This window comes from Sciurus vulgaris, assembly GCF_902686455.1.
Source record: "Sciurus vulgaris genome assembly, chromosome: 10".
Classification (NCBI taxonomy): domain Eukaryota; kingdom Metazoa; phylum Chordata; class Mammalia; order Rodentia; family Sciuridae; genus Sciurus; species Sciurus vulgaris.
Window position 1 is genome coordinate 10,346,533 of NC_136470.1, and position 144,179 is coordinate 10,490,711.

Genomic DNA, 144,179 nt, shown 5'->3' on the forward strand with positions numbered 1-144,179 from the left:
CACGAGGTCTTTCCCAACTGGGAGAGGGTTTGAGTCTGGGTGTGTGTCCATCCACCGGCCAGGAGGGCTTACCCTGTGCAATACGTGTCCTTAACAACAGAGACAACATGAAGCCCCCTCCCAGGGTCATGATCCCTGGGCTGTGGCCCTTCACTTACGTAAAGTGAAGGACCTACAATGTCACAGAACCAGCTATGATCAGCAGGAGACAGAGACCCAGAAATCCCCGCAAACAGAGTCACCAATTTTCTAGTTCCTTTCCCTAGTTCAGTACTCTTCAACCCTGGCTGCACGTTAGAAGCTACCTGGAAAGTTTTTTAGAATGCCAACATCCAAGCCCTCTCATCCCAAGTGACTCTTATTTCATTGATCTGAGGGTAGAATTAGGGATCTGTAATTTTTAAGGTGATTTCAATTTGAATCAATGTTTTTAAAGACTGCTTCAGTACCTCAATCAGACCTCTTTGCAGGCTGGAGAAATCCCAGAGGGGAACCCTGTAGAAAGATATCGGTGTTGTTCAGTCCCATGACCAATGACACCGGGGCTGGCTGGCTGCTAGGGACGATTCTGAGGGGATGGAATGTGAGCAGGTGATGTCAAGGTCCATCAAAGGCACCCGGCCGCTTGGGACTGGCATCTGAGATTGCTGATCCTGAGCTTTGGGAGGGAGAGAATGGAGGTTATGAGGCACAGAACACGAGCCCCGTTTGCCCCTCTGCGAGTAATTAGGCCTGAACGGCCACATTACTTGATATCTACCTCTGAGGTCAGTGGAAATGAAAAGAGCGCTTGGCTTGATTTCTTCCCCCAAGCAAATGTTTCACTAATCTCCATTTTCCTCCTCCACTCAGAGTCCGTGGTCTGGTGTGTTTGAACCACTTTATGAAATCAAGCCCCTACGTGGGTATAATGGAATAAAGCCATTTCCATGAGAAACGGCAGCTCGTGTCCAACCCTGGCGGCAAAGCTTACTCGACTGGCAAAGACAAAACGCAGTGCTTTTCAAAGTACAGAAAACTACCCATTATCCATTAGAGAGGTGCCGGTGGAGGTCACAGCTTCAGCCTTCAGGCAGAGCGAGTGCGTGGGAGGCTCACTTTCTAAATGGAAAATGCTCTTTTCTTTGCAGCTCGCCGCAACTAGTTTGTGGTCTGATGCCACAGAACTAGACCTTTGGAAATGATACTGTCCTAGGACTCGGAGATAGGGAAAGACACATGATCCCATTCCAAGGACGAGGAACCTATTAAACGCCTTGGTTTGATCGTTACACAGCATGCACATGTATGGAAACTTCACACTGTACCAATATGTATGATTAATATGTGTCAATTAAAAACAAACTTTTTGAGAAGGATGGGAAGGTCTCATTCCCCTTGGCCTAACTGAATCTCATCCACTTGCCTAATCCCACAATTCTCTTCCGGAATTCGCTCTCCAGAGGAGGACTTGCTGAATTTTATTCATTAAGAGCAGGGATCTCTGCTCATAAGCTTCAGTCCCACTTGCTCCAGCGTCTCTGAAGTCTGTTCCAGCCCTTGCTCTTCTGCTGCCAGCTCACTGACTCCTGCAGAACCAGATGCAGGCATGTGAGAGGGGTTTTGGGCTCAACAAGAAACACTGACCCAAAGACAAATGCACCATTCATTCCTGCACCCGTTTTCTGCAGACATCTCAGCATAAAACATGCTCGGGGTGGGTTGAATGCGGTGACTCACATCTGTAATCCCAGCAATTCAGGAGGCTGAGACTAGATCTCAAGTCCAAAGCCAGCCTGGGCAACGTAGTGAGACCCTGTCTCAAAATAAAGAGTTGGGGAAGTGGCTCAGTGGTATAGTGCTTGCCTCGCATGGGTTCAAGTCCCATTTCTGGGGGAATATGCTTGGGGTGGATGGGAGGTTGGAGAATGGGGGAGGATGAGTGGATTATTCAGAAATTTTGTGTCGCTGCTTATAACAGCACAGTAGGCCACAGCTGTCTCCTTCTGAACTTTCAACTACTTGATAAGAGCAGTTGAAGACATGTCAACATTGCTTCACTGATCTTCCATTTGCTTTTAATGAACAAAACTATTGAAACATTCAGAACATGCCTTCAATGTTTAACAGGTCGATTATAATCCCAGCTCACCAGAATGGACACTGGGAAGAGAAGAAGGGGTTGGGGAGAACAGGGTACCTCTTCTGAACCTTAAGGTGGTGCTGGCTTTGCAAAGCGAACCTGGAAGTAAATGGACTAAGTACTCACATAGGATAAGTGACAACTATCTTGCACACTGTATGGTCTTGGATTTTACATCATCCAATAAGGATAATGAGATTTTATATATATATATAAATATAAAATATATATAAATATAAATATATATAAAATATATATAAATATAAATATATATATAAAATCTCATTATCTATGTAAAATCTCATTTTATATATATATATATATATATATATATATATATATACACACACACACACACACATTAACAGATGTATTATAAGGAATTGGCTTGTGCAATGGAGGCTGACAAGTCTCAAGATCGGCAGGGTGAACTGACCAGTCGGAGACCCAGGAGAGCCAAAGGTGCAGTTTTAGTGAGTCTGTACACCTGGGAACTAGGACAGCAGATGCTATAAGTTCTAGTCTGGAGGATGGTGGGCTTGGGATGTCCAAGGTGCTGATGTTTCACATTAAGTCTAAAGGCAGGAAAAGAATTCATGTCCCTATTTCAATTAGTCAAGCAAGAGAATTCCCTCTTACTGGGGGGAAGTTGAACCTTTTGTTCTAACTCAGACCTTCAACAAACTGAATGAGACCCACTGACATTATGGAGGGTAATCTGCTGTAATCTGTACTCATTCTACCAATTTAAATGTTAATATTTTTAAAATCACCTTCATAGTAACATTGAGAATAATGTTTGACCAAACACCTGGGCACCCCAAGGCCCAGTCAAGTTGACACATAAAATTAACCTCACAAAAGAGATAAGAGGCACTGCTACTGGAAAAAACATACCATTTCTGGAGCCTGACAGTCCAAGGTCAAGTTCCAGTTCTTTCACTTACTCATTGTGTGACCTGTAGGCTACACAGTCTCCTTGAGGTTGCCTCAATGGCCTCTTCAGTAAAATGAAGACAGCAAAAGACTTAGCATATGACACATAGCAGGCACCAAAGTATTAGTTGTTTTAGGTGCAAAAAGTGCTTTTTTAAGGAATCAAACTTTTTTTTTTTTTTTTTTTTTTTTGAGGAGGGTGGTGGTGGTACTAGAAATTGAACCCAGGGCATTCGCCTCTGAGCTACATTCCCAGCCTTTTAAAAATTTTTTCTTTTCTTTTTTTGGTACTGGGGATTGAACTCAGGGACACTAGGCCACTGAGCCACATCCCCAGCCCTATTTTGTATTTGTATTTAGAGACAGGGTCTCACTGAGGTCTCACTGAGTTGCTTAGCACTTCGCTCTTGCTGAGGCTGGCTTTAAACTTGCAATTCTCCTGTCTCAGCCTCTAGAGCAGCTGCGATTATGGGCGTGAGCCACTGCAGCCAGCCAGAGAGGGTACCACTAAGTTTCCCAGGCTGAACTTGTGATCCTCCTGCCTTAGCCTCCCGAGTAGCTGGGATTACAGGTGTGCACCACCACAACTGGCTATCCTTTACTTTTAATGTACTGCATGATTTTAGACAGAAAGGGATGGTTGAAAACATAGGAAAAAAAGGGAGGCATTCATCTCAAAAAAAGAAAAATAATGGTCCAGAGAGTGATATAGCTCATTAATATATCACATATAGTGATATAGCTCACAATCTTACTCTCCAGTCAGGGTCTGTGGGTCCTGGCGAGGTCTCAGAACCGCCACACTGTGTGGGTCGGCTCCTCTAACTGAAACTCCTCCTTCATTTCCAGAAGACTGTGGACCCACATTTACCCTGGAGCTTAATGGTGGGATGGGCTGTGCTTTTCCTAGAATATGGGCATGTTTCACATTGTGTGCGTGAATGTTGGATGGTAGGTAGTGAAATATTTGGGACCTGACTCCATCATCCAGCAAAAAAGCTAAATATTTCCCATCTAGAAGTCAAATTGGAAAACCTCTCCCACAGTTGGTTTGGGTTTTCAAGGCACAGTAATAGCTAAAGAGATGGTCTGTTGATCTAGATAAGATTGGAGCAACCTGACGCCTTGTTCAGGATGGGTCCCTCTTCCAAAGTCCTGTTAGAGCATATGGGTGGTGTTAACAGTATCCTTCTGGCAACCAAAATGGACCCAAATAACAACATAATGGTTAGAGAAAGCCTAGATGGTACGATAAGCAATGCAGTGGCTGATCTGGCCAGAGGACACCGCTGGAGGGCCAGCATAATGGCTCTCACAGAGTGCGAGATATTTGGGGTTTGGCAAACCCTAAGCAGCTGGCTGCCAAGTCCTGCTGCCCCTTCTCCCCCTGGTGTATTTCAAAGGAAATTAAATCCACATGTTTCTGATTTGCTGACACTTAAAGCTCATCCAAAGGTGGTTTTGCAAGACTGGTTTGGACACAAGGAGCCTAGAGAAACTTTAATTATTATTGTTGTTTCATTTTGAAACACAGACCTGTAGGCTTACATAAGACAGGCCATGCCTACACAATCAGAGCCCAGTTTCGCCTTACCAAGATTCTTTGTCTTGGGCGCATCAGAGACAGATGTTGAAGTTAAACAGAGAAGAGAAACCAACTTTAACAACCAACCTAGAAATCCATCTTGAAAAGCTCACCATTCGTTGCCCGTTTTTGGTGGAGCTGCACCTAAGGAATGCCAAAGTTAGGATTCAAAAACAGGCCCTGCACAGATTGGACTTATAGGTGTCATTATTTCCCCTGACTCTGGACAAAAGGGTGAATGCCAAAATTCAAGATGGTATCCCAGTAGGTTCTGGATGTAGAGTCCAAAGCCCAAGAATGTGAACCCAGTTTCAACAAAGTGTGCCCTGGATCCTCAAAGGCAAGAGGCCACCACAAAAAGTGGTCCACAGAATGTTCTGGAGTGTCTACCATGTCTGAAGGAAACTGAGACAAGTGGCAACCCAAATTCTGCTTCAGGGAAATAGGAATCACATTACACACTTGGATATAATCAGCATTTTTGGACATGACTTGTGATCTCTTCAAGCCCAGTCACATAAAAATTACTGTCCAGAAAGGTCAGGGATCAAAGAGCCCCTCTCTTTTGAACGAAGATTAACATTTTTTAAAATTTCTCCCATCCCTCTCCCCTGCCCAGGGCACTGCCAAGGTGCTGTCCTCCCCTGCTCTGAGCTCTCCCCACAGAAGCGGTGGCTTGGTCCTGGGAGGCTGCTGCACCCGCCTACCCAGCTCTGGGCCATCAGGTCTTACCTGAAAGCTCACCTTCGCCTGGGGTCTGCCTCGTGGTAGGATGCTCTAGACTTCTGGTGACTGAGACCATGAAGCCTGAGAAGAACAAGAGCACTGTGGCCGGGGTGGCTCTCTCTGGGGGATCTGTCTGCTTGGTGTGTGCTCAGGCTCCCTGCCCACTTGACCTTGAGACCTCCTACTTGTTTCCCTCTGCCTTTTTATTTTTTGCAGTAGTGGGGATGGAAGCCAGGGACTCATGCACGCTACGCAAGTGCTCTGCCACTGAGCTGCACCCAGCCCTCCTGCTGCCTCTTAAAATCTCGGTCGCCCTTCCCTGGTTCATCAGGTCTCAGGTAAGGTGTTCCTTCTGGGGAGGCTGCTTCTTCTCAGCCCAGCTTGGAATGGTGAGCTTCCCTCCCTCCTGGACACATGCAGACAAGTTCACGCTTACCTAATTGAACAAAAGGTCACCTGCACAGCCTATCTTCCCACCAGACTGCCAATTCCTTAGAGCCAAGTGCCAGGGCTGTCTCTATCACCCTCTTCTCCCAGAACAGGGAAGAAGAAAAATCAGTATGCACTGATTGGTCAGCTTCTCACCCTAGCCCTGAAGCCAGCCTTTGCCACCAAGATGGTCCAGTTCTGTCAACTGCACAAATCAATACCAACTAGAGTATTGATCAGACACTCTGAAGCCAGGACTCACGTGGATAAGTCAGCTAGAGCTGCTGTAACAAAGGACCCCTTAGGCAACACACGTTTGTTTGTCCCACAGTTGTGGAGGTCAGAAGTCTGACCAAGTCTGGATCAGAAGTTGCATCCTCCTGAGGCTGTGAGGGGGAATTTCTGACCCTCGTCTGCCCCCGGCTGCTGGTGATCTCAGTGTCCCCCATCTCTGCCTTCACATATTCTTCCTGTGACCCTCTGTATCCAAAATTCCCCTTTTCATAAAGACACTGGTCAAATTGGATTTGGGCTTACCCTAATGACCTCCTCTCAACTGAATCATCTGCAAAGACCCTATTTCCAGTTAAGGTCACATTCACAGGTACGGGGGTTTAGGACTCCAGCATCTTTTGTGGGGGAGACAAATCAACATATACATCAGTCTTCTGGTAAAGAAAAAGAAAAGAAAAAAAAAAAAAAAAAAAAGACCAGCCTAAAATTGACATGAAGCTGGGTACAGTGACACACCTATAAATCCAGTGACTCAGGAGGCTGAGGCAGGAGGATCGTGAGTTCAAGGCCAGTCTCAGTAACTTAGTGAGGCTCTAAGCAATTCAGCAAGACCCTGTCTTTAAATACAGTACAAAAAAGTGCTGGGGATGTGGCTCAGTGGTTAAGTGCCCCTAGGTTCAATCCCTGGTACCAAAAAAAAAAAAAAGAAAGAAAGAAAGAAAGAAATGGCATGAAATTCAGGCGTGACATGCACCTATAATCCCAGCAATTTGGGAGACTGAGGCAGGAAGATGGAGCGTTCAAGGCCAGACTGAGACCCTGTCTCAAAAAACAGAAAGGGCTGGGGCTATAGCTCAGTGGGAAAGCGCCCCTGGGTTCAATTCTTAGTACTGCAAAAGAAAAAAAAAAAAAAAATGACATGAAATGCAATAACCATTCACTGTACTGTCCAAACTGGAACATTTAAAAATGTTTGCAGTGCCCACAGGCATAAGTCAGGGCTGTCCCAGCAAGCAATGAGGACATATAGCCACCCTCTCTCTATAACTGCATCCGTCCTCAGCCCTTCCCATGCAAAGATGAAGTTTTATCTTTGCTGCAAATCCTTCTTTGTTTGTTTCTCCCGCGAGCCCAGTCTGTTTTATACACATTCGCAGCGAGACTGAGGGATTAGCTGTATTCCGGCTGTAGTTAATTCACTGTTTCCAGTTACCAAACACAAGTCCAATCTTAGCAATTAAATTGGCCAGATCAAATCAGGTCCTCTTTACACCTGTTCCTCTGCTTAATTAGGTTCTGATCTCCTGGGGATAGTTGGAGGCTCGGAGGACCATGACCTAAGACTTGGATTAGGAGAGCTGCATCAGACACCCAGCCGCGGCCATGGCACACAGGTGACATGCCTGAAACAGCCCCAGCTCTTCAGTCTAGAAATTTGTCTTGACAACCTGGCTGGGATAAGGGTCCCCTTTTCTGTTACAGACTTCCTTTCATCTCCTCCCCAGGGTAGGAAATGTTCTCAGCGGGGGTTCTTTCTGAGGTAATTGTTGGGCAGGAGTCAGTGGTTAATCCTGCCCATCTAATTAGCAGTCTGTTATGATTTATCAGGATAATGAGGCGGGGAACAAAGACTTTGCTTCCCCCACCCCCTTTCCAGCTACATTGGCTTCTTTTCTTCCTTTTGGAAGATGACCCAACGTTAATGAGAAAGAGTCGCTTATTGTTGGGGTGCAAATAGAGAGATAAATGACATCAGTAATTAAGTCACAGGCCCTCTTGGGTATAATGAAGCCATTTGTCAGGCAATATTATTCAATTAATTAATTCCATTAGGGCTACCACACTCCTCCAAATCCAGCCATTCCGCTGGCAGCTCCAATAATTTGTATGATATAAAAATAGAACGGTGCATCGAGGCATCATGAAACCAGAAAGCAAGCGTCTCACCACCCAGGAGCCTAACTAGAAGTCTGATTTGTGAATGTGGGAAGGCTCGGGGTGGCCACAGACCTATCACGGCGTGAACACGTGTCCTGTGTGTACCTGAGTTCAAATCTCTAGGGAGAAAAAGGGGGTCGGTCCAGTCCATCTTGCCACACCATCTTAGGGGCCGCTGGCAAGGCCTGTCAGCTGCCTTTCTGGGATCAAGGAGAGGTCAAGGACTCCGGTGACTGGGAGTGGAACTGAGGGGTATAGTGAGCAGGAATGGCAGCTGCCCACCACATGGTCAGTGGCCAGTGCTCCTCTGCTTTCTTTTCTCTCTGTGGACAATGTTCGAGGAGAAGCCTGTGGCTGTCCCTGCCTGGCTACCTCTCCCTGCTCGAGTTCCTTCGGTCTCCCCGGGAGCTGATGTGAATAGATGCACCCACATTCTCTTTAGTTCTTTCTCCGTCCTGCTCCTGACTTGTCTTAGAATTCTTTACCTCCCATCCCCGGTAGGAAATGTGCCTGCCGAGAAAAAGGAAAAGAGCCCAGGACCCCACTTAAGAAAAGTCCGCCTGAAAGAACCAGAATCATGACATTCTGGGAACGAAAGGCCAGGAACTCCTTCAGAGCCTCACCAGCCCCCACAGCCTCCTTCGCTCACCCCATCCACCTCGGCTTTGACCACCACCATTAGCAAATACTGTCTCTGCGCTGCGTTGATTTTGTCCTGCGTTGATGAGTCGCTAATACTCGAGGAGCATTGTGATCTGCTTTATTCACTGTGACACAGCAGTAGTTCAGCTAAATTCAGCATTCAATATACCCCTACGCTCGTTCCTCGGAAAACAACTCACCTCCCCGACAGCCGACTTCCAGAGTCCAGAACATGCTCTGTTTGTAAGCCGGGTAGCTGCCTGCCCCTTTTTTCTCACCTGCCAGCTAATCAAGTCAGCTCTTGTTTCCTGAGCCCATTCTGTGGAAGAGAATATGAATCAACAGTGATGGTTCCAAAGCCTGCAGGCCCAGGTGAGAGGGAAGGGGCCAGCTTCAGAATGGCCTGGATCTGTCAAAACAGACTGATGAATCTGAGATGGGCCCCCCAAGTTGGCATTTCTACCCTCCCTCCTAGTCGAAGTGTCTTTAGAAAAAGATGGACTTACCCAGGTGAGAACCACTGGCCTAGATCACAGAATACAAAGAAATTCTAGAGGTAACTAGCTATTCAGAATCCTGGGCATCCAGCCACATCCCTGGCTGATGCAAAGCCCACCCTCCGTGGAATGGATCATGCAGAACCAGAACAGCTCTCCCTGGCTCTCCTCTACATTTCCCTGCAGCCCTAGGGTGGGATTCACAATCTCTCACCCATACCTCACTTCGGCTCATAATTAGACCTAGAAATAGTGCAGGTAATTTACGAGATTTGAGTATTTCTGAATGAATTGTGAAAATGTTTGTTTGGTTTTGTTTTCTGGGTTTTGCTGATGTTTCACACATCCAAAGGAACTCCTCATGCTTGACAAGGTTTGGGGATCTCTTACTATTTTGGTGGGAGCTTCAGATACTCATAAACCTGGATCCAAACTGGGTAAGAACCTGGCAATTCTAATTCTAAATGCTATGATTCCTATGGCCATCTGGTCCAAAGCTTTCCAAACTTCTCTTTGCATCCCACTCACAGAAAATACAATCCAAATTCAAATTCGCATCTTGATTCTAGCATCCCATGCTCATGTTATAGTGCATTCCCCTCAGAAGGCAGCAACCAGCTTTTGTAAGGGAAGGTGATTTTGGAGAGTGATCCCAGCAGACAGGCATCAGGGACTGGAGGGACTATGGCCAGGAAGAGAGAAGAGAAGGTGGTGAAGGGCTCCATGACTTCTGCGGCCTTCTAAGAAGTCGTGAGGAACATGCCTCAGGAGTCGCAGCCTGAGGAAAAGAAAAGGGAAGCATTTACCCTACCCTCTCACTTCCTGATCCAGGGTTGCTTCCCAGGTATTTGACTCACACGCTCTAATGCTAGAAAACCATCTCAGAGAAGCCCAGAGGAGAACGGGAAACACACAGAGCAGCCAAGACAAGACACCATCCAGGGACACCTGCAGGAAGTTAGCTGCCCCAGCAATGGCTGATGTGGACGGAGGCCAGAGGTGAGTGATATACACAGAAGAAACTGGGAGCAAATAACATTTTTTATTTATAGGTGTAATTATCAAATTTCCTGTTAACTATAATCTTTGAGTCAACATATTTTAGCCTACTGTAAGCATTAGCATCAAGTTTCAGGAGTGTGTCTAAAATCATAAACCTATCACGTGCCTAGGTGCCCCATTTCTAGAAACCTCGACCTTTTCCTACAAGATCTAGGAAACAGTGACTAAACAATGAGTTTCATGACAACCATTTCAAAGTCATCAGATACTGGGAGGAACTCGATAAAAGTTATTTTAGCCATGCATGGTGGTGTGTGGTTGTGATCACAGAGACTGGGGAGGCTGAGGCAGGAGGATCCCAAGTTTCAGGCCAGACTCAGCAACTTGGTGAGACCCTGTCAGAAGAAGAAGAAAGAAGAAAGAAGGAGGAGGAGGAGGAGGAGGAGGAGGAGGAGATGTTGCTCAGTGGTAAAATGTCCCTGGATTTAATCCTCAGTAACAACAACAACAACCAAAAAGTTATTTTGTCAGTTGTTCAGGGTCAAGATTAAAATATAGATTGAAATTTCTGGTACATACCTGTAACTTCAGCTATTTGGGAAGCCGAGGCAGAAGGATCCAAGTTTGAGGACAGCCTACACAATTTAGTGAGACCCTGTCTCAAAATTAAAAAATCAGAAGGGCTGGGGATGTAAAATGAAAAATTGCTTTCATTATCTTATGTCTGAAATTCTTACCTTGTGTGTTTAAAATACCAACTAGCTGCTATTTGTATTGTTCTGTATGACCATTTGTTCTCTATAAATGAAAATCAAAATCAAGCATAATAGTCACTGTCTTTTCCTTCTCTGGGTTCCTGATGTCCAGAGGTATCATCCCAGGGACAGACTGCCATGAGAGAAAAGGCCCTCTTCAGACAAAGTGAAGATCATCATGAAGCCATGTACTGTTATTAACGTGAATTCCAACATCTGTGTTGCTTGTGTGCCTATCTTTAATAAATGCTCCAGTTAGGACATGGACCAAAGAACCGACGGCTAAGAATAAAGGCCACGTGAAAAACTGCAAGCATCCTGGCTAGCACCTCTGGGGCTCTGCTCGCAGATAAATTGACCAAGGCCAAAGCTGAGCATGCTCCCTTGAGCAGCCCTCCTGTCACGCATGCGCATGTGGTATCTGCTCAGAGGCTCCGGAAACGTTGAGACAAAAGAAAAGGTACTCGAATACCTTCTAAAAAGGTATCGCTGAAATTTTTTAAAAATATGTGAACGTGCAGAAACTAGTAGAATGAGCCGTAGAATACATCACCCAGCTGAAACCACCATGACCAACCCTAAATACTTAAAATATTTTTTTTTTTTTTCAAATTTAAACAGGAATCATTTTTGCTCCCAAAGACAGGAAACCGGGGAAGATTTTCATGACCCCCTGAGGGTTTGTGACCTGCTGGCTCTTTGGTTCACTGACCTTGTTCAATCCTTTCTTTATATGAGGGAATGCTATCTTCTCGCATTCTCTGGCTGTTGCTCATGCTTGCAGCAAATTAAGTGGACTCTGTCTATGATTTCAGCAACGGTGACATATAATCCCAGTGTTAAAGGATGGAATTTTCCAATGCAAGAAGCAGCAGAAGGCACAGAGGAAACGTTGCCACGAGAGCAAAGCCTTCCCAACACAGTACCTCCGACTGTGCTACAGAGCAACCCCGCGCTTGCATGAAAAGTGAAAAAGGAGTCTGACAATGGAGTGATTGTTCTCTCTCTACAAGCAATTCTTCTATTTCTAACCCTCGGGGGCTGTGCTGGCAACAAGCAGACGTCTCCCCTAGGTCTTCCTATAGCAGCCGGCAAGCCAAGAGGAAAAGGCAGAAGCGCTGGTCATTTTGTAGGAGACCAGGATGGGGACACCCCACCACCGCAGCCACCAGCGCTGTTATCTCACAAAACAAAGAGAGAGGTGAGCAGGCCAGCTGCTCAATTTGTCCCATTTGTTCATAAAGAACCCAAAGCTAGCGACGTGGATCAGCTTCTTGCCTTTTGTCCAACAACTTGCCTACTACTCTAGAAAAACAAGGGAGCCCTGCCAAGAATCTGCAGTCCCCTAAATCTCAAAATAATGACTAGCCTATTCTGTGCTCCCATCCAAGGAATTGTTGGTTCCTACACAAGAAAACCCTTAGGGGTGAAAAGTAGGGAGTCCAAGAAAGGCATGTGATTATTTTTGCCACTTACTGGCCCTTGTCCACACTTTGGAAAGAAAGGCAAATCTATTTTTGACATCAGCTATTCAGCTTGCAAATAAAATCAGCCTGTACAGCATATCTAATTGAAATGTTGATTCCAAATTCTACATAACTTTTCTACAGCTCCAAGCACACACACACACAGCCTCACACTGGATGTTCCATTTATTTGACATCTATGAGCTAGGAATAGGTGGAGGAAGTAATGCCCTCCCCGATTTCTAGTCGACAACTTCCATCTTTTTTGAAAAAATGATCCACAGGAGTGATCACGTGGCAAGTTGAACTGCTTGATTCAAATAACAATGCTTCTAACACTGGCTGTGACATTCAACAGAATGGGTCCTTAAAGAGAAAATGGTGTGCTCAAGAGATATGAGAGAAAATAAAATGTGAAGTGTTTAAGGAGAAAGAAGCAGAGTCACGTAGTAGCCTTCAAATATTAGCGTAGGCATTTGAGTTGTTCGTGTCCATCCTGGGACTGAACAGCAGAGATCAAGCAGGAAGTCCACGTGGCCTTGTGAAAACTAACACAAGTATAGGTACCCCTGGACTCGTGATGAGGTTACATCCTCTTCATGAAAATATCAGGAGCAGCAAATGCATTTAATACACCTAACCTACCTCCAAGGCCAGTCTACCTGAATTTTGTGCCAACAGTGGGGCAAAACCATGTGACACAAAGTCCGTTAAACTGGTCTTGCATATCTTGCATAGTTTATTTACCACTGTACTGAATGTGAAAACCAGAATGCTGGGTGGGTTCACCATCGATGCGCACAGTGGAAAGCACACTTGGGGCCAAGAATGTTTGAAGCATTTTACGGAAAGTAATTGCGGGATGAAGAGGATTCTGTGGTGGCAGGGTCACCAGTTTGGCTGGGAGCCGTGGGCATGCTGCACTGCCCAGGGTTGTGAGAGTATCCAGTGTGCATCATTAGCCTGGGAAAAAGATCACAATTCAAAACTTGAAGCATGATTCATACCGAATGTGCATCGCTTTTATGCCATCGTGAAGTCAAACAGTCCTCAGGCCAGCGGAGGAAGCAGAGGACCTCTGCCTTGTATTGTCACTGGCAACCTGATCACCACATTTGCACACAGACTAGAAAATAACTTCTCATGGTGGCTCCTTGCTTGAAGGAAAGCCAAGGATACACAGATCATTGTTTCAAAGAGAAAAGTAGATGTTTCTAATAGCCACAGAAACAGATATAATCCAGACTTCGGCTTGTCTTTTAGTTAAAAACCAGAAAGGTACAGTTTTACAAAAATAAGTCCTAACATGAAAGGATGGAGTTGGTTTTGCCTTTAATTCATTTCAAAGGCAAAGAAAATTACCCTTCTGCAGAGCCTCTGATTGATATTGTCCATCCAAAGTAAAGTAAAATTACAAAAGAAAGAAGCTTTCCCTGCCCTTCTGAGCCTGCTTCATCAACCACCCACCTTGTCCGGGTCAGAGGTTTTGATGGACGTCCTTTATGCCACAACCTTAATACACCTAACTATCTGCCTATGTCTATGTCTATATCCTCTATATTTATATCTATGTCTATATCTATATCTGAACTGAGGATTGAACCCAGGGGCATTCTGTCACTGAGCTACAGCTCCATCCCTTTTTAATTTTTATTTTGAGACAGTGCCTCCTGAAGTTGCTCAGGCTGACCTTGAACTCAAAATCCTCCTGCCTCCATTTCTTGAGCAACTAGAATTACAGGTATGTGCTGTCCTCTTTTCTGCCTGTTGTAGACAGGATTTCTCAGCCCTTGGAGCTACCTTGTCCTATCATCTTAGCCCACAAAGGACTTTAAGTAGGAGTTTAATCAGTGTTGTTGGGTGACTGAATACCTTAAGGGTTCCTTATAAGATTTTGGTCGTATCTATTACTTCTATTGATGAAAATAGGAGAGATGAAAGTGAAAGATAATAAAAGTCACAGTTGTAGTTTCTTAGTATCAAATTTCATCAGACCCTGGAAATGGTCATAAAATATTAATTTTTATTTGGTTTTTTAAAAAATTCTTATTCTGTTCGTCATAAAATATTAAACTAAAAAGAAACCAAGCTAGGACTCCCACATAGTGGTCTTCAGTGCCAGGAAGCCTGGGACTGCCTGTTTGGAGACTGAAACCTTGGGACAGTTGATCCCTCCTCAAGCTCTCAATGACTCTGACACCAGAGTCTAAATGTTGACTTAGTTGGAAATCAGCAAGATTTGAGAAGGCTTATCACAGACGTGTATATACACCCTGTACCTGCCCCACCACGAGGCTCCGCCTCAGCTTCCTGTTTATTTCCTTCGTTGTACTTAGAATAGCATGATCATTTTTCTGGTTATTCATTTACTATCTCTCCTCCCTTCTGTGTGAGCACTATGTGGGCAGGAGAGTCATCCAGCGTGTTCACCACAGCCTTAGAACATTCCCCAGCAAGCAGGAAGCTCAAGAAGCACGTGCTAAGTGCAAAACTCTCTCCCTCATTACAGAAGCCAACAGAACCACTGCATTTCCACTGATTCTAAGATGCATGGATTTTCCCGACTTAACATCCCTGAAGTTGGGATGCATCTTAATCAATGGTGCCCTTCAAAAGCCATCAGCCGCCAGGCATGGCTGCACAAGCTTGTGATCCCAGCTACGTGGGAGTCTGAGGCAGGAGGATGGCAAGTTCAAGACCTGCCTTGGCAACTGAGTGAGACCCTGTCTCAGAATTTAAAAAGTATGAAAGGGTTGGGGATAGTCTCCGTGGTAGAGCAACCCTGGATTAAATCCCCAGTAGAGAAAAAATTTAAAAATCCATCACCAACTGGCAGTCATGACATTATTGCCCTGATACTCCTAAGTAAAGCCCTTGGGTTAGAGCAATTTACATCATTATTGCTTCAGTTGAGATATACACATTGTAAGTTTAATGTGAGCATTGAACTGCTATTTAGAAATGTCCTCCAAAAGAGTTTCCTATGATTCAGCATTGAAATGACAAGCTATTTTGTACTTGGGCACAGAAGCCAAGTAGCAGGATGTAAATGTGATATTAATGAAGAATGTTGTCACAGAAGGAATGGTCATGAGTCCACATTTTCTTGCAAAGAACAACCCAGTGCTTTAGAAACCTGGAAAAGAAAGGTACCCATGAGCTGAGCAAGCTGTGTTGCTTTCTGTTATTGAGACATCTGTTGTATTGCCAAACCCCTCAGAAGAGAGAAAGATTAATTTAAAAGGAATCTGATGTGATTGATTCAGATGCCATTCAAGATTGTCATTAAAGTCATCCATTGGAGTCTGTTGGCAGGGTTTCTTTCTTTCTTATCCATGTATAAAATAATGGTTGTTCTTACCATCAAGGACATCTTAGATTGGACTTGACCTAAGGCATTAGCCTCTCCCAACCTTTTATTTAGGTCTATGAAACAGCCCTCCCAGAGACCATCAAAAAAGATAGCTGGTACATGGCAGGGTCAAGAAAGTGTAGCAACTTCTTCAGTCTGTACTTTTCCAGAACCTCTTGATGATTAAGTTCTACGGGGCCTATTTGAGGGAATCTTGTTATTATCTCAGCCCTGCCCCAACTGACTCCTGTTGTGCAGAGCCTGCTAAATCTCAAAGTCCAAACATTGACAGTTATCTACCACCTTCAGTGACCATAGGCATGTCATTGTGGACTTGTGTATTTCATTGTATTTCCTACACAGGACAGAAACTGGAGAAATGCTCAGAAATAGTGCAGGTACAGCCACACAAGACAAAACTTGGTCAGTGCCCTAAGCGGAGAAGTAAAGAGAGCCATTAGAGGGAGTCCAGCTAATAATTACCAACAGTGACTGCATGTTAAACAAATGCACCGATCTTTCTTTGACTCTCCCAAGGCACTGTTAAATGCTTAAATCATTTGCTAGTTTGTTCGTTCACCAAATAATTGAGCATGTACTATGTGCCAGGCCATCCTACTAGAAGTGGGGCATAGAAGAATGAACAAAATGGACACATTTTCTACACAGGGTACACAGGGCTACAGCAGGGTTTTTAATTCAGGATTCATAGATTCTCCCCCCAAGTTGTTAATAATTAGAATTTGAATGGGGGAAAAATTAGAGCACTTAAGAGGTACTAGTCTTTGCTAGCCTCTCACTCTTGGAAATAATTGATTTGTTCTGTCATGAGTTTTATCTTCTCAAGAATTTCACATAAATTGAATCATATGGTCCTGCAGAACTTTCGAGATTGGCTTCTTTCCCTCCACCTATGCTTAAGATTTATTCACGTGGCATGTGTCAATAGCTCAGTCCTGTTCATCGCTGAAGGTGTGGTATTCCATTGTAGGAATGTGCCACAGCCTGTTTACCCACTGAAGGACATTTGGATTGTTTTCTGTTACTGGGGATCACGAGCAGAGCTGCTGTAAACACTCATGCAGACTTCTGTGGCCATCAGTTGTCCATTCACTTGGGATTGCTGGGTCATATGTTAAGTGTATGCTTAGTTTTATAAGAAACTGCCAAGTGGTTTTCAGAGTGGCTGTGCACTTTTGCATTCCTGACGGTGATGTATCAGAGTTCTGATTGCTTTGCATTATTGTGAGTTCTCAGTATTGTCAGCACTTTTTATTTTCACCATTCAACTATGCGTGTGGTTATATTTCATCAGGATTTTAATTTGCATTTCCCCAATGGTCAATTATGTTAAATGTCTTTTTGTATGCTTCTGTATGGCTGGGTATTTGCTAATATTTTGCTAATGTTTTTGCAATGTGTTCATGAGAGATCATTCAGTACTTTTATTGCACCATCTTTGGCTCTGGTAATAGGGTAATGCTGACCATGTAAAGTAATTTGGGAAGTGTTCTGTCCTCTTCCGTTTTCTGGAAGAAAATACAATGAATGACATAGAACTCATTGTATTTCTTTTTAAAATATTTGGTAGTGTATGCTCATATGCTAGAATCTGTGTCTGGAAGTTGCTTTTATAGAGGATTTAAACTACAAATTCAACTTTAAAATAGTGATAGTTATCCACATGCTTCTTGGGTGACTTTTGTTAACTTGTTGCAGAATTTTTTTCCCCCATTTTATCTAAATTGTCAAATTAATAAGCAGAGTCTGCAGTAATGGCCTCTTTTCCTTTCCCCATATTGGTAATTTGTGTTCTTTCTTCCTCTCTGCCAGTGGTGTTACAAATTGATCAATTTTACAAAACTCATTGATTTGCACTATTGTTTTTGAAATTGTTTTCAATTTCATTGATTTCTGCTCTTATTATTCCCTTTCCTTACTTGCTTCAGTTTTATTTTGCTCTTCTTTTTCTAATTTCTTAAGGCAGCAGCTTAGATTGTGAGGTTGTTATTTTTCTCTTTTCCAATATGAGTGTTTTAATGGTATAAATTTTCCTGTAAGCACTGCTTTGGCTGCATCTCACAAATTTTGATTTATTGTGTTTCATATTCATTCAGTTCAAAATGCTGTCTCCCTCTTTGACCTGTGAAGTATTTACAAGTTCCATTGTGCTGATTAATTTCCAAAAGTATGGAAATTCTCTCATTCTGTATTGATTTATCGTGTAATTGCATTATGATCAGAGAAGATACTTTGTATGATTTTCAGTTTTTAAATTTGTTAAAATTTGTTTTATGACCTAGGATATGGTCTATCTAGGTGAAAACTGCATGTGAAGTTAAGAAGGAAGTGTATTCTGTTGTTGTTCAGAAGCTCGTTCTAGGGGATGATCCAGGATGGCGGACTAGAGGGTGACCGCATCTCCAGTCACTCCAGAACCCAGGTTCAAGAAGGGGAGGCATTGAGAGACTCGGACTAAAATAGAGCCACGGGGTGAGTCTCCCCCACCTGGTGAAGCTCTGCCCAGGCGGCAGGCCCGGATTCGGGCAGCTTATTAGAGTAGGGCAGGGCAGCTAGAGTCTTCCCCAGGCAGCCCTGTGCACTCCGGCGGTGGGCTCCTCCCACAGGGCCAGATTCTCCAGCATCTCAGAGCAGGCCCACCAGTGAGAGCCTTTCTGCACAGAACCAAGCTTCGAGTCCCTGAACCAGCACGGCGAGTTCCTGCCCTCAGGTTGCTTCAGGGAACAGGACAGGGCAGCCAGGGACTTACCCAAGCAGCCTGGCCCCCTCTGGCGGGAAGCGCCTTTCCAGGCTAGCTTCTCAGAGCAGACCACCCAGTGAGAGCCTTTCTACACAGAGCCAGCCACAAGTCCCCAAGCCAGCAGAGACCTCCAACCCGCAAGCAGCTTCTGGGACCAGGGCAGGGCAGCCAGAGACCTCTCCAGATCTCTCTCTCTCCCTGGAACCAGTAGCGGGTTAGGGGCAGCTTTCTTCGGAAGCACTTCATTATCAAGTTACTCCAAGACTTCAGGCTACTGAAGGCAGGAAGGTGATACACTGGAAATCTACAGGGACACTATAAGCCAATAGAAGAATTCTGCAATATCACAGAGTCCCACTGACATCTGACCAATATGAGAAAACAAGGGAAGAAAATGTCCCAAAAAAACCTAGATACTATATCAATAAAACCCAATGACAGCACAGCAGAAGAAATGTCAGAAAGGAAGTTCAGAATGTACATAATTAAAACAATCAGGGAAGCAAACGAGGAGATGAAAGAGCAAATGCAGGCATTGAAGGAGGAGATGAAAGAGCAAATGCAGGCATTAAATGATCGCACCAATCAACAGTTAAAGGAGCAAATACGGGAAGCAAGAGATCATTTCAATAAAGAGTTAGAGATATTGAAAAAAAACCAAACAGAAATCCTTGAAATGAAGGAAACAATAAACCAAGTTAAAAACTCCATAGAAAGCATAACCAATAGGATAGAACACCTGGAAGACAGAACCTCAGATATCGAAGACAAAATATTTAATCTTGAAAACAAAGTTGACCAAACAGAAAAGATGGTAAGAAATCATGAACAGAATCTACAAGAATTATGGGATATCATGAAAAGGCCAAATTTAAGAATTATTGGGATTGAGGAAGGCTTAGAGAAACAAACCAAAGGAATGAACAATCTATTCAATGAAATAATATCAGAAAATTTCCCAAATCTGAAGAATGAAATGGAAAACCAAGTACAAGAGGCTTAGAGGACTCCAAATATATCAAATTACAACAGACCCACATCAAGGCACATTATTATGAAAATACCTAACATACAAAATAAAGACAGAATTTTAAAGGCCGCGAGAGAAAAGAATCAAATTACATTCAGGGGGAAACCAATAAGAATATCAGCAGATTTTTCAATCCAGACCCTAAAAGCTAGAAGGGCCTGGAACAACTTTTACCAAGCCCTGAAAGAAAACGGATGCCAACCAAGAATCTTATACCCAGCAAAACTTACTTTCAGATTTGACGATGAAATAAGATCCTTCCATGATAAACAAAAGCTACAGGAATTTACAAAAAGAAAGCCGGCATTACAGAACATTCTCAGAAGCTCGTTCTATAAATGTCAATCAGGACCTCTTGTCTATAGTGTTGCTTGGTTCTCTGCTGATTGTCTACTGAATTCTGTCCATCACTGAGAGCAATGCTGACACCTCCAACTATGAGTGTGGATTTGCCTATTAATAGACACGGAGAATAAGAAATTCCCAAAATAATGAGACCTGAGAAAAAGAAAAGGAAGTAAAAATGAAGGCCGTGCATTGACAGCTGTCATCTCCCAAGACCAATGTTTCCAAGACGCTGGCTGCAGGCAGAGAGGACGTTTTACCATCCTCAAATGAAACAGTCTCTAGGAGGCGCATCTCCTCCAAAGCAAGATCTTTTTTAGGCACTGTCCACAGACCTTGACGGAAAGGGCTCACACTCCTGACTGTCCAAGCACACTGACAAAATAACCCATGTGAACCCAGTCCCTTTCTTTGTTCAGTGGCTCATTTTTCACCAGGAAGGTGGGTCCACAGGCTCCATTCATCCCCCTGAATAAAGAGCTGAGAGTAGGCATTAGGTTTGCATCCTACCCGGTCTTTTTGTGCTGACATCTATTTCTTATTTCAGTTCTGTTAGTTTCTGTGCCATGTATTTTCCAGCTCTCTTGTTTGGTTGGTACATCCACATTTAGGATTGTTTTGTCTTCTTAATGAAAAGCATTATATATTACATCTTTCTATCCCTGGTAATTTTCTTGACTCTGGCTATCTATCTATCTACCTATCTATCTATCTATCTATCTATCATCTATCTATTATCTATCTGTTTCTTGTAGACACCATATAATTGAGTCATCTTAAAATTCTGTCATAGCAATCTGTTTTAATTAGTCCATTTACATTTAACATAATCGTTTTTAATTTACATGTAATGTTTTATCACTTGTGTGTTTGTCTATCTTTAGTTTCTGTGTTTTTTATTTTCTTGACTTCTTTTAGGTTATTTTGAACATTTTCTATTTTATCTCTTTCACCATTTTTTCCCCCTGTACTAGGAATTAAACCCACGGGCACTCTACCACTGAATTACACTTCCAACCTTTTTTATTTATTTATTTATTTTGAGATTGGGTCTCGCTAGCTGAGGCTGGCAGTGGACGTGAAATCCCCCTGCCTCAGCCCCCCAGTTACCTGGGATTACAGGAGTGCACCACCAAGCCCAGTTATCGCATTTTTGCTAAATATCTCATATGTAATTTTAAAGTGCTTATTGTAGGTGTTAAATTATACATACTCAATTTTTCACAGTCTGTATGGAATTAATATTTTACCACTTCAAGTGGAATGTTATCAACCTGTAGTTTCCCATTTATCCTCCCTCCTGTTGCGGTTGTCTCATTCATTACACCAAGATATACCAAGAACCCCTCTAAACAACGTTGTGATTTCTGTTTTCAGGCATCGAACATATTTAAAGAACTCAGGAGAAGAAGAGTCTATTATATTTACCCAGGTACTTGCCATTTCTGTTACTCTCTTCATATCTCCTTGGAATTCCCACTTTCCTTCTGGTGTCATTTCCCATCCGTCTGAAGAACTTCTGTATCAACAGGGCTAACGACCATGAACCCTCTTAGTATTCCTTCACTCAAGAAAGCCTTCATTTGTCTGTATTCCTGGAGGACACTTTTACTGGAAATAGAATTGGAAGTTGACAGCTCTTTTCTTTCAGCACTTGAAAAATGTTCCATTTCCTTCTGGAGAAATCTGTAGCAATTTGAACCATATTCCCCCTTAAGTAATGTATTGTTTTTCTCTGGCTACTACAGATAATATTTTTCTTTAGTTTTCAGCAGTTTGATAATGACGTATCTGGGCATGGATTTTATTTTTGGGCATGGATTTATTTTTCCTAGATTTCTTTTTTTTTTTTTTTTGGTATTAGGGATTTAACCCAGGGGTGCTTTACCACCACTGAACCATATCCCCAGCCCTTTCTATGTTTTATTTTGAGACAGGGTCTTGCTAAGTTGGATAGTGCTTTACTACATTACTGAGGCTGGCTTTGAACTTGTGATCCTCTAACCTCAGCCTCCCAGGTTGCTGGGATTACAGGTGTGAGCCACTGTACCTGATTTTTCCTAGACTTCTTGAAATCTGGAGGTTTATATTTTCCCCGAAATCTAGGAAACTTTCAGCCATTGTTTTTTCAAATTTTCATATGCACCTCATTCTTTCTTCTTTCTTTCCAAGAATCTGAAGACAAGATTGTTGGCCTTTTTGTAATTCCTCACAGGTTCATGAAGCTCTGTTCTTTCTCAATCCTTTTTCCCTGAATTATTAAGAGTTCATAATGTCTATTGATCTACATTGAAGTTCACAGACTCTTTCCTTCGTCACCTCCATCCTTCTATTGAGTCCATCCAGTGAGATTTTTGTTTCAGTTATATGAGTTTTCAATTCTACAATGTCTTTCTGGGTCTTCTTTATAGCTTCAGTTTCTTTCTAATATTTTTAATCCTTTCATTTATTTTAAGAATGTCAGCTGGATGTAGTGGTGCACATCTGCAATCCCAGAGACTTGGAAGGCTGAAGCAGTTCAAGGTCAATCTTGACAACCGGAGAGACCTGTCACACACACACAAAAAAAACTAAAAAACATTGGGACTATGGCTTAGCGGTAGAGTGCCTCTGGGTTCAATCCCCAGTACTAAAACACATACATGGTAGCATTTTCGTAACCACTGCTTTAAATTCTGTGTCATCAACATTGGCATCTGTTGATTTTCTTTTCATATACATGTTGAGAGCTTCCAAATTCTTCATATGTATGAGCAGTTTTTTATTATCTCCTGGACATTTTGATGATCATGTGAGAAGACTGGATTTCATTAAGTTCTATAAGAAATGTCTTGTTACCTGGTTGAACGTGGGTCACAAGTTCCAGTCTTCCATGGGTTGTGGTTCCAATATCAGTTCTGTTTTCCAGGATTTCAGATCTGTCCCAACGTACTGCAGAGCGGCCAGTGGCCAGCCTGGGATCTGGGTGATGTTTTGTTTTGTAATTCAGTTCTCAAAGTGGATGGTATGTTATTTATGGTCAGGTCTATTTTTGTACATCTCAGCAGGGAGCCAGAATTCATAAACAACGTCACAATGCTCCTCTTCCCGCTCTCTGGTACTTTCTAGTTCCCAGGAGCCTATTCTACTATGTACCTCCCACAATCCTATCTGTGTTCTGGGACAAGTTGTAAGAGGACAGAGAGGGGGAAAAATAGTATTAGGGGGTTTTCCCACCCTCTGGGGACTGCAGCTTCTCTAATAATAGGGAAGAGTCCCCTTCCTGAGAGGGTTAGACTTCTGCAAGGTCTTCTGCCCCGGCCTTCACAGGATTGCTTGGGAGCTGGGACACAAGAGAAGGGAGCAAATAAAAAACAGAACGGGATTTCTCCCTCCTAAGTATTAGGAGACCTCCTTCGGGGTTTCCCCAGGGTCTTTCTCTCTCTCCCTCTGTGACAGTGTCCATTTCTGGGTCCCAGGCTGTGCTGAATCAAGGGCAGGTGATTCTGGAAAAGAGGAAATGATAACTCATCACCAGATCAGCAGGACCTGGGATTCTGTCTTCCTGGCCAGTCAGCTAACATTTGTTTTTTGGAGTCTTTGAGTAGCTATTCCATACACCACGTGGGATTCACGGCAGCATTCACTGGGAAACAGGGTGGAATGTGCTTTCTCCACCTTGCCCAGAACCAGAACCCAAGGTGTTCTACACATTCAAAAACATGATTCTGACATAAGATCCACAGGCCTCATCAACGGCCAAAGAGGTTCGTGGCACAGAAAGGACCCTTAGCCAGGAAGGAGGGACAGACATATTGAACCAGCTGAGAAGTCACAGCAAGGCTCTTCGGAAACCCATGGAGAGCACCCAGGGTGGTTTGGGTTCAGGAAAGGTCCCAGTGAACAGGGGAGGAAGAGTGTAACTGGCAGATGGAAAGGAGTGCTCATGAGCCAGAAAAGAACCACACCATGGAAAGTGTGGGTCACAGCAAGTGCTTCAGAGCAGCCAGGATGTGAACTTCAGTGGGCACCTGAGACCATGCAGAAAAAAGAATCACATTGTTTTGCTAGATAGCATTAGGGAACTACTAAGTTCAGTGAAACTCTCAAGCCACTGGACACTGTCGTCCTGATGATGTTCATCATGGAACCCCATTCCAGAGCTCAGTCACAGTTCTACATATGGACTCTGCTACGCAGGCGTTCGACATTTCAATAAGAAGTCCATTCATTTTGTGTGCTTGGCAACACTCTCTGTTGTGGATACATATGCCATTGGATAGCTATTTAAAATTGCTACTTCAGAGATCAAAAATTCAATGAGGCGACTGAAAGCAAAATACGGAAATGCACAATGCAAAAGAATAAAATAGCCAAAGGAAAAAATATTGAATCCCATCTTTTCATTATTTCATTAACTAAAAGCACAACTACAAATAACCATCATAATTGGAATAATGCATTTCTCGGTGCTTTTGGAAAAATTCAAATTTGTCAGAGCTTGAGGCAGAGCACAGAAATAAATATGATGAAATTAAAAAATGTGTTTAAAAAAAAGGAACTAAATTCTCAAGGAAGGTAAATCCACATGCAATATTATGACTTGAGTCTCCACAGATGAACACAGATAGGCCGGCTGTGACAAGTCCATGGCTTTGCCTTGGAGGCTGTGGGCCCAATCTGACCTCAGGCGTAGAACTCCCCTCCATGCAACAGAAGAATTGGGGTGAGGGGAGATCTTTTATTCACACTACTATTGAGTTGTTTCCAAAAAGATAGGACTGGATAAGGAACAAAACAGATAACAGAGAGAGAGAGAGTTCATTGATCTTAAGGAAAAAATTATGAACAATGCTGACATGAACATTTGTATACAAGTTTTTGCACATACATGCAGTGTTCAATTCTCCTGGGTATACATACCTAGGCATGGAATTACTGGATCATATACTAACTTTATGTTTAATGTTTTTTAGGAACGGCCAGACTGTTTTCCAAAGTAACTGTATCATTTTGCATTTGCATCCATGGTGGATGAGGGTTCTGATCTCTCCATATTGGTAGGATGCTTTTTAAAGCAGCTAAAGAACCTGCAACTACAGAAAAATGGGATCCTAAGCACCCGCCCCTCCTGGACAGCATACAAATTGGCAAAGATCTGCTTCCCTTTTATCTGTACAAATTGAAGCAGAAGCAATAAGGTTCAATGAACGCTCTTCCCCTACATTTGGGGATTTCAAGCAAGGCTGAGCTCTCGCCTGTGATTCCATTTTCTCTCCTAGAAATGAAGGAAGATGCATAAGCCTCTTTCTTGTTTAGAGAGTTATGCATGACAACATTTTGGCGAGTGACGAACCACACACATGGTGGTGGTCCCATAATATTAGGTCACCTAGTCATATTGTAGCCATCTCAGTTTGTGTATGTACACTCACATGATGTGTTTGCATGATGTCAAACACACCTAATGATTCATTTCACAGAAGACACCCCTGCCATTCAACAATGCATGACTGAACCTACTTAGGCCAATGCTATAAAAACAGTGAGAAACATGGATTCGAACCAAAGACTTTAGAACATGTAACCAGCATCTATATGAAATACAACCAAATCTTATAAAAGCCAGCTTGAGCAATCAAAGCTCCTGGGTTCTAAGGGGAGAAGTTTTCCTTGTTCTCTTTCCAGACCTAAGAGAGCAAAGATCAGGGTTATAGAGAAGTAACCTGGGTAGCCATGTTGTGGTGACCAAAGTTTCTACCAAGAGTCCTGGAGCAAAAGGAACAACTTCTTTGCAGAAGTGTAAGGATTGTGCTCTGCAGTGTCATAGTGCAGGCTTGGAGAGACTCATCAGAGATGGAAGAAATGGACTTAGGGTGTGATTCTGGCCTTGATTATATTTTGAATCTTCCTCCTTCTCCTGAGACAGGGTCTCACTATGTTGCCCAAGCTGGCCTTGACCTGCTGAGTTCAAGGATCCTCCTGCCTCAGGCTACTTTGAACCTCACATCCACTTCCACTGACTCGACAGGGTTCACACAGAAGTGTAATTCATTCTGCTAGTCAAGGGCAAAACATTATGGTACCGAGTGACTCCTGGAATGTTTTGTCTTCTTTTTTCTTCAGTCAGCTCCAGGCAGGTGGGCCGGATGGAATATTCCTTTATGTGTTCCTTCCCCTATGCAATTCAAAATGCAAGGTGATAGAATAATAAAACCAAACATGCCATAATGGAAAAAAATAATTCCACTATAAATAAGCTTTGTTACTCCATCTGAGAAAGAAAAAAGGGAGCTGGATTGTGTAGGCCTCTTCCCTCTCAAAACTAAACCATAATCAAAGGCAAACAAGTGAAAAACACAACTGAGATAAAACTGGAATTCGTAGCTGCAGCTGAGAGGCACATGGGGGGAAGCGGCGCCCACACAAGAGAGTACGGGGTAGCCTAGTGGGTGCCTCCGGAGAAGCTCGCGCCCCTGGGTGGAGGCGCTAAACTCTCCGCTGTGGGGAGCAGCAATCAGGGTGCAGCGCAGCGGTGAGCTCGGACAGGGGCCAGGTTGGCAGCCCCAGGATGGCAGGTGGGGTGGGGTTCAGCCATCTCCAGGTGGCCATCCCAGACTAAAACGCGGCCCTGCAGGTCCAAAGGTTTCCAGGGCTGTGTGGTGCTTTGTATGGCTTGAGAGAAGGTGGGTCTGCTCCTCTAGAACCTTCCCCATCTGCAGGTGCCTGGGAGACAGAGGCGCCTGTTTCCTGACCAGGTACTAGAATGAGATGTCCACCCCAGACAAGTCAGAGTCTGAGGATAACCTGTACCTCAGTGCCTGGGGCAGGATGGGCCACAACCTCACTCCGACCCTCTGCTGTGTCACCCAGACTATGGCTGTGGTGGTCGGGCCTCTCAAGGCCAGCTTCTTCCATTTGTGTCTGTCATCTTGAAAAATCCTTGAGTGAGGTCCAAAACGTCAGCCCCTCTGGCCACCCGTGCTTTTGGGCCTGTCCCCCGCAGCTCTGTGGCACTCCCTGCCCTCTCCTTTGCTCTGCATACCTCATTGACCTTCCGACCGTGCCTGGGCCTGGCTCTCCTCCAGCCGCCCAGGGCAGGCACTCCTGTCGCCACCACCAGGGAGCACAGGGGGTTTCTGGCTCCCGCCACCTGCTGCCTCACCGCCTCTGTTCCAGGGGCTCCAGGCCCACTTCAACCAGCTCCTCCCACAGTCACACCCAGGCCTTGTCTTCCCGGATTCCTCCGCCTCTGAAATCTCCTTCTCCAGTTTGACACTTGCACCTGCCAGGGGCCTTGGTTCTGAATCTAATCCTAACAGCCTTCAGAAATCCCCTCCTTCCCTTCTGGTGGCCCTGGCTCCACCCACATCCTCTCCTTGGGACCTTGCTCTCGGCTGGCTCTTAAGGTTGGAAAACAATCCAGTGACCACTTGCTCACCAAGGGGCTCCCTACCCATAAGACCTGATCCATCCTGCTGCTCCACGGAATGACCGTAGACCAAGCTCGTCACATCTAAATGAGATCCTTTAACGCCACGGCCCTAGCGTCTCCTCGCCTTCCTGTCATAGCATTAAGTTTACAAAGTTAAACACACGACTCTTACACAAATATAAAATCAATATTCAACTCATTAAGCCAGTTGGATAGTAAAGAAGCGCAAAGAACATCTGTGGAATTTTACCAGCATTTAAGAACAAAATAAAATGTTGGAATGACTGTCAGATTAGCTGGGAAGCGGGTGAATGCTCCTCTGTGGGAATAAGTCTATGACCCTTGTGGACAGAAATTGACAAGTTAATGTGTACATTTACTATGCCCAGTCTTATCAACAAGTAAATAGTAAAGTCACACACAGGTATATTCTCCTCAAGAATGAAACTACCGGTGGGTGAGCCTGTCAAACAATGCTCCCCATATGATCTTGAGCGGACATGTCCCTTTGCCTTACGTCTAAGTTTCAGATAAGTTTTTTTAACGACCTCTCCAGAGAGAAAATTCTAAGCTAGTTACCTCAAAGTCTCCAACCTTATTCCTTCTGAACTTAGGGGAAAAAAAACAAAAAACAAAAAAAGAACTACAAGTGCATTGCTCACACCCCACTGGGCTCTTGATGACCGAAAAATGATTGTCACCTGGCAGGAATTCACACAGCAGGACCCGGCAGTAGGAGTGGTATCCTGGCCGCACTCCAATCACACAGATGGCCACCAACTCTCTGGAGGCTAGTCCCAGCCAAGAATACAGACACTTTGAGTTCCAGGACATGTAGTTCAGGAACGGGCAAGGTGGATTTATACCTTCATCAAGACATCAAAGAATCAGAACTTCAAGGAGCCTCCTAGCCAGCCAGCTCAGATCTCCCTGAGTCTCCTGTGACAGATGCTGACTCCTTTATCTCGGTCTCCTAGGGCTGAGAGAGCGCGCTGTCCGCTCATGCCAGGCAGGCTCTCGCCAGCCTCCCTGGCAAGGATCTCTTCTTTGAGCTGTCGATCCACTGAGGGACACTTCTTCTTGCTCTGTCCTCTGTGAAAAAGATTGAAGTCTTCGTTTAAAACTCTTTACTTCAAGTTAATTTTTAAGCTGCAATTTCTGTTAGGCTAAATAATCCAACTGTTATCATCTCAATTTTATGAGTAGTTGTTCTGTGCTGGGAACCTCTTGGGTCTCTCCTATGACCAGAAAGAGCATAATAAGGCCCCAGGGACAATGACCTCACAAACCAGGCGTGCTATCTTCCAAATCACATTAGCTTTCTCTAAATAAAAGCCTGGCCATGCTCACGTGTTTGCAGTGCAGGAAGGTTTGCTGTGATAACCCCTTAGATGGTTTCTCGGAGTATTTTTCTTGCTCAGTCTTTCTTCATTGTTATTGTTATTTTTTTTTCCAATGTGTTTCCAGCACATGGTCACTGTCTTTAAAAATTAGAAATTGTACTTCATGAAAGAAAACAAAAAGTACCCAGCATCACACTCCTCAGAGATAAACACCACTCATAAGTTGGTATGCAGCATTTTGGTCTTTGCTCCTGAATTTTTATAAAGAAATGAGACTGTGTTGTCATGTCCCGAAAGCTCCTTTTTCCACAAAACAACATGAGACACGCATGGACACCCAGATCCTACATACTCCCCTTGTCCAGATCAGTCTCACTCTTTACAGCCTTTGCTGGTGCACACGTCGCTAAAACCCAGTTCAACACAAAAGCAGTCCTGTCTCAGACCCAGTCTTTGCAGTAGTTCAAATAAATTTGTGAGGCAAAATAGAAGGGAATCTACCAACCGTGATTTATTTATTCAGAAGAGACACTGGCTCAGTCAGTGAGAGAACAACACAACTACCAGCCTCCAATGGGGACTTTGTCATGGCGACACCAGACACTGAAACAAGAGGCTCTTGTGGTCTAAGAGAGACTCTGGTGGTGGCAGGGGAGGTGACGGGAAGTGGTCAGGTTCTGGGTGTGTTCTGCAGGTGAGGCGGCAGGATTTGCCCGGAGCACCCGCTGGTAGATGTGAAGGAGAGCAAGGAGTCCAGAGGATTCCAAGACTGGCTTGAGCTGCTGGAAGAGCGGGCCTGGGAAGGAGGCAGGAGCTCAAGCTGTGGAGAATGAAGTCGAGGTGCCAGGTGAGGCTTTTAAAAGAAGATGCGTGAGAGATATTGTGGGGACCCCAGAGAGAAATCCAGGCTGAAGACAGAAAGTATGACATCTCAGGACATGCGTAAATGGTAATTAGAACCCAAGTCTGGGTGGAATCACCAGGGAGCTAAGAGTAGAGAGGCTGAGGCTGGAACACTCCAACACCAGAAGGACGATGAGGAGGGACCAGCAAAGAAGCCCAGAGTCAGAGCAAGCAGGGCCTGGGTGCCCTAGACACCAAGCGACGGAGGCACTGCTAGGAGGACACCAGCCGCTGCATTCAGTGCTGCTGATGGGGAGCGAAGGAGGCCCGGGAGGGGCCCTGGGTTTAAGAGACCTGGGCCCCAGCAAGCATGGTGGGGGCAGAGGCCTGATGGGGGGTCCCCGGGGACTGGGTGCTCTGTAGTGTTGGGGTTCTTTCCTTCAGAGGCTATTTTCATTAGAGACTGAAAAGAGAGACAACGAAAGGAACATAGATAAGTCTTCCAAGGTGTCCCCCTGCCACCGCACACACTCCAGGAAGAACCAACAGCATGTTGTTCTGATGGCAATGACCAGAAGACGGGGCGTTTGATGCTGCAGGACTGGAGCAATGTCCACGGCAGGACAAGGGGCACCGAGGAGATGTGAGCCCTCTGGAGCATCGTGTGCTCACCAGGAAGTGGAGGTGCAGTGACAGATGGCAGGACAGGAGCTGCACTCTGAGCATCTGTGGAACTTTCCTTTTGATTGTGTTCATTCTTTCTTTTCTTTTCTTTTTTTTTTTTTTTTTCCAGTAAAATAAAAGTAAGGTGAAATGATGGTAAAACAGAAGCAAGGTAAAAATTCTGTCTTCCATCAAATAGAAGCCGTGGGTGAAGCGGACCAGAAGTACTGGAAGACCAAGGAGAGGGGAAAGCAGACGTTCACCTGAAAAGGTGGAGAACCAGTGGACCAGGGAAGCATGCCGTGCGGGGAGCACGAATGGCCGACCGGACAGAGGTGTGCTTCTCTCCAGCCACGGTCCCCTGCTGTAGTGTGGCAGGGAGAGTGACGGTAGCCAACAGGAGAGGCTCAAGGGGGCTGATCGTGGCCACTGACTTGGAACCTAAGCTGGGAAGGGAGGGAAGTGACGGCATGAGGAGAGAGATAAGGAAAGGGTGTAGGAGTGGGAGGTCTCAGTGGGCTTGGGGGCTGGGTTGTTGGTGCCAAGGGACAAAAGTGAGCAGACCAGAGAGACAAGAGGCAGTGCCTGAAACAGATTTTGGCTCGTGCATCTACTGGTATAAGCAGGGAGCAGACATCTGAGTAGGATGGATGGCAAGATGGAGGAGGGACACCAGGTAGCTAAGAGGCCAGGGCCCTGGAAGGATCCCTAAGTAGATGACTGACATCACCCAGAGTCTCAAGCCTGAATTAGAAAGAGGAATGGTGGACCAGGAGCTGAACTCTCCAAGGTATGAGAGAATGTGGCCTGGGGTCCTGAGATGACCAGTCGCACCCGGTGGGTTAGCCTGCTGGCATGAGGTACCAGCCTATTGTTAGAATGGGAGAGGGTTTATGGTCTGCATGGGGCATAGGATCAAGGAGGACACCTGCCCTACCTCCAGGCCCAGTAGGGAGAGAGCACTACAGGGAAAGTAAGGACTTTGAGATCCCAGCTTCAGTTGGAACAACCAAAGGAAGGGCATTTTTTATGAGTTTGAGGAGATCAGAAATTTGGATGATGACTTAAATTCTGGGGACACACAGGTTTCAGCGTGGGAGAGGGAGGGTGTCAAGGATGGAACATACTGAACTGAGTAGGAACTGGGCTGCCGAGGGCAAGGGATAATCTCTAACGCCTGGGATTCTCTTGATGACCCCCATCAATAAGGACAGAAGGCAAGCCAGGCGCCATGGCACATGCTACAGCTGCTCTGGAGGCTGAGGCAGGAGCATCCATCACGAGTTCAAGGCCAGCTTGGGTAACTTAGCAAGATCCTGTCTCAATAAGAAATGGGGTAGGGTGTGACAGTGATAGAGTGTGCCCCTGGGTTCAATCCCCAGACACACACACACACACACAGAATGAAGGACTCTGGACACTGTTAGTTACTCCCCAAGTCCTCAAGGCAAATAGTACAGTCAGGCTGCATGTGGGGGTGGGCAGGCAGGTGACATGTCACGGTGTCCAAGAATGAACGGGGTGTTTCCAGAACCGTGTGGAATTCAGGGCCCTCTTCACTCGGGCGAGGCAGGGTGGTGGTCGTAAACGCTCTTCTGAACAGCACCCATACAGCCAGCACTGCCTTTCTGTTATCCTAGGTTAGAAAAACGACAGACAATCCAGGAAAGAAATCAGCCAAGTATATAAACAAGCAATTAACAGGGGGAAAAACCCAGAAGGACTGTTACCATGAAAGTAAGTTCATATTTAATAACAGAGAAAACATAAGTTTGAAAAAGAGATGCTTCTTGGAACACATTATCCTGGCAAAGTTTTTAAAAACATAATACCATGAACTGGGAGAGGGGTTGAAAAACAGGAACTCTCCAATGTTGCCAATGGGTGTGTAAATCAATACAATGACGTTCGAAACGATCGAAGAGGAAAATACCCCATGGGGCGCGGTAGGGAGCCTGTAATCCCAGCTACTCCAGAAGCAGGAGGATGGCAAGTTCCAGGCCACCCTGGGCAGCTTAGAGAGACCCTGTCTCAAAACAAAAAATAAAAAGGGGTGAGGACAGAGCTTACTGACAGAGCGTTCCTGGATTCAATCCCCATTCTGCAAAAAAACAAGTAAACAAGCAAGAAACACAAAGATGAAATTACTCAATGGGTCAGCAATTCAGCTTCTGCTGGGATCTTGCACACAGGTCCCAGGAGACACCCTGGTAATCAGCACTGCCCTGGACAGTGCCACACTGGACATGCCCATGAACAGACAGGGGAGGGACTGGGATGTAGAATCAGCCACCTAGGCCTGCAAGTATCTACGTGCTAGATCTCAAAATGATAGTGTCGTGTGAAAATAAAGCAAGTTGCTGAAGGTCACCTACCCTGAATCCATTTAGTTAAGATCCAGAGAGCAATGTTGTGAATTGTGTACATATATATATGTATACACACACACACACACACACATATACAATTAATGTATAAACATGGATCAAAATGTTATTATCTTAGCATGATGGTTACCTCAGGAAAGTACAGGATAGGGAAGGTAGGAAGGATTCCAGATCTCACTAACACTTTCTTTCTTTACTCAACCTGAAGCATAAACAGCAAAGATATAGTATCTATTCAACTATACACTGGCAGTTGTCTCAAATGTGTACTATTATCTTCTGTTCTTTGAGGCTTGTTTGAATGTTTTAAAAATTAGAATGTTTCTGGTTTCTTAATCTAGGTGCAAATTTTAGCAAAGAGAGCAGAGTAGGTATGACCTGTGTTGTCAGCGGGGACGATCACTGCTATAGCATCATGTCCCACCAAAGTACAGACTGAACCCCAAACCAGGTCCTAATGAGATTCAGATCTGGTGAGAAGTGTATAGAAGAAAAAAGAAAACTTTTGAAACATGTTGTAGCTTCTAACTTTATAAAATCACCTTTCAAATTCCTTGTGTTGGGTTACGTGAACAACCTTTGACAGTCTTTGCAAAGATCATTAAAACGGACTTATCTGGAGAGTACTTGGAAGCCCCAGAGCTATCCTGCACTTGGAGACAGGATTGCTGTACCGACTGTCTGCTGATCCCTTTCTGTGGCCTTCTTCACCAAACGCCACCAAACCTGCCTGAGGAGGCTGAAAGACAGAGGGGGCATGGGATCCTGGCCTCTTCTCCATCCCTTCTGCAGAGGTGGTTTCCGAGTGTTCTTCCCAAGGGAAGGTACCTGACTCATGTTGATGTCATAACTCCCTAGCAAATGGGAGCTGGTGACCAGGAACATAAACATGTGACTACAGAGAAGAGGCAGGAAGGTGGAAGAAGAGATAAGCAGAATAAGAACAATGGTGGGGACACAAGTCTCCTTTATCACAGATAAAATTGGGGAATTAAAGAAAAATGTCAAAGAGGCCCTTATCAGAAAAACACGGAACAAATCCCAGAGTCAAATACAGGCGATTCTTGTTATTAGCAGCAGATATCTTCTGTGAAGACACTGTGAACACTGAATTAAAGAATATGGAATCATACTCCCAGGGGAAATAGGTTAGGTTAGCCTCGTCACAGCACTGTGTCAACCCATTAATATATAACCCATTGTGTGCATTTTTCTTTTTAAAGACATTGTGTTTATCATATGTGGTTGACTCGGTGTTATGGTTTAGATATAAGGAGTCCCCCAAAAGCTCATATGTGAGACAATGCAAGAGTCTAGAGGTGAAATGATTGGGTTATGGGAGTCTTAACATAACCAGTGCATTATTCCCCCGGTAGGAATTAACTGGGTGGTCACTGTAGGCAGGTAGGGTGTGGCCGGAGGAGGTCGCTGGGGGTTTATATTTTGTTCATGGTGAGCAGAGCTTCATCTCTGCTTCTTGGTGGCCACGTCCTGAGCTCCTTCCCCTGCCACACTCTTCTTCCACCATATTCTGCCTCACCTTCAGCCTTCCAAAATGGAGTCGTCTGGTCTATGGACCAAGACCTCTGAAACCATGAGCCCCAAATAAATTTTTCCTCCTCTAATTGTTCTTCTCAGGTTTTTTGGTCACAGCAATGAGAAAGCTGACAAAAACACCAGGTAACATGGAACTCAAGGCCAACAGCATCACAACTCGTGCCTGAACAAAGCTTATCCATCACAGTTTCTCCAAGAGGCAGGTCCCAATCTTCTGGAGCTTAGAACACTAACAGCCCTGGACACTCCACTTGGAGGTGCATATTATTTTGGTCCTGGGGATTGAACCCAACGGTGCTTAACCACGAAGCCACATCCCCAGCCCTATTTACTTATTTATTTATTCACTCATTTGTTCGTTCATTCATTTTGAGACATGGTCTCACAGTTGCTTACAGTCTAAGTTGCTGAGGCTGGCTTTGAACTCGCAATCCTGCTGCCTCAGCCTCTGGGGTCACTGGGATGACAGGCGTGCGCCACCTCACCTGGCTTGGGGGTGCATTTTAAACGGTGAAATCAAAGTGCAAAAACACATGTGCCAGTAAACATCATGGTCAGGCCACTCCAACACTGTACCCCACGCTGTATCGACAGCACAAAATGCCACAGGTATCTACTTAGGGTTACAAATTAAGTGAAGTCAAATACACAAATACAGAACCTGCAGATAATGAGGACCGGCCGTACCAAGTAACAGAACTTGACACCTGTTAAGAAGGTCTTTCACAGAGGTGCTTCCACTTTCAGATCCATGCAGACAAAAGAGGCTATTGCTGTGTCCCAACATTTAGCTCCATAGGAGCTTTATGGGAACAACGGAGTTTCCCACTTCTGTGGAACAAAGGAGTCAGGAGTCCATTATGCATAATCCTTTCTTCATTGTCTGCTGAGCAAAGCATCCTTGTCTCTTCCACTCCCAGTGGTAGGGTCTCAGGCAAATCTCCTCTGGGAAATGTGATGATGTCCATGTTCCTGGGACAGGTTTGGATGCAAGGGTTCTGTCCTCCTCTCAGTCAAAGAACCGGAGCACCTGGGAGGTAAGTCTGGTTTGGGGAATCTGCCTTGGCCGGTCTCGATGGAGTCAGGGGAGCCAGGAGAGTGCAGTTATGTGAGCATTGTTGCTGTTACCACAGGCTTAAGAGGTTGATTTGGAGGGTCATGGTGTGGTTCTCCAAAAACTGAACTTCACCACCACCTGTGGGTTCCTGGGCAGTGACACTCTTTCCTCCTGTCGCCTGTCAGAATGCTCCTTGCCTGCATTTGGCTCCGAGTCCACATCCCTCAGAGCTTAATTTTCAGAGAGCACAAAGAATCCCATCCCAGCAATGCGAACGCAGCTGGCCTCCAGGGCTCTCTTTGCTGTGTTCTTGCAATTCAGTGCCATGCCTATTCTGTTTAGAATCAGCAACAGACAACCCCAGGACCCAGGGGCAGGTTATTAAAACAACAGCTGTTTATCAGAAGATGAGAGAAGCATTCAAGGAAGATGCCCCAAAGTGACCCTTATAACCCCCCCATCCCCCCCTCCCTACTGGCTACCAAGTTCCTAAGCATGGAGAGAACAACCCTCAGGAAACCAGGCAGAAATGGGCTTGGAAGAGCTCTTCAAGACCATCTGGTTCTCTGGCCACATTTTCCCTCCAAGGACACTGAAGATGGGAAGAAACTGTCTGTGGCCAAGTGGCTGGTGGGTGGCAAAGCCAGGACCCTGGAGCAGGACTCTGACCCAAAGTTCTATGCTCATTCCACTACTGAATTTTTTTCAAGGTGACCAAGAATCTCACAAATTGCCCTGGAAACTTCCCAGCAAAGTCACCATTCTTGCCTGTTCCCAGGTGCAGGTGGACAGAGCAGGGATTGGCAGGTGACATTGCAAGGTCATTACAGGTGCAGTTGTCTCTATTTAACCTCCTAATGCAAATGGCAACAGCCCAGATCACACAAAGAATGATTTGTCCTTCTCAAATGCTCCCACACACATTTCCAAGTACACCCTGTTCAGCTGAGGGTGACTGAGCAAGCACATCCACTCTCTGCCCTGCCTACCTCATGGACATCTGAAAACCTCACATCGGCCCTCTCTACTTCTTGGTGAGTCTATAGAACAGTTTCCTTCCTCACAAACACACAGGCAGGCATGGGGTTGCTCAATTAGGATGCACATCCTACGCCAAGTTATGCGCACAGGAGCCACCCTTGGCTCTTCACAACAATCCTTCAAGTCACCCTTAGCAGCCCTGAGGCATCCCTGGCAGAGGGGGTCCTAGACCCTGACTTCCAGTCTCCTCCTGACACAGTCCATGGTCCCAACAGTCCAAGCTCCTTCCCACCACCAACTGTACTCACCTGCTCTGGGGAGCTCCCAGAACACACTGCGGCACTGCCACCTCCCAGTCCCCCCTACACTACTTGTTCCCACGCCAGCTCAAACATCAGCTCTGCTGGAAAACTTCCCAACCCCACTCCTATTCCAAGTACTAATGAATCAGTTCTCCCCCCTCCCCCGTTTCCATGGTGCTTGGCTTGAATCTCAATTGTTTTTATTATGGCCTGAGTTTTAGATAGCTGGAATATTCCCATTCCCCCATCTGTGGGGGCCTATAGGTCAGGGGCACTGACATTGGCGTCTCTGATCCTGCCCAGAGCTGCACCTGCCATGTGTGCTCTCTAAGTACACAAATGTGCAAAGAAAAAAAACTGTGAGAAATACGGAGCAGGCAGAAACATGCAAAAAAGGAGGCCTGGTTTCCAGGAAACAAACATTTTCTCCTGTTCGACCTGAAATGAGACACTCCCAAGAAGTCCCAGTTCCATTGGCCACCCTCCCACTATGAAGATGAGGACAAAGCCCGGAGCCTGGGTCTGGGTGGGAGATAGAAGGGCCCAGGGGAGCAGGTTACTTGCACCATAGCCAGGGCTGCTGAAACCACGGTGTCCACCTCCAGCAGGCTACAAGTGGCCTTGTATCAGACCGGCTCCAATCCCATTTTCTCTCTTTGTGGCCTTGGATGAATTACTTAAAATTTTCTAAGCCTTGGTTGCCGGATCTACAAAACAAGCAGATCTGCCTCACACAGGTGAGGAGGGTAAAGGGACCAAGGCCACACTGAATCTGGCTGGCTAGGTATCCTCAGTGAGCGAGGTTGGCACCTGCTCTTCCAAGCTCAGCAGTATCCAGAGGCAGAGAAGGGCTGCTCTGGCTTCAAAGTCCTCCCATCTTTTAACCAAATACCCCACTCACCTCTATCACCATAAAACTGGTGTTTGGTTACGACACCTGAAGGGCCTGCTAAGGCTTCATGTTCCCTTTTTGTGAATGCTCCAGTGTCCAGGGCTTGCTGAACAACAGTATCAGTGACCCGGATGCCATGGGGCAGCTTCCCTCTGAAGTGTGCCTCAAGGCCATGGGCCTGCGGTCTGCCTGGGCCATGTCCTGCCTTGGCTGCTGCGGGCTGCTGACTCTTGCAGGCATTACTGTCGTGGACAGACCGTTGGCTTCCTCTCAGGACCTCTGTCCTGGAAGACGTGAGTCAGCATACTTTTCCCCAGGCAGGAGGCAGAGAGGCTGGCAAAAATGAACCCTTTCACCCAAGACTGGGAAGGGAAGTGACTTTGGGCACTAGAGTGGGAATGCTGAGAGGACCGAGCGTAAACGTCACTCATGTTGTCAACCCTGATCACAACTCAAATACCTCCTCCAAGTTGCTGTGTGAAGGGCAGCTGGGTCAAGCCACGAACATGGGTCAGATCAAACAAAGCACTTCTGCAAGACCGATCTCGTCCAGGGTGGTGCACAAATGGTCAAGGCTGCAGAGCTGAGGATGGGAGCCTGAGGGTGCAGCCACCTTGAAGTCTGCCCTCTGCGGCTCATTTCCCCCCAGCGATCTATCCCTCCGTGTTTAGTCCTGGGGTCCTCGATGTCTTGGCAGGCCCCCTCCTTCCCTCCACTTTCTCAGGGCCTCGGGTGTCCCTGCACATCTCACCCTGCAGGCCTTACGTTCCTACACCTTTTGCACCCACCTCTGGTGGCACTTTCCATTTGCCACCACACAGGTTTGCACCTTCCCAGCTACCCTCTGCTGCAATGAGAACAGGGACAGTCCCTGCTCACTGCTTTAGTTTTGTTTTTTGTACCAGGGATTGAACTCAGGGGCACTCGACCACTGAGCCACATACATCCCCAGCCCTATTTGTAGAGACAGGGTCTCACTGAGTTGCTTAGCACCTCGCCATTGGTGAGGCTGGCTTTGAACTTGCGATCCTCCTGCCTCAGCCTCCCGAGCCACTGGGATTACAGGCGTGCGCCACCGTACCCAACCCACTGCTTTACTTTTAGCACTCTGCTCGTAGTCACTCACTGCCCGTGAGCACCAGCCCAGGTAGGAAGACCCGTTGGCTCTGACAGCAAATGCACAACTTGGAAGTCACCTGCACAGGTGCCTTGCTCAAACACCAGACACACAACAGCCAGAGGCTGCAGGAAGTTGCAGAGGGTTCAGCTGCAAACCAGTGCTCAGAGCACAGCGACACGGCTTCACTTAGGAGCTCTCAAGGTGGGCAGTGGCACACTGCACAGCTCTCCTGCTTAGCCAGCCACCTTCCTCAGCCAACTTGCCACAGGCCTCAGAACGCTAGTGGGGCCAGGAATGCCCAGTGGTGTCACCAATCTTCTCAGGCACTAGTAGGCACAGAGAGTGCCAGAGCCACACTCAGGCCACAAGAACAGATGCCAAGACCTGAGTGCTAACAATCACCCCAGACACCTGGTGCTGTGTGTGACTGAGAGGTGAAGACACCTCGGTGATACAGGATGGGCAAGACCAGATGGCATTAGGGTCCCTAATTCAAGGTGCCCAGATGTCACTTGATAGCTATGGGATCAAAGTCATATCCTGAGTCTAAAACCAAGGTGACATTCCCAAGGGAGTCGGAGGCTGGATGACTGTGTGACGCCACTCATGATGCAGTGTGCACCTCAACCCCACAGGAAGTAGAAAGCACACCTCAAGCAGCACCCAGGCAGAAGCACACCGAGGTGCCTACTACTTGGTGGCCAGGCATGGGCTCTTATGAGCCCTGGCCAAGCGTCGGAAGTTTCAGGAAATTCCTAATGAAACAGGAAGTTTCATCTTCCTCAGATAATCTCTAGTTCATCCCTTTTATTTCCAGCCTGCAGTTCTCGGTCACCCTCTTTACTCAACTACTGCTCTTCAAAGACACTTTCTATAAGCCTTTGCGCCAGGAAGTTGAAGCTGGGCACTGTCTGGGCTCTTAATCAGAAAAGTGACAAAATGGGTGGCCCTGTGCGGAGCAGCCTTAGAGGCTGCTCCTAACCTCTCCTGCCCACTTCTGCCCTTCCATCTCACCCCTCCTGCTTCAGGAGTCTGATCCCATAAATCAAGTCAAGGATTTCAGTGACTGGCACTTTCACCTCCCCTCCATTTTATCCACTGAAGTTCTCTCATCCGCGATGCTGACCGACCATTATGAAGGACACTCCATCAAGGTGGAAGGGCTGCTTCTGTCTTTCCAAGTCACCGTCCCTCAGGAGACAGGGGATGAGATGTGCATGACCACTCCAGGAACAAGCCCCATCTTCTCCTCTCACAGAGGGTATCCCACTGCCGGGAGGTTCCTTCCTCCGAGGGCTGCCCAGGGCTGAGGGATATGGAAGAGGCAGGTGCCAATGGCAAAGGAAGGACAGGAAACAGTGCCAGTGATCAACAGCCCCAGAATACACATGTCCCTCCATGAAGAGGAGCACTCACCAAAATGACCAGTACTTGTGGGAGAAAAAGGTTTCTGATTTTGTGATATCTCAAGTGATCCAGGACAGACTTGGCCCCACCCACAAACTTCAGTGCCCCCATGTGTTGGAAACCCACAGCCAGGTTAGAGCCAGGAGGCCTTGGGAGGTGCACTATGCTGAGGCAGGTGAAGAGGCAACACACCTGGCAGAGTTTGTAAAATATTTATTACTCTGATCAAAAGTTGTTCACATAATACATGGGTCTTCAATTTTTATTTTTTCATGGTTATTTGTTCTGAATTACTAGCTCACAATCGAAGTCAGTCTATATTTTGCTCTTTAAAATTGTGTTACTGTTTTAAGGAGAAAGTTCTCCCTGACCAGGAAATTACACAATGCAAATGAAATTAAGAATGACCTAGCAGGTACCACAGGCGACAGAGCAGACAGCAGTTCTCCGGCCTCTGGCAGCAAAGCGAATCAAGAGAAAGCCATCGGCACCTGCTCACCCCCCTACACAAAGGCCACACTTCTCACTCCTCACCCTCGCTGCCCAGGCCCCAGACAATCCAACACAAGGTTAAAATCTGGTCAATCTTCTCACTTCCTCTTCTTTGCAGAATATAACTTTTCCTCAACTGGGATTGGAACGATGCCTCCACATTCTTTTACTTCCTGGGTCAGAGGGTGTTTTACAACATTTGGTCTAATCACATCGACATCTCGAGACAAGTGCTCCATTATGCTTTTGATAGTTGTTGTTGGTGCATAAAAATCCACCAAGAAATACCTGCAATAGAATTGAAATTGGTGAATTCCTGTGTTCTGAAGTGTAACAGTTCTACAATGTTGATCATTGTTTTCACTTGACTCTTCCCAGATAGACATCAACTACTCACAAACACATACATGCCTTCATTAAAACAGAAACGCAGCTTACAGCATGCAGTATACACCCAACCTCCCTGGCATTCCCCATGATACTCCTGTGAAAACATGAATGTAAACTAACTTTATGGCAGCAAAAAGGCATGACATCACATACAGTGGGAAATACGAGAAAATCTGGTAAGATTATGGGGTGAGGACGGAATTTTCTGGCCTTTAATAAGACTGGATTTTTTAAACCATCATTTGCTGTTCTTTGTGAAAACATCCACAAGATGGTCTTCTAACTTTCCAAAGAATTTTACAGGTGACTTAATATGCTTAAGAGGTACAGTTGACTAGTGGTCAACTTCATAAACAAGGAAAAAGACTACATTGTATATTCAAGAAATGGCAAGGAACAGAAAGAAAATGCCTTCAACTCTGGGTGAGGAAAAGAAAGCGCACTCATTTCAGAGTGCCCTGGTGCCCGGGGCACCGCACCCGCTGGAGGACACCACCAAGAACACAGCGCCCTCCCTCCTCTGCACCCCTCTTCGTGGTTCTGAAACTTGGAGCCACACTTGCACTCTTTGATTTGGACCACAGCCTGTCTGAAGAGCCGCGTCAGCCCAGTCGTTCCGTTCGGCGGCGTTCTAGCTGGCCGTTTGTTCAGGATCGCCCACAGGGCTCTAGCCATGCCTTTCTTCCGGTCTTCGCCCTCACTGCTCCTGCAGTTAGAAATGTCCTTTGTCCAAGTTTCATGTAGTTCATCCCTCTCTTCCACATGGCTCTGCCAGAGTGCTGCCTGCTCAAGAGGCCATCTCTGACTTCCCTAAAGTGGCACAACCAGCCCAGACACCACGCCTCCCGTCACTGTCTCCCTTGCTCGGTGCTTTCCTCCTTCCCCAGAGTACTCTGTCGCCCTGCAAACTACGTATTTGTTTACTGTGTGCCCCAATCCACTAAAACCTAACTGCCATAGAAAGAAGGACTTTGTTGTCACCCCCAGCATCCTGAATAGCCTGACACACAGCAGGTCCAGAGAAACTCTTACACAGTGGTGATGCTGGCAAGCACAGTGCAACTCTCACAGAGAGCAGTAAAGAACCCACTGAAAATGGACAAGTTCTGCAAGGAAGAAGGTCACAAGAAAAAGGATGACATTCTACGTAATTCAATAAAAAAAGTTCAAAATTTTTAAGCAAAATTTATTATTTTTTCTTTTTTTGTGATTCGGAGGATTGAATTCAGGGTACTTTACCACTGAGACACATACTTAGCCCTTTTTATTTTTTATTTGGAGATGGGGTCCCACAAAATTGCTGAGGCTGTCTTCGAACTTAATCTTCCTGCCTCAGTCTTCTAATTGCTGCGATTACAGACATGTAACACTACACACAGCTTAAATTTCTTGAGTGACTGCTTATTTTAGCCAATACTACTGGGAGAAGCATTCAAATAAATCTTAAAGGAAAACATGTGCCAAGCAAAAACCCTAATCAAAATAGAGCTCAAGTGGCTATAGTAGTATCAGACCAAGAAGACAGCAACTCCAGATGTGGAGCACCAACTACCAGAGCTCCAGCACATAGGAGGCAAGAATTCACAATCAATTGGAGACTCTTCGCATTCTTCCCACAGTAACTGAGAAAACTAGTGTGCAGGATATCTGCAAAGATAACAAAAAGTGAGCACCCACCAACTGGAAGTAACTGACATTTACAGAAACCTTCATCCAGCCAAAGCAGGACACACACCGTGTACCAGGGTCAAAGATTTTCTCAGATATAAAATAAGTGTCAGGGGAGATCCAAGATGGCAGACTACAGGGAGGCTGCGTTCCATGTCGCTCCGTTAACTCCAGTTTCAAGCAGAGGATATCTGTTTCTTGGTGAGGCAGTGTTTGCTGCTTATCAATTCCCTGGTATTTACCCCATTTGTCTGCTGTGATCACCTGCAGTCTGCCAGCATATCGACGCCTTTTTTGAGTGTAGATTGCTCACTATCAGGCGTCTATCATCTGCCATTTGCCTGCCTCTCGCCTGTCCATCACCTGCTTTACACCTACCCATCACCCAACGCACGAGGTTCACCTCCCGATCATCCAACAACAGTCAGCAAACTGATCACCGACCGCCAGTGGAGCACCGGCTGCCTGCTGTTGCCTGGACCTTCACTGTTACAGTACCTGCAGGTTTGATTACACGTGGCTGCCGCCATTTTGAGACAACAGCCAGACCTCGTAGAACCCCTGGCCGGACTGACTGAGCCCCGTCTCCAGGATCCCTCAGCCTGATCCATCACTCCCTGCCCCTGGGGCCCTCACATCGACTGACTGCTCCCTGTCGCCAGGACCCCCAGACCAACTGACAGCGCCCTATCACAAGGACCCCAGACCGACAGATTGAACCTGGCCTCCAGAATCCCAGAACCACACCAAACACACTGGACCTCCAGGACCCCTGCCTGACCAACCGCATCCCGCCTCCAGGACCTCCAGCTGACCACGTCCACACCCTGAGCTGCAGCTCCCCATTTGCCAACACATTTCGAAGCCAGAGGTGGCCATCTTGGATAATCCTGGAAGCCATAGCTCCGATCTTTAGGTGGGGCAAATCCCATCCTGAGACGCCTGTTGGAGGCTTGAAGCTCATTGTCAGGTACCTTTCATGCATCAGGCTACTGAACACTGGGAGGTTTCATTACTATATGACTGTTATACTGTAGATTTTCTTTTTTTCTCCTTATTGAAAAAAATTTAAGTTTTTATTTCTTTACTTTTCTTGCTCTCTTTTCCTTTTGTTTACCTGTCCCCTCAAAGTCTCTTTCTCCCTTTTTGCCTGCTAACATCCAATTTCTTTTGATTACACTCTCACCATTTCTATTATCTAGAACTTCTGTATATTCTTTTCTTATCCCTTTAACAGCCACATTCTACATCCCTCTGCATCCTCTTTGTCCTCCATTTGAAACTGCAGACCTTATTGCAAATTTGTTTGTTTTACTGAAGATAATATTTGAACTCATTCTGTTTATTATGACAATTTTGTTATTGTCCTCATAGGGGCTATGTGGTCTAGGATTGCATAGTGTCTGAATTGGGCACTGCTAATATTGATCTCTCCTTAAAGAAAGGGTTTTGGAAACCTATAGTGCCACTATAAGCCTATAGGGGGAAATCTGCAATACCCCAAATCTGCACTGCTAGAGGGGAAGATACATGAACAACATGAAAAAACAAGGGAAGAAAATGATCCAAACAAATATAGATTCTATATTAATAGAATCCAATGACAGTATGGTAGAAGAAATATCAGAAAAGGACTTCAGATTATACATGATTAAGATGATTCGTGAAGCAAAGGATGAGATAAGTGAGCAAATGCAGGCAATGAATGATAACACCAATAAGTTGAAAGAGCACCTTGCAGGAAGCAAAAGATCATTTCAACAAAGAGATAGAGATTCTTGAAAAAAAACCAAACGGAAATCCTTGAAATGAAGGAAACAATAAACCAAATAAAAAACTCAATGGAAAGCATCACCAAAAGACTAGACCACTTGGAAGACAGAACCTCAGACAATGAAAACAAAATATTTAGTCTTGAAAATAAAGTTGCCCAAACAGAGAAGATGGTAAGAAATCATGAACAGAATCTCTAAGAACTATGGGACAATATGAAAAGACCAAATTTACGAATTATTGGGATTGAAGAAGGCACAGAGATACAACCCAAAGGAATGAACAATCTATTCAATGAAATGATATCAGAAAATTTCCCAAGCCTGAAGAATGAAATGGAAAATCAAATACAAGAGGCAAATACACAAAATCACAACAGATCCACACCAAGGCACATTATAATGAAAATGCCTAACATTCAAAATAAAGATAGGACTTGAAGGCCACGAGAGAAAAGCATCAGATTACATATAGGGGGAGACCAATACCGATAGCAGCCGACTTCTCAACCTAGATTCTAAAAGCTAGAAGGGCCTGGAACAACGTATTTCAAGCTCTGAAAGAATATGGTTGCCAACCAAGAATTCTATGCCCAGCAAAACTAACCTTCGGATTTGAAGATGAAATAAAATCCTTCCATGATAAACAAAAGTTAAAAGAATTTACAAATACAAAGCCTGCACTACAGAATGTTCTCAGCAAAATATTCTATGAGGAGAAATGAAAAACAACAATGGAGGTCAGCAAAGGGAGGAACTACCTTAGAGAAAAACCACTCAAAGGAGAAACCAAGCCAACTTAAAAGCCAAAAATAAGCCAAATGACTGGGAATACAAATCGCATCTCAATAATAACCCTGAACGTTAATGGCCTAAACTCATCAATCAAAAGACATAGACTGGCAGAATGGATTAAAAAGAAAGACCCAACAATATGCTGCCTGCAAGAGACTCATCTCATAGAAAAAGACATCCACAGACTAAAGGTGAAAGGATGGGAAAAAACCTACCACACACATGGACTCAGTAAAAAAGTGGGGGTTTGTATCCTTATATCAGATAAAGTGGACTTCAAGCCAAAGTTAGTCAGAAGGGATAAAGAAGGACATTTCATACTGCTTAAGGGAAGCATAAATCAGGAAGACATAACGATAGTAAATATTTAGGCCCCAAATGACAGTGCATCCCTGTACATCACACAAATCCATCTCAATTTCAGGAATCAAATAGACCACAACACAATACTTCTGGGTGACTTTAACACACTGCTGTCACCACTAGATAGATCTTCCAAACAAAAACCAAACAAAGAAACCATAGAACTCAATAACACAATCAATAACCTGGACTTAATAGATATATGTAGAATATTCCATCCATCAACTAGCGGATTCACTTTCTTCTCAGCAGCACATGGAACCTTCTCAAAAATAGACCATATGTTATGCCACAAAGCAGCCCTTAGGAAATGCAAAAAAATAGAGATACTGCCTTGTGTTCTATCAGATCATAATGGACTGAGAGTAGAAATCAATGACAAAATAAAAAAAAGAAATTACTCCAACACCTGGAGACTAAATAGTATGCTACTGAATGAAACATGGGTAACAGAAAACATCAGGGAGGAGATTAAAAAATTCTTAGAGGTCAATGAGAATGATGATACAACATATCAAAATCTCTGGGATACTATGAGAGCAGTACTAAGAGGAAAATTCATTGCATGGAGCTCATTCCAGAAAAGAATGAAAAGTCAACAACTAAATGACCTAACATTACAGCTCAAAGTCCTAAAAAAAGAAGAACAGAATAACAGCAAAAGTAGTAGAAGACAGGAAATAATTAAAATCAGAGCTGAAATCAATGAAATTGAAACAAAAGAAACTATTCAAAAAATTGACAAAACAAAAAGTTGGTTCTTTGAGAAAGTACACAAAATAGACAAACCCTTAGCCATACTAACAAAGAGAAGGAGAGAGAAAACTCAAATTACTAAAATTCGTGATGAAAAAGGAAATATCATGACAGACACCACTGAGATACAGAACATAATGAGAAGCTACTTTGAAAATCTGCATTCCAACAAAATAGAAAGTACTGAAGACATTGACAAATTTCTAGAGATATATGCTCCTCAAACTGAACCAGGAGGACATATACAATTTAAACAGATCAATATCAAGCAATGAAATAGAAGAAGCCATTAAAAACCTATCATCCAAGAAAAGCCCAGGACCAAACGGATTCTCAGCCGAGTTCTACAAGACCTTCCAAGAAGAACTCATTCCAATACTTCTCAAAGTATTACAGGAAATAGAAAAAGAGGGTACCCTACTGAACTCATTCTATGAAGCTAATATCACCCTCATACCCAAACCAGGCAAAGACACATCAAGGAAAGAAAATTTTAGACCAATATCCTTGATGAATATAGATGCAAAAATCCTTAACAAAATATTGGCAAACCATATCCAAAAACATATTAAGAAAATTATACATCATGATCAAGTGGGGTTCATCCCTGGAACGGCAAGGATGGTTTAAAATCCGTAAATCAATAAACGTAATCCATCCTGTCAATAGACTTAAGAATAAGAATCATATGGTTATTTCAATTGATGCAGAAAAAGCGTTCGACAAAATACAACACCCCTTCATGCTCAAAACACTAGAAAAAATAGGGATAATAGGAACATACCTGAACATTGTAAAGGCTATTTATGCTAAGCCCATGGCCAACATCATTCTTAATGGAGAAAAACTAAAACCATTCCCTTTAAAAACAGGAACAAGACAGGGATGTCCTCTTTCACCACTTTTATTCAACACTGTCCTCAAAACTCTAGCCAGAGCAATTAGGCAGACTAAAGAAATTAAAGGGATACGAATAGGAAAAGAGGAACTTGAGTTGTCACTATTTGCTGATGACATGATTCTGTATTTAGAGGATCCAGAAAACTTCTTGACCTCATCAATGAATTCAGCAAAATAGCAGGCTATAAAATCAACACACATAAATCTACAGCATTTTTATATGCAAGTGATGCAACATCTGAAAGGGAAATGAGGAAAACAACTCCATTTGCAATAGCCTCAAAAAAAAAAATAAAATACTTGGGCATCAATCTAACCAAAGAGGTAAAAGATCTCTACAGTGAAAACTACAAAACATTGAAGAAAGAAATTGAGGAAGACCTTAGAAGATGGAAAGATCTCCCATGTTCTTGGATAGGAAGAATTAATATTGTCAAAATGGCCATACTACCAAAAGTGCTATACAGATTCAATGCAATTCCAATTAAAATCCCAATGACGTACCTCACAGAAATAGAGCAAGCAATCATGAAATTCATCTGGAAGAAGAAGAAACCCAGAATAGCTGAAGCAATCCTTAGCAGGAAGAAAGAAACAGGGGGTATTGCAATACCAGAACTTCAACTATATTACAAAACAATAGTAACAAAAACGGCATGGTATTGGTATCAAAATAGACAGGTAGATCAATGATACAGAATAGAGAACACGGACACAAACCCAAATAAATACAATTTTCTCATACTAGACAAAGGGGCCAAAAATATGCAATGGAGAAAGATAGCCTCTTCAACAAATGGTGCTGGGAAAACTGGAAATCCATATGCAACAGAATGAAGCTAAACCCGTATCTCTCACCCTGCACAAAAACTCACAATGGATCAAGGACCTTGAAATCAGACCAGAGACCCTGCATCTTATAGAAGAAAAAGTAGGTCCAAATCTTCAACTTGTTGGCTTAGGATCAGACTTTCTTAACAGGACTCCCATAGCACAAGAAATAAAAGCAAGAATCAACAAGTGGGATAGATTCAAACTAAATAGCTTTCTCTAAGCAAAGAAAACTATCAGCAATGCGAAGAGAGAGCCTACAGAGTGGGAGAATATCTTTGCTACTCATACTTCAGATAGAGCACTAATTTCCAGAATATATAGAGAACTCAAAAACCTCTACACGAAGAATACAAATAACCTAATCAACAAATGGGCTAAGGATATGAACAGACGCTTCACAGCAGAAGATCTACAAGCAATCAACAATCATATGAAAAAAATGTTCACCATCTTAAGAGAAATGCAAATCAAAACTACACTAAGATTCCATCTCACCCCAATTAGAATGGGATTATCAAGAATACAAGCAACAACAGGTGTTGGCAAGGATGTGGGGAAAAAGGTACACTCATACATTGCTGGTTGGGATGCAAATTAGTGCAGCCACTCTGGAGAGCAGTGTGGAGATTCCTTAGAAAACTTGGAATGGAACCACCATTTGACCCAACTATCCTACTCCTTGGCCTATACCCAAAGGACTTAAAATCAGCACACTACAGAGATACAGCCACATCAATGTTCATAGCTGCTCATTCACAATAGCCAGACTGTGGAACCAACCTCGATGCCCTTCAATTGATGAACGGTTAAAGAAACTGTGGTGTGTGTGTGTGTGTGTGTATATATATATATATATATATATATATATATATATACACACACACACAAAATGGAATATTACTCAGCTATAAAGAATAATAAAACTATGGCATTTGCAGGCAAATGGATGAAATTGGAGAATATCATGCTAAGTGAGATAAGCCAATCTCAAAAAACCAAAGGAAGAATGATCTTGCTGATAAGCGGATGATAACACATAATGGAGGGTGGGGGGGGTAAGAATGGAGGAAGAAGGGACTGTATAAAGGGAAAAGAGGGGTGGGAGGAGTGGGGGGGAAGGAAAAAAATAACAGAATGAATCAAACATCATTACCCTATGTAAATGTATGATTATGCAAATGGTATGCTGTTACTCCTTGTACAAACAGAAACAACATGTATCTCATTTGTTTACAATAAAAATAAATTTAAAAAAATAAAATAAGGGTCAGTGAAGCTGGGGAACCGAGGAGTGCAAGTGCAGGAGTGAGCACTGTGGAACCATGGTCGGCCCCCTGAGTCAGGGGGCCACTGCGGCCATAGTGCAACAGGGAGATGTATTCATAAAACCCGTCCCCCAGGTCATTGACCTTTGTCCCCTTACAAGGGAGCAGTCCACCCCGTGCCCGACTGCTCACGAGTGATGGAGTGAACACTCTTGTTGGCAGCACAGCTGAACCCTTTTCCTGAGGAAGAATGATATCCAGGAATTGTATAGACCATATTAATCAATTTATTGTTAACACTCTGAACTCTGAAAGATGGAAGGAGAGTAGTTATTTTGATGGACTCAGAAGTTTTGAAATCAGCCGAAATGGTTAGATTGAAGACTAGCAAACCAGTGCCCTGTAATGAAGGACACGGGCAACAGCAAGTAGTTCCTTCTGCTGTCTCAGTAGTCAATCCAGCAAGCCCCAGCAACAGAATGGGAGCTCAGGAGTGGGTTCCTCTGCATCTGTGGCTTATGGTGCTCAAAGACATTTTGGAAAACCTGAGGAACCAGATGACTGTATTCTTCTAGGGGAATGCAGTCCAAAGTGGTACCCATTGCCAGCCTCACCCCTTTCCAGCACAAGCGAACTATTTCTGCTTGTGTTACCAATAAAAGTCATATCTGCACCTGGAGTGATTCTCCACAAGAAGGGAATCTTTTCTGTATAGAACTAGTTGATGAAAGTGGTGAAATCAGAGCTACTGCTTTCATGAGCAAGTGGACAAGTTCTTTCCCCTTAATGAAGTTAAGAAGGTGTATTATTTCTCAAAAGGCACCCTGAAGATTAACAATTCTGTTGTTAAAAATGACTATGAGATGACTTTCAATAATAAGACCACTGTCACGCCCTGTGAAGATGATCATCAATCTGATTTCAGTTCAGTCTGATTTCACTGCCATTGGTGACTTAGAGAACAAGTCTAAAGACTCACTTGTAGACATAATTGGGATCTGCAAGAACTATGAAGATGCTACAGACTCACTTGTAGACATAATTGGGATCTGCAAGAACTATGAAGATGCTACTAAAATCACAATAAAGTCTAACAACAAAGAAGTTTCTAAAAGAAGTATCTATTTAGTAGACATGTCAGGGAAGCAGTAGCTGCTCCTCTGTGGGGAGAAGATCCTGACAAGTTCAATGGTTCCAGACAGCCTGTGATGGCCACTAAAGGAGCCAGAGTTTCCAATTTTGATAGACAGAACCTTTCCATACTGTCTTCAAGCACTATCATCTTTGTGAATCCTGACATCCCAGAGGCCTATAAGCTTCGTGGATGGTTTGACTCACAAGGACAAGCCTAGATGTTTCCATCTCTGATTTAAAGAGTGGAGGAGTAGAAACAAGCAACACCAACTGGAAAACCTTACATGAGGTTAAATCAGAGAACCTGGCAGACTCTTTTAGCTCTATGGCAACAGTGTTGTATCTTCACAAAGAGAATGTATGTACCAGGCTCGCCCAACACAGGACTGCTGTAAGAAAGTGACTGACCAACAGAATGGACTATACCACTGCGAGAAGTGTGACAGTGAATTTGCCAATTTTAAGTACTGTATGGTCTTGTCGGCAAATATAGCAGATTTTCAAGAAAATCTGTAGGTGACTTGTTTCCAGGAGTCTGCCAAAGCTATCCTCGGACAAAATGCTGCTTATTTTGGGGAATTAAAAGAAAAGAATGAGCAAAACATTCGGAACACCAACTCTCAATCCTTCACATTCAGAATCAGGGTCAAACTGGTGACCTACAATGATGAGCCTTAAATCAAGGCCACCATGATGGGTGTAAGCCCAAAGACTAGAGACCACAGCAAAAGACTGATCGTGAACATCAGGGGAAGTGCGGTGATGCAGGAAAGCAGTGCTGACTCGGCACAAGTTTGAAATCAGCTAAAACGAAGTCCATCTCTTCCTACCCCACACGAGTCAGAGTGCAGAGCACCTCTGTGGTGGACTGGCAGTGTCCCCTCTGTGCACTTCCTGAGACACAGGCGAAGAACCAAGTTCTCAGAGGGCCAGAGGTCAGTGGCAGTTATCATAGCCAGTCCCTCCCTCTGACTTCAGGCTCTTGTCAATTTTATTAAAATTGCATTATCTTCAAGAAGCAATTATGTTACAAGTAATTGACCCTAACTCTGCAAACAGTGAAATAAATTATGTCACTCAAAAAATAAAAATAAAAATAAAATAAATATCAATAAATCTAAAGGGACTCAAATCTTAAGAAAGATCGTGGGAAAATCTCCTAAATACTGAATGCTAAATGTACAATTCAATGAAGATTGAACCAAAAGGGATGAAAAGAAAATCACAAAGTACTTTAAAATGAATGAAATTACAACATATTGAAAATTTGGGAATGTCACTAAAATAGTACATAGCAAATAATTTATAGTATTAAAAACAATGACATCAGTAAGAAGGCCTCAAATCACTGATGTCAGTTTCTACCTCCAGAAACTGGAAAAAAGAGCAAATTAAATTCAATAAAAGGGAAGAAGATAAGATGGATGGATTGAAGCAGAAATCTCTAAAAAAGAAAAACAGAATAATAATGAAACAAACATTAGTCAGTGAGAGCAATAAAATTGATTTGTCTCTAGGTCAGATCAATAAAAAAAGAAATAAGACACAAATTATCAATATTGAGAATGAGAAAGGTGAAATGAGACAGATTTTTAAAATATTAAAAGGATTGTTGCGGGGGCTGGGATTGTGGCTCAGTGACAGAGTGCTTGCCTAGCATGTGCAAGGCACTGGGTTCAAGTCTTGGCACTGCATTAAAAAAAAAAAAAAAAGGTCCATTATCAACTTAAAAAATGGGGATATTATGAACAATTTTTGCAATAAATTTGACAACTCAGATAAAGTGATAATATTTCTTGAAAACATACAAAGTGCCAAAGCTCACAAGAAGAATTAGATGAACTGAACAGCCCTGTATCTAACACAAGAAATTAAATCTATTGTTCACAACATTCCTACCAAAAATGTGATTTTTGGGCTGGGGTTGTGGCTCTGTGGTAGTGCGCTTGCCTACCATGTGTGAGGCCCTGGGTTTGACTCTCAGCACCACGTATAAATAAATACATAAAATAAAGGTCCATTAACAAAAAAATTAAAAAAAAAAAAAAGAACGTGGTTTACAGGTGAATTTTACCAAATATTAAGGGAAAAACTGACTACTTCCAAAACACACTCATCCAGAAAAGAGGAAAATACATTTTAGTTTGTTTTGAGGCCTGCATTACCTAATACCAAAACCAAAGACATCACAGAAAAAGAACAGATCAATTTCTCGTGTGCATAGATGAAAAACTTTAGCAAAATGACTACTGTAATATATAAAAAGAACAATACATGATGACCAATTAGGGCATATACCGAGAATGTAAGACTGGCCTAACATATGAAAAAACATATCAACCAATGTGATTTACAATATTAAACTAACAAAACAAAAACCCCACAATCATTTCAATATGGGCAAATAAAAGCATTTACCAAAATCCCATACCATTCCTGATAAAAAAAAAAAAAGTTCTCAGGAAACCAGAGAGAATTAGAAACCTTCCTCGAATCTACAAAGGACACCTTTGAAAATCTGACAGATGACATTTCAACAACTGATGAAAGTCAGCTTTCTTCTAACACTGGGAACAAACAAGAATGTCTTCTATAGTATCAATTTTATTCAACAATGCACTGAAAATTCTTGCCAGTGCAATAAGGCAAGAAAATAAAATAAAAAGGGGATGGACCGCAGTTCAGTGGTAGAGCACTTGCCTCACACACACAAAGCCCTGGGTTCAATCCCCAATATTGAAGAAAAAAAAAAAGAAGAAGAAGAAGAAAAGAAATAAAAGGCTTCCAGATTGTTAAGAAAGAAGTATAACTGTCTTTATTTGCATATGACATGACTACTGAAAAAATCTGAAGAAATTATTAAAAAGATTGGAACCATTGTGATTAGCAAAGCTGTGCAATACAAAATTAATAGACAAAAAAAATTTCTGTATTTATATATACTAACAACAAATAGATCAGACCTTGGAAATAAATAATCAGTAGAGATAGGATAAAACTTTCAAGTAGACTTTTCAAAATCCTTATACAAAAACTGAACTTTGTTCCATACTTGAATCATATAAAAAAATGAACTCAAAATGGAACATAGATTTAAATGTGAAAGATAAGACCATAAAACTTCTGGAAGAAAACAAGAAAGTCTTTGTGACCATGGGTTAAGACAAGTGTCCTCAGATACAACAAACACTAAGAGCACAAACCATAATAGGAAAATATGACAATTTAGACTTCATTTAAAATTAAGAATGACTATGATAAAAAAAATTAAAACTCCATAAATTACTGTTATCTAGAATACAAACTTGAAAACACATTTCATCAGATATATAATGACAAAAAACAGTACATGAAAAGATGCTTAAAAGCATCAATCATTGGTAAAATTCAAATTAAAACCACAAAGTGATTTCTGCTAAAATGGCTAAAATTAAGAAGACTGACCATAGCAAAGTGTTGGTAAGGACTGAGAAACCTGAACTTTCATACACTACTAGTGGGACTGTAGGTACTATAACCAATTTGAGAACATATTTATCATTTTCTTGAATAGTTAAAACAAAAAATACACCTGCTATTATGATCAAGTCGTTTTATTTCTAGGTATTTACCCAAGAGAATTTAGAGCATGGGTCAACACAACAGCTTGTGCCTTGCTGTCTGGAGCAACCCAGACTGGAAGCAACACGCACATCGGTCGAATGTAAACTGATAAACATATGGTAGTATGCAACTTGGCAACAAGGAGTAGACTCTGGATACACACTATTGATGAGTCTTCAAATAATTATGCTGAATGAAGAAACTCGAGTAAAAAGTACATACCACCTGATTGTATCTATGTAAGATTCTAGAAAATATAAACAAATCTGAAATGAAAGAGAGCAATTAGGCTGCCTGAGGACAAGAAGGAAGGGATCTCAAGGGCAGAAGACAGGATGACAAACATTTATGATCTTGATTGTGGTGATTTCATGGGTGTATGTGTATGTCAAAACGTATTAAACTGTATACTTTAAAAATATGCAGTTTTATTATATGTTTATTATACCTCTATAATGTTGTTGATTTTAAAATAGTACTGAGGAAGGTGAATGAGCAGGACTTGGCGAATGACCTTATAATGGTGTAGGAAAGACAAGGGAGAAGTTATAACTGATGAAGACTCCTAGATTCCTTGAGAAATGGTGTAAACTCCTCCACTGTGCATCTGTTTACTGTGAAAACTATGCACCAACCTGGCCAGGGCTTAATTCTACTTGCTTATTTCACTCTCCCACACAGCAGACAATAGGGTTGCAAACACCCAACTAATCAACTGCTCATTTGTTCCACATTTAATTATTGATTGCTTGCTTTGAGCAAGGCTCTGGAGTAGAGTCTAAAAAATAAGTGTGAACAATCTCCAGTTACCTGCTCTATGCCAGTATTAGTCCTTTCCTCACTTCTCTTGCCCTCCAGTGATTTTATTTTAGCCACCTGGTGGCAGAGGGCAGGGGCTTCCCCAGCACTTCTTTCTTCCCATTCACTCATGTGTCCTTTTGCTCACTATTCATCAAAATGTCCTTCTAAGCTACCATGCAGGAGTTGTGACCTTATTCTCTATCTGCTAGCATTCCCACCAGACTTCATTGACAGTGGTTTTCCTTTGAACACAAACATACACTCTAAGCGTCTATATTCTTCTTTCTTTGCCTTTTCTTACTTTATTCCACTTGGAGATCTGTGCTGGCAACTTAAGGCAGTGTGTGGGATAACATGGAGAGAGGTGCTAACCAAGGGCTGGCTGCTCTGAGACAGCCAGTGACAAGAGTCATTATCACTGCCATCCCTGGAAGTGCTCCAAGTCCCTCCTCCAGGAAGTCTGCAGCCATCTCCTGCTCTCCAGAGTAAAGCCTGCCCTTCAGCTTCCTCAATACTCTCTGGGGTTGTCGTGGATTCACTTACAATAACATTAATGGGCAAGAACTGCTTTCTTCCATTTTCTATTCAACGGCATCACAGGTCTGAGGCACTTTTGTGGGCTCTCTTAGAAGTCAGCCCACATGTTCCAAAAGAAAGTGTGTTTACAGCTGCCAATCAACTCACCCTCCATCACTCAATCTTCAGCCTTCCTAAACAATGTTCTTCACAGAACAGCACTCACCAAATAATCCTAAGAAACACAACCAGAGCTTCTGGATATCATTTTGTGATATGGGCAAAAATAATACCCAAGGATGGAAGCTAGAAGCCAGATGATCACACACCTCTTATTTCAGAACTTAAAAAGAGGTCCTTACGTAATAATAGCACTCTCTAATTTTCAAAGTGCTTTCATATCTTTTAAACAGCTTCTGAGGAGGATGAGGGCAGCAGAAATCCCACTCCATGGGGGAAATCAGAAAAGTGGAAGAAGAGGAAGTACAGTTAAGAGCTGGTGTGGGTCCAGCAGTGCTCTCCCAGCAACAAGGACCCCTGGAGTTTTCTAGTGTGTGGTTTCCCTACACTCTCCCCTGAGCCTCAGAACCTAATATCACTCAAAGAGACTGCAGAAAGGTTTCATCATTAGCCTGAGCTCACTCAGCTACTAAGTGGCCACAGCCAGGACTCAAACAGAGCAGGTCTTTCAACTCTAGGACACAAGACACCACTGACAGCTTTGGAACCAAATGAGTTACAAAATCATAGACTGACTGCTGGAAAGGACAATAAGGACAATGCAGCCCAACCCCTCACAGGAGGAAATCAAAGCCCTGAAATGGAAGTGATTTGCCCCAGGTCCTGAAGATTAAGAGGCAAGCTCCAGACTTCAGACCCCACTGCTCCTCCCTCTGCCTACTACATCTATCTCTAAAGTCAAGGCCTAGATAAAGGTCTGGAAATCCTAGAACTGGGCTGTGAAATGGCTTCTGGAAGCTCCCCATTGCCACCAAAAGTCCACTCTCCTTTACTCTCTAACTCCTTCATGACACTCATTCAACAACCAAACCCAAACAAGAGTGCCGGTTTGCGTCCAAAACCACAGCTTATGACTGTCATTTCACGCTTATCTTCCTGCTGATCTGTGCCTGGGGCTATTGTGGCAAAGACTGCTTCCACTCCATGGCTCCTTATTATACCATGAAAATTTCCATGAAAAGGAAACACCTCCAAACAGAAAAAGGGGAAGGACTCAGAGGCTGGCAGATCTTTCTGTGTTCTGTGTTTGACACTCCCAGCTGAAAGCGAGAGCCCCTTACCTCCTCACCATGAGATAACCAAGCAGAAGTCCAGGACATACTCAACCTATCTGCCTGAGTGGCCCAAGGACACAGGTAAATGGTCCATCATAACCTTCACACACACACACACACACACACACACACACACACACACACACACACACACACATGAAGGACCCTGATCAATTATTTGTTACTTCCAGTATAGATTCCTCCTCTCTCCTGTCCTATCATCAGGGCAAACCTAACTGATAATATTGAGTGCCCTACAGGCAAACCTCAGGAGTCTGAAACCATGAGGAGGGACATCTTCCTGGAACACACAGTGCAGCTGCTGTGCTAGCAGAAACCCAGGATTCCATGACTTCAGTGAGACTCCCACTCCTGCTGGAGGCTGTGGCAATGCCACGGCAGTCACAGACACACGGTCACAGCTGCAGCTGCTGGGCTTAGCTAACTACAAATGACCAAAAGAATGAGAATGAGGCTTTTTGCAGACGTGAGCACCTAGGAGCCTCGCAACTCACCTGGAGTTGTGGGTCCGGCAGTTCCTGAAGCCTGACAGGCTTGCTCCTTTTTTCATGACAGCTCAAGTCCCAAGAGTTAGGTGGAAAAAATGACCTTGGAATTTCCATGATGTCCACTCCCTACATCCTGACAGGGGCAGGATCTGAAGTTTAGGAGCTGAGTTCAAGGGCAGGAGGCAGAAGAGGCTTGAGTGTCTCCAGAGGAATCTGGGGACCCTTGGCCCCACCTTCACGCTGCCTGAGAGAGGGGAAGAACTAGAAGATTACAGAGCCACCATGAGATTACCAATGCTTGCTTCCTGCCCTCACCAATGTAGGCAGAGTCAGAACACAAGACCTGAAATCCTACACACGTGGACTCTTATCTCCATCCTTATCCTCACTATAAACTCCTCACTACAGAACAATTTAGAGTTATGACTATACTGCAACTGCCCAAAAGCAGACACTACAATGTGAAAAAATAATAAAATACTCCAAAGAGCTAACTTTCCATTTTATTCTAGTCAGTGATTGAACCAACAAATAGACAATCGTTTTGGAAAAATAATCTAAAATCTAATTACATTACACATTCCCAGAACCTTCAGCCATGTTCTATATGGTAAAAGAGAAACGGTTCTGCATACAAGGTAGCTAGCCCAAGCACTGCCACTGTCTATAAGACAATGCCTCCTTGCAGTGTTTACATTTAAAGGATGTCCCCCATTTGTGGTTCTAATTATACAATCTCTGCACCTACAAGCTGGTATCAGCTTTACCTAAGCACCTCTCTTCCCTATAGAAAAGCCTTAACTTTAAGCACACCAACTTTGCAGAAGCGGAAGAGATGACTGACACCCGAAGAGGAGGAATTTAAGACATTTTCACACTAGAATACTCTTTACTACAAAGGCTGCAAATCTACAGAGATCTGAAGAGACCCAGAGAAACAGCTTCCAGGACAGACTGTGCTCAGTGCTGTAAAACAACGAACACCATCCACAGCAGTGTCCTCACAAGGGAAACAGCTGCTTTCCGTGCCCCCAGGGTCATCCCGGACCCTGGGTACCTCCTGGTCATCTTCTGACACCAGGCAGTAAAGACTGCCTGTGGCTGCCAGCTCCCAGTCCCACTCCACCAGGTTTTAAGGGAGGAAATTTGTTTTCTTGTAGTATACTTAAATGGAAGAAAAGTGGTGGCTTTTTTTTTTAATTGCATTTTTGTCTTAACCCTGTATTTACAAGTTTTCTACAAAAAGAACTTGCCTGAATTGGAGTTACATTCTTTGTCTCTGTCTCTCTCAGACACCCTCCCCTTCCCCCTGTCAGACAGTGGAAATTTCCACTGAAGCTCAGTGGCTCCCAGTGGGCAGGGGAGTAGAGGAGGGAGGGGGAGGGGAAAGGAGGGCTGCCCAGCCTTGAAGCGTCTTGGAGCCTTTTTGTAGATAGGAAACAGATCTGTTTGGAGTCCAGTTCCTAGACTGTCTTGGTTAAACCTTTCTGGATTCAGGCTTCACGGAGGCAGTAAATTATTCACCTTAAAACAGAGGCACTGTCTGCATGGAAAAGCCCCATTTCTTTTTATATCTGTTGGATCTCATTTTTAAAACCAATAAACCTGCAGAAGAATCCTTACAAATATTGGGGTACTGCCATTTAAAAGAAACCTCCCAGGACACAACAGTCTGCCATGAAACAGGCTGCAGCGTACCTACACTCAGGAATGGGGTCAGGATGCTGGCTTTGACTTAGTGCTGGCAGGAAAGCACAAGAACATGGAAATGTTAGCTAACGGGAAAACTACAGAGGAGAATCAATCTAGTCTAGAGGTGGTGCCAGCGCTCTTGGAGTAAACTGCAGATACATTTGGGGAGCGAGTCAGTAAAATTCCACTGATTCACCATAGAGTCAGTTATTTTTATCATTCTGCTTACCCGTAAATAGAAGGGTATCTTGTATGTAGGCCAGCAGAACTTTGCTATAAGCACCTATCCAAATTTTAAAGCAGATGAGAATGGAAAAAGAAGGGGCGAAAAGAGGCAAGAACCCCTTTCACTACTGAAGAATTCTTATTTGCAGGCATCCAGAGGTTAGCCCAGTCTAACAGCAGTAAAATCGGACCTGGTAAAAGGAGTCCAAAGCCATTGAGGCAGCCTTTTACAACACACAGAAGCCCAACACTGAAATATGGACCAGCTTCTTTCCTCTACGGTTCCCCCTGCTGTCCTGGAAATCTCTCTCTGTCCAGCCCCATCTAGTGGAAAGAGGATCTCAAAGAGTGTGCAGCCCTAGAGGAAGAAGCTGTGGTATTCAGGCAAAGGGGGACTTGTAAACTAGCACTCAGTAAGCCACCTGCTCCTTTCCAGGGTTTAAGAAGCATCAACTCCCACTGTTTCTCACCGTATGGGAGATATCCTTCCCCTTTTAGACAGCAAGGAATATAGTAAGCATCTTCACAGTGCTGACCTTGCCTTCCCCAGGGAGTAGACAAGCACATCAAGGTGGGCACATAAAAGCACAGAGGACAGTTCATGAAGAGGCCTGAAAGGGACCAAAGCAAATCGAGAACAGGGAGCAGTTCCTTGCTCTCCTAAGACCCCCACCTATGGCTTGGGCGCCAGGGGTGAGTGAGGCCGGAAGCTTCCATCTGGAAAGCTGATTCGGGAGACTTAAAAGTCCCCAACCACCCCAAACAGCAGGGGAACCCAGTCAATTTCACCCTGTTTTTTAAGTTCACATCACCTGGTGGAGGTGAGGAGTACCTGGTGTGAGACAGTATCACCCTTAGGGAAATAGGAAAATAGTGTGAATAGCTTTTATTAAGGTGTCTGAGATATTGTCCCCATCCCTGATAAGGATGAGCAGACCCAGGTTCCATTCTGCTGCCAGGTAGAACACAGACTAGTATCTTTATAAACAAATTTAAAATGATCCTCAGGTGAACATGAATGGCCAATCTACTTCTGACCTTCAGAGATAAAGAATTGAGTAAATTTCTGTGGACCAGACTGGGAACTTAACCAAGTTGTTAATGGGAAAACAAGTTCTTAGTTATTAACAACACTTTCTGGAACATAACCTATCTCTAAAGCAGGGACTGACCAAATTAATATTTGGTATTGTAATGACTATATTTTTATTTTTGGCATAACCTGGAAATAGGCTGATAAAATAATAAGTATGGCACCATTTCCAAAGTGTCCCCTGCTGGAAGACAACCGTGATAACCCTAAGGCAGTGGCTCTCTCCTTGCCAGGCACTGTCTATCCTTTAGCCCATCTGGCCTGTGTGCAGCAGGGGGCTGATTTGGAGAGGAGGTGGGGATAGAGAATGGCAGTGGCAATCGCCCAACATGCTGGGAAGCTAACTGTGACAGAGAAACCTGATGGTCAGCCTGGGTCTGGCCCTACTGCTATGAGGCACCTTCACACACAGTCCCTTTGCTGGTATCTATGTTAGTACTAAGCAGCCAAGTCCCTAATTAGACAGAAAATTCCTTGACACCAGGAACCATCCTGAGACCTATGGATACCACTAGGATAGACCACTTCTTCTTGTGAATGTAAAAATAAAAGCACATGATACCAGCAATACCATAATGGAATGTGGATTCTCAGAGGGCATCCAGGCTCACTCCATGAGCCAGCTAAAAGTGTTTCACAAACCAGCATCAAGATTAAAATCGGTGCCTCGCCTAAACTGTAGATATATGTCATGGTCTCCTGGGCTGCTAGAAAAAAGCCAAAACTTTGACTGCTAAATGCATAAGTGACAAGTCCACTCTGTTTCTTCTTAAGTATTTTTTAAAAGTGAGCCTTCCCAGCTTCTAGCAGACCCAGGCACATAATCCACTTAATAAATGTCTGCAATGTCATTTTGACTATATGCAATACACATGAAGAATTTACCAACAGAAGGAAAAGATGACCAAGGTCAGTGACTTGGGGGGACTAGCCAAAGCCAAGAGAGTATCCAACTAATTTCAAGCTCCCATCAGGACACACCACTGGATTCCAACTCTCTATCCAGTTATTAAAATAAACTTGCCCTCATATGCTCAGTGACCAAAGGTCACTGGAGAATATTCACAGATATTACAAAATTAAAAGGCAATATAGTCAAAGGGATTTAACTGAAGGGCTTCTCACCATTTATATGCCAGTGCTTGTGAGTTTTTAGATCATGCAAGGCTTTGTACACCTAATTAATCACATATCCCATTTTTGTTTTGTTTTGTTTTGTCTTAGAGCATCTCTATAAACTAGTGTTTCAGAGACTACGTTTTGAAAAAGAGTACCTTTAAAGCAAATAAATACCAGACACTGACTTGTCTTAGAAAAATAAGCTTAAAACCTGAACCTCATCCACCACAGCTGGGTATCCCATTTCTATGTCTGAACAACACAGACATGTATGCTGTCTCTCCTTTGTTGAGGACAGTGAAGTGAGAAACAAAAACAAAAACAAAAAAAACAGAAATAAGATCTTTAAAGGCCAATGAACTAAGTGACTGTTAACAAGTCCTTGGTGAAGCACATGCAGTTGTGGTCAGGAATCCAGAGTATAGGACTTCCTGAATTTATTCTACCCATAAAGAAAAGAGTGACCCCTGCCACACACACACACACACACCCCATACTCAGCACTGCACACAGAGGCCTGAAACTAAAGAGTTCCCGTGGCGGTGCTCAAAGCGTGATCCCGGATGAGCACCATCAGTGTTCCCTAGGCACCTGTTAGAAGCGCATATTTCAGGGTGCTGGTCATACTAGCCCTCAAAAAAGTCCAGTCCTGTGCTGGGAAAAAGGGAAGAAGGACACCCTGTACCACATGGAAGAGGAAACTGACTCTTCTCCCCGTGCATGCAGTGCCTTCCACCTGAGAACCTGGCTAATAATTTCCGGCCAGATCTTACCCGCTTCATTTATTTTTGTTTCTTTGGAAATGGGGTCTTGCTAAGTTGCCCAGCTTGGTCTTAAATTCCTGGGTTCAATTCATCTTTCTCCCTCAGCTGGGACTACAGGTGCCTACCACTGCACCTGACTTATATTCTCCTTTTTAAACAAAATCATAGCCTTGTTGTTAAAGCCCATTTGTGCTTAAGTCTAGGAAAAGGAAGGAAGGAAGGAAGGTAGGCAGGCAGGCTGGTTATCTAGACCCCTTACAATCTCCATCCCTCACTGTCATGATTGTGGAAGAAGCCTAGCCATTGGGTATGTCCTGTTGCCTAGCAATGCTCAGGTACTCTCTTCCCAGGTGCTCTCAAGAAGCTGAACACTAACACAAAATAATGTGAGGCAACCAAAAGAGGAGGTCTATAGCACATGCCACATCCCAGCAGAAGCTGAAATGCAATAAGAAAGCCTCTATTGAGGTATGACTCCACAGAGGCCCCAACATGCACTTCACCCGCACACAACAGCAAAACAAGACTGAAGCAGTGTTCTGTCCACAAAGCACATCAGCAGATTACCTTGCTTGGACCCCAGGACAATATGAATGGGAAGCTGGAATCAGAAAAGCTAAGTGACTTGTTCACCACACAGAGCTGCTGAGTACTGGAGGGAGAGTGGCATCTTCTGCCCTGGGCTTGCCCTATTGTGCTAAAGACTGATTCCCATCTTCTCTAATACCCACCTAGGAAACCCAACAAAACATGAGAAGATTCTTCCCCCAAACCAAAACCCTTAGGTGTAAAAAAGACACCACTGAAGCTGAGATAAACTTCAAACCCCCTCCACACATTATTTACAAAACTGCCAGTACAGAAACTGATCACTAATCAGAGTGGGTAAAACCATATTTCTCCTGTGGATTAGCTTTGCTCATGTACACTGGTCAGAAGAAGCACATTTGCTTCTCTGCAACCTACATACTCACAAAGGATGTGCTGAGCATGTGGACACACGCTGTTCACCGAGGTGTTTTAAAGGCAAAAGTTAACGAAAATGCCAGGGACAAAGATGTTCAGGTTGATAAGAAAAGCCTCCCATAAGACAGCTCATCAGCCTGCTGTGTGTAGGATGGCCTATTTTGCTCTGATTATAGTCTACCAAGGGCCAGCATAACTGCATCCTATTTACAACATCACACTGCCATGATGCAACCTGAACGACACCGGATACAAGAGGAATTTGACTGTGAAATCATAATTTCTAAGATTGATCAGTATTCTCTTCTGAGTCCATCGAAGACATCTTCCATGTGCTTTGTGAAGAAACTTACCCCGCTTTCCTGTGCTGCTGACTGTGGGCGGACATCTTATAAGGAAGTGCTCGCTGACCCAGGTTTTCCAAGTTCCTCACTATGGCTCCTCTGTCCATCAGTGCTTCTATCGTCCGTTTCAAAGCTGCAGCAGTCTCTGGCTGGTTTTTGTTTGTTTGTTTTCGTTTTTAAAGAGAAGTAAAAAAAAAAGAATCATCACAATCAATATGAGGACTAGAATGATTAAGTACAGTTAATTCCAATCATAACAGCTCTACTGGTAGGAATCTCTGGGTTAAAGCAACAGAATTGGTTTTGGTAACTTAAAATAAGAGTGTGAGAGATGTTTATTATAAGGATATGATAGCTCACAGATACAGGAAAAACATGGAGAACCAGGCTTCAGAGAGTTCTAAGGCCAGAGCAGCTCCAGGAATCTGAGAGGCAGGAACTAATGAGTGGCTTCTTCAGAACACCTGAGTCAGGTACAATCAGTACAAATCACTGGTCAGTCCTTGTATGTTATGACTCGAAGTTCAAACTACAGAAGAGCATACTGTTGTCAGAACACCTTAGATGACCATTCTACCAAAACCATGGTCAGTGGGACAAGGGGTAGTTCCCCAAAGAAATATTAGAAGATTATAACCAAAAGGGGAAAGGATAAGATCCAATCTATGCCCTCATGGAATTTACAATCTAATAAAACACATGAAAGAAGATCAGAAAGCAGAAGAGAAGAGTGGCAGAGGGACCAGAGGGCTCACAGAAGGGAGAAATGCATTCAGCTGGGAGAAGGGCCTTATTAAGGAAAGCTTACTCTGCAGGAGCCCTGAAAATGAAGACTGGAGATGGAACACACAACAGACCAGACACTACGTACAGGAACAAGGGTAAGAAAGCATGAGGTCACTGAGGAAAGAGCAGGAGTCCCACAGGATGAGATCAGGTTAAGGAGGGATGAGAAGACAACAGACTGGGTTCAATGACATAAGTAATAAAAGCCTGTAGTAAAAAATAAAATTCAGCCAATATAAAATCCAATCACCCAGAGATAAAAAACTTCAAACATCTGAAGGATTTCCAGACATCTCTATATGCACATGCATTAACAAAAACAACGACAACAAAAAATGTAGGAAGATACTTCACTGTAAACCTGGAAAATCCAACTGGTGCCATGTGGAGAAGGAGGGTAAGCTGTGGCAAAAAAGGTCACCACAATCTGATGGCTGGAGAACAGCACTGTCAGCAGCTAACAGAAATCTGGAGAAGCTAGCTGGGGACAATAAAAAATGAATGGCTTAGGACAAGCTGAGTCTGAGATGTCCATGGCTCCCAAGGTTGAACCCCAAGATAGAAATCTTAACTTCAAAATACAGGTGGGTTAGAGATGCATGTTTTACAGTCATCTATGAGGACGGCTGCTGGAAGCCCTGAGGAGGGGAGGAAAAGAGAGAAGATTAACAACAGAACCCTGGAGAGCACACACATCAGAGAACTGACAAGAGGACTCAAAAGTCAACCAGGAGGAATATCAGGGTCTGCCTTGTCACAAAAAATTAAGAAAAGACCTCCAGAATGTGGGGCTGAGAATGAAGATAAAGAGCCATAATGTGGTGAGTGCAGGGGCACTTAGCAACATGTTGTCCCAAGGTAGAGGTGGGACGGCAATGACAGGGAGAAAGCATCAGAGTTCGAGGGGCAAGCAAGTCTAAGCAAAGTGTTTCAGGAGAAAAAACAGGTGAGAGGAAGACAGGAGTTAGTGTGGAATGGATCAGTCAAGAGGTTAAAATGTAGCATTTTTAAATAACTAGGACAATGACAGCTCTGATTCACTGCCTGACTGCTATAGGTCTGACATTGGTCCAGTGTTTTATTATTATGTATTTAACCTTCACCAAGAAATAAAAGTAAAAAAAAGGAGCTGAGAAGGTTTACAGACTTGGAATTGAGCTTCTAAGCGATGCTATGCCAAGGCAGCTAGTAAGTGAAGAGCCCGTGGCAAGGAAAAAGAAAACAGCCAGGGGAGGCAGGAGGCGTGGCAAACAGGACCTTCTCAGAACTAGGGGAACACCACAAGCAAGATCTTAAGTACAGGAGGGAACTGAAGAATAGTTCCCTGTGGCTGCAATGATCAGAAAACTGCAAAACAAGTGTCATTTTGGTGACCATGGAACACCCACTATATTTCATAAATTTTCTCTCTGACAAATAGCGCTAAGACATTACCAATGCACTATTAGCTTTAAGTTTAGAAAAGTTTCACTTTCGTTTCATGGTGTAGTCCACTGTTGACTTAAATAATCCCCATTCAAATGTTATGTTTATATATTTAACCAACCTTATGATAACACACAATTTTCCTGAAAACAATAAAATCAGGGATCAAAATTTCTTCCCATTAACTATGTAAAGATTCTATGGCTGTTGCTCATTATGATGGTATCAAGTATATGCAGTAGTCTAATCACATGAAAACAGAATTCTCACATTTCGGTAGTTCACAAAGACATTTTCATATCTCTGCAGAAGCCTCATTATTAGCAGCAGGATAATATTTCATTTCATTAAAGATGCTGTTTCTTGACCTAGCATTGCATCAATTAACTTATAAAACAGTGGATGTACAGTCTATCCAAATAAAGATTGGGTGAGGGATTAAAACAAATTACTGATTGCTTAAAGTCTTTTGATTAGTTACCTAAATCATAAATTTTAATTTAGGCTTTGCTTGATTAAAAAGGAATATCTCAAAATTTCATGTCTTGTTTAAATTCCAAATGAATTGTTTACAGCATGAACTAGGGAGTACCCGCTTCTGAAGTAAAAGCTTGTGAAATAAAAAAGATTCTACTTTTACATTTGTCCAAAAATGGGGAAAGCCTGCTTGCTTAACAAGAATATAATTTATGAAAATATCAAAATACATTTCTTTGACTCTGGTATGTCAAGGTCATGTTGAAGACTGCTTAAATGGTCACATTTGACTGCAACTTTAAATTAACCCCAAATTCAAAAAGACTGAAAGAGGAGAAAAAATATTTCCTGTATATTAGGGTCACTCACCATGTCCCATATACCCTACCTCACAATAAAACAGGATCAGCAAACCAGAGCCCACCGGCCAGATGCAGATCACTACCTGTTTTTACAAATAGTTTTACTGGAACATGGCCAATTCATGCATTAGCATAATGTCTAGGGCTGATTTTGTGCTTAAAGGGAGATCTATAATTAACAGAGACCATATGGCCCAAAACCTAAACTCTTTACTATTCAGAAAATCCCTGTTTTGCATTGTGATGGGTTGAAGAAGTTGCTAGGGCCTCAATCCATTCACCCTAAAATGCACCAGATAACCACGAGACTGGCCACTTACTGAGGTACAAAAAGTGAATGCCCCAGAGGATGGGCCATCAGGGAGACACACAGTGTACCACCTAATGAATCCCAACAGCCTCAACTTACCACAGGGCTCAGAACAGATTCTATACTCACCATCCCATCCACATGCTCTTAATATAATCAACCCAGGTTGACAATTTCAGCCTACCTAATTTGGTGAAATCTAGAGATCCAAAAAACTGAACACTTAGACTAGGGGTGGAAAGTCTATTTAGCACAATTTGTAAAAGTCTATGGCTTATTGAAAGCAAATCATCTTGCTGCCATGATTCTGATGCAAGGTCTCTGAGCCATTTAATTCCATCTATTTTAAGTCAAGCAAGCTTTGTAATGAGCTTTCCCCACCCAACTCAAAGCAGTACTCCTGTGACTTTCCTCCAACCTACCAGTACATTAATGAAACATTTGGCAAGACATATAGTGGGGTGGGGGGGGGGGGGACTGAGTGAAAAAAATGTAGAAAAGAAATAATGAACGTGAACTAGAACTCACTGCCAGGGTAGTGACTATAACAGTGAAGCCAAATTACAATACTAGGGTTGTCCTATTTAGTACCAAAATGCTGTTAATACTGATATCATATCCAGAATTCATCTAGTAGAAGTGAACCTAAATGCAGTCATGCATGACTTCATGATGAGAAATGTATCATTTGGCAATTCTGTAACTATGCAAACATCATAATATGCTCACACAAAGACAACTATGCCATCATTGTCATACAATCTTATGAGATCACTATTTTATATGCAGTCTGTCACTGATGAAATGCCATTATTCAGTGCATGGCTATATTAAACATTTCATATATTCAGACACCAAGTTCAAATATACAAATATAAATGTTAAAGTTACATTGTTCTACAGCATGATTTCAGTTATGTGTGGAATCTAAAAGAGCAGAACTCAGACATGAAGAGTAGGATGGTTGTTCCTAATTTACAGGGGGAAAGTGGGGTAGAAAATGGGGAGAAGTACCATGTTAGTCAAAGGGTAAAAGGTTTCAGTTACGAGGGATAAGTTATAGTGATCTATGACATGGCACAGTGACCAAGTTAATAATAATGTACTGTACATTTCAAAATTGATAAAAGACTATTTTAACACAACCAGTCTAGTTTCACATTATGTACAACCACAAGAATGCGATCCTAATTGGAATGGGTTGCACTTCATGTATGTATATGTCAAAATATACTGTCATGTGTATCTAAAAAGAAAAAAAGTTACATTGTTGTAAGTATTCACTGGTAAGGTAAGATAAAGTATAATTCAACTTAACAGTATTTTAAAAAATTAAAACCATTTTTTTACATTAATTACTAAAATGACTGGAGCCTTTAGTATACAAAAGACAAAGAAAACCCAACAGCTAACTTCAAATATTTGCAGGTATATTATGTAAAAGATAAGATTTGTTTTTTGATTTGACCTCAAGGGTAGACTAGAATCAAAGGGTAAAATTTACAGAGAAACTGTCTTTGGGTTTTACAGAACACACACATTTCTAAAAAATACAGCTGTATGAAGATGAAATCAGCTCCATGTAAAGAACTGGTTCTCCATCACCTGAGATACACAAGTAAGATACTGGATGGCAGTCTTCAACAATATTTGCTGTGGGTGGGAGGTTGAACCTGACCACTTCTAAATACCCTGCAAAGGATAGATTCTTCTCTATTCTTGTACCACTCATCATTCTAAAGGGCATTCGTAAGTAACTGCTTATTTGAAAACTGCGACTGTGTGATGGTGAAGAATATGTAGTCCATACTAGTGGAAGTTGGTACCACTGGATCCAGATTTATGTCAATGAGCTTGCTCTTTTACACACTACAGCTGGCCCCTGAACAACAGGATTAGCTGTGCTGACACCCCAACTACAAAAATTGAAAATCCAAGCCTAACTTCTAAATATCCCCAAACTTAATACTAATAGCCTTCTGTTAACCAGAAGTCTTACTGTATTTGTGTTACCAAACACAAGGAATCAAGCTAACATATTTTTATGTTATATGAATTACAAACAGCAAAACACATGAGAAATGGCAGAGATCACTTTTTACTGTACAGAGGAACTGCTCACATGGTGACTACAGCCACACAGCGCTTGAGCTCACTACAACATCAACGGGAGGTAGCTAGGAAATTACAGAATTACAGTGTGTTCTACTTTTATGCAGTTATGATTCAATATTGTACCTTTACATTTGTTCACGATTCTCTTTTTCTTGGCTGAGAACGGTGCCACGTACAGTCTAAATATGTGCATGTATAAATTTTAACTCTTTATAAAAGATTTGTGTATACTTTTGGGTATTTGATAAAACACTTATCTAAGTATTTATGACGTATTTTTTTCCTTTTTTCTATATTTCCAGGATATGTGGTTCATTTGAGCTTTTTCAACTGATCACAACTTAAAAAAAAAAAAAAAAAAAAAAAAAGCCTATAAATGGACCTATGCAGTTCAAACCCATGTTGTTCAATGGACAACTGTATGGCTTCCATAGTGCACGAGTCCCTAGGGTCCTCAGACAGTATGCTGAAAACCACAGTTCTAGAGATTCTAACAGGAAGTTTCTATAATAAAGATGAGAAAAAGAGGTGCGAAGAACAGACGGGCATCTTGCCGTAAAACAAAATCCTCTAAATAAAGTTATTTTAACCAATAATTCATGGGAGGATCAATGATTGATGCTTAATCTAATTACATATACTTACGTTGCAGAAAAGAAAAAGCCAACAAATTTATCTTGTTGACTAGGTTCAAGGGCAAAGAGAATTTTGAGCCAGAGATTCTCAGAGCACCCAACTAGCACAATACCACCCTCCACATCCAGAGGGAAATTAAAAATACCTGGATCCCACAACACTTAAGGGCACACGGCAGCTACCTATACCTTGCCCTCTTCCAGACTGCCTCCTACTGAGCTGTAGGACCCCACCCGAGCAGGTAGAGCCAGGACAGAAAATACAAAAACCTGTGAAAATGTAAAGGCAAAAAGCTTTCTCATTCTTTGCTAAATTTTTAAGGTTTATCTCTTTTAAAAATTTCCTTTAAATTTTTTTCAATATAGAGAGTATTCCTGGAAATTCTGCTGAGAATTCTTATAGCAATTTGGAAAAGAAAATCCACAGCACTAACCTTTCTACAGTTAAGAGATCTCCAGGGGAATGGCAGAAATTCTGCAAACAGCAGACCTTGGAAGAACAGTGGACAGCCGTCTACCCAAGTGTGTGAAGTTTCAGCCCTGCCTAAGTGTGCAAAGCCCCACTGACACTATTTACCCAAGAACCGTTTGAGCACATATTTTGACTCCAGAACCCCTTTTGCCCCACAATTTGTTAAAACATCAGTTGCAATGTTCTAGCTAATTAAGGATTAAAAAATTATCAAATGCAGAAGCTATTTAAAATCAGAATGTCATCCATAAGGATGAGTTCCTAAGAAATGTAAAGACACCTAAATACATGTTTAAACATGACCACTTACCTAAATGGGGGTTACTATGCACCAGTAACTGAAGTAAACTTTTATACACCTTTTAAAAGTCAAAGACAGAAAACTTAATTGCTCTACTACTTTTCCATGAATCATGGTTAACAGGCCAGGCAATAAATACAGAGTAACTACTAAACAAAAACTTAACAAGTTTTAAAAACTGGGGGAGTGGGAGGAAGAACAGACAGAATCAAATACACACCAAGTGTACTAGGAAAATACTATAATGCAGTGAAACTTGTCTCATTTTATAAGCCACTGTTACATACTCTGCAAAAACAAAAATACACCAAATTTTAAAAATAATGTTCGACTGAATTCTGTAGATTCATAGTTCAGACTTAACAAAGGAGCACTTAATTGTTAAGGCTATAGAACCCTACAAATTGCTACGTATATATTACATATTTGGTAATCAATATGGGGGAAATAAATGTAAGAGATTTTATTGGGGAGCTACTGCAAGGTAACTTGTATGGCACAAGTGAGTCATACAGGAGTTACACACTTCTCTCCTCCAGCACAGAAGGGAGCAAACTGAATCATCTCTCATGGACACACCAAATTCTGTGGGTAACAGAAACAGAAATTGAGCCTTATGAAACTGCCATTGTGGCCAATCAGGAGCAGTCAAATACTGAACATGTTTTATGGCTGAACTTACTATTTATCTGGAAATATTCTTCTCAAAGTGTCGTTCCCCAGACAAGTATGTCCAAATTGCTTACTGTGAAACCATTCTCCAAAATATGTGAAGCAGTGAATGACACAGACATGAATACAGTCATTGGGAGAATACTAGTAAAAGGCAGATGGAAACACAGGCAAGACTGCAGTGAAAAGGCAACCGTGCTTTAAGAACTCAGATGAAGAACTACTTCTGACTGTTGATTAGAGAAGGGCCTAAAAAATGAGCACCCTTGAGAGGTGCAAAGAGGGCCACTTAGGATATTCACCAAGCAGGTCTGGATAACAGTGGGAATAAGAGGAAAAAGACTGAAACATTTATATTTGGGGCAGAAAGGATATGAGCACTGTTATTTGGTACATGTAGAAGCCATTGATTCTTTTCAACCCATGGCAATAGTTTGCCTAAGACTTCAGTTTCTTCACTCACTCACCTACAATGTTGGTAAAAATGTACTTTCTGGAGGGCATGTTTATATTTTCAATCCCACCACATCTAAGAATTTAAACAAATTATTATATCCAAGTACAAGGTTGTAATTATAAAATTATTCACTGAAAGTTACAAGGACAATGAATACATAGAAATCTGGGTGTTCATCAATGAGGGGTTCAATGAATTATTTTCATTATTGAACAAGCAAAATGTTTTTATGTAGCCAGAGCATTGAACCTAATTATCTGCACAAAGACATTTTAATAAGAGAAATCAGTATGTAGAATATAGCCACATTTTTTTTCCCCAAAAGGAAGAACTATGTGATGTACACATAGATCAAAAGAAGTATGGATCCTTCTAGTCTTCCCTGGGTAATAAACAAGGAGTCTTCTTTTTTTTTTTTAAAAAACACTTTGTGCTATTACCTGATTTACAATAAACAACAAAAGGTTGTTTTAGAAACAAAACTTTCCAAAAAACTTTGATACATCATAATTTTATATTATGATACATAATTTTGTATACTTATGGATTGTACTTATTTATGGGATTCCATTAAGTATATACAATTATGTGTCAGTTTTTTGAGTTTTAGTATATTTCAGTACATATGCACACGGTAATGATCAGATCAGGATAATTAGCATATCCATCATCTCAAAGATTTATCATTTCTTAGTGTTGGGAACATTCAAATTCCATTCTTATAGCTACTTCGAAATGTAAAATAAATTACTGTTAACTTGAACCACACTGTGCTACAACACACCAGAACTTAAGCCTCCTCTATCTAATTGTATTTTTGGACCCTATTACCAGCTTCTCTTTATCACCCCCACCCCCCCCACAATCTCCCTGTCACTCCCAGACTCCACTATCCACCTCTGCTGCAATAAACATGGAATAGCAGGTGTCTCATTAATATGCTGTCTTTCTTTCATTGAGATATATACCCAGAAGTGGCTACATATACCCATAAAAACTCATAGTTTTTCTTAGTGAAATATGTTTTGGTATCACATGGTAATTAGCTGTCATTTTTTGAGGAAACTCCATGTCATTTTGCATATGGCTACACGAGAACCTTACTCCTTTGGGCACAAATTTAGTTTCATTTAATTTTTTAAAGATAAACTATTTTGTGACTTATGTGAAGTCCTAGATTAACACCTAAACACTTAGAATTCATTGACTCCATATCCACATAGTTTTTCAAAAATAGAGAAATATTGTACAGAGATGGCTTGCTGAGGCTCCTGAAAAAGCCTCGCACATTGGTACCTCTAGCAGTCAGCTACTACAACTTCTCACTCCATCTCTTGGGAAATCAGGAAAAAATTGGAATCATGAAGTCAGGTGCTCAGAAATCACTGACCCTAGAATCCAAAACCAAAGGATGTGACAGGATCAGGCCAAGTCTGGCTCTGGCACTACAGTGGCCAATGAAGCCAAGGTGATAAGGAAAAAAGGAAGAGCTTGCCCATTCTATAGCCATGCAGCTAGGAATAAGATTCTGGGGACCCGGGAAATTCAACATGAAAATACGTTCTTTGAGGTATATGATGAAAATTAAAAAACTTGGAAGGACAGAATGGGAAAAAAAAAAAAGGAAAAAAAGAACAACAATCTGATAACTAGTACAGTGGCTGATTTAAGTACATATTAATATCCTATGACCAAGGGTCAAAAATTAGAGAGTCATAGTTTTTCTTAGTGAGGTAATGGTTGACTGAATTTGCAAATATAAAAAGCAGATAAAGTAACTTTATCTACAAGGCTGGCAGAATGCCTTTATGTCATAAACCAGACTTACCCATCCATGGGGCCCATGCAGCAAGCCCATGTTGAGCCATCAATATCAGCACTGGCATTAAAATGCTATAAATTAATAATTTAAAGAGCTACTGCACAGACAAGTCATGATTACATGAAATTGACCCTTGTATGAATTTACTAGTTGCCAGTTATTTATGTGCCTAGAGTTAACATTCATCTACGCAGTTCAACCATAATGCAGTTCCTGGAGTCTTGAGCCAAAGAATAACATTTAAGAACAAGTCTGGGGCTCACCTGCATAAAACCAATCATTTCTTTCACAATTAAATCACAGGAAAAAAGGTAAAGTCACAGTGGAATTCCTCAGCACACACTGCGATCAGCTGGGAGCCTTATAAATGAGGATGCTTTTTTTAAAACATGCTGTACCATCTGAGGTTGCATCTTACCCTCAGAACTGTCCTGGGGATTCAAAATTTCTGGGCATTAAGACTTGTTAAGTAAAAAAAAAAAAAAAAAAAGACTTGTTAAACCAGGTGCAGGAGTGCACGCCTGTAATCCCAGTCTCCGGAGGCTGAAGCAGGAGGATCTGGAGTTCAAAGCCAGCCCAGCGAAAAGCGAGGCACTAAGCAACTCAGTGAGAACCTGTCTCTAAATAAAATACAAAACAGAGTTGGAGATGTGGCTCACTGGTTGAGTGCCCCTGAGTTCAATTCCTGGTACCCACCCCCCTCAAAAAATTGGGCTGAGGATGTGGCTCAGTGGTTGAGTGCCCCCCACTTCAATCTCTGGTACCCACCCTCAAAAGAGACTTGTTAAAGCTCCCCAGGTGCAAATAAACATTAGAATTACAATCTTAATAGGAGCTGGCTGGCTTTTCATCACTCCAAAGACGTATGACTCTGGCTGAACTAAAATTCGTAAAGGATTTTAAGCAATGATCTTTTACAACTCTAAGTTAAGGAATGTGAAGGCTCATTTTTTCTCAAAGCAATACTGCAGTTCTCCCTGAAAGTGTAGTGGAGACATGGCAAACTCAATGGGTGACTACTGGTTGTAAATACCACTTCATTGCTGGAAACAACGCCAAATTAAGGCACTCATGCTTGCTGTTCTGAGGACATTCTGAAGTCCACAACCCTCTTACAGGGTTCATTTCTATCTTTCTCACCTGCCTTCCAGAAGCACTTACAGATGAATAAAAGAAGTTGAGAAAAGGGAAGATTGGCAGGAGACCTGGTTACTATGGCAGCAAGTAAATGAAATGCCAAGCTTGTGAGTTGGACAGCAGAGTAGGAATTGTCAGGTAGACATTACTGAGCTATCTTTCTTATTGATTGCTCTCCTTCATGCACATTCCAGTCTCCTTCCTTCACCTTGGATTTCAGCCTCTTCACAAGAGGTGCTTGAAGGAACAGTACTGAATCCTTTCATTCAAAAGGGATGACAGGGGAGGTTAAGAATCAACCAGAGATTTGGACAGTGAAAATAAATGGTTTATAAGTAAATTCTTTTGAGGTTCTGTGAATCTTCTAAATGCCAGGTCAAGGCTTAACAAAAACATCAGTAAAATGACTGGGTTAAGAGCTTTTAAAATATGCATTGACAGAATCAGAAATACAGGTTTGGGCAAGAGTCAGATTGGCAGGCCATGCTGACCCAAAGTGAACAACAGACCCAAAGTGGGTCCACCAACTAGTCCACTGCAGCAGTATTAAATTCAAGCGGTGGGAAGAAGGCCTTTAACTGATTGCTGTGCTCTGAAGAGCAGGGAAGAGGAAGGGTATAAAAGCACTAGTTATAGGAATAAAAGCATTCACTGAAATTCACCTACTTCATAGAAGTACCTGTAATCCCCTGGCTATCTCTCTCATTCTATACACATCTTGCAAATGTAATTTATAGAATCTATACTGTTTACTAAACAAAACTCCTCAAGGTCTTATACATCTTTACAAGGTGACAGAAATGCAAAGATCCTGGAACACAGTACTTGTTCAAAAAATGTTTGATGAAAATTTCAAGTGCAAGAGTTAAGAAATGAGCTGGGCTTAGTGGTGCATGCCCGTAATAACAGAGGCTGAGGCAGGAGGATGGCATATTTGAGGTTAGCCTGAGCAACTTAGCAAGACCGTGTCTCAAAAAATTAAAAAATTTAAAAATTTTAAAAAACTGGGGGATGTGGCTCAGTGGGTTTAGTACCCCCAAAACAAAACACTAAAATATGTAAGTTGGTAACTGTTTAATCCAAATGAAAGGGAAGAAAATACAAAATAAATTCATAAAATACAAGATCTTAATTGCAAAGAGGAAGTTTCTTTTAAATGACAGATGTATAATAAAATTAATATACATCCTATTAGTCAAAAACAGATGTGAAGTAAAGGACCTAAGGATAAACAAAGTGAAAAACAAAAACAAAGGTACAGTCAGACACACTTAATGGTGCTTATAAATTTCTAAAATCCTTGGGACAAAATTAAAAACTCACTCAATACCTCCTAGAATGTATAGGGAATGTTACAGTAATAAAACCAGATTCTGAAAAGTTATGAAAACTTCTTCTGCAAACAGGCAACTACAGGACCCAACGGGGGGGGGGGGGGGGGGTGCTGACATAGGATATGAGATTTCAAATGGGAATTGAAAAGGAAGCAAACCTAAGGGAATGGCAGACTTCATTTTGTTGCACTGATTTCTCGATACCACAGCCTAACATTAGCAGTGTCTACCTGGAGTACTGAATTTAACTTGGAGACTGCACGTGAAAAAGGACCAATTGCCTCAAAGTTGTTTAGGGGTTAATTAAAAAAAAAAAAAAAAAGGACAAGCTGGTAAAGGATCCTTATCCTATGCTACACACTATGGTTTTGTGTCCCACAAACTGCATGTGTTAGAAACTTAATCCCCATAATTCATATTTGAAGAGCCTCTGGGAGGTGAATGGATTACCAGAGGAGTGGCTTTGGTATGAAAGAGAGCTGTCTCTGGCTACCTTGCTCCATCTTGCCATGTGATGTCCTCTCCATGTCCTGATGTAGCAGGAAGCCCCACTAGATTGGGGATAGGGGGCAGATGCTGACACCATGCTCTTAGACATCCCAGACTCCTGAATCACGAGCTAAATCAGTCTCTACTTTGTATAAATTAGTTTTTCAGTTATTTGGTTTACAGCACCAGGAAATGAATAAGATAACATACCAGGGAATGGAGAATAGTAAACCTGATTTTAAATACAAGGAATACATTTATTTCAAATAAAGGAAGGAAAAGATGACACTTGAGGCAAAACTTGGGTTTGAAAGTGTGAATAAGAAAAACTCCTTAAAATTAGAACTGTCAGGGAGAAATGAGTGTTCTTGGGCAGGAATGCTAATAATTAGTTCTATTTCTTGTGGGTAATGACTACCTGCACTTGCTTCAAAATTACAACTGATTACTACTGTGGAATTCATATTTACCGATTTGCCTACTAGAACTTATTTGTAACCTCCAAATCCATATTTCCCAGCACCTTTGCAGCCAACTGAATGCATGCACACATGCAGAATGTCTTCTGTTGCACACAGCCCCAGGTGAGGACAAGCAAGGCAGCTTTCTATTTTCATTTCTCTAATACCATAAACAAATGTCCTTTTCACAATGTTTGCAATGCCATGATTTTTGCATTTGTCTGCTTTCTGTTGGTGATTTCACTATTCACAACACCCCCAACTGTAGTGAAGTACTGTCTAGTGTTCCTAAGCACAAGGCTGAGATGTGGCTTCAGGAGAAAACATGTTAGGTAAGCTTTATTCAAGCATGTGTTGCAGGGCTATGGAATAAACAATATGTTACGAATGCCACCTTTAAACAGAAACACACATAATACAGGTTAAGGATGGATCAGATGATAAAAATGAGTGCACAGGAATATGGCCCTGTATTTGCCCAACGGACAAGCATTCAGTGTTCACAGTAAATTTAGAGAACCTAAGGACTACAAATAAAAATCACTACACTACATCTGTTATGGATTGAGTACCCAGGGATGATATTCATGCACTGTACAAAAACCAATTATATAGTTTCCAAGGCCTTTCTAATATGCAAATAGTCTTCATAGTTTTGCACTTAAAGAGAAAAGTAGAACTTTAAAACTCCAACTTTCCTTCTGGTAGTCAACATGCTGTTTCAGCGAAGGACAGAAAGGGGCAATAAGCTCTGAAATTTCACCTTTCAAAGGCTAACTCAAGAGTGGACATCAGGACTTCCAGACAAGCTGTAGTACTGAACTCAAGCATCTAATTATGCCCCCTCTAGAAAACCTACCATAACTACCATAAAGAGATCATTTTTCAGTTTTATTGAGGTATAAGTGAAAAAATATATATATATTCCAGGTATACAACATAATATCCCACTATACATATATATTGTGCAGGATTTTTAAGAAACAGTCCTACAAGAAAAAAAGGGACAGAGGGGAAAAAAAGGGGCAAAAGTATCATTTAGGAAGAAAGGAAGTATATAAAAAGCAACAGTGGGGAAAACCAATAATCAATGATATATACAAGAACATAGAATTTTGAGTATCTGGGAATTGATCTGAGCACCTCTGAAAGCAGAAGTTAAGTGTGGGACTAAACTACTCAAGAGTTGGTTGAATGTTGAGAGGGCAGTGGGATCCCTGGGTGCATATTTGGAGTTTTAATTCTCTGAAATGGAGGCCACTTGTACAGCCACAAAGCAGAAGTGCTATACCAAAAAGGGATTATGGAAGAAAACAGCATAGTATGACTACCGAGATCCCTCTGTTCTTTCCCCACAGACTCATGGGGGTGGGGGGAAGGATTTTTACCCTTCAGTTTAAAACTCGTCAACAACTTCCTTTAGAGAATCTAACCCAGTCTAAAGACAGGGAAAGACCCTACAAACCACCAGGCCAAACATGGAAGATAATAAGCTCTTCCAACACATTCAGAGCACTTCTAATTCACCTTATTAAATATAAGCAGACAACCAAGATCAGCACACACCTGAGAAAAGCCCTTAGTACAAAAACCAACACAAACTGAACAACTGTCTTGGGAGTAAATAATGGAGGAGGAAGACACTTCAATGTCTTCAGATATAAGATATAGCATCTACTAAACAAAAAGCAACAAAGATTCAGGGAGCAAAGGAGCTTAAAATTTAAAACCTGATAGAAATTTAAAAGATAGTTTATAAACTCTAGAAAGAGCAAAAAGAAATGAAAATTAAAAGATTTAACAAAAAGTACCAGTCTAGGAGGTCCAAGAATTTAAAGTGGTTCCAAAAAGGAGAAAACAGAACCATTACCCCAGAATTGAACTGCCATATTGTAAGAGCCCACTAAGGGCTGATACAACAAAAAGAAAACTTTCATTACAACAAAAGCAAAACTTTCATTAAGGCATGTAATTATGAAATTCGAAACGTAAGGATTGGAAACTAGAAAAATACTGTCCTGTGTTTACAAATATTTTTCTAGCTTCTAGTCTGTGTTTTGAAAATGCTGTCCAGTTTATAACTCCATATTCAGGCAAACATTATTAAACATTCTAAATGAAAATAATTTAAGGAGTTACAGAATTTGGGGGAAAAAAAGAGTGTGTTAATATTATCAGCTTTCTCATAGTTGGAGAAAGTATGAACACAGAATGAGGAAAAGTTAAAAAGAAACCATTGGTGCTGGCTAGAGCTGTAGTCATCAGTAGCTCAGTTATGTGAACTTCATAGCTCCATACACAGAGAGCAACCACGACGTCCCTGTGTCAGTGAGCATACCCAGACCATTCCCTACTAAAGGCCTCTCTGACTGGGGCAAGGAAAACACAAGATGAGCCTTCACTGCTTGTTGTGCTGGAAAATAAGTACTCAAAACACTGATGGAAAAATGTCACAAAGAACATAAAACTGCCCTGAAAGAGTCCCATTTGCTAAATGTAGAAAAGTTTGAGCAAAATAATGACAGTAAAGTATTATAACCTATTGAATAAAATAATCCAGGAATTCATACTGATAAATACATAGGGAAAAGGGAAGCTCTTGAGTTCAGTGTGACCAAAGAAAAAATAGCCATTTTGTACCATCACTGTAATCTTAGGCAAGAAATATATAGTCATACTAAAACTAGGGGGTTCAAGTTTGAGGAATAGATTGCTTACAATACCCCATATAATCTCCCCACAAATTACGTATTATCAAAGAGGAAAATGGAAACTTCACAGTTGAGAAAACTGACAGTACCTTAATACAATTAAAGTTAATATGAACAATGGGACATGACATCACATGTCCCCAACGTTAAGTTTTGAGAACACATAATCATTTACATTATACTCCTGCCACAAATGTATAGTCTTGATCTAATTGTGAGGAATCAAATAAATCCTAATCAAGGAGAGATATTCACAAGTGACTGGCCTATACACTTATATTCTAATTTTTAAATTTATTTTTGTAGTTGTAGATGGACAGCATGGCTGTTTATTTTTATGTGCTGCCAAGGATTGAACCATGCCTCATACATGCTAGGCAAGTGCTCTGCCACTGAGCTACACAGCCCTAGTCCCTGGCCCATACAGTTTAAAAACATCAATATCAGCCAATATCATGAAAGGCCAAGGAACTAGTCTAGATTGAAGGAAACAAGTGACATAAAGCTAACTGCCATGGACTAGTTTCTGAAAAAAAATTTTCCCCCCCAAAGTTCCCAGGCTGGAAATGTAAGTTCAGTGATAAAGAGTTCTTAACTAGCATGTGCAAGGCCCTCAGTTGGATACCAGCACCAAAGCGGCAGGGAGGCAGTCCTAACTCAACAATACTGGAATAAGAAATATCTGAAGAGTTTAGTCTTTGGATTAAAAATCACTATTGCCTTCCAGATTTTGATAATGATTATGAGTAACTTCCCTTGTCTCAAATAATATACCCCAAACACTTATGAGGTAAGGGGAGAATTATGTCCACAAAGGTTCAGTCAAAAGTTCTGAAAAGGGTCCCACTGGGCAACTCTACTTCACAAAGTTCCCTGTGTTCCTTCACATGGAGTACTAATCTCCAGAATATATAGAGAACTCAAAAAACTCTACACGAAGAATACAAATAACCCAATCAACAAATGGGCTAAGGATATGAACAGACACTTCACAGAAGATCTACAAGCAATCAACAATCATATGAAAAAAATGTTCACCACCTTAAGAGAAATGCAAATCAAAACTACACTAAGATTCCATCTCACCCCAATTAGAATGGGATTATCAAGAATACAAGCAACAACAGGTGTTGGCAAGGATGTGGGGAAAAAGGTACACTCATACATTGCTGGTTGGGATGCAAATTAGTTCAGCCACTCTGGAGAGCAGTGTGGAGATTCCTTAGAAAACTTGGAATGGAACCACCATTTGACCCAGCTATCCTACTCCTTGGCCTATACCCAAAGGACTTAAAATCAGCACACTACAGAGATACAGCCACATCAATGTTCATAGCTGCTCATTCACAATAGCCAGACTGTGAAACCAACCTAGATGCCCTTCAATTGATGAATGGTTAAAGAAACTGTGATTATATATATAGATAGATAGATAGATATAGATACACACAATGGAATATTACTCAGCTACAAAGAATGATAAAATTGTGGCATTTGCAGGCAAATGGATGAAACTGGAGAATATCATGCTAAGTGAGGTAAGCCAATCTCCAAAAAAAAAAAAAAAGATTGAATGACCTCTCTAATAAGCAGATGATGACACATAATGGGGGGTGGGAGGGGTTAGGGTTAGGGAGGGGGGCAAGAATGGAGGAAGGACTATAGAGGGAAAAGAGGGGTGGGAGGGGTGAGGGGAAGGGAAAAAATAACAGTGAATCAAACAACATTACCCTATGTAAATTTATGATCACACAAACGGTATGCCTTTACTACATGTACAGAGAATCATGTATCCCATTTGTTTACAATTAAAAAAAGCAAAAAAAAAAAAAATCCAGATATTGATAAGTTCATGAAGGAAATAAAACAGGGTAATGTGATCAAGAGATAGTAAATAAAGTCAAGACTATCTTTGCCATAAAAAAAAAAAAGTTCTGAAAAGGGGCTGGGGCTATAGTTCAGTGGCAGAGCACTTGCCTAGCCATGTGAGGAACTGGGTTCAATCCTTAGCACCACATAGAAAAATAAGCGAATATAATGGCATGCAGTCCATCTACAACTTCTTTTAAAAAAAAAAAAAAAAAGTTGCTTTAAAAAAAAGTTCTGAAAAATGTATAAGATTTGAGGAATAGAAAAGCAAATGTGGCAGTATTTACTGGTGAATTTGGGTAAGCGCTTCCTAAATTCTTCCAACTTTCCTATAACTTGAAATTTCAAAACTAGAGGTGGAAGAATCATTTTACTTAATCCATGTAATTCTATTCTCAGCCAATACCTGTAAGTCAGTGTTTACAAAGATTAAAAGTGACAATAGCCTATGGGGGGCACACTCACTGGAAACCTCTCGCAAGCCAAGAAAATAAGAAATTGAGTCAGAATCCCTTCAACTCATGAGACATACAGCATTGTAAATGGGGGGGGGGGGAGGTAAGGGTATTTTAGTGTTCACTGAAAATACTCAGTCAAAAACAATGTAAATTTTTCATTTTATTCAAAGTTGGTACAGAAGTGCTAACATTTCCATAAAATAATTACTATACTTCAGTTACAGGACAAAATACCACAGAAAGGAATGTACTTTTGCAAGAAATGTAGTTCATCTTCCAAATACTTCTGAAGGCTAATGCAGCAGCTGGCAAAATAACACACAGTACACAAAGAACAGTGTATTTTACAAAGTCAGTAATGAAAACTGACAGCTCTTTTAGCAGATTTGCTTCGTTTTTTTTTTTCATTTTTAAAACAATAACACTTTTTAAAACACATTAAACCAAGATCATATATGTCTACAATTTTAAAAAATCAGATTGTATACAGTGGAATAGTCAGGTTAGAATTGTCATGAATAGTTAACAATTTTAAATCTACAGTTTCAATCGTTTTCCTTTCAATATGGAAGTAACCTGATTTATACCAAATTCTATTTTCTGCTTGCAACTAAAACATTGCACAATGGGATGGACCCAATTAGCCAAACTTTAAAACAAAAAAAGCTGTGAACAATGAAGGGCAAATTGGAAATTAAGTTTACAATCAAAAGACTCACTCAAAATGAATGTTCATCAACTTCATGTATAATCACATTTGATCTACAATACCTGACTAAAATGATACATGTACACCATACACACTCCCCAGGTCTCTTACAGAAAATGTGAATGAAGCATAATAGGCAGGACACTGGAGAAACATTTTTCAATGCATACATCTTTTAAAAATGCATTAATACTTACATATCAAAATTACTAGATAAAAGCAGCAGTACTCTGCTGACATTTGGCTTAAAAACAAAGGAATGAATGAAGCAATTTCACAGGATATTATTAGAAAAGGAATTGGTTTTCTTCTTGAAGAAGACTACTAACTTTTGCACAGCAACTATTTTTGATATCCATCTTATCAAAAAGAAAAAAAAAGCACTGAGAAGCCTAACACAGTTCATATTGTGATCGCCAACACAGGTCTGGACACAGAACATGGGATGTCCAATTAGAGAACGGGCAAACCCCTGCTCTTTCGGAGCTCTGCTGGCAATCTATAAACTGAAGCAATAATGGCAGGGGAAAGCAGGGGAACAGATTCCATACCATTATCTGACATTAATGTAATATGTCATTATTAAAAAAAATAAAGCTTTTGCATTTTAACAACCCCACAGAAAAGTCCATGAGCAAAAGATTTGTTGATCTGTTTGCCACTTAAAAGTCTGAGATCTCACAGTGAAATTAGGCAATTCTAATTATACATATTTACACCACTAGGACTACTTTTCACCTAGGCTAATTAAAGCAGTCTTCCATGGAATTATAAATGAAAGATATTTCTGTCAAAGGAATTTCCAAAAGCATTCTTTCATAAAGTTTTTACAAACTACTTTAAATTTAAAGGTACAGGATACACATTCTACAGAACTAAAAGGTTATAACTGCTTTGCATTATCACATACTGCTAAGCCAAGGACGTTCCTCGAACTTTTCCAGTTTCCTGCTCTTCTGACACTCCTTTCCCTTCAGAGTCCCCAAGTCTAAGGTCTTACATTCTAAAGAAATGTAGGTACACACCTGCCTGGCTTTTAGCTGGAGGGAGGAATCTCTCCCTCCAGTGTTCAGGTTAACTCTTCCAAAACACGTTACAATAGTCTGTATCAGCTGTATTCTAAACAAGTTTTTCTCTAAGATAAATATACAAAACAGAGAAGGAACAAGGTAGTCAGTCACTCCTATTCTGAGGGTTGTATCTTGACAGGGGCAAAATTCAAGATAAAGCTATTTATTCATTCTTGGTAAACAGGGACTATTGGGAGATGCATAAAGTGAGGGGCAGAATAAAGGCAACTGTGAAGTGGAACATCATTTCATCTTTCATGCACACATTCACAGATTTCCTCTAGTCTGGTTTTGAGCAGGACAATGGGACAGGTGAAAGCATCATTCAGACTATGGGTACGATTGTGAAAAGCAGAGTAGTTCATTTGGCAAATCTGTCTTAAAAGAGACTTAGTTTGATGCTCAGAACTCTTGAATCAAATTCTCCTCGATTAAAATGGAGCATGATCAAGACTGTGAAGAAAATAAAGGCCATTTCACCTCTCACAAACCTAAACAAAACCTATAGTATTTGCCCTATTAAAATGTTAATTTCTCCAGGTTTTAGAACATTGTTCATGAGAGAGAATATTTACTCTAAGATCTTAAAAATTCCAGTGGCTCTATAGCTCAAACCAGAAGGTTGTTACCTGTTCTACACACCAAAACCTTAAAAAATTTGTTCCTATTTCTTTAGTTTCAGATTATGGGAATGAACCCAGAGACCCCAATTTTGCTAGGAACATCCAAATATAATCACAGTACTCCTGACATTTGTATTCTCTCCCTCCTCCAAAGCAGTACAAACTTAACCAGATTATGATTTTGAATTTCTTATCTCTTAGGACCCACCTGTAACAGATGCTTCATTGTCCAGGTCTATCAGTACTGTGGTCCTCACCACAACAAATACTTGATGGGTTCACAACTGGCACTTGTGGGTTAAAGAGAACACTATCAGTCTTGTGCTTTCTACGTGTGGAGAAACACATTACGTGTTCACATGATTTTGTGCTTTCTATGGACTTTTAGTAATTTTTCTCTATCATAGAATATGAACTGTTGTCACGTGTTCTCATATTTACTTATCAAACCTAAATGGATAAATGATAAAACCAAAATGTAAGAATCATGTAACTTTGAATTTCCAATTATGGATATAAAAGCAAATAAAGACGAACATTAAGCTGCAACACAAATATCAATCTAACTTATTTCCTTGAACCTAAAGTTTGCATATAATGTAAATATGGGTTTTTTTTTTAATTCTTCACTAGTTATACTAAAATTGAAGAAGAGGAGTAACAAAATTTTTCTATAAGAAAAGAAAAACTAACAGTCAATAATGATAACCAGAAGGCACTAATCCAAACACATCAAGTTCAAAAGCTGTTTATGTTTACTATGAAATACCATGTGTATTGGCCTTTGACAACCTGGGATTTCAATAATAGCAACAGGCCTAAATTCAATTTCTAATTATCACACTAAAAAAGTAAACTGCTAAGAACATCCCACTTATAGACGTATAGGCCATACTGATAAAAACTAAACACTCCTTCATTCAGGAGCACTAAGAATAGAGTGAATTCACCAAAATACAAGTAGGTTGTGGATATCAACTGTCAGCTTGTGCTGTTGTCAAAAATCACTGTGATGTGACTTCCCTTATTGGCAGAGTTCACTTAACGTAAACAGTCTTGAAGTGCTTGGGAGGGCTTCATTACTACAGGCTATAGTTATGGCGTAGTGTTTTTCTCCCTTTCTGAGGACAGCAAAACCACTTTCCTATACTAGAAATCCAGGACCACTTCATGTTTTCCTGATTTGCTCTTCAAGCTGCTCACTTTATTCCAGCACACCTCTCTTCAAACATGCTGCCAGTCCAAATAACCAAATTCAATTAAGGTTTAACTCAACAGTCAGAGATCATGTATGATACTCCACTAAAGAGTAAAGCACATGAGATTAGTAATGATACAAATATATCAAACATTTTCTGTTCATTTTTAGGTAAAAGATTGTCCATGGTTATGGTTGTTGATTACCAGATAAATGAGGTACCCCAAAACACCAACCAAATTACACCTTTTAGAAAGGAGATGAGAAACACAAATGACATCAATTTCACATTTCTTTAAAGGTGAATCAGTAGTTTAAAATCTTATTACCAGAATTGAAAAGTTTAAGTAAAATACACTTACACAGCTAAGTTAATGATGTGCAACTCAGTGCTGACAAAGCTTGACTTAGAACCTTAGCCTAGTTCTCTTCTAAAAGTCCAAGTAGTCTTCCATTAAGAGTCAAAAATATACCAAATTAAGCACATGCCTGTAATCCCAGCAGCTCAGGAGGCTGAAGTAGGAGAATCACGAGTTCAAAGGCAGCCTCAGCAACTTGGCGAGGCCCTAAGCAACTCTTTATTTAGAGACTCTGTCTCTAAATAAAATATAAAAAAGGACTAGGGATGTGGCTCAGTGGTTAAACACCCCTGGGTTTAATCCCTGGTACCAAAATGATTAAAAAAAAAAAAAAAAAATTAAGAAGTGACCTTAATGAGGAAAAGGGTCTGCAACACTGAATTAAGTCAACCAAGTCTAATATTCAAAAGATTACCTCTTATACAATCTCATACCTGCCAGTACAAAGGGTTTCTTGATATGCTAGTTCCAAAATTTTACCCTTATATACTGCAAGCACCATTTGTTTTTGACATTAAAGCAAACTACACTTGTCTCTGCATTCTGACCCCACCATCATTTCAAAGGGACTCATGAATTTTCACTATTGATCTCTAATTTTTGAGATGGAGTTTTGAGAATAAAAGTGAACTATTAGTGTTTTTATCATTCAACCAACACAAATCTGAGAAAATCAGTCTCAAGAATTAACACCTTAAGTTAACAGAAATTTAATGAAGAATTAATGAAGAAATAATACTTCATTAAATAGTTATGTTTAAATATTATTTGGACCTAAGCTCTCAATACTGGGGCAAAGGACAGTAATTATACACCAAGACAGTATGCTTGGAAGTGAAATAAGCTGAGCAAAGAACAAAATAGATATTTGGTTAAATGTTGAAAGAAAGGTGAAAAAAAATTAAAGAAGCAATGTGAAGAAAGATAAAAAGACCAGTCTCTCAGAATAGTAGGGAGATACAAATAAACACATAGTAATGTATGCCACTGTAAAATCTGCTTGGTCTAATGTCAACCTATGAAGTCCTGGCTAATGAGAAATCTTGAATGCTGAAGCCTATTTTTTAAATAATCAATATCAAATATCATTCTAACCTCTAATGTGCTAATAAATTTGTATTTTACTCGACATTAAACCAGGAGTTAGCAGGTTAGATCTTATACACTGGTACCCCAATTTGTAAGGGGAATGGTTTAACTAGCTGATAGGCAAGTTGCTTCAAGCCCTAGAATTCAATGAATGTGGCTCCAAGGCTATAAATTTAGCTAATGTTTGTCCTTTACCAACTGTCCACACCTGTATCACCCTAGTACTTTTTAGTATCCCACTTAATAGTTTTCCTGATTTCTCAGGAAAATTCTGTCCTGGCAAGCTCTGCAGTTACATAATTTAAGAGAAAAGGCCTTGGACATATCTCAACTCAAAACCTAGGGAATGGCAAGGTATCACTACTAGATATCCATATGGTCCCTTTCCAGTCATCACACCTCAGATCAAAATGAGTTAGGGGAGTAAAGCATAAGGAAATGAGTAAGCCTAATACTGCCAAGTGGGAATGTTGAAGGACCTAACACTTTAAGGGCTAATAATACAGCCTGTTCATTTGGTGGAAAAGAATGAGAATAACTCTGTATTAAATGACACTGAAAGAGAGAAGATTCATGCACCTTAAGAGAAAAAAGCTGTGGACTGCTAATGAAGAAACAAAGACTAATTCTCCAGACAAGACTTTTAACCCCCTGCTTAGTTTCAGGTTAGACTGAGTAACCCTCCCACCCAACTCTTAAAATGAAAAGTTTCAGAGTGATGGGTCCCTGTTAATCGCTTGAGGTGCCATTCTTAAGAGCTACTGGCTACATTACTCTGGCCAGCCTTCCTATGCAAAAAGGAAATGGATCCTTTGGGCCAAGTGGAAAGGAAGCCCCACAGAGCAGATCTAAAGGGCCAAAGGACACAGCACTACTACTACTGCTTTCTAAAGGCAAAAGTGATCACCTCCTCAGGAAAGAATGGCCAAGAGATAAGAGTGGTTCAGTTGTTTACTCTTGGGATGGCAGGACAGAATCTAAGAAACAGAGCAACCAGAGGTTCCACAAAAAAGCAAACTATTCTTTTGTAAACCTCTGTAGTAAGTCCTCGGCTTCTGATCTGAAGACAAAGACTGTCTGAGAAGAGAGAAATTTAGGAGCTGGGGAAACATTTTGCAGCTGATTTGGTGGTATTTTTCTCTACCTTTGAAGACAAGTATCCTCACCTCTTTAATGGTTAGCTACTATTTTGTCAGTATAGTATCACTTGGTCAATTCTAAGACTTACCTTGAACAAATATAAAAATATACACAATAATGTTTAGAGATCAATGTTATCTTTTATGACTCATTTACTCAGTAATAAAGCAGGAACATTTTGCTAGCTTAAGACAGTTCATATATCATATCCCAGGAACAATCATTCTAATGAAGTATAGCCTGAAGTTTAGACCCCTGAAATAAAGCTGCCATCAGCAATTCACCTACTCATTCAAGCACATTATCTATTACTGGGAAGAAATGAGGAAGACGAGCTTCAGGGACTTCAGTCTAAATAAAGTGATGTTTATACTGGCGAGAGTAAACAATTCTAATGGATACGCTAATAGTCATTCTTTATTTACAAACATTAGTACTCTAAACTTGACCTACTGCTACACATATACCAAAAGACACAAGATGATGTATTTTATGTATCATACTAGGACAACAGCAGAGATTAAAGGGGTAGGGGGCTCAAACACTCCAAACTATTAGGATTTAACATCAAATCAAGGGTGGGATCTACATAAATACCTCCTACTCACTTATCTATATGTAAATAGAAGCGGTAGGAAGGCTGCCCAGCCAATGTGTCAATTCTCACTGCTGAGTTCCACAGCAGTATGTTCAGAGTCAAAGAAAATGTTAATTTCTACAGCTTAATGCCAATTTGGAAAACCCAAGATCCTATCACTTTCCCTGATACCAAAAGGTTGTCCCAAAGGAAGAGCACTCACTTACTTTAAGAAAAGCACAAACCATGGACACCAAATCATTGTCCAGATTTGGAGACCAGATTTCTGATCTTCTGAAATAGGTTTTCTAACCTTGAATATGTCACAACCTCAACCTCCATACAAGGAAAGGAAGGTCCCTATCTATTTGATCCCCAGGTTATAAACCTTAAGAATGAAATTGAGAAAAAAAATTCTACAAGGCACTCTTAAGCACTTCAGAAATACATGCTATTATACATGAATTACTTTTTCACCTACAGACTCAGTCCATCAAAAAGCCTCCTGATGATGGGAAGACATTAAACTGATAATTTCTGAAATCAACTTTGGACTAATCAAGTCCAGAAACAAATTAGTTTATATACTAAAAAATTTCAAAGACATCAGGACTAAGTTTTGATTCAAAATCTAGGAAAGTACCTATAAAAGTAATTTTCCTAAAGAGTACTAGCTTAATAAAAATCATGCAATTTAAAAAGTATCAGTTTAAAGAAAGTCAAAGAAAGTAGATACAATTAACTTTCTTATTTTTCAGGGAGGGAAAAAGTACAATGTTGAGGACACAGAGCTACATCCTCTGCAAACCTCTTCTCTAACATCAATCAGTACTTTTCCTAAGGAAAAACAGATTCCCACCCATGGATGATGCAACTGGGTAAACCATGTCAAGATAAGGGTCCTATAATTACACAAGTCCTATAATATCCTACACTACTAAACCCAGAAGTTCTTGTTTATGGCATCTCTTAAAAATGCTATCCATCCTATAAATAATCTACCAATGGCAAGCATGCACTGTTTACTGGTACTGATGGCTGGTTTGCACTGAAACATCCTTACATGTTCACAAACAAAAAAGATGTAGACTGTGTACAGATGGTAAGTCTTTTGAGGAAAACATTAAAAATTAAAAAAAATTATCAATGAAGTATGAACTCAGAATTAAATTTCCCCTTGATATATCATGATAACCCGGCAGCACACAAAAGCAGTGAAAATGTTTCTTCAAGATACTGGACATATCTTCCAAATGAATCTACTTGGGAGGGCTTTCATCTAATTAAGAATGTTACCAAATGACAAGGAAAAAAAAGTCAAATCTGATAGAGTATGATTAATTATCTGCTTGACATAGGTTAATCAAACACTGCTTGGAAACTGGTAATTCTCAAAACTATACAAAACGACCTTAATTTGGTCAATAAACGTGGGGATCATCAGCAACATTTATTTCACTTCCCCCCCATAATCATTTAGTAATACAATTTTAATATGTAACTTTATAAACAGACTTGGCGATCACTATGTGGTTCCTTAAACCACGGGGAAAAACAGGTGGGGGGAAGAACTGGATCAACCCTTCCCCCTATCATTCCACATACAGGTGGCCCAAAAATACCTACAGGATAACATTCTTCCTCTCTTTTGGCAATCAGAATCCACAGACTCACACACATACAAAATGAACCTGGCAAACTAGCCTGTCTTGAAATACATACCACATATTAGAGTTTCAGAACATAACTGATTATACAACATGTAAGAATTCAGTTATTGTATTTTTATATGGTAGTGCGAATTACGGAGATAGAAAAAACTTAGATATGAGCAAATCTTCTACTTCAGCATTAAGGTCTACCAAGACTTGGCAGTGCAGACAACACCTTATTCATGATACCTTAACATATATTCTGCTCTAAGACATCTGAGAATAATTGGTCTCTCCTTACTTTGGTATGGAAATTTCTTAAACCACATTTTTTTTTAAACTTTTCAGTCTGTTTTGCTTCATTTAAAAGGTGAAGATTTACTTTAATCCATCTCTGGGAAAATAAAGTCTTGCAAATAAATGATTTTCTGCTAAGTAAAATTTGGCTAAAACCTACAGCGTAAACAATGCCTGAGAGATGCAACAGTTACATAATTTTTTTTCCAAAGACCAGTATTTTCTTAAGTTAAGTGTCTCATCATAGCCTTAAGTTCATATGGAGAAATAAACAAACATGAAAATTCCAAGAGAACACACAGCAAAAAGTCCAATATTCAGTACGACTTTAACTTGTGGAGTCTCTTCTAACATTTGTAAACAGACAGCCTCCTCCTCCATCAAGTCTCTGAGACTCCTCTTGCTGATGCTCTTACTTTTAAAGCCACAAAACCAGTCTATGAACTTCCAGTACCGGTTTCCATCCTCCGTTTCTTTCTCTCTCTCTTTCTCACCCATGAGAGCCGCTTGCCCATTGGAATAAGTATCTACTGGTGTTTCTGCCTCTGAATGACCCAAAGAAGCCACGGGATTGCCCTCCTCTCTGCAGGTCACCAAAAGATTGACATCTTCGGGCTGAAGGCCCTTAATACTATCTTCAGATTTCCCATTGGGAATGACATGGATGATGGCCTCGCTGTTCTCATTGCATCGCAGAATGCTCTTCTCCTGCATTTTGTAAGGTTCATCTTTCTGAGAGCAGCTTTCCTTAGTCACCAGGTTCTTCTTAGACCAAAAGGTGGTGGTGCGAATCTGTTCCTTTGTGGGAGGTGGTGTGAGAAGGCTGACAATTACAGTAATGAGTCCTGTGACCCAAAATAATGCTGTGGCCACATACATATAATGGATGTCTTTGATGAAGCCTGGTCTATTATCAGGTTGGTCACACTCTGGGGCACGGTAGGCAAAGGCCAGTATCAAACGGACTGCTCCAAGAACAAAGCCAGCCATTCCACCATAGAAAGCCCCTTGTTCATTGCAGCGCTTCCAGAAAATTGCCAAAAGGAACAGGGCCGCCACTGGGGGGGTCAGGTAATCTGCTACCTCCTGAATGTAAAGGTACATCTGGCCTCCTTGCATCTCCACAATGATTGGTACCCATGCTATGCTGATTACCACCATAAAAGCCACAAATATCCTCCCCACAATCATTAGTTCCCGGGAGCTTGCACTCTTGCGGATGAGTTTGTACACATCAAGAGTGAATATAGTACTGGCACTGTTAAATATAGAGTCCAAGTCACTCATTAGAGCTGCAATCATCACGGCCATCATCAAGCCCCGAAGGCCCACAGGAACAAGCTTCATCACCAGGCGTGGGTAAGCAATATTGGAGCACCCAGCTCGGCTTCCACACACTTGCATGCAGTGCTCTGGGTTGATGCAAGCTATATCATCAGTAAAGAGTATCCTGGAAATCATTCCTGGGACAACTATGATAAACATTGGCAGAAGCTTCAAAAAGCCAGCCATAAGAGTAGAGCCTTTGGCGTGAGCAATATTTTTGGCTGCCAGGACCCTCTGTACGATGACTTGGTCAGCACACCAGTACCACACTGAGGCTGGGGTCTGCCCAAGAATGAATCCAGGCCATGGAACATCTTCATCTGTTGGATCCCGCAACATTTTTAGGGCTTCTTTCTTAGGGTAGACGTTACAAGAATTTGTGTTGGAAAGGTTGTATGTCAACAAGATGGAGGGAATATTAGGTGAGGCCGACATGTACCTTCTCTTAACTTCCTCAAACCCACCAATCTCCATCATGCTAATAATCATAAGTGTGAGCGCCCCAACAATCATGAGCAGAGCCTGCAGAGTGTCTGTGTAGATCACTGCAACAAGGCCTCCGGTGACAGTCAGCAAAGCAGTCATGCCAATGAGCAGGATGACAGACACATAGAGGTTCCAACCCAAAGACTCCTGGATAAAGAGGGCACCCGAATACAGATCCACTGAGAGCTTGGTGAAGATATAGAGAATCAGAGACAAGGCTGCAAAATAGACCTGAATCCTATGGCCACCAAATCGCTTGGACAAGTATTCAGGCATGGTGTATACCCCCGACCGGATGTAAATTGGGATGAAAACCCATCCCAGAAGTTGCAAAAGCAGTAAGGCATTGAATTCCCATGCGCCCACTGCAAATCCACTTGCAGCTCCAGATCCTGCCAGCCCAATGAAGTGCTCACTCCCAATATTGCTCACAAACAGAGAGGCACCAATTGCTACCCAGGTCATAGAGCGCCCCGCCAAGAAGTATCCACTCACGGTGCTTCTATTAGATTTCCACATGGCAAAAAAACCAATGCACATGACCAGGATAAAATACAGGGCCACTATGGCAATGTCTGCTGTCTCCAGTACAGCCCTCATTCTGGTAACTTGTGAATAAAAGCGTCCAAATGACAGAAGTGTCCAGCTTTTTATTTACTTATTAGTAACCTCAGCCAAGTCTGCAAACCATACGTGAACTGGACTATACAGGGCAACACAGCAGGTCAAAGTCTTTGTCCTTTGGTTTGCTGTCTTGATGGTGGTGGTTGTGATAAACTTTGAAGGAGACAGTTTAAATTTTCCTCCGCTTCTTAATTGGGATTTGAGAACTTAGCTCGTACTCTTAATCCACACTCCACAAGACCATCAGCATTTACTCAGGTGCTGGAGGAGAAATTCTGAGTTGCAGCTAAGTCTAGTGAAGCCTACTGTACCAACCCTGCAAGGCAGCAAAGACAAAAGACAAAGATTGAATTAGAGGAGGGTCTCACCAAGGGATGAGGAAACTTTCAGTCGAGCAAACACGGCGCAACAAGACATTTTTTATAAAAAGAAAAAAAAAAAAAAAAACTTTAAAAACACTTTAGTTCCACAGCAAAGTTTGGTCTATACTATCACAGCTGATACTTAAAAGTCAGTGTGAATATTCATCATTTTGAACTAAAAACAAAAATTCAATCTCATAACTAAGCAGCCTAACTTCTCCAGCAAGTTACTATGTAGCATATTGTTCTTTCTTGTCTCACTGTAGCAATATCAGCTTGGAACAGGAATCAAAATTGTAAAGCACCCTAAAGAGAAAGCGGTACTAATTATTACAATAAGGGCACCAAAGAGAATCTTCAAATACTGTGAATCCCAAGAACATTTGGGACCAACTTTTTGGCCAGTTAGGGTCCCAGATAGAACAGCAAATGTGTTTGCTAGGTGTGAGCTTCTACCTCCAGAGAATTTAAACACAGAAAACCAAAGTACTACTCAGTTTGTGCAACTGTAAATGCATATAGTTATCATATAATAACCTGGAACTTGAAACACCTAAAGGGAAACAAGATACTCCACCCAGAAAAAAACTGGAAACATAAACAACTGACAAAACAACCCTACAATTTTATTCATTCCTCTAGTGAGAAGTTGGAAGATAAAAAGAACTTTACAAGAGGTAATCTCCTTCCCTTTCTTTTCTTCAGGCAATATTTCCAAGAGAACTTCTGAGTCATATAAAGGCACACTCAAGGTTTAGTTTTGTAGAGCACTCAAGCATTTCTTCCTTTTAATGCCTTTCTGTTGAAGGGTATAAAAAGCAGGGGGAGAGGGGAGGAGAAAAGTTTCCTGAAGACTGAATAACTGCATTATTTATCTTCCAAACCTGAACAAAACACATTTGTTAATCATTAAACAAATCATCTTCAATAAGTCCTTCTGATATTTGTCAGTCCTGGATTTAGACAACCATTCTGCAAAACAGACATTTAAATTCACCTAAATCATTTTTATGAGTTTGGTAGTTTTCCCCCAGCAAAGAGATAATTCTAATTCTTCAAAGATATTTTAACTAAAGAAAAACATTATCATTCAACCTAAGACCTCCATATGTTAAACTCTTCCTTTTACTGAAGCAACATCAGAATGTTTCTTCATGCTTGAAAAAACTATTGCTTTATGATGAATTTAGGCATTTTCTTTTTAAATTCAATGGTAAACTTAAATCCCATAAATGATACTGATGCCACTTGTTTTCCAAATTGTTCAAAACAGACCACAGCCAGGTATGATGGCCCACGCCTATAAATCCCAGATACTCAGGAGGCTGAGGCAGAAGGATTGCAAGTTCGAGGCCAGTACTGTTTCAAAATTAAAAAATAAAAAAAAGGGCTGGGGATGCAACTAAGTAGTAGAGCACTCCTTGGTTCAGTTCCCACCACCAAAAACAAAACCAAACAAAAAAAAAAACAAAAAAACAAAAAAACAAAAAAACAGAAACACTAACAGTACTAAAAACTTAGAAATACTTCCCACCAGCATATAAAGCAGCTAGGCACAAGGCCTAAAAAGACTAATGCCCCACCAAATTAGGTTATTATGTCTAATTCATAAAGCTGTCTAGATTTAAAAAAAAAAAACAAAAGCCAATCCCATCTTTATCCCTTTTTTAAACACAAAGCAGTATAATGATGCTAAGAAACCTGATTAAAAATTCTGCCTCTGGGGCTGGTGTGATAGCTCAGTCGATACAGTGCTTGCCTTGCAAGCACAAGGCCCTGTGTTCGATCCCCAGCACCACAAAAAAAAAAAAAAAAAAAAAAAAAAAAAAATTGCATCTTTCATACCTGCAGATCCTGAAGTTCAGTCATACTTTACGACCGCCTTCCCCAGCCCCAAAAGCTTTCAAGTTTGTCAACAATAAATACTGTGAAATTATTTAGCAATTATCCACCTAAATTTTTAATAAAACCTATGACAAACATAAGTTATTTAAAAGGGTACTTTTCCTCATTTACAATGGAAAGCATTACTGGCAGTTATGAAATCCTGCCTTTGATGAAGATCTCTCTGGTACCCAACATCCAAACCACTTCCTTGTCACTTGTTCAACATTTACAGGTAAGCCTAGTTCAATGGAGGTCAGTAGCAGCAGCTGACAGTACCACAAGTTCCCAAAGAAGGGAGAGAAACCCATCCAGTCACTTTTTGTTTTGATGTAGAGTTGAGTCTGTCAATAGCTGCTGCAACAGCTTACTTGTTCAGAAGCAAAGTGCTGAGGAACAAAACAAGCACTTCCTTCTTCCATCACTAGGAAGCAATGTAAATATCAACACTGTTCCTTGCTGTTAAATATGATTTATGCACTAAGCCATGCTCTCTCTGCTCAGACTAGTTGAAATCCTCATGCTAGGACTGGCCCCTAACTTCCCTAGATATGTACTGCTCACAGGTAAGGGAGCAAGGAGTGATCAAAAGCAAGTTCAAGTCTAAGTTCAACTTTCTGCTTATGCCTCTTCAACCCTTCAAAAGCCACTGCTGACAGTTCCCTCACTGGACACCACACCAGCTTGTGGATAGGTTTTGAGATTTTCCAGTTCAAAGAAAATACGTCCAGAGATCAGCACCTGCTAAAGAGTGGGAAAGGGAAGAGAGAACCCAAAATAGTCAACTTAGTTTGTAGAAAAAATAAAATACTTTATATCAATGCAGCTCAACTTCATACTCTAGTCATGAATAGATTATCCAAGACTTAAATTTCAATCTTTCAGGAGATAATTTTCACATTCCTTAAATATGGTTCCAAGTAAAGTATACAAATTTTATGTTTTTTTCTTTTAAAGAAATAAACTGTACTCCAACAAAAACTTATTGAACACTTTTCAAAGTTCCTTTATTTTTTGGAAAAATACACAAAGAAAATGAAAAGCTTCATGTTTTATTTATTCCTTTTTTTCACAGTTCACAATTCGGGTAAATCTCCTAGGTAAGAATGTGGGACAACCAATAAAATAGGTATAGTTATGCAAAGAATGTGGATTGGTTCCTTGGTAGAGCATTTTTTAAAAAGAATTGTTTCTACAGTATATGTACCCTAGTGATGATGAGAGTTAGCCAACCTCAAACACAAAGGTGTTCTGAAAGATTTCTCACCTAAAGAGAGGGCTTCCTTCTCAGAGAAGTAATGTTTTACTAATAGTTTTGCAAAGAATTAGAATGCAGTTGATATTGTCAGGTATTTGTATGAAATAAATTGAAAAATTAATTTTGAAAAGAGAAAGCATATGTATCTGTTGTGTTTGCTCAACCACAAAGAGAAAAAATGACCAAATTTAAATCAGCTATTAAACTCCTTCAGTGAAATTAAAACATGCTTACCAAAAACATAAATCGGCTATAATGATTACCTCTCTCTCCTGACATCTAGGTGACCATGTTATTTATCTACCAAACCAGGATATTATTCTGGAACAATCTATAAAATTCAGGATGTATGGTCACCCTATCTAAAAAGAAAACTCATCTGTCATAGAAACCAAATAGGGAACAAGGAAAATGATCCCTGAACTCAGTCAGGGATCCGCATCATAATAAATTCATTAACACAAGTAGGCTAACAGAGTTGAATATGGTGACCCCAGAAGTGACCAAATTAACACTGTATTTAGCTTTGGGGTCAGTTTACAAGCACATACTCAAGAGAATCTGAACAAGTCCAGCTTAGCACTACTAATGGTAGACTTAATGAGACCTGGTCCTATACTGATCAAATGAAAAATATTCACACTACCAACTAGAAATCTAAGGGTTATAAACATACAGAGATCTCCAAAAACCTGAATGCCTAAATAATAATTGTCTTTGTGTAACCTACCAAAAACAATGAAAAAAATAGGCATACTGGAAGCTTGCTTTCACTCTAGTCACAGAAAACAGCTCTCAATACCACCAGGTTTCATGATTCTGTGAAATAAGTGGGTGTAGGTTACCAGAGATGTGCAGGTGGCAGAGTAGAATAGAAAGGAGTCAACCTCAAAGAGCTAGGTTCCAAAGGTCACAACCTAACTGCAGGATCTCAGGCAACAACTCCAAGAACCTCAACAGACTCATCTGCCTAGCTCCTAATGGCTTAACACAGAATAACACAGAAAGCTTGTAATACTACCCAGGGTTAAGAGGCCAGTGGCTCAGTGAATGTCAGTTTACTTGCCACAACTGGAACGGACCAGAAGGCATGAAGCCCTTTCAAATTACACTGACAACTATGTGCCAGGAATATTAGGCTCTCCACAACTTATCTAGATATTAAAAGCTAGATAAATGAAATAATGTATTAAACAAGTTCTCTTCACAACATTTTAAAGAGACTCCAACCACCTCATCAACTATTAGCTTCCTCATATATATCACTTTGGTTGAATAAAATCCCCCCCCACCCCCAGTTTATTTTTATGGACTTTTCACAGACTTTTCACGTCTGTCATCATGAGTCAAAGTTCAGCAAAGGAAATTCACAAGTGAATACTTAATGTTGCTTGGTACCAAGCATACATACACACAAGACAATCTTCAATCCTCACTACTTTAAAAATGTGGATGGAGCAGATATGACAGGATTTTACCAATGACACTTAAAAGCCAAAGTTGAGTTTTCCTAATTCAAGTGACATGAACTCCAACCAATTTGAAGTTAAAACTGAAGCTGAAGATAGCACTATGTAACAGTCCCTAATCAGTGAAGGAGTTTGCCCTTAAATCTGAGAAAATATTTGTAATATACTGATGACTCTGGTTATTAAGGTTTTTAAAAGACCATTAAGAACAGGAAATCCTGACTGGACCCATATAGTTTTTAACTGCACTGAGACTTTCCAGTTGCTCACATCTCATGACAGTAAGAGAAGGGGAGCAAGGGAAATAGCATCCTCCCGTAAACCTCCACTACTTTCCCGTAAACCTCCACTTTGACCAGGTTTTCATGTGTAGGGAGGGTGTGAAGTAGATGATTTCTAAGTAAACCATTTTATCAAATAAAACCACATTCACCTAGAGAATTTTAAAAATTTTGTCACTTCCTTCATATACCCCTCCCTTAAGTTATATTCACTTTAACTTGCTTCTACCAATGAAAGTTGGCGCAATGGATTTTTTTTTTTTTTTTTTTGAGTGTTTCAGAGAAATAAAACATTTTGGATATGGGGGGAACAAATGTTAAACCGTCACTGGTTTTAACTTTTATGTGGATTACACCAGCTCATGTATACGGAGTAAACTTCAACAACCTATTTTTTGATAGAAAAATGAAAATATGAAATAAGAGACAAAGTGCCTGTGATAGCATATCACGTAATCTCAATGACTAAACATCTGTGTAACTGTAGTGGGAAGAATCCAAACAGCACTATCTACTTATAAAAGTCTATCTGTCAAAGATAATGACTTATAAATGGAGATTTAAAAACCAGCAAACCTGGCCTTACTGAACTAAGTCCTCACTAACACCATGTAAGATCTAAATTTAGTTCTGTGTGCATAACAATTGAGATAAGGACAATTATTATGACCATCTCACACGTGAGAAATGAAACAAGGGAGATTGTGCAGCTTGACCCAGGATGTAGTAAATAGTTTAATCACAACGTAATAATACCTTCAAAAAAGTGGACCCTTCTTTTCCCGGGAAGAAACAATATTAGTTGATAAAAGATCACTCAACACCATGCATGTTCTGAGAAGTTGTGCTTGAGAAGAAAATATTCGAGGCTATATTGCAAATGTTAACAAAGTTAAAACTACAAACATCACATGATAAAATCCAGTAACCCCTTCAATTACAGTGTATCAAATAAGCCTCTGGGGCTAGCCATTTCCCATGCAGGCAACCATCTGCACCCCATTCTCCCAGAAGGCCTGCTCTGCTCTCCCTTGAGGCCTTTGCTCAAGTGATGTCCCTGGTCATCTCAATTCCTCCTCTCCTGCTCTATTTTCTATACACTTTCTAATATACTACCCAACTTTTTATGTTTATTCTGCCTCCTCCATGCCAGAATGTAAACTCCATGTGGGAACAGACTCTGGTCTCTACTGTTCATGGATGTAGGCTCAGAGTCCATATACCATTTTGCACATTTCAGGTGCTCTAAAGTAGCTTAATGGAACTGAGGGTGTGTGAAATGACAAAGACATATCAAACTAGCCAAGAAGCCCTTTCTTTGTTCAGATAAAAATCTCAGTAGGCCATGAGGCAGTAAAAACTTGCAGCTAGAGCTACCATCTCCACTCTACCTACCCACCACAAGGGGGGCCTGCTTCCTTCATTGTATTAACTTTATTTTGGAATGTGTTCTAGCTTTTACTACTATTTTCCCTGTGTGTGTTTCTTGTCTGACAGTCGATGGTTGTTTCCAGTCAAAAGGGCAGTTTGCTGTGGGCGGTCAGAACTTCCCCTCAGTTCATTCCACATAAACCTAAGCTTCCTGCTGATGGCAACTCATGAAGAACTTCTCCAGTTCCAGCTCTCCATTACACTTCAGTTCAACGTTTCCACAGAACTGAGTTACTTTAGTAGTAGTAGTAGTAGTAGTAGTAGTAGTAGTAGTAGCAGTAATAGTAGTATTTTGGTACCTGTGATTGAATCCAGAGCCTAACATGCTAGGCAAACACTCTATCACTCAGCTACACACTCAGCCTCAAAGAGTTACTTTAAACCAGCATTTACCAAACACTATGTGCAATCAATATTTTTAAATTTACACATACAAGCTCCTGTAATCTTCACAAAAACCAAAAAAGCAGACATAATTAATCCCCAATTAAGATGAGAAAACTGAAGACACTTTAAGAATTACTGAAGTACAAGAATGTCTTCTCTGGAGTAAAGATGAAGAATGTATCTTTTTTATATTTTTAGGAAAAGACACCAAAAAAACCAAACATAAGTCAGAAAAAAACCCAATGAATTGATACATTTAAAAAATGATACAATGAGAAATCATTTTGCAACTTCTAGTGCAATAATGAACCTAAGGTAATTTATCATGGACGCTAAAACATTTAAGGTTGATGGTGAACTTCAAAATGGATGGATATCTATACCCAACAAGAATTAATCTTGTCTCTACAAGGTAGTCCTAGCCTATATACCGTGACTTGATGCTATTCTCAAGGACCACTGAAATATTCACGTAAAACAAAAAAACAAAACCTGAAGCTAGTCACATTTCTACCTATCAGTTTATAGAAAATTCCTGGAATAGAGTAACACATAAAACACCAAAAAATGATCAACCAAATCCAGAGAAGAAAAGTAGGGGAAGCTATTACAAAGAGACCATCAAGAAAATATGTGACCTGCTTCAGATTCAGACTGAAATACCTGTGGAGAAATAAGTCAGTGAATTTAAACATAGTTACCAGATGTTAAGAAGTTATGGATAGGCGTGATAAAGGTGCTGTGATTTGTTTTTAAAAAGTCCTTATCTTTGAGATATACACTAAATATTTATGTGAAATTATCTACCTGTGTTTGCTGAAAGTACTCCTACAATAACCAATTCAGAATCACCAGATGTTCAAGTCAGAGGATGATTGTTGGAGGGGAAAAAAAAGTTTCAAATTTGTCACTTCACAAATTGCTAATTACAAAAGAAAAAAAGAAATGTTTACAATGGCACAATCTGGTGGATATTATCTCAACCAATCAACTGCTTAACATCTCCCAACAGTGGACAAATTGACATCCCCATGAACATTCCTGTTGTGGGAATTTAATTGATATCTAATCATGAGAAAGCAATTACAGGCAAATAATAAGTGAGGAATTTTGCAGAAATACTAGGCCTGGACATTTCAAATCCACCTTTTTTTCTTTTTCTTTTTCTTTTTTTTTTTTAACTTGTACAAAATAGAAGTTTATTTGACTCATATTTCGGGGGTGGGTGGAAATTTCAACACTGGGTGGCCGTATCTAAACAAGGGCCTCGTGCTATCTTTTATTCTTTATTTTTTGGTATTATAAAGCATTTATTTTGTTCTAACATTTCAGAAAATACTTATGAAGGATGAAACAGTTTAGATGCATTTTAATTTACAGGGTGAGTTATTTGCTTTCAGAAAAATATTTTAGAACACAAACATTAGAAATGTTCAAGATATTTACTTCCTTTTTCAGAAGTATTAAAGACCACTGTTACTAATGGGAAAGGCTTTAGAACTGCTAAAGAAAAAACAGCAACTAAATGCATGAACCTTGATTGAATATTGGATTCTTGAAAACTTAAAAAAAAAAAAAAAATAGAATAAATTTCAACTTGAACTGAATATTTTGTAATACTATTCTATTCTATCAATGTTATTTGAGTGTAATAGTTATGTTGTGATTGGGGGAAAAGCCCTTATTCCTAAGAAAGGCACAGTTAGGATGATTTTAACTCTCAAATGATGCAGATAAAAAAAGATTAAATAAGATAAATTCTAACAATCCGTGATCTAGGCAAAAAGCATAAAAGTATTAATGGAACTGTTCTTTTAACAGTGTGGAGATGCAGTAATACTGGTAAAATGTTGACTACTGGAGCTGAGTGATGGGTACAATAGGGAGAGTTATTAAACTATGTGCTTTTATATATGCCTGACTCTTAAATTTTCTTCTATAAAATGGGAAAAACATGCACCTCAACACAACATCAGTAAGATAGATTACAAACATCCTATGGAAAAAAACTAAGCAACAAACAATTGCTACTTCCTATCAATTCTTTCAGGTATAGCTATCGGAAGACCTTTAAAAATAAACAGATAGATGATTGATTGCTAGACAACCTAACTAACTAAACTGAAACTTTCCTCATTTCGTCCCTTTATCCTACACTTTGGTTTCCTTCACTGGACCTTTGTCTTATTTACCACTATATTCCCCAAACACATGGTAGCACTAGCACCTACTAGACACTCAAAATAGATGTGAAATATTTCCTTTAGTTTAAAGGGACTTCAACTGTACTCCAACAAATGCAATGTTCAAAGACATGACCACCCTGAGACTTCCTTAGAATACTGGCTGGGCCACTTTGAATTGCATGGCTCTAGATTCCTTTTTGCTTTAATTTTTTCATTTGGAAAAATGAAAAATTTTGGAATAGAAATCATATTACCTAGCCATTAAGATACTTAGGATTCAAAAGAGGGCCAAATATGTACCTTAAATACATATTCACATACATATACAACCCCTGCTTCAATCAATCACTAAGACTAGGTATAACCACCACTCTCTATCCTCCCTCTAAGCCTAACAACTAACTATAAGGTTTATAAGGTAAAACAGCTGACTCATTCAACCTTGTGGTCCACCTTTAGGTTTTTTGTTCTCATACTACTTGGTTCCAATTTTATGCTCCTAGAAAAACTGTCCTAGAACCAACACTGAGTAGTTTCTCATTTCCCATGTGACTAATGCAGAAAATGTAAACACAAACATCTTCCTGATAGACCAGATTCTTTCAGGATGCCAAGTCATAAACAGATCTTGAAATTAGAAAAGATTATTTTGACTGGAAAAATTTTAAAACCTTCTAATTTTCTCCAAGGTTTGGAGAATATAGGATTTTTCAAGAAATTTTAAAAGGCAGGCAGGGGTGAGGCACCACAAATAAGGTAATTTTAACAGAACTGGTAGAAAATATGCCCTGAATTGAACCTAGGAAGTTAACATAAAAAAAGGGGGCATGGTGTTGAATATAGTTGGACTTTCCTCTTATATTTCAGATAGACAAGTAGATGATATAGATGACACAAAATATGTTTTCCTTGGATGTCAGAAAATAGGAGATCTTGAAAATTACAAGTATCTTCCAGGGATTACATCCTAATTAGACAAAATATTTAACAAAGAAAATGATTTTCTTCTGTACACAGCCTGTATTTACAAAAACTTTATTTAGTCCACACAATGAGAATGCTTTCCTGTGAGGCCAATGTTACTACCAGAATCTGTTGTCTTCAACTGTCTGGGATGAAAACTTGGCTGTCAAAGTTTCAAGGTAACATACTTCATGCAAACACTTTCTCATGACTACCAATAAAACAGATGGCAAGCAGTACACCAACGAAAGAATGACATTCAAAGTAACCTATCACTAGGTCATCTAGTTAACGGAGTTAAGCAATTTAAAAAGAACACAGAACAACATAAGTACACCTATCCTAAAAAATGTCTACCAAAGAGTCTACCCTCATATTCAGCTTTTCGTTCACTATTAGAAAACACTTTAAGTGAATGAAAACCTGCACTGAACAGATGCTTTACATTCCTAATTCACACACAGGGCTTCTGAATACAAATCAAAAACAGGACAGACACAGGGGACAGCAATGATGCTCCTGTAACAGAAGCAAGGACTGCACATCGTTCCCACAGGAGCCTTGCTGCAGCACCTGAAACCCAAGTAAGCACAGCACTGCGTTCCTGGTCTCAAGGAGAATGTTCTCAAAGGGAATACACCCAAAGCAATCTGACTTGTGAGAGCTGCACTTTGTTTCTTCACGCAACAAGAGTAAAGCATTTCATAGCCAGGCTAGGTGTCAAGGAAGAGGTTTTAAAAACTGAAGTCTAAACTATGACAAAAATTAGGAATTCTAGATTCTGGAACGAAAGCAGCTAAGTGCCGATTTATGAACACTGAGGATTCCAGCAGAGAAAGTTTTGTTAAGTTGTACTTTCACTTGCAATTTCATTTTTAAGATCTTATCTACTGAGGTATTGCCAAAGGGAGTAAAGGATTCCCTTAACTGGGGCACTGCAATTCCTCAGTAAAAATGGCTAAGGCAAAACAATTTAATTGAACCATGGGCCAAAAGATATGTTAAGAACAACCTGGATCTGAGACTGTTAATTTCCAATCTGATGTTAAGTGAAGTGAGAGCTGAGAAGGGAAAAGGACAAAGAGAGTGCTAATAGAGATAATAATAACTTCATTTCTTTTCCACAGAAACATGACAAAACAAAAAATTTACATTTATCATCCCCTTATTTTACATTCTTGTTTAGGAAAGTACCTAAATTATTTTTTCCCACAGTAGTACTATATTCCAAGGATCACAGGTATTATAAACTATTCTAAACTTCAAGATAAACCCTGAGGATTAAAAAAAAAAAGCCATTTTCTAGACAAATCTATCTTTGCCTAGAAGCAGTATTTCAAACATCTAAAAGTTTAATACGAAGGGTACAAATCAAATTGTACTAATGCATAGTTAAAATAACCACTCAGACATTCAAAGGACGGTGAATACCAATTTGATAGTTTGCACAGTCATGTCCCACTTCAGTAATAAGCAACGCTGAGGCTTCTACACATACTTTAGCCTAAATGGAGACACGTCACACAGTTGGAAACTAGAAATTGCTATTACTGTTTTTGTTTTGTTTGGTACTGGAGATTGAACCCAGGGACACTTTACTATTGAGCCGAACCTCCAGCAGTTTTTAATTTATTATGAGACAGGGTCTCACTAAATTGTGCAGGTCTTTGCTAAGTTTCTGAAGCTGCCCTCAAACTTGTGATCCTCCTGCCTCAGCCTCAGGAGTTGCTGGGAAGACAGGCTTACACCAGAGATTGCTATTACTTTAAGAACTGAACAAGCTTACCATTTACTAAGCCCCATTGTTTTGTTTTGCAGGGGGGTGGGGGGCGCACCTTACTGGGGATTAAACTCAGGAGCACTCAATCACAGAGCCATATCCCCAGCCCTATTCTGCATTTTATTTAGAGACAGGGTTTCACTGAGCTGCTTAGCTTAGCACCTTGCTTTTGCTGAGGCTAGCTTTGAACTTGTGATCCTCCTGCCTCAGCCTCCTGAGCTGCTGGGATTACAGGCATGTGCCACCACAGGTGGCTACTAAGCCTTGCTATAAACAAATGTAAACCACTGACCAATTAAAAAGATGAGCTTTGTCAATATTAATGCTGAAGGAGTTTAAAGGTCATCTAAATCAAGTAAATCAGAAATTATAAAATGAGAACTATGTGACTCACCAGATTAAATTTCATTTGGCCCATGGTTTCTACTATTTGCCAGCATCTTAAAAATCACAATCCCTATAAATCTAGAATTCTAGCAGTAGGAAGATAAGAGTTAATGAGACCAGTCCCACACACTGCAATAAATAACTGAAGTGGAACAGTAAGCACCATCAAATTCAAATATGAACTGATCAAGAACTATGTTTCGGGTTTGAGTCAATGTGGGATTATGGTAAAATATATTTTGCATATAATAAATATATATTTTGAAGTATCATCAGTAAAGGAATAATGAAAACCTAGGCAATGAAATTCAGTAACTTGCCTGAGATCACAAAGCTACTCTAATGACATACTGAACCACCCAGTACCTCCAAGGTCACATTACATTATTTTCACAGGCTCTCCAGTATAAGGATTACCCCCACTTAACAGATAAGAAACTGAGGGTCCAAAATGGCCCAGTTCCCTAGGAAGTAGGTGCCAGAATCCAAAAACAGGTCTATCTGCCTCTAAAGTTCCTGATGCTCTCCCAATGCCACTTCCATTTATTCCACCATAACACAACCAGTGTCTTCATTTGAGAGTCTCATGTTCTTTTATTAATTTAGAAAACGAAAGTATCAGAGCACATACTAAAGCAGAAGTCTTCATACCTAATCATACCCAATTAAAATATATACATACCTTAAATATTTTATTTATTTAACACAAAAATGTATATTTATCTACCAACCTTAACATGGAGGCCAAAACCTTTGGGGAACAGTATGGCAGATTTGAAGTTCTTGCTGTTTGAAGTTCCTTCTGTTTGATCTAAGCCTCACCTATATAAAGGCATCATCTACAATTTACAGTTTCAGGCTCATTAAAGTAGAAAGATTTAAGAGATCCTTATAAAGCAGTCTACACAGAATCCTAGACTATTACTACTTTTCCTAAACATTTCAGTCACAACTAATTCTACAGTCATTACTTCAATGACTCACCTTTTCTCACCTTTTCTCAAGTCTTTCCAAAGAATCCAGCTTGGTTTTCAGGGAACAGTTTGCCACTCACTTCATCAGTTCACACAGTTTGCAAATAAGTACAAAACCAAGATTATCTGTCACAAAAGTCTTGGAAATCAGCCCAACTTCTGGGAAGCATACAAACTCAACTTAGTCCATGGAAAATACATTGACTTAAAAGCAATATATGGGCATAGGTGAGTATGCTGAATCAGATCAAATAATTGTTCTAAAGAAATCAGTCATAACCTCCTCAAAGCAGTTCAGTGAGCATCTAACATGCAAAAACAAGGCAGAAGACAGAAATGAAAATAGACATGATACTCAGGAGTATTATCTAGCAAAGAAGACTACAGACATTCACCAATTAACAGTTAACTGTTAAAAGTAGAAAGTGAAGCATGTGACAAGACAAAAATTGTGACCAAATAAAAGTCATGTTCTATACTATTAATTGTCCAAATCCTTGATATTTAAGGTACCAATTAAGTTAAAGTTAAGTTATTGAGGCAGGCTTTCATGGAGATGATGGAATGATGTGGAAAGCGAAAGCATTCCAGAAAAGCAGTGGGATACAGGCACCGAAGAAAATCAAAGACAATGGTTTATATGCAGGGGAACTGTAGCAGCTGTTTACTTGTATATGGAATAAAGAATGTAAGAAACTCAATTAATTGAGATTAATTGACCTAATCTCTTAGGTCAGAGTCATATCAAAGGTGGTCATGGATGTAAGACTTCATTTAAAATGTCTGAGAAAGATGGGTGACATAATTTTGCAACAATGTTGACACAATCAACTAGTATAAAGATCAAAAATCCATCACTATATAATACTTCCTATTATTTCCTAGTTAAAAACTTTAATTCTTTTAAAGTATCTCGAGAACAAGCAATTTTGCACTCCAATAAATGTGTCGGCAAGTATTAACTCTTCTCCCCTCAATTAAAGTGACCAACTAAGAAACTTCAAAAGTCCAAGAAAGAAAGATGAACAGCTCAACTAAGGCAGAGAGGAGACTACATGGGATTGAGATTACAGAAATGAAAAGTAGATTTGTTCAGTCCCAGATGACAGAAGGCAGAGAAGCAATAAACAGAAGTAAGTTAAACACCAACAGGCAAGTTTTAGGGAAGGCAACTCACTAAGTTTTGAACCACAATGAGTATAGCACCAAGGATGTCTATCCTGGAGGCTATGACCAGCACAGAAGACAGAGAGGCAATGCCAGAGTTGTCAGCTTGTTATGAATATAGCAAATCATCCACATGGTACCAGTACAAAAAGGGAAAGGAAGGGATCAAAGGAGAATGTCAGAAAATAGCACCATAAAGTCAAGAGAAATGCTGAATCTGGAAATTTGTACATACTGATTTAGTATCAGTATGTACAAATCAGTAGCCAGCAAATTTCTCCTGTAAAGGGCCAGACAACAAAGGAACAGAGTTATGTTCCAATACTATGGACAAGGAAATTTGAATTCCATATAATTTCTACATGGTCATAAAATAACACCCCCCCACACACACACACCCAACTATTCAACTCTAAAATCCTTTCTTAGCTTACAGTCCATAAAAATACAGGTGGCAGATCACATCTGGCCTGTGTGTTACAGTCTACCAGCCCCTTACTCTTAAGTTAGGAGCAACAACAAGACTATACTTTTTCAAACTTCTTAACACATATTTTCCTACAGATAAACTGATAACTTACCAGACTTTCATTTGACTAATTCCTTAAGTTTGACACCCTAAATATGAGACAACTATGTATTAATACATGTTGGTTTAATATTGCCTTCTTAAAATAAGTACTAAAAGGAGGTACTCCTTTCTTAAAAAGATAAAACTCATGAGAACATTAGAAATGAATTCTAACACAAAGTCAGTAATGTAAACTAGCAAAAGATAATTATACATGGCAAACATATTAATACATATGAATAATCACACAACATACCATTCTCTACCTTTTCTATAATGTGCCTCTACCTTTTCTTCCACTGTGATGCTGAATCAAATTTCTGTATTCTGTATTTCTTTTAGTTGAGCTATACCTATACTATGAACAGAGTAATGGCACCAAATGGAAAACATTGCTTTAGAATTTAGCCCTCATTGCTTTTGAACATTTTTAAGGTGATTTACAGAATATTTTTTTAAAAAGTGAGAAGATTCAATAGCAGCCTGCATAAAAATACTAGACATAATGTAGACTTTAAAAACCTATAAACGTCAGTGTTGAATATGCAAGTCATGAGTAATAGTTTTTTAAAAAATTAGAGCAGAATGTTAACTTCTGCAGTCTTCATACATACAAACCATATCTGGTGAGGAAGGACTCCTTACCCCCAAGCCACTCCTTGTAACTTAGCTGTAGCTCAGGGGCAGAACAGGACTCCTTCTTCAATCACTTGCAGCGGCAATAAGCTGTAACCCAAGAAAACTTTAATACCAAATCAAAGTATAACATTGCCCAAGTTCACACCTTTCACTACTGAAAAACTACTTTAACTTGTCCATAGTTTTCAAACAGATAAAGCACAAAGCAATTATTAAAAATACAAGCTAAGCTGCTGCTAGGGAAGGGCCCAAATGGATTTAAAAAAAAAAAAAAAAAAAGACATGGTTATCTGAAAGATGTTTCCAATTGAATTTAAGTCAAGTCTCACAACAACAGCAGAAATTTCGCTATTTCCTAGTTAGAGAATGTTGTCAATCAAGCCAAGCTACAATGACATAGGGTTGGCCAGCCCAACGTTAGCACCCTATACCTTCAGAAAACATCTAGAACGCAAATGTTTTGTAGGTATTCCAGAATATCCTAAGTAGGATACAACTCTAGAATAAACACAAAACTGAGGTTTTCAAATCAAAAAGGTTTAAGTGAAGAGAAACAAGAAAATTTCTTCACTGCATAACCAAAAAACCTACTGTTTTCTACATTTTAGAAACTGAATTATCACTACACTTCCATATCTAAATAAAACCAGGTCTAAGGTTAAATTCAGATTACATCACAACTCTACCTACAAACTATTTCAGGTGAGTAATCTTAAAACAATCTTTTCAATGAAATTAAAACTAAATGGGAGTACTGAACATAAAATTATTTAATGAAAAAGAACATTTCCAAAGTAGCTATCTACTTTATTACTATTTTAAAAACATACAAAAAGATACAAACAGTATTTTATGGTACACGCATTCATTAATTTAGCAATTGAGCTAGTTATTAAACTATTCTCATATAAAAATTCCTGAGTGATGATGAGATGATTTCAGGGAGAATATTTTCATAGGGCTTTCATAAGTCTAAAGTATGCCAACTGTGATCATCTCAGCCAACAGAATAAGACACGATAATTAAAGTGCTCCAAAACTAAGTAACCAAAGAATATTTTTATGTACTGCAAAGATTTTTCTCCTCAAAAATTTCTCTCCTTACACCCATCCCAGGTGTAAACAGTTCTACAAAGTTTTCTACAGTTTTTCTGGGCTCTGACATGGTATGTGCTTTTATCACTCATGTATGGGCAATTTCACTCCTTTACCTAACTCAAATTAAACACCAATTTTAAAAACCTATTACTAAATGAAAAAGTCCATCAGTCATTTCCCCAGACTCAGGAGAAGTGACTCAGAAATGAGTTTCAGAGCTCACCCACCAAACCACACAGCCCCTTCTCTCCTATCCACCTGGAAGTTCCCATTTCACAGAGACAAGGTAGAGGCAGAGAGAGCACTCACCATCTTACAATCCTTCTCTTTTTCAGTTGTTAAAAAAGGTCTTCCTCATATTGAGATGAGACTGCCTGATATTTGCAGCCTTCGTCTTTCCTCTGCAGCTATGTCCTTCCATATTAAAGCCTTTGAATACCGTCTTTTCCAGAAGTGAATAAAACTCTTCTGCTGCTACGTGACATAGGGGTGACAGGACTTCCAAAAATCTTTACTCTGAAGACTCTTCAATAAATATAGTTCTAATCAACTACTTTTTCAAAATTTGTCATCAGTTTCAAATCCCTGGTTTTATAATATTTATTATTTCACTGTGGCACATTTCAGAATTTATCTACACTTCTATCTACTTTTTCTGCTAAAGTAAAAGCAGGGAGAATACAGAAATGACAACTTTTAATACACACACGTTAAAATTCAAGCTCAAAAGTACCTGCAAATAAATTTCTTGGGAAGACTTTTATATGAATGAAAACTTGGAAATACAGCAGCAAACCGAGAAAAAAAGATGGCATTGCAACTTCTAAGTGACTGAATAACACAATCATATATAATTAAAAAAAAAAAAAAAAGTACTTTTTCTATAGACTACACCTTGATATCTTTCCATGGCAACTCCCACAAGGGCTTTTCCTACATTAGAGATATTTTAAGACTCTCAATATAGTATCTTTATTTAAAGACTTTAGGCTCAATTTTAAGGAGTCAAGCTACAAATCAAATAAAACAAAATAGGAGTGGAAAGGGAGACTAACATCCCCCAAAGAGAGTAGGAATGCTCTTTAGGCATAGAAAAGAAACAGGAAAACAGCTCTGGGAGTCTAAAAGGCTGGGGAAAAAAAAATAGTCTGTTAACTCCCCTATCTGCTACAAAAGTTGCTTAACATATTTCCTCAATTCTAAAACACATAATTGGATTATGTGAAGGATGGAAGGGAAAATACCAACATATTAAAGGACCACATTGTTAAATATACTTCCCAGAATCTAAAAATATGAAAAGATATGCAACTGAGAATTGAGGATCTGCAATAGCCTTCCTGCAGCAGAAGCACAAACTGCCTCAGGTTGGAGGTGAGTTTTCCCCAGAATCTGCTAAAGATGTGCAAGCTCACAGCAGAATTTACATTAAATAAGCCTACTGTTATTTTCCTCCAAGTAGTCACCCTATGGTTAGAATCCAATTTTCCTAAAGTGGAAAGCAAGCAAAATTGTCTAAAACCTTTTAAGTCTTTATTTTACACCTTTACAACCTACTCAGAGGTAATTTTTTTGAATAAAAAAGTGACAAGCTTTTGTTACTGTTTAATCTTGGTTTATTTAGGTCAAGGATTCCCTGGACACAACTTCCAACATAGTTACAACACTTTATCTACTGCCATTAATGCCTCCTCCTGCAGGGAGTTCTAAATTATCTACTTTCTAAGGGTTTTTGCCCCCTGACTTCAGACAAAGATTTGAAGGGATGTATTTTATCTTTATTTTAACCAAATACACTAGGCTTGGCTTATCTAACTAGAATAAAAACTATGCTCCACACCTGGAAATTGTGAATCCTGGATGGGGGTGGGGGGCGGACAAGCAGTATGGGAAAGGAAATACATTAAACCAACATACTTGAAGTCATGTTAACCAGAGTGCAAAACCTTCATTTCAAAAATAATTATAAAATGAGCAAATACACCCTGCCTCATTAGTGATCACCTAACCTCCTAAATCCCTAAGACAAGGAAGGTAATGGAGGAATTTCAGCAACATTTCCCAGGTTCAGTAGCACTGCCTAAAAAGCACAGTTAGGGGAGGGCTCAATCCCCACGTAAGTAAAAATGTTTCCTTTTTAATAATTTTATCTTTTTCTTTTTTCATTTTTCCTTTTAAAGCTGTATATTCTGGTAATGAGCCAAGACAGAGGGGTATCAAGAGGCTAAACAATACAATCTTAACTTATCCCAAGTGCTGAAGACCAAGCCTGGGGACACAATGGCACGCCTGAACAGCCTTCTCTGGACCTGATCAAACGGCCCTGGTGTCCTTTCCCTGATGACCATGTGCTAAGCATACCTCCTAACAATCTTCCCACGCTCCGTGATCGTTAATTTTTCAACACAGCCTAGACGATGATCCCAGGTTCAATTAAACTCGGTTTAACAGTTACTCTTCGAAAATGACCCAAAGCCCAATTCAAATATAAAATGTGTCCACATCCCTGCCGCTGTAGAAAGCTGTTTCCAAAATGCAGACCAGGTACAACGCTTCTTACTTTTTATTATACCTGCTGGGGAGAGGGGAGTGCATACACCACACATTACCAAATTCTCGGAAGAATGGGGATTTCAGCGACGACTTGAGGAGTGCCTGACCCAGAACAGAGGACGAAGAAAGAGCTGCCTCCGCCGGCCGCCGGCCCCTGTCCTCGGCCACGCCATCACCTGAAGTGAACGGGCTGCTGGTTCGCTTATCATCCCTCCAAACCTGAAAGCCCCACCTCAAGATCAATCAAAAGCGGGGGGTGGGGGTGAAAGAATCTTCGGAAGGCGCAAGCAAGGCCACAACTTGGATGAATGAAACTGGGCTAAGGGCACCCGCAGCAGGGCTGTCGCTGAAGTCAGAAAAAGAGAAGTCAAAAGATTTTTTAGCGTGAGAGCGGTTACAGGCGAGGGGTGTAGATAACTGCACAAACACGCTTTGGAAGAACGTTTTATTGAGCGCGGACGTTGCGGCGGCGGCCGGCAGGCGGGACCGGGCAGGCGCGGGGCCGGCGACAAGCAGCTTCACGACGGGCGCTCGCGCGTGTCCTCCCGCGGACCTTCCACTGGACTCCGCGGGCCGGGACCGAGGGGCCGCCCGGCCCGCGCCGGCCGGCCGAGCGCCAGGCAGACCCTCCCGCGGCCGCGCACACGCGCAGGCACACCCCCGCCTCCCGCGCGCACGCGGCCGGGCCGAGCGGGCCTGCGCGCGCCCCCTCCGCGCGGACGCCCGCCGCCCTCCCTCCCCGGCCTCCCCGGGGCCGCGCGGGGAGGCCCGCGGTCCCGCCGCCCCGGCTCGCGGGGGACGGCGGCCTAGCGGCGGCGGGGTCCCCGCGCGGGAACACGGGCTCTGAGGGAAGGTCACTCACCCGCTGCATGGCTTTCAGGATCAAAGCCAGCTCGTAGCGGGGCATGCCCGAACGCTAGGCGCGGCTCCGGACCGAGCCGGGTCCCGGGACGCGGAGGGGCGGGGACCTGGAGGGGGACCTGGCGGGGAAGTGCTGGCGCTTGGGCCGAACGGCTCCCGGGCGGCGAAAGCACGCTCCGGCCGCGCGAGCCCGGGCTTAAAGGCGCTGGCAGCTGCGCAGACGGCGCGCCACGCCCCCTCGGCGCGCCACGCCCCCGCGCTGCCGGCACCCCGCCCCTCCCGCCCGCCGCCGCCGCCGCCGCCGCCGCCGCCGCCGCCCCCGCCCCCACTACAGCCCTGCGCGGCGCCCACGGGCCGGGACCCGGGGTCCTCGCGGCTGCTGCGCGGGCGCGGCCCCCTTGGGCGCGGTCCCGAGCGGCTCGCGAAGCCGCGAGTCCGCTCGCCCCCGCCCCCGCCTGGCCCCGCCCCCGCCGCCGCGCCTTCTACCTACGGCTCTCGAACCGGCTGGAACTTTCCATGCCTTCCGTCTCATCCTGGGCGGCGGGCGGGCGGGCTGTGCGCGTGCGCTGCAGTGCGGCCTCGTCCTTGCGCGCGCCCCTCGCCCCCGACTCCCGGGCGCGAGAGACCTTCTGGGCCGAAGGCGGTGTCCGAGTCGGACCCCGACTGCCCAGCGCACGGCGGCGCGCGGCGCGGCCGGAGCGTCCCCGCTCGGGTTCGCGGGCCTGCGACGCCTTCCCCGCCTGCAGCCCGCTGCCCTCGCGCGCCTACCCGAGGCCCCCTCCCCGGCGAGGTGGGCGCAGGCCGTGGGCTGCGGCGCGCGGTGTCGGGTCCAGCTCCATCTCTCGGCGGCTGCGTGACCTTGTGCAGGCTCCTTTTGCGGAAAGTGGGATGTGTTGCCTCTGAGTGAATTGATGCACTTGAACGGCGAGAGAGGGTGCCTGACGCAGACACCGCGAGGGCGACCCGGGGTTTGTGGTGTGCGCCCGCCTGACGCAAGAGTTCTCCCAGGGCAAGGCTAATACTTTGGCTTCATCGAATATTCTTCGAATGTTTGCTTAGTGTTCATTCAAAGGATAGGCCGAGTTTAGCCACCGTCTGGGATCGTGAGCTTGTCCTGGAAGAGGATTGGGGGGATCGAGGGGTCACATCCTGCGCTGTCCTGACCTCCAGGAAAACACACACACACAGGCTGTCTTCAGACCCTTCAGCCACTGGTGGAAAATGTCATTTTCTCAGGCTCCACTACTTAGAAATTGAGCCCCTTGTGAAGGCTCCCCTTTGCTGGACCCATTAAAAGGGTTTGTAAAGGAAATATTTGTCAACTTTAAAGTGCTTAAACAATAGTTGGTAGACATTTACTGAAAATTCACTCTATTAGGCACCACGCTAAGGCTGTTACAAGTGTCTCGTAAAATTCTCACATCAGCCATGTGAAGCATGTACTATTAACCTCATTTTAGGTGTTAGGAAATAAAGGCATGCGAAGATAATGTATCTAGTCCAAGGTCATACACAGCAGTAGAAACAAAATCTGGATCTAGACTATCTAAAGGCTGCACCCACTCTTGAGTACCACACTACCCTTCCGGCCTCCTACCACACAGATGGAGGTCCTGGTGTTACTCGGTGAATTAACTCATGAGCACCTTGGTCACCTTGCCCAGAGACCTTACCATTTTACATCTACCTCCATTCGGCACTACAGATGAGGAGGATGAGTTTGAACACAAGCTTTTCTGTGACTCTGGGTATTAATATTTCCTGTCCTTCGACTTGTTCACATCCCGTGTTCTTCTAAAGTGAAACCACACAGGTAATTAATTCAAATTACCTAGTTAGTGTCAACTTCCTTCATCTTTGGTTTAAAGGAATGACATACTAAACAGAAGGAAACAAGGAATTCCTGGACTCTCAGGATGAGTTATAGACTTTTCTAGGATGATCCCGCTTCACCTCTTCTTCCTTTTGTCAATTACATGAGCCACTTTGGGAAAGGGAAAATATGAACCAAACATTTATGTACCAAGCCAAAGGCCAAGGCAATACCATGAACTGACTCAACTTGGAGCATTTCCTCTTGGAAGCTCCACAGTTTTTATTCCTAATGCCGAGGGGTGAGTGAGGAGCTGGCTGCTACTTCTACCCCTCCCACTAACTTGACAAGTGGTATAAGGAAATTAGCCTGATTGCATAACACCTCACCACAGAGCCAGCACCCCCTCAAACCCTCCCAAGCTGTTGACCACCCACAGACTCATTATATTTCTTAAAGGGAGAAACAGGGCAACTACCCTTTCAACTTTTTTTTTTTTTCAATAAATAGTTACTGGTGACTTTCTTTAATAAAGTGGCTTCATTTAAAAAAAATTTTTTTTCTTAAAATCTTGGATAATGCCGCTGCAAATTTAGAATCTTCCAACTGAAACTACCAACTTAAATTCACCAAAACAATTTTTTAACTTTAGCCAATATGTAGAAGAATAAAGCATTACTGCAGTATTTAATGTACTAATAATAATTTTTTGAAATAGCCTCTACCTCTAAGGATTTCCAAAACATTTAATATGATGGGGGCTTAAGATTTGACTAACCAGAAGTTTTGATTAATTTTCAAGTAAGTTCTTTTGAGGGCAAATAGGAAAGAAGATTCAGAACAGAAGTTGGAGTCCAGTCCTATTTTTTAAAAAAGATAACCTCAGACTGTACCTTGGGTAAATTTAATCACCTCTACCTTCTTATATTCTATTGCTATATAATGAGACTTGACCTTGAGTTTTCCATTTTTAATTTTCAAAGACATCTGTTTTGTTTTGTTTTTTTTTTAACACTATATCTAACATTTTGAGCATTCATTATGTAGGAGCTGGGAAGCATTTAAATGCTTTGCATGTATTAACATTCAATTCTCATCACAAAGATAGGTATTATCACTTCCCATTTTACACAGAAGGAAAGTGAGACTTAATAAACTTCAACTTGCCCCAAATCACACAGAACTCCAGACTTGCACACTTAGCCCCAATACCACACAGCATCTCAGTGTTTACTAGCCAGCACAAACTAAGCAACTATCAGTCAATCAACAATCTTTTATTAAGGCCCTACCATATCTCCCCCTTCCTATGTGATTGCAGTCTCCCACCACCAGCACCCATATAACTGATCCTCCCTAAAGCACCCAAATTCTCCTTGGATACAGGCTTCTTCCTCCTGTCCTTAAACATAAAAAAAAAAAAAAAAAAAAAAAAAAAAAAAAAAAAGCCTTATTTTAATACTGTTGCTCTCTCAACTTGTCATTTTTCTTTCTTCTTAGTCACTTTTCTCCAAGAGTGTCAAACCCCACTGCATCTCCTCCCAGCCTTTGCAAACTGCTCGTTAGTCTCCTATTCGCTCACCAAGTAGCTGTTTCCCAGGCCTTGTTGTCAGGGACCCCTCTGTTGTTTCAATGGTCTCTTCTTCGCTGCCTATGACCCTGCACTGCGCTCTTGGGGTTTTCCTTCACCTCTTTGGCCCCCTTTCCTGGTTCCTTTTTCCCTTCTTGCCCCTCCATGTGACCATTCCTCAAAGCAAGGAAGAATCCCAATAGCAGGGATTTAAGGCAGGACCTGCACCTAACCTGCTTTCCTGTTATTCAAGGGCATTGGAGTTTGGCTTTGAAGAACACTCAGTTGACCTTCTCTGCCAGGATCCCAGTGTACTAAAACAGTGCAGGTGGGCAGTGGAAAGTATATAAAATGAGGGATCTCCTTGTCTGTAGATAAGGAGTCTGATAAGGAAACAAGGTAAATTATTTATTCCAAGACATAGAGCCCTGGGCTTGCTCAACTCAGGAAAAAAAAAAAAAAAAACCTTTGTTTACCAGATTCTTCTTCCTATCCTGTGCTCTGTGCTCTGGTGTTAGTTTTACTCTTGCTGATGGATTAATCCACAGGGAAATGCCATCCTCCTGTACTCTGAAAGCTGAGTTTGAAATATCACTGGGAAGAGGTAAGGCAGACAGAAAACATTCTGCTCAGGTAGTCTGGGTCTCTAAATACACCCCTCAGTGAAGGAATATGAGTATTTTCAGCTAATGGAGGAATGCTCCCACCGAAGAATCAAGTCAAATTTTAAGCTATCATAGTCACTCTCATCTACCTGTAATCTTCCCCCGACAAAAGGTAGCCTCTATGGTGGCACAGTGCAGGGCATCTCCTGGGTCTCCCTTCACAGAGACCTGAGATTGTTCCATAGCTAACTGCTCTTAGGACCTGGACCTCATAAAACCCTGATTCTCTGCCAGGCTGTTCTCCGTCAATGGCCCAAATTAAGTCACAGCATTTCAAACTTGTTTTTAACTGTTCTACAGGTGACCCCACTGGTCACTCCTAAACCCCTACACACCCCCTCACCTCCCTCCAGACCCTTTCAGCAATGTCCACTTGCCTTTGATTCATTTTTTCTTCTCAGTAAGCTTCTAGATACTACTAACCTAATTTTTACCTAACTCCATTGCCTGTACTATTGGTCATATTTCTTACAGACTGAAATACTGTGTGGAACTTGGTTCTTAATCAGGCATTTGGGGAGCTCTTTAAACTTTAATCCCACCATTTCCAAATTATTAAATTTTGATCAACTAAGTTTGCTTTTCTGGTTCGGGGTGGGGGGAAAGGGGTTCAAATCTGGGCTACACTTGTGGAAAAAAAAGGGGGAAACCAAAGTTTTCTGCAATATAATTTTCACCTGTCTTACCCTCCCCAGCTTGTTTGGGGAGGGAGTTATGTTTGTGGGAAACACACATTTACCGTCTCTTTTAAGGAAAGAGATACTTAATATATTTTTTTTTTAACTCTATGACTTTAAGACAAAATAAGACCTGCATCTCCACTTGCTGAAGAGTTAGTTTTTCTTCCAATAGTGTTGTGAAGTGTCCCCCAACAGCCTGTCGCAGGCCCACAAGGGTTCTTGATGTTAAAATGTCAATAATGTTAGAGGTATGCAACCGCTTTATGTTCCTTCTCTACCGGTGCAAAACCCAGGAGAACGCACGTGGAAGTCTTTTGGATTTTTTTTAAAAGGAACAAAGGCCGGAGAGGGTTGCCAGCAAATAAAACAGCATCTGCGGGGTCTCCAGGAGGCGGGGCTTCCTGGGCCAGGCGCTGAACAAAGGAGCTCGGGAGGACCTGGCAAAATAAGCTGTGGAGCAAGTCACTGGGGTGAGGCCAGAGAGGTGCGCCTGGGCCAGGCCTGCTGGGCACAAAGGGGTTTAAGTCTGGAGGTGAAAGGACAGAGGGAATCAGGCCGGAAGAGATTCAAAGGGGGGCTTATGTATGCAGAATGCAGAGAGAAGCTCAGCGGGTGCAGGGGCAGGCCAGAGCGGGTGGGCCCGGTGGAGGCTGAAGGAAGGAGTGTTGGGAGACAGAATCTGTGGGACTTGGCGACTCACTGCATGTTTGAGGGACGACTCACGGGACAAATGTCAAACAGGATGTCGAGTTTTTTTCTCAAGCAACATTCTGAACCAACTTTTGGTTCGCGCCACGCCCACATCTCCTCGGCGCCTAATTCTTGATGCTCATATTGCAATTCAATTCATAAACTCTCTGGATGTTTTATCTTCATAAATCTACATAGCAAAATTGGGATTTGATGCACTGGGGTGTTATCTTTTATTGCTTTAAATAGACTCTCTTTAGAGCTTTAACTAAGACAAGGAGGAGGATAGTCCCTCCGCCTGTACTAGGTCTGTCATCTGAATGATCCCCGAGGAATGTTGATAGATGGGTGTCATGACCACCAGTCAACACTTCCTGGTATGAAGGTCAATGTACAAGAATTGTCTCAAAGTCCATGCCTGTGTGAGCATCATCCCACCCACGTTGCTGGGATTTGCTGGGACTGATTGGACCTCCCCTGTTGTCCAACAGGGAGAAGGCCCTCATGATCAGACAGGGTTGAACAGAGACTTGGTAAAAGAAGCAAGTCCTGTAGGCACCAAATTATACCCAATAGTTAGGGAGCATACTTTGACTCAGGGTCTAATTTGCCTAGACAAAACAATCCTGCCCTTGCTCTGAACTTCTTTGGACTTTCCTTTTATTAAGGAACAGGACAGCAGATAGGTGAGAATGGGTAGAAAGCAAAGGGAATTCCAACCAAGAACAAACTCAAGAAGCAAATCACCATTTGCAGTGGAGATGTCTCACAGTAGGCAAAACCCCTCCAAGCAGGACTGAGGAATATTTTATAGTTAAGAAGGTATCAGGCCAGTATACAGTATTTCAATAGCATCTAGTATATGTTTCTCGAGTTGCTAATTTTTAAAAAAATAAATCTAACAGCAACAATAGCAGCAAGTATCTATGGTGCAAGGAAAACAATCCCTTAGGTACAATTAAAATTACAAGATAATAGGCAGCTATCAGATGATACCTCCCATAATAAATCACCTTGAACTTTTGGCCTACTTTACTGAGACCTTAGAATATTCACGAAATGTCTTGGGAATTTAGCTCCCAACTTTTCACTAAGAATGCTTTCAATAACTATGTTGACCAGATGTTCCTCTGTAATATTGTTGCAAATGGAACAAATTGTTTTAGAGATAGATAATGTTATTACTCAATTATTCCTACAGAGGGTTAACTTTCTGCAATAATCAGTTATTCGCAAATCCTTTCTCTTTTCTTTCCTATTTCTTTTTTTTTTTTTTTCTCTTTTTCTTTTTCTTTTCTTATGTTTAAATTCTTTTCTTCTTTCCTCCAAAGCTCTCAGAATCTAAATAAGATGGCTTCTGGGATCAGGAATGACACTTTCTCCTCAACCAAATATTACCTTGGTTGACATTAGAGAGGAACCAAACTAAAGAACCTCCTGTTATTAATAATTCAGTGATTAAGAACTGACAAGTCCCTACATGAATAAGGCCAGGGTGTTACCTGGCAGAACAGGCCATTGATCTGAAGGTGAGGAAGCCTGGCCTAAGATGTTGAGAGTAGTACTATTGAACTGGACTCCAGCTGTGGGCCCACAGCTCTGTCTGGATTCAGGCAGAGCCCTGGCTAAGTGCCACATGCAGCAACAACATTCTAAGACCAAGATCCCCGGTTTCCCACCTCGCTGCCACTCATCTGGTTCCGGTGAGGGACAGATGCCTTGCTGTGGCCAAAGGATCTTTCTGAAAATGCAAATGTGAATCACTTTTTTCCAGCTTAAATACTTCAGGGGTTGCCTATTGCCCTCAGGGTAGAGTCCAAACTTCCTGGGGTTTATAAGGCTCTCCCTTCCATCCTGGCCACTCCTCACCATGCCATCCCACCCCGCACGTCCCAGAGTTCTGTAGGCACTTTCCCCTCTGACCTTTGTCCTCTGCTGAGAGCAACACCTTTCTCTTCAGCTAGCCTACTCCTATTTTTTTCTCTTTTATATTATGAGCTATATCATACAAATAAATGAAGTTAAACACATAGAGAGTTTAAAGAATAACAATTTAGTAAAAATCCCCGAATTCCCTTCCATGCCTCTGTAGAAACACAACCCCTCCCACTCCCTTTCTTTGCTTTTATCATTATATATGTAATGTACAAAGCTGCTCTCCTGACCTTTCCGGTGCAGCCATTTCCCCGCCTCCCAACCACTTGTCAATCTGTGAACATCCTAGCTAGCTATTGGTTCATCAGTCAGCTTGCAAGTGTCCTTCTCAGATATTGGTCCCTTGTTAGCCCTGCGGAATACTACTGCTTTACTGTAGCTTCCCCGCCATCTTTCCTCATCTTTCTCCCTTTCCTACTCACTCTCTCTATCCTCCTGGCCTTCACACTTTCTTGCGCGCGCCCTTTCTTGTTCCCTTTCTTTTCCTCTCATTTTCTCTCTTACCCTGCAGGGAGACACTCTGTTTGCTTAATAAACTCCCTTATGTGATTTTCCATGTCCCACGTGGTTTCTGTGGGGTCCCTTACAATATATGCATTCCTAAGCCACAGCTTATTTTTTTAACAGCTTATTTTTTTTTTAACATTGCGTGCTTTGCTTTTCTCCCCAATATTGTATTTGTGAGATTCAACCCACTATTAAATCTAGCTTATTTTCATTGCTGATACTATTCTTTTGTAACACTAAACCACTATTTATCCATTCTACTGGGTTGTTTGTTTTGGGGTTATCTATTACAAATAACAATGCTGGGAATATCTTTCTACGTGTAGATTCATGTCCACAGGTACAGATGCAAGAATTCCTCTAAAGGCTTGGACCTAGGAATGGAAAGCCACCTCCCATGGTATGCAAAATTCAGCTTTTCTACATAATTCCAAATGGTTGTCCAAAGTGGTGGTACTAGTTTGTATGTGATTTTGCTAACTCCTAGTTTCAATTTTTATGATTGTTCAAATCAAATTTGAAGTACCGATTGTACTTTAAAAACTCCAGAAGTATAAATTGTGTATCTGAAAACCTATCCAAACCCTGAAAAACTGGTTCAGGTATCCTCCATGCATATTCTGTTAGCATCTGTGCTTACTCCATGTCACACTAATCATACCTTGTTGCAGTCACATGACAGACGTGAAGCGACGCTGCTCAGATCCCCTGCTGTTATCCCTCTGGAGCCACTGCTGCATTACGACTGAGGCCATATGTCCCTCAGGCTGCTCCCAGTCAATGACTGAGCACGATGGAGGAATGAAACCAGGCTCATTTCTGTCACATGGCGGACTATCTGAGAGTTATCTATACCCAGAATACACAGGGAAACTCAGAGCTCAACAATAGGAAAATAATTCAATTTGAAAAGCGGGCCAAAAAAAATATATCTGAATAGATACATTGTGGGGAGTCATCCATGCTTAGCAGAATCAGGCTCGGCTGAGCCATGGGATACTGAGGTCTGACACCCAGAAACTGGCAACATGAGAGACTGTTTCAGACAGCTGGAGAGTAGGTGGCCCTGTCCAGAGGGGCTCACCCCTGAGGACATGCTAATTCTCTAAGCAAATGGCTTCCCTAACTCCACCACATCCTGTTCCTCACAGAAGAAACCCTCCCGGTCTTAGCCCCTTAACCTATGTGACTTTAAGTAAAGGTAAAGGTGGGGTCCTCCATCTTGTTGGAGGCCAGATCTGGCATGGCCCTACCCATCACACCCCCTTCCTTTTGAAAAGAGTATTGCCTCCTCTGTTTATTGATCAGATAAGTTCATTAGTAATTAATTGATCGCCAGCACCATTGTCCTCCAACAGAAACTCTTCCCCTCACACACGCTGGACATGGAAAACCCCCCAAATACATCATTAAAGATAATGGTAAATAAGCCACCTATGGACAGCATATAAGCACATGAAAAGATGTTCAGAATCAATAGTTTTACGAAAATGCAAATTAAAACTATAATGAACTGGGTACAATGGCACACACCTGAAATCCCAGCGGCTTGGGAGGCTGAGACAGGAGGATCCTGACTTCAAAGCCAATTTCAGCAAAAGCGAGGCACTAAGTGATTCAGTGAGACCCTGTCTTAAATAAAATACAAAATAAGGCTGGGGGCGTGGCTCAGTGGCTGCATGCCCCTGAGTCCAATAGCCAGTACTCCCTCCCCCACCCCAAAAAAAAACTATAATGAGATACTACTACATACTTATTAGGATGGTTGCAATTAAAATGACAAAAGACCAAGTGTTGGGCAGGAAAGGTCGTAACTGAAATGCTTACAAGCTGCTGTTGGGAAATGATGTGATCATTTTGGCAAGTTCTTAAAATGTCATGCTGGAATATGCCGTGTGAGCTAGCCATTCTACTCTGAGGTATTTTCACAAGGTAAATAAATGCATGTGCTCATACAAAGAAATTACTCCAATGACCATCAATGGGTGAATGTGACATGCTCAGACAACGGACTACTGCTCAGAAATAAAAAGGAACCAACTATCAATGTATTCAACAACATGGATGCCTCTCAGTGGAGCTGAGTGAAGAAAAACACACAAAAAGAAATACATATGGAATTATTCTATTTATGTATAATTCTAGAAAATGCAAACTTGCGGTGACATAAAACAAACCAATGGTTGGTTGATATGGAAGTGAAGCAGAGATATTACATAGGGGCACACGGAAACTTTTGGGGCGTGATGGATGTATTTAATATTTTGATTGGGGCAGTGGTTTCATGGATATAAATATATGTCCAAATTTATCAAATTGTATCCTTTAAATATGTACAGTTTATCATGCACCAATTATACTTTACAAACTTGAAAAATATAAATCATTCACATTTTTATTGTTCTGTGAAGAAAGTCATTTTAGGTCATTGTCTGGATAAGGGGTGACAGTTATTCCCACCTCTGGAATTCAAATCAATTAAGCCAAATTAAGAACAATGACAACAAAAAGTCCACATGGGATGAATTTTAAGTTCTACAAATGATGAAAATATGTATAATAAGTCCATGTCCTTAAGTTTTAATCTAGGTAGCAAGAGAAGACAAATGCATTTAAATTGTCTAACAAGACTTAAGCATTAATTCTTAAAAAAAAAAAAAAATAGAAAACATACAAGAGGACACTGATTAACTGCCTAATGAAGAGAATAGACAAAATTGTCCAAAGAGAGGTGACTCTGGGCTGGCACAGTCTGGGAATGTTTCACATATGGATTCAAGGTGGAATGTGAAGAATAGAAGTATTTAGGTAAACAGGAGAAGGGAGATGAGACACAAGACAATTTGGTGGATCAGAGCATGGTGACATTGCCTTCCACCATGTGAGGACACAGCCTTCTCCCCCTCCCTAGGACACAGCATTCATGGAACCACCTTGGAAATTGAGACAAGACTAAACTTGCCAGCATCTTGATCTTGGACTTTCCAACCTCCAGACTATGAGAGAATAAAATCGCTGCTCTTTACAAATTCCCCAGTCTCAGGTATTCTATGATAGCAACACACAAAAGGTTAAGGCTCTTAAGCATGTCACTTAATATCTGAGGAAGGCATTTAAATTTAAAGGACCCCTTATAGTTACCTGATTTGATTAATACTCAGGTTTTAAAGTCATCATATTTAAATCCTAGGTTCTTCTAAGTCTTTTTGTTTAACTTAGAAGTCTTTTCACTTTGATACCTTGTAATTTCTATATGAAAATAAGTTTTTTAACCACTTTCAGTTTTCTTTAATGAATGTTGAAATGACTCTCAAGTTTGGTATAGTACATCCTCCTAAATAACTTTATTTATAAACTTACTATTCAATTTCCTGAAACATTTTTAGTACATTTAAAATTAAAATATTTCTGATTCTCTAAAACAATTCAAGCACCTGACATGGAAAACTTACAAGCCTGACAAGTGAGATCTTTCTAAGTCTTTAAGCAATTACTGAAATTTAATAAATCTAGTAAGTGAAGTTTTCTTAGGATTCATGGCAGGTAATTGCCAACTGTTTTCTCATGTGAATTCTCCCTCTTTTTTTTTTTTTTTTTCTTCTTTTATCTAAAATCCCTTGGTTTTCTTTTACCTAAAACCCCTGGGTTGAATGGGTTTATGTCCATCCAACCACAGATTACATTTCTGAGTTTCCTTTGCAGTAGGGTGCGATCATGTGACCAGGTTTGGGTTAATGGAACTCCGGCAGATATGAAGAGTGCTACCGCTGGGTCACTTCCTTAAAGGTAATGGTCAAAGACATTCTTCTTTCTCACTTCCCTTGGATGTGGTGGTGAGCAACCATGGAGCACACTGACGAAAATGGCCCCTGAGACCAGAGAGAGCAAAGGAGAGAAGGAGCTAATTCTTTAGAAGATCTCAAAGAGCAACACTGCTTGGCTACCAGTTCTGGACCACCTGCATCAACTTGTGAAAAATTTCTCTGAGCTCTCAGTTTTAGAGGTGTCAGTCCAAGATCAATCAGCCCTGTTGCTTTTGACCTGTGGCAAGGCAACACATCATGGGGGAGTGTGTGGGAAAGCAAACTGCTTATTTCATGGCCGGGAAGTAAAGCAGAGAAAGAGGAAGAGGTGAGAGCCCCACAGTGCCCTCAAGGGCATGCCCCCAGTGATCCAAAGACCTCCCAATAGGTCCCATCTCTTTTGTTGGGGAGGGGGGTGCTGGAGATTAAACCCAAAGGCCCTGCCTCTTAATGGTTCTACCACCCTCCAAAAAGCACCAGCCTGGAATCCAGTGGTAACCCTCAGGCCTTTGGGGCACCACAGCCTGGAATCCAGCTCTAACCCCCAGGCCTTTGGTGCACCCTCAAGATCCAAACCACGGCAGAGAGAAAGGTGCCAACAGTAACTCCTGGCTCCTCCCACATGTCATTGGACATAAAAGAGACGATGTGAGAGGGACATCAGGTTTTTGTAAGCAGCATTGTAGCATCTCAGGTGGGGTGTGGCATTTAGAATCAAGCTGCTCAGGTCTCACCCTAGCTCCGGGCTCTGCAGCTGTAAGACATTAGCCACATCACTTAACCTCTTTATCAACTTTTCTTTCTAAAAACAAGGAGAGTAATAGCCCTAGTCCATGAGGTACTGTTAAGATGAAATAAATTTATAAATGTAAAGCATCTGAAACAGGACCTGGCTCCTCAAAATTATCCTTCAATACAAAATGGGTCAGAGCTGCCTTTGAGTCACCGGCAGAATGTCACCTCTGCGGAACCAAGCCTTGGTCCCTTCACAGTTGGTCCTGGCCTCTGGGATAGTCCTGATGCAGAAAGGATGCTCAATAAGTCTGTCGTGGTAGATTAAGGCGGGAATTTCTCTAGATGGTGGGCTGTGTCCCCTGGAGCAGGGGTTATCGACCTGTGAGTTTCATTTAGGAATGATACCTGAAGACTTCAGCTAGGCTGAGTCCCCAAGGAAGAAGCAAGAGGGAGTCTGCTTGTCACGGGACAGAAGCCAATTAGTCAAGAAGCAAGGAAATAGTAGAGAACAAAATGTATTACCATGAGCCAGCTTCCTAAGAACCATATTGACTAACAATCACAACTGAAGAGCTTATATAGGAAATTAAGGGAATGTATTTTTAGCCACAGATGGGTGGGTGGTAGAGTGATCATTAATCCTACAGTGGTCTGCACATTCTGATGTTATCTGAAGGTCACCAGATGTTCCAGGGTCTGTAGATCTAAAGATTCTTTTTTCTTGAAATAGTTGACCCTAGCAGTTAGTACCTTAATCATTTAGGTGCAGCTTAGAATCCTGGGTAAAGGTGAAGAAAACAGAAAGCAAGTTTGCAAAGCACAATTTGCAAAGGACAAGTTAGTCTAGTAGGCAGTTTCAGGGCACTGGTTCCATTTGGGACATGGGTCTCTGCCACTTCCACCCCACCTCCCCTCCCCTGGGTGTCCCTTCAGCGTCATTCCCTTTGTGAATCCTGAAAACAAACATTCTAGGAGGAACAGAAGACAGCTTGAGCTTCTCCATCACAGAGCTGAGAGGGAAAAGGTGATCTTCCCCTTTCCTGGGCCCACAGCTGTGCAAAAACTGGCATTGCTGCACCATTGGTGATTTTCTCCCTCACTAGGTGGAAAATATTTGTGTTAGTTAGCTTCTCATTGCTGTGAAAAAATACCTAAGAAAAACAACTTAAGGGGAAGATTTAATTTGGCTTATGGTTTCAGAGGTTTGAGACCATGGTCACTGGCTGTTGTTTCTGGGCCCGTGGCAAGGCAGAACAGGGTTGCTCAGCTCAGCTCATGGCAGCCAGGAAGCAGAGAGAAAAAGAGACAGAGAAAGAGAGAGACAGAGAGAGAGAGAGAGAGGAGAGAGAGAGAGAGAGAGAGAGAGAGAGAGAGGGAGGGACTGCTGATAAGCTCTAACCTTCCAGCACACATCTCCAGTGACCTGCTTCCACCAACCTCTCCCTACCTCCTTCAGTCTCACCACCTCCCAATGCTCCGTTCAGCTATAAATTCTTCAGTAGATCAATCTGCTGATGAGGTCAGAGCCCTCGTGATCAATCCCTCAAAGGCCCACCTGTGAACATGGCTGCTTTGGGGACCATGCCTTCAACACATGAGCTTCTGGGGGACAAGTCAGATCCAAACCCTAGCAACACCTGTCCTCATCATTGTCTGTCGCACGTGCTGGCTGTCCTACTCCTGTGTCTGGGTGCCATCCGGTCCTCGTCCTTCTCCTCCCTCTTGTTGGCAGACCTTCCAGGTACTGGCATTGGTGCCAGAACTCTCAGGGGAAAGGTTACCTGCCGCGGCTGATCTGCCCTCTATACTAACTACTCTCTGCTAGCTTTCCACTCAGAAAGTTCCCGAGGGGATGCCCCATGATGCCATTCCCCTGGCCTTGATAGCATGCACGTCTCTTGAGGGACCAGGAGAGGCTCAGTGCGACATCCTCATGAGTCCCACCCGGGTGGCATGTTGTGGGAAATGGGCCTCAAGAGCTTACTGGTAGCTTTCCTGCCCTTTAAAGCAGTAAAGCCCTGATTTAATTGTTTCCTCACATTTTAAAAGCCAACACCCCAAGATAGGAGCTGGCCACCCCACCCCAGGGAGGGGGTGTGTTCCCAGAAGAGGCCCTGTCCCAAGCCTTTACGCCTCTGTGAACCTCCACAGATCAATAGATAAGCCCCAGGTGAGTCAGAGGAAGTAGGAGGCCCCAGACGGGTCAGTACAGAGACCGCGGAGTGCCTGAAAATCCAAGAAGAGAGGGGAGCCATCACACCAGGCTGCTGTGTCTTCCAGGCCATTTTGGTTTTCTTGTTGTTGTTCTAGACATTTTTCTATTGTAAGATCTCTGTAAACTCATTACAGAAAATTTGGGAAATGGGGGGAGAAAAAGATTCCCATAATACCACAATCTGAGCACAGCAACTATTGGCACTTTAGAGATTTCTAGACTTACTATGGATCTATATTTTGTCTATTTTATTCACATCACTGTGACCACACTGTACATGCAATCCTGTATTCCTTTTTCTCCTTTATGTCCAATCCATTAAGAGGATGCCCACATTCTCAATGAACCTTTATCACAATTATCTGAAAGTGCTGCAGGAGAACCTCCCCTTAGCTCCCCATCCTACCCCCACTCTTGGATGTTTCAGTTCACACTTTTGCGCTCATCCATTTCATAACTAATTCCTGGATGAACATCTTGTACATTGGCTTTTTCTGCAATTAGGACCCTTCCTTTGGTTGGCCTCCAGAAGTGGATTTCTCCAATCATTTATGGCTTGTTTAACACATCCCCACACTGTTTTTCCAAAATAAAATAAAATAAAAATAAAAATGGGCAGAGCAGACCTCAGAACCTGGGGAGACTGAGACTGAACAGCGATGACCAATTTTTTTTAATAACTAAAAACAGCCATCAGATTTCTCTGGTGTGATGGCTCCCTTCTCTGGGGCTAGGTCTAGAAAGAGGAAATAGAGACGACTCGAAAGACCCGATCAGTATGGGACCCTGGGCCAAAAAAAGAGTCTTGAATCTGGACTTGCCCCTGCCCACATGCATTCTGCCTCCATCAGCACCACCCCTGGGCACAGCTGACTGCTCCAGTGCTGTAGCGTAGGGACCAGCAGGGTGCAGAACTACAGGCAGGGGCAGGTGACCACCAGGACCCCATGGCATATTTAGAAGAGAAGCTGGGAGGTACCAAGGAAAGTTAGTTACTCAAAGGCAGAAACTGCCACATCCCCATGGTTCCTAGAAGCAGGCCCACCTTACACATCACCCAAGACACTATATGAAAAGGGATTTTCAGCACCTGCTTCCTGCTGGGTTCCAGTCTGGCCGTTTCCTCCTTCCTTCCATCTCCTTCTATCCTGGGTTTAATTCTTTCAACCTTCAGTCTTATTGGTCACTCAAGGTGAAAGTGGCAAGGTCCTTTTGCATCTGACAATGGTTCCCTCAAGCCATAATTCTGGTTCCATGACCACTGGCTAGCAGCTTGGGGTCACCCCTACCAATTCCTCTCACAAGCCCCCAGAACCACTGCAGCCCTGCCCCGGAGGGCTCCCTCCCTGGGCTCTTCTTGTGCTGTTTGATTTCTGTCGATGTCATTTGTTCCTCCAGCCCAGACCTCCCTCCTGAACTCCAGGCCCCACCTTTTGGCTGACCATTAGACGTTTCTAAATGCAATTTAGACTCTGGAGTGGCATGAGTCCTGTATCTCCGCTTCTCCAATATGTGAGTGGCACCACCCAACACCCAGGCCTTGTGGCAGAAATGTGAAAACCTCCTAGACGAGACCTCATGTCTCACCTCCCAACCAAGAAGCCATCAAGTAGCTCTCAAATCCAACCCTTCCTCCGCCGCCTCACTCATGGCACTTGAGATGCACTCCCACAGCGATACCTTGCCTGCCTCGCAAGCCTGGGGCTTCCCTCTCCTGTTCTGTGTCTCCCCAGAGCAGCGACATTGAGCATGACGCTTCCCTGTTTAAAACCCTAACTATCCCCTGGAGCAAGGGATGCTGGAGGGTAACATTCCTGATCCATGCATTTCTGCACTCGTTCAGCCAATGGGAAGACACTGGGAAAGAGAGCCGATGTGGAAAAGTGAGACTGAGTGACATTCAAGGTCATCTAGGAAGGGCTCATGCATCCACACCCAGTTAACCGCGGCCACACCCTGCCTGGTACTGTGCAGTTACACTCGCAGCCTTGCGATTCCTGAAGTGAAGTGAGTCTGCCTTTGGAGAGTGGCTTCCTCAGCCTTGTTCTCCTTCCCTGTTGCTTCTGTGCATTACCATTTTTTCTTCCCAACTCAGCTGCATTCTTAGCTCCTCTTGAAGTCTTCCCTGAGACCTCACTCAAGCCCCTTGGGACTGACCTGCCCTTCCTCTGTGTCACCAGCTCCTGCATTTGTCTCTGTAATTGTATTTACTATGCAGTTTGGTGACACCCTTTATTCCCTGTCCCACCAGACAGACAGACACACACACACACACACACACACACACACACACACAAACACACACACTCCTTAAAATAAAGCCCTGGATTTTTCAATTTTAAATTATCAGTGCCTAACAATGCCTGATACAGAATCTGCACTTGGTAAATGAACTATATGAAGATGACACACATCATTCTTATTATAGAGTTAGAAAAAATTATCATGTTGAGCCAGGCATGATGGCACATGCCTGTAATCCCAGTGGCTCTGGAAGCTGAAGCAGGAGGGTAGAAAGTTCAAAACCAGCCTCAGCAACGGCAAGGTGCTAAGCAACTCAGTGAGACCCTTTCTCTAAATAAAATACAAAATAGGTCTGGGGTTATGGTTCAGGGGCTGAGTGCCCCTGAGTTTAATCTCTAGTACAATTAAAAAAAAAAAATATATATATATATATAAAATACACATTATGTTGAATGCATTCATTTATCTAGCTCACTCTAAATGCAATCTAATATAAATGCAATCTAATATCTTGGTCACCTTGGGTACATTTAATAAACTCCTGTGAGAACAGCATCCAGTTCATCTGTCCAGTGCCTACTGACACATTTTTATTGCGTGCCTACTAAATCTGTGCCAGGAATCATTTTGCCTCTGGGGATAGAGCAGTGAAAAAATTAGACTAAGCACCTCTCTTCATGGAGCGTGTGTTCTAGTGCAAAAGGCAGACCATAAACTCACCAGCAAATAGAAATCTCAGCGGGCCGCAAATGGCGTGGAGAAAACAGTCCTCGTGGGAGCCAACATTCTTGGAGACAGAAGAGGGGCCGTCCATCCTGCCTGGAGCAATTTGGGAAAGGCTTCCCTTTACCTTCATCTCCTCATCGGTGAGCTGGGAATGGTAACAACTCCGGACCCAGAGATTACTTGAGAAAATAAGGATACAGCACTGTCACTTAACAAGAATTGTCCTTATTGCTGGGTTTTAAGCAGGGCAAGAGGTGATCTAGTTTACACTCTTAAAGGAGCACTCTACCTGTGGGTGAAGAATGGATTGGGGGTCAGGGGAGGCAGGAAGGCCAGTAAGAAGGCTGTCATGTGGGAAAAGTGAAGCTTCCAACTTCGGGTGTCCAGCGGCAGATTCTCTCTCCTGCCCTGCACAGGAGTCGTACACACGTCCTGCCCAAGCTCTGCCATCATTCCTGGGAAATCATTCACATCTGGTCCACTCCTGGTGGAGTTGGGTGTCTCCCTTTCTTACAGCTCCTTGGCTGTGTCCTTGACTTTCCATTCCATCACCGATGATCCCATTCTTCCTTGACATTTCATATCGTCTCTCCTGAAATGTCCCCATTCTCCAAACTGCACAGCCATTTTTATACTTTGGAGTTTTTGAAACTTTGGGAGCTAAATAACTAAGAATGCATACAATTCTTAGAGGAGATAACTAGACACTCGGAAATGCACTCACCAGTCTTATAAACAAGATTTACCAGCAGCTGCTCACAGGGAGGTGTCTGAACGTATCAGGAAGTTGTTTCACGCGGTCATCAAATGTTTTCCCACTCAGTGGCTATACGGAGCCATCAAAGCTACTCACAGCTCTGCCTTACGGAAGACAAACATGTATGTTTGTTCTCTGAAAGAGCAAATTCTGGAAGCTTAAGGCAGCCTCAAGAGTGGAAGCAGGAAGAAATGTCTAGGGAACAGCCTAGGTGAGGCTGCTCAGACCCCCTCCATTGTGGTCTGAGGTGATGTGACTCAAGCTCTAGGCCTGTTGTCCCTTCCGCCACCCTTCTTTCTTCTCTCTCACCCTCCCTTCTTCTCTTTCTTTTTTTCCTTTCTTCCTTTTGTTTTTAGTTATAAAAGTCATACATATAGTCCCTCAGCAAATACTCGGCCTGTGTCACAGTTTTTTTTTTTTTTTTTTTTCCTCAGTGGAGTGATAGAACTCTCAACAGTTTATTAAAACTGATGAACCTACATTGACACTTCATAATCATCCAGAGTCTATAGTACACATTAAGGTTCACTCTTGGTGTTATTATACATTATACTGAAATGGAAAAATGTCTAATAACAATATACATTATAGTATAGTACAGGTTAGTTTTACCACCTCCAGATTTCTTCATTCTCTACCTGCTCATCCTCCCTTCTGTCTTTTTTTTTTTTTTTCGTATCTTTTTTTTTTTTTTTTTATTGTAAACAAATGGGATACATGTTGTTTCTCTGTTTGTACATGGCGCAAAGGCATACCATTTGTGTAATCATAAATCCACATACAGTAATGTTGTTTGATTCATTCTGTTATTTTTTTCCCCTTCCCCCCACCCCTCCCACCCCTCTTTACCCTCTATACAGTACTTTCTTCCTCCATACTTGCCCCCCTCCCTAACCCTAACTCTAACCCTAACACTAACCCTTTCCTCCCCCCCATTATGTGTCATCCTCCACTTATTAGCGATATCATTCGTCCCTTGTCTTTTTGAGATTGGCTTATCTCACTTAGCATGACATTCTCCAATTTCATCCATTTGCCTGCAAATGCCATAATTTTGTCATTCTTTATGGCTGAGTAATATTCCATTGTGTATATATACCACAGTTTCTTTATCCACTCGTCAATTGAAGGGCATCTAGGTTGGTTCCATAGTCTGGCTATTGTGAATTGAGCAGCTATGAACATTGATGTGGCTGTATCTCTGTAGTATGCTGATTTTAGATCCTTTGGGTATAGGCCAAGGAGTGGGATAGCTGGGTCAAATGGAGGGTCCATTCCAAGTTTTCTAAGGAATCTCCACACTGCTTTCCAGAGTGGCTGCACTAATTTGCAGCCCCACCAGCAATGTATGAGTGTACCTTTCTTCCCACATCCTCGCCAACACCTGTTGCTCGTATTCTTGATAATCGCCATTCTAATTGGGGTGAGATGGAATCTTAGGGTGGTTTTGATTTGCATTTCTCTTATTACTAGAGATGTTGAACATTTTTTCATATGTTTATTGATTGCTTGTACATCTTCTTCTGTGAAGTGTCTGTTCATTTCCTTAGCCCATTTGTCGATTGGATTATTTGTATTCTTGGTGTAGAGTTTTTTGAGTTCTTTATAGATTCTGGAGATTAGTGCTCTATCTGAAGTATGATTGGCAAAGATATTCTCCCACTCTGTAGGCTCTCTCTTTACATTACTGATAGTTTCCTTTGCTGAGAGAAAGCTTTTTAGTTTGAATCTATCCCAGTTATTGATTCTTGCTTTTATTTCTTGTGCTATGGGAGTCCTGTTGAGGAAGTCTGGTCCTAGGCCGACATGTTGAAGATCGGGACCTACTTTTTCTTCTATAATCTGCAGAGTCTCTGGTCTGATTCCAAGGTCCTTAATCCATTTTGAGCTGAGTTTTGTGCAGGGTGAGAGATATGGGTTTAGTTTCATTCTGTTGCATATGGATTTCCAATTCTCCCAGCACCATTTGTTGAAGAGGCTATCTTTTCTCCATTGCATATTTTTGGCGCCTTTGTCTAGTATTAGAAAGTTGTATTTATTTGGGTTTGTGTCCGTGTCCTCTATTCTGTACCATTGATCTACCTGTCTATTTTGGTACCAGTACCATGCCGTCTTTGTTACTATTGCTTTGTAATAAAGTTGAAGTTCGGGTATTGCGATGCCCCCTGCTTCATTTTTCCTGCGAAGGATTGCTTTAGCTATTCTGGGTTTCTTATTCTTCCAGATGAATTTCATGATTGCTTGCTCTATTTCTGTAAGGTACGTCATTGGGATTTTAATTGGGATTGCATTGAATCTGTATAGCACTTTTGGTAGTATGGCCATTTTGACAATATTAATTCTTCCTATCCAAGAACATGGGAGATCTTTCCATATTCTAAGGTTTTCTTCGATTTCTTTCTTTGGTGTTCTGTAGTTCTCATTGTAGAGGTCTTTTACCTCTTTTGTGAGATTGATTCCCAAGTATTTTATTTTTTTCGATGCTATGGTGAATGGGGTAGTTTTCATAATTTCTCTTTCTGAGGATTCCTCACTTATGTATAAAAATGCGTTGGATTTATGGGCATTGATCTTGTAACCTGCCACTTTACTGAATTCACTTATGAGTTCTAACAGTTTTCTGGTGGAATTTCCTGGTTCCTCTAAGTATATAATCATATCATCCGCAAATAGGGATAGTTTGAGTTCTTCTTTTCCTATTCGTATTCCTTTAATTTCCTTGGTCTGTCTAATTGCTCTGGCTAGAGTCTCAAGAACGATGTTGAATAGAAGTGGTGAAAGAGGGCATCCCTGTCTTGTTCCAGTTTTTAGGGGGAATGCTTTCAGTTTTTCACCGTTTAGAATGATATTAGCCATGGGCTTAGCATAGATGGCCTTTACAATGTTAAGGAATGTTCCCACTATCCCTATTTTTTCTAGTGTTTTGAGCATGAAGGGGTGTTGTATTTTATCAAATGCTTTTTCTGCATCTATTGAAATAATCATGTGGTTCTTGACTTTAAGTCTATTGATATGGTGAATTACATTTATTGATTTCCGGATGTTGAACCAACCTTGCATCCCTGGGATAAAACCCACTTGATCGTGGTGCACTATCTTTTTAATATATTTTTGTATGCGATTTGCTAAAATTTTATTGAGAATTTTTGCGTCAATGTTCATTAATGATATCGGTCTGAAATTTTCTTTCCTCGATTTATCTCTGTCTGGCTTGGGTATCAGGGCAATATTGGTTTCATAGAATGAGTTTGGGAGGGGACCCTCCTCTTCTATTTCATGGAATACTTTGAGAAGTATTGGAATGAGCTCTTCTTTAAAGATTTTGTAGAACTCGGCTGAGAACCCATCTGGTCCTGAACTTTTCTTTGTTGGTAGGCTTTTGATGACCTCTTCTACTTCATTACTTGAAATTGATCTATTTAAATTTTGTATGTCCTCCTCGTTCAATTTAGGCAATTCATATGTCTCTAGAAACCTGTTGATGTCTTCGAAATTTTCTATTTGGTTAGAATATAGATTTTCAAAATAGCTTCTAATTATGTTTTGTATTTCAATCGTGTCTGTTGTGATATTTCCTTGTTCATTCCGAATTTTGGTGATTTGGGTTTTCTCTCGTCTTCTCTTTGTTAGAGTGGCTAAGGGTTTATCAATTTTGTTTATTTTTTCAAAGAACCAACTATTTATTTTGTCAATTTTTTGTATAGTTTCTTTTGTTTCAATTTCGTTGATTTCAGCTCTGAGTTTAACTATTTCCTGTCTTCTACTACTTTTGGTGTTGGTCTGTTCTTCTTTTTCTAGGGCTTTGAGCTGAAGTGTTAGGTTGTTTATTTGTTGATTTTTACTTCTTTTATTGAATGCGCTCCATGAAATAAATTTTCCTCTAAGTACTGCTTTCATAGTGTCCCAAAGATTTTGACATGATGTTTCTTTGTTCTCATTTACCTCTAGGAATTTTTTAATTTCCTTCCTAATATCTTCTGTTATCCATTCATCATGTAATAGCATATTGTTTAATCTCCAGGTGTTGGAGTAGCTTCTGTTTTTTACTCTTTCATTTATTTCTAACTTCAAACCATTATGATCTGATAGAATACAAGGTAGTGTCTCTATCTTCTTGTATTTGCTTACATTAGCTTTGTGGCATAATATATGGTCTATTTTAGAGAAGGATCCATGTGCTGCTGAGAAGAAAGTGTATTCGCTCTTGGTTGGATGGTATATTCTATAAATGTCCGTTAAGTCTAAATTATTGATTGTGTTATTGAGATCTATGGTTTCTTTGTTCAATTTTTGTTTGGAAGATCTGTCCAGTGGTGAGAGAGGCGTGTTAAATCACCTAGTATTATTGTGTTATGGTCTATTTGGTTTCTGAAATTGAGAAGGATTTGTTTGACATACATGGATGAGCCACTGTTTGGGGCATAGATGTTTATGATTGTTATGTCTTGCTGATTTATGGTTCCCTTAAGCAGTATGTAATGTCCTTCTTTATCCCTTTTGACTAGTTTTGACTTGAAGTCCACCTTATCTGAAATGAGGATGGATACCCCAGCTTTTTTGCTGAGTCCATGTGCATGATATGTTTTCCCCCATCCTTTCACCTTTAGTCTATGTGTATCTCTTTCTACGAGGTGAGTCTCTTGCAGGCAACATATTGTTGGATGTTTCTTTTTAATCCAGTCTGCCAGTCTATGTCTTTTGATTGATGAGTTCAGGCCATTAATATTCAGGGTTATTATTGAGATATGATTAGTATTCCCGGTCATTTGGTTCATTTTATTTATTTATTTATTTATTTATTTATTTATTTATTTATTTATTTATTTATTTTGAGACGACTTGGTTCTTCCTTTATTTGACAATTCCTTTAGGATGGTTCCTCCCATTGCTGATTTGTTTCTTTGTTTTTCATCTCTTCCTCATGGAATATTTTGCTGAGAATGTTCTGTAATGCTGGCTTTCTTTTTGTAAATTCTTTAGCTTTTGTTTATCATGGAAGGATTTTATTTCATCATCAAATTTGAAGGTAAGTTTTGCTGGGTATAAGATTCTTGGTTGGCATCCATTTTCTTTCAGGGCTTGAAAAATGTTGTTCCAGGCCCTTCTAGCTTTTAGGGTCTGGATTGAAAAATCTGCTGATATCCGTATTGGTTTCCCCCTGAATGTAATTTGATTCCTCTCTCTTGCGGCCTTTAAAATTCTGTCTTTATTTTGTATGTTGGGCATTTTCATTATAATGTGCCTTGGTGTGGGTCTGTTGTAATTTTGTATATTTGGAGTCCTATAAGCCTCTTGTACTTGATCTTCCATTTCATTCTTCAGATTTGGGAAATTTTCTGATAGTATTTCATTGAATAGATTGTTCATTCCTTTGGTCTGTTTCTCTAAGCCTTCCTCAATTCCAATAATTCTCAAATTTGGCCTCTTCATGATATCCCATAGTTCTTGGAGATTCTGTTCATGATTTCTTACCATCTTCTCTGTTTGTTCAACTTTGTTTTCAAGGTTAAATATTTTATCTTCAATGTCTGATGTTCTGTCTTCCAGGTGTTCTATTCTATTGGTTATGCTTTCTATGGAGTTCTTAATTTGGTTTATTGTTTCCTTCATTTGAAGGATTTCTGTTTGGTTTTTTTTCAATATCTCTAACTCTTTATTGAAGTGATCTTTTGCTTCCTGTATTTGCTCTTTTAACTGTGGATTGGTGCGATCATTCAGTGCCTGCATTTGCTCTTGCATCTCATTTGCGTCCCTGAGCATTTTAATTATGTACATTCTGAACTCCCTTTCTGTCATTTCTTCTGCCATGCTGTCGTTGGGTTTCATTGATGTAACATCTAGATTTGTTTGCAGCATTTTCTTTCCTTGTTTTCTCATATTGTTCAGGTATCAGTTGACCGCTGTGATATTGCAGATTTCCTCTATTGTCTTATAATATCCCTGAAGATTTCTATTATATCCCCTCTTAGTCTTCAGTAGCCTGAAATCTTGGAGGAAGTTGATAATGCAGTGCTCCACAAGGGAGCTGACTCCCTAGGGGTGGTGGCCTTCTGGTGGGGTATATTCCCTGCTAGTGGGCAGAAGTACCTTCACTTGCTGATGAATGGTCATCCAGAAGGGAAGTAGGTTATGGGCTGATGCAAGACCAGTTTGGGCCTGTGTCTCTGATTTTACGGTCCTTTTGGGAGAACCTCACCCAACAGGGAGGAGTCACCCGGTGGGGAGGTCACGCTGGTTGGTTTTCCTCCCAGAAGTTCCGTTCAATTCACAACTACCGCCTGGGCTGGGCAGCCTTCTTCTGCAATGTTCCCAGGGACCCGGACCTACCTCCTGGGCCTGGAAGCCTCACCCTTCGCAAACGAATCTCCTTTGGCTGCCTCTCCTCAGAGAAGCTGCCTGCAGTCCTGGAGCCTTCGCTCTGCCCCTCAGTTTGTCTGTGGGGCCCTTCCACCAAGAAGCCGTCTAGGACCCTGCTCTGCACTTTTCGCCTGGCTATGCGGCCCCTCCTCTGAGCAGCCACCTGGAGCCCCTTACAGTCGCTCCGAGTCCCAGTGACCCGCCACACGCCTTTTCCTGCGGCAGCCACCTGTTGTTCCATGCGGTCGCTCTAAGACCAAGTGACCCACCACGCACCACTTTCTCCACCAGGCAGTCACCCAGAGATCTGGTGCGTCACGAGTCCCAAGAACTCACTGTGCACCTTCTTGTCCCGACTGCCTCCCGTAGCCCTGGTGCAGTCACTTCGAGCCCAAGCACCCCGCCGCGCTCCTCCTCCTTCTCCAGACAACCCCCCTATGTTCAGGAGCGGATGCTCTGGGGCCAAACCACTCACCACGCTGTTCCACCGGATAGCCGTCCAGAGCCCTGGCGCAGCTGCTCCAATTCCAAGCGATGTGCCGAGCCCGTATTTCTCCTTCTCCTCTGGGCAGCCCCCCGGCTGCTTTGAGTTGGTCCCAAGTCTCTCAATATCTCCTTTTCTTGAGTCCTGAGTCCACGCTGCTCCTCCGGATAGCCGCCCGGAGCCCTGGCGCAGCTGATCCAATTCCAAGCGACGTGCCGAGCCCGTATTTCTCCTTCTCCTCTGGGCAGCCCCCTCTTCAATGCTCCCAGCTGTCTGCGATCACTGCTCCGGCGGGGGGAGGGGCGCCTCGCCGGCCGTTCTACTTTGCAAAGATCCCTGCTTTGGGGGCTACCGCCCCGTCCAGGACTCCTGCCCCGTCCGGGACGCCTGCCCAGTGGGAGACTCTCGCCCGGCTGCTTTGAGTTGGTCCCAAGGCTCTCTATATCTCCTCTTCTTGAGTCCTGAGTCCTGGAGCAACACGAAACGCAGCCACCCTCTAGTCCGCCATCTTGAATCCCCCCCTGTCACAGTTTTTAGGTTGGTCTGAATACTACTGAAACTATTTCTATGTCCCTCTAGGCAGGTATGACTGAATGTGTAAAAATAAACAGTATTTTGTTTTGATATGAATATATCCCATTGTGTGTTATTATTCTGCAAATTGTTTCATTTTTCTCTATGGCAATGGTATGTCTTCCAAAATCTTTATAAAAACAACCATAAATTAATTCATTCAAATGAATGAAAAAGATGCAGTAGCACATGCCTATAATCCCAAGGATCTTGAGTTCAAGGACAGCCTGGGCAACATAGCAAGACGTTCTCAAAACAAACAACAACAAAAATTAATAAAGACTAAAAGTCTTTTCCTACACCAAAGTAAGAAGGTATTATTCTGCATTTTCAACTAGGTTTATTTCATCTTTCACATTTATGATTCACTGGCCATTGAATTTTATGTATAGTATGCAATATGGATCAAGTTTAGTTTTTTTCCATAATGATATCCAATTGTCCCATCATGGTTTTCCATTTATCTGTCTGTGTGTCTATGCAATAAAACACTTTATTTAGTTTCTGTGGTTTCATGATCACTCAATATCAGTAGAGCAAATCCTTTCACTTTCCAATTCCTCTAAATAGTGCTTGGCTATTTCAGCCATTTGCATTTCCGTAAATGTTGATCCTTTGGATATCTTCCATATACTACATATCATTTACGAATAATGAAAATGTTATATTTTTCTTTCCAATTATATGTCTTTAATTTCTTGTTGCTATTTTTCTTCCTTGACTAGGAGAACCAGCACAATGTTTAAAAGGAGGGTGGACCTGTGTGTCTTATTCCCATTTTTAAAGGGAAAACATTCAACATTTCACCAGTAAGTTTCAGGTTTGCTATTACTCTTTTTTTTTTTTAATCCTCTTAGTAGCCTTAGTAGGATTATGAAAATTCTCTCCCATTTATAAGAATTTTTTTTATGAATGAACAACTTTATCAAAAGGTTTTTCTGGGCTGTGTCACATACCTGTAATCCCAGAAGTTCAGGAGGCTTAGGAAGGAGGATCGCAAATTCAAAGCCAGCCTCAGCAACTTAGTGAGCCCTAAGCAACTTAGTGAGACACTGTATCAAGGAAAAAAAAAAACTGAGGAAAAGGCTTAGTAGTTTAGTGACTCTGGATTCAATCCCCAGTAATTTGGAAAAAAAAAAAAAAAAAAAAAGAAAGAAAGAAAAAGAAAAAGAAAAACAGGAGGATTTCTGGATCTGGGAGTTTAGTTCAGAGCACTTGTCTAACTTGCACGGGGCCCTATGTTTGATCCCCAGCACAAAAAAAAAAAAAAAAAAAAAAAAAAACCTATCTCTGGGATAGTCATAGTTTTCTTTATTTTGCTAACATTATGAATACCACTGAATGATCTTCTAATGTTATATTTAGAAAAAAATTTTAATTGGGACATAGTATAATCTTTATAATCTTTTATACAGCTGAATTTGATTGACGTGTGGGATTTTTGCTTGTGAATGCTAGATTATGATGGACTTGAATTTTCCTCTCTTGTAACGTCCTCAGCAAGTTTCAGCACTTTCCTCATATGACGGTTTGGGGGAATTCAATTTTCTATCTTCTGGAACTACTTGTATAAGATTGGTATTGTTTCTTCCCTAAATGTGTGTTTGTTAGAATTGCTTGCTGAAATCTTCATGGAATAGTTTTGGATTCAAAATTTACTATACCTTTGTGTAGTAATGGATTCAAGTTTGCTGCCCTTTTTTTTTTTTTTTTTTTGATACTGAGAATTGAACTCAAGGGTACTAGACCACTAAACCACATCCCCAGCCTTTTTTTTTTTTTTTTTTTTTTGTATTTTATTTAGAGACAGGATTTCACTGAGTTGCTTAGCACCTCACCATTGCTGAGGCTGCTGTTGAACTCTTGATCCTCCCACCTTAGCCTCCTGAGCATCTGGGATTACAGGCATGGACCACTGCACCTGGGTCTGTCAATTATTCTGAAAATCTGTTTTTCTTGAATCTATTTTGATAAGTATGGTTTTTCTAGGAATTTCCCATTTCTGGTTCCCATATCATTTTTTAATTAATTTTTTATTGTTCTAATTAGTTGTACATGACAGTAGAATGCGTTTATACGTTTTGATAAATCATACATAAATGGAGTGTAATTTCACATTTTTCTGATTGTACATATTGTAGGATCACATCGGTCACGCAGTCATATATGTACATGAGGTAATAATGTTTGTTTCACTCTACTATCCTTCCTACCCCCGTGCCTCTTCCCTGCCCACATCAATGTTTATAGCAGATCAACTCACAATAGCTAAACTATGGAACCAACCTAGGTGTCCTTCAACAGAAGAATGACTAAAGAAAATGTGATATATATATATATATATATGACTCAGCTTTAAAGAAGAATAAAATTATGGCATTTGCCACTGAATGGTTGGAGCTGGAGAACATCATGCTAAGTGAAATAAGCCCATATCATATTTTATAACAAGTGTTTTCATCATGTCCTCTTGTCTTTTGTTTTTTTCTATAGAATCTTAGTGATCCAGACTTTAAAATCTATGACTCTGATCTACTTTAAATCTAATCAGTCCTGAAATTGACCGTCAACAAAAACCTTCCCACGCTTGCTTCTGTCCTGGGGAAGTCAGGCTTCACTTTGCTGCCTTTTCAAACCATCCTTAACCATTAGAGCTCCATGCAAGATTCCATGGTCTCTGTGCAGAAATTGATGATGCTCATCCCTCACTGATTTCCTTCTTCTCTGGACCTGATATGTTTTTAAATCTCCTTTTCTGAATTTGTTCCTAATTATGTAGTTTTTTTTGCTTAACTGTGCTCACTCCCCATCAACTGCATGTTTTCTGAGAGTAAGGGACAAACACATTTCCAGTCTTCCCAGAGCAGTTGGATAGTGATAATTATACAGAAGGTCTCAGTCAAAAATCATGATTCAGTAATAATAGGTTAATCTGACAGTGTGTGCAAATCCCCTATTATAGAACTGTCATTAGAAGAATTAAGAAAAGACTTGTTGATTAAAACAGTTAAAACAACATCCTAAGATAGAACCAAGAGACACAACTGAGACTATTCACAGGTGAACACTTGAAAAGTGAAAGGATATCGCTCATATACCAGCCGCTGTTATGTCCTTACTGCCAATAAAATTAAGGCATGAATTTAATGTCTACATAGTAAAAGTGAAATGGTGAAGCTATCATTCAAATACACACAAATAAAACCTACAGAAGAGGAAATAAGCAAAATGACATTAAAGAAGAAAATGAATTCTAACTAGAACTAAGAAAAGTCCCAACCTTTTGTTTCAAACTCTGATGACTATTGTCCAGGCACAATGCAATGTGGATTAAGGTGAAAGACAATTTCAGGAGCCCTGAGATTCCCCACTGCACAATCTGCTCAATACCCTGGGTAAACCCGCTTGGAAGAGCCATTGCAGGCAGAAAAATAGGAAAACATTGGAAATACTGCAGAAAACACGGGGGAACTTTCAAAAGTTCTAGTTTGGGGGAGATTTTACATCTTAAAAAGCAGGTTGCTATGAACATGGAGAATATATCTTGATTTTTTTTTTTTGAGCACATCAAATAACTTCAGTAGGGGCACTGATAGGAAAATGAACACTTCCAAACTTGATGTGTGAAGAACTACAAAAGTTCTCCAAAGACAAAAACCAAAGAAAGGGACATTGTAAGAGTAAGATGTGAGATGTGAGAAGAAATGTAAGAATCAACCACAGAAGTGAATTCCGACAGACAGTAGTTCACTTGGAGGAGAAGCCAAAAATCAAGAAACAGTAAAAGAAATTTTTCTACACCAAAGAGAGACTTGAATATCTATGTCAAATGACTCACCAAACATTAGGTTGGAGTAGTAAAGAAGACAGTCAACAGAGGCTGCCAGAGTGAGCTTTCTGAATCTCAAAGCAGAAGAGAAAATCCTACACACTTCCAAGTAGAGGCGTAGGGCTGCCTATCCAGGAAAAAATACTGAAATGCTCTTCAAATGCTAGAAGAGTAAACCGATATTGACAGAATTCTGAAGGAATTCCAGAACTGTCTTCCCAAACTATGACTCGCGTGTGATCATCAAAGGGAAACAGGAACGTGCAAAGTTTCATATGACATACGACGCCACGTGCTTTCTGAAGAAGTTACCGAACAGTAATCCAATGAAAATGGGTCAGAATAAGCTTGACAAGAAAGGAAGGGTTTCACATATAAAATACTATACCAACACTTATTAAGCACATGCTATGGGTCAAATGTGTGATCATCAAAGGAAAAGTCTTCGGAATGCAAAAGTCCAACATTCATTGTTGCTTTACCCTTCCTAACAGTATTACTTGAGGATATACTCTGAACAAATCCTAAAAAGAAGAAGCAGAATAAAACATCAAGAAAAGATATATTATGTACATTAATAATAATGGCCCACTCTTACTGAGGACTTCCTCTGAATCAGAGAACTGTAATATAGTGGCTCCTTTAATCTCCTCCAGTACTTTCCCCTTATGCAGATAAAGAAACCAAGGCAGAAGAATAAGGTATTCAAGGTTTTACAGCCAGAGGGTGGCAGAGCTGGTGGTGGCGCCCAGCGAGGTTGACTCTACAGGCCAGCGCTTGTACCCCTTTCTTCCCTCTGATGATGAACAAGCACACCATGCCTTCAGCCATACAGGAGTAAATAAAACAGCAACAAACCTTGCAGAGACATGTTTGGGTAGCCCTAGGATGGCGGCTGGCGTTGAGCCAAGACGGTGGCAAGCATAGTTAGTGTTAACACTGCGGGATCTACTTTTGCCAGATTAGTTAATATCTCCTCTGCGCTAGTGGTCAACAGATGTTCCTCATTCTTAATTGGTTACCGTGGCGCCCCGCTCCAACCGTGCTACTTAATCCTAAGCTGATTGGCTGCCTTAGGTATATAAGACACACACCTATAGGAAGCACCTCTGATAAGCAGCACCTCTGATAGGTCGCAGAACACCGAGATCGCAGATCGCAGATGGCAGAACGCAGGACTAAGCAGACACCTCTAGATCGCAGGTCGCAGGATGCAGGACGCACCTCTAAGAAGAAGCAGCAGACCTCTAAGGAGTAGCACCTCTAAAATTAAGCAAAGTCTTTCTTCCTCTAAGCAAAGTCTCTTTTCCTGATAAGCAAAGTCTCTCTTCCTCTAAGCAAAGTCTTTCTTCCTCTCAAAGCCTCTCTTCCTCTAAAACTAAAGTAAGCAAAGCCTCTTTTTCCTCTATAAACTAATGAACTAGTGAACAAGCAAATAAGCAAGGAAGTAGCCCAGAGAAAGATAATAGAAGTAGTTCAGTTCCAGTCCACCGCCGATAAATTACCGCGAGATTGTTGCTGCGGGCAGCAACAAAACCTCATCACTGCCATGCTCTTGTGGGCACACAGGCAAAAACGAGAGCTATGAAGACACAGTGTAGGGTAAAGAGATCATGGGAGGGGCTGCTCTCTAGAGGGGAGGGGCGGAGCATCTCTGAGGATGCGCTGGGCAGAGACCCCCGGGAGCTGAAGGAGGCTGCCAGTGCTCCCAGCAGCATGGAGGCAGAGGCCGTCTTGGGAAGCTCAAGAAGTGATAAGACAGAGTGACTAGAGTCCCGAGAGGGGGGAAACGGAGCAGAAAAGACACAGGAACCAGACCC

The 144,179-nt window shown here is 41.6% G+C and overlaps 2 protein-coding genes, 2 long non-coding RNA genes and 1 pseudogene across 5 annotated transcripts; 2 read left to right on the top strand and 3 right to left on the bottom strand.

The window, feature by feature from the left end:
- Window positions 1-7,911: 7,911 nt before the first annotated feature.
- On the top strand, window positions 7,912-11,458 carry LOC306670280. Its single transcript, XR_013766369.1, has 2 exons — window positions 7,912-8,984; window positions 9,462-11,458. It is a non-coding gene; the product is annotated as an uncharacterized lncRNA (long non-coding RNA).
- A 10,164-nt stretch (window positions 11,459-21,622) lies between these two features.
- LOC306670281 lies at window positions 21,623-28,051 on the bottom strand. The gene is made up of 2 exons (XR_013766370.1): window positions 27,936-28,051; window positions 21,623-23,305 (listed from the first exon to the last, which is right to left on the bottom strand). It is a non-coding gene; the product is annotated as an uncharacterized lncRNA (long non-coding RNA).
- An 11,932-nt stretch (window positions 28,052-39,983) lies between these two features.
- On the bottom strand, window positions 39,984-112,917 carry MRPS6 (mitochondrial ribosomal protein S6). The gene is made up of 3 exons (XM_079154946.1): window positions 112,778-112,917; window positions 63,092-63,231; window positions 39,984-40,566 (listed from the first exon to the last, which is right to left on the bottom strand). The coding sequence occupies exons 1-3, from the start codon at window positions 112,820-112,822 to the stop codon at window positions 40,377-40,379; spliced, it is 375 nt and encodes a 124-aa protein (XP_079011072.1). The 5' UTR covers window positions 112,823-112,917; the 3' UTR covers window positions 39,984-40,376.
- Window positions 48,915-51,257, top strand: LOC306670279 (replication protein A 70 kDa DNA-binding subunit-like; annotated as a pseudogene). The gene has a single exon. The product of its transcript is annotated as a replication protein A 70 kDa DNA-binding subunit-like (transcript).
- On the bottom strand, window positions 81,516-112,917 carry SLC5A3 (solute carrier family 5 member 3). The gene is made up of 2 exons (XM_079154935.1): window positions 112,778-112,917; window positions 81,516-92,841 (listed from the first exon to the last, which is right to left on the bottom strand). The coding sequence occupies exon 2, from the start codon at window positions 92,499-92,501 to the stop codon at window positions 90,345-90,347; it is 2,157 nt and encodes a 718-aa protein (XP_079011061.1). The 5' UTR covers window positions 92,502-92,841; window positions 112,778-112,917; the 3' UTR covers window positions 81,516-90,344.
- Window positions 112,918-144,179: the final 31,262 nt, after the last annotated feature.

Coding starts and splice junctions, on each gene's coding strand:
- MRPS6 (XM_079154946.1), bottom strand. CDS start 112,822: ATGCCCCGCTACGAGCTGGCTTTGATCCTGAAAGCCATGCAGCGG. Junction 63,232..112,777: donor TCCTGAAAGCCATGCAGCGG/GTGAGTGACCTT, acceptor AACAAAAACCAG/CCAGAGACTGCTGCAGCTTT. Junction 40,567..63,091: donor CAGCAGCACAGGAAAGCGGG/GTAAGTTTCTTC, acceptor ATTCTATTGCAG/GTATTTCTTGGTGGATTTTT.
- SLC5A3 (XM_079154935.1), bottom strand. CDS start 92,501: ATGAGGGCTGTACTGGAGACAGCAGACATTGCCATAGTGGCCCTGTAT.